At 37.5% G+C, this 144,179-nt stretch overlaps 3 protein-coding genes and 1 long non-coding RNA gene across 8 annotated transcripts; 2 read left to right on the top strand and 2 right to left on the bottom strand.

The window, feature by feature from the left end:
- The first annotated feature begins 42,255 nt into the window (after window positions 1-42,255).
- Window positions 42,256-50,679, top strand: LOC124157587. Of its 4 annotated transcripts, XM_046532433.1 has the most exons (6): window positions 42,256-42,560; window positions 43,816-44,402; window positions 44,645-44,794; window positions 45,066-45,215; window positions 45,843-48,032; window positions 49,904-50,679. In XM_046532433.1, the coding sequence occupies exons 1-6, from the start codon at window positions 42,416-42,418 to the stop codon at window positions 50,450-50,452; spliced, it is 3,771 nt and encodes a 1,256-aa protein (XP_046388389.1). In that variant the 5' UTR covers window positions 42,256-42,415; the 3' UTR covers window positions 50,453-50,679. The 4 variants fall into 4 exon arrangements, with proteins under 4 accessions (XP_046388389.1, XP_046388390.1, XP_046388391.1 ...); XM_046532434.1 differs by lacking the exon at window positions 44,645-44,794; XM_046532435.1 differs by lacking the exon at window positions 45,066-45,215.
- Window positions 50,680-51,499: 820 nt separating this feature from the next.
- Window positions 51,500-93,373, bottom strand: LOC124157588 (pancreatic lipase-related protein 2-like). Its single transcript, XM_046532438.1, has 8 exons — window positions 92,977-93,373; window positions 60,512-60,680; window positions 59,092-59,255; window positions 57,834-57,934; window positions 56,774-56,930; window positions 55,572-55,757; window positions 53,607-53,778; window positions 51,500-53,022 (listed from the first exon to the last, which is right to left on the bottom strand). Exons 1-8 carry the CDS (start codon window positions 93,131-93,133, stop codon window positions 52,851-52,853), a joined length of 1,278 nt encoding a protein of 425 aa, XP_046388394.1. The 5' UTR covers window positions 93,134-93,373; the 3' UTR covers window positions 51,500-52,850.
- LOC124157589 lies at window positions 56,858-61,273 on the top strand. Its single transcript, XR_006864622.1, has 2 exons — window positions 56,858-56,945; window positions 61,153-61,273. It is a non-coding gene; the product is annotated as an uncharacterized LOC124157589 (long non-coding RNA).
- A 20,030-nt stretch (window positions 93,374-113,403) lies between the features above and the next one.
- Window positions 113,404-142,619, bottom strand: LOC124157585 (phospholipase A1 VesT1.02-like). 2 transcript variants are annotated; one of them, XM_046532432.1, is made up of 8 exons: window positions 142,420-142,619; window positions 140,537-140,719; window positions 134,346-134,475; window positions 125,569-125,729; window positions 123,208-123,453; window positions 121,153-121,338; window positions 119,932-120,097; window positions 113,404-114,068 (listed from the first exon to the last, which is right to left on the bottom strand). In XM_046532432.1, exons 1-8 carry the CDS (start codon window positions 142,511-142,513, stop codon window positions 113,966-113,968), a joined length of 1,269 nt encoding a protein of 422 aa, XP_046388388.1. In that variant the 5' UTR covers window positions 142,514-142,619; the 3' UTR covers window positions 113,404-113,965. The 2 variants fall into 2 exon arrangements, with proteins under 2 accessions (XP_046388388.1, XP_046388387.1); XM_046532431.1 differs by having other exon boundaries at window positions 140,537-140,722; window positions 142,420-142,618.
- Window positions 142,620-144,179: the final 1,560 nt, after the last annotated feature.

Genomic DNA, 144,179 nt, shown 5'->3' with positions numbered 1-144,179 from the left:
TTTTACAGCATATATTCTTGCAGTGTCGACCCCAAAAATAAATATATGAGGTATTAGCTGCAAAAACTGGTCCTTTAGTATCAAATTTAGAGTATGAATTACTTCATCAATAATCCTTTTGGACGGCCTCAGAGGCGGTGTAAATTCCTTGCCTACCATAGAAGAGGACAAGGGTTCGAGTCCCTCCGGGGCAGAATTCCTCAATGCAGGGCATGGATCTCCGGGAACGTTAGACTGTTAAAACTCCGATTTAAAAGGCCAATTGTACTGTTTCCGGTGGTACAGGAATGAAAAAAATATGAAATAAAAAGCTTCATCATCGAAAACATTTACGAAAAGTTTGAATTTTATATTGATATTTGCTCGACGCTATTGACACAACTCAACATATGCGTCAGTAAATTCCGAATAACAATACACAATAATAATAACATACCTACATTTTTTAAATATCGTATTTATTGTATATAGAGTTTGACACGAAAATAGAGCATAAATCGATGCTAATACTACTCGATCGTTGCACCTTCCACCGAGGTGGTAAACCCCCTGAGCCCTTTAAAGAACGAACTAACTTACCAACTGATTTTTTTTACTTTTTCATAGCCTATTTATTTTACTACTAATTAAGGGCTACTATGAAATAAAATCCAAACAAAAATTTTAAAATGCGTTTTCAAGTATATTCCTTAGTGGGAACACACTGTAAATTTTGCTATTGCTTGAAAAATAATATAAAATTGACCAAAAAATAAGTTTAACAATGTAGTATATATTGACTTTCGAATAAATGAGCATTTGTTACTGGAGATCGAGTGTAGAGAAAAATATCGAATAAACCGCATACTCACTCCAGAGGTGATGAAAATAACTAATTTTGAAAATGTATAACTAACGATCAATGAATACACAAGTCATGCGATTCACTTTAAAAAATACTCCAATACGTTATTTACATAACAAAAACTACAATAGTAATCACAGATCAGAAATATGATTTTCGTGAATTTTTATAAATATGTTCTCAAATGGGAACATTGAACTGTAGACGGTTAACTCCCTATGGCCTTCCCATCCCTCCCACTGAACACGGGGTCTTCTAAGCGGGAAAGATTCCCTCAACCGGATGATTTCCTTCGTCGGTATTAATTTCGGGCTCTTCTCCGAACCGGTTGTCGTCTCTTAGCAACGGCTCGAATTGGTGCGCCGAGGAGGAAGTGGGGCACAGGTAAATTGTTTCGCGAGGCAGGTTGTCGGGGATGGAGAGTGATGAGTGAAAGAATAGCAGGGGGATGGGGACTTTAACGAAAAATGGCGGAGATGAGTGGGGTGGGGAGCGGAACTTTTATATGAGGCTCTCGAGAGGGGTGTCGTTTGAGAAGGGGCTCCTAGGGAAATGAGCACGGACACCTTACCGAGAAAACATAAGTGCGTGGGGTCGGATTGCGTAATAGAGCTTGGGGGACACAGAAAGTCGTCCGGGTACTTCATGCTAATAACTTGGTACTGCGCATCCGAGCTAATAACTTGGTACTAAAGTATGTTCTATACTTGGTATATCGATACATCTTCATTAGGAAAATTACTCATCTAAATGAGAATTACTAATAAAAATAATTCTGTCGATAATAATTTACCGAATTAATTATTATGTCTTAAACGTGATATCAAATGAAAATCTTTACGACCCCGACACTAATGCTCGACATAGGTGATTGAAAGATCTAATGCCGTTGAATAGTTGAAAGAAAATAAATTCTCCAAGGCCGTACTCTCTGCTGGGCAAAGGTGGGGGTTGTGAAGTTACAAGGCTGACAGTGGGGTTATACACGAAAACTAAGCTAAAACACTATGAAACAAATAAATCGCGCTGCTCACTCACCTAGCAGATTTGTTCTAAGGAACAAATTACCGCGTAGGCCTCAATCACACACACAGTCAGGTTTGCGACCCGCCACGCCAGTGACCCACTCACATACTAGAAAAAGAAAAAATTACAAAATTAGGAATATTACGCTCGAAAGATTTTCCTTTGCTATCAATCACGTTTGACACATAATAATCAATTCGGTAAATTATTATCGACAGCACTATATTCTAATACTCACGGCAGTTGCCGCGCTTAATGGCTTCAAAGTAGGCATTCCAATAAAGGAAGGCGTATGATTATTTAAATCTTCTCTCGGATACCGAACAAAATTACAAATTACTCTAAGGGATATTTTGATTTTCTGGAGATCTGGAGAATCTAACCTGACAATATATTTTATTAGTTTATAAAATTATTCAAAATTTTAAAAAAGTTTATTGGTTTATTAAATAACCCTCCCGATTTGGCACCGAGTAAGGCTTCTTAAGGCCAACGCCTTTTTCTTTTATTATTTAAATAATGATTTATGTTTACATTCAAAATGGCTATTCTTTTAACGAATATTGCCTGAGTTGTGATGAATTCACAACCATTTTTCCAAGATTCTAATAATAACATAGGCAATATACGAAGGCCCTCGCGAACTATTTTAAGGATCACCAAGAAGATCTCTTCCTTCGCAGGGTGAATCCACGCGTTTTCACCAACGAACTCTAGTGAGAGAATCCACCCCACAGCTAATCCTCTAGTGCCATTCAACGAGTTAACCCTTGCACTCATTCATTCCCGAGGAGTGTTGAAGATAAGTGCGGACGACAAAGCCTCCCATCTCAAGCGAAATGGAGGCCAATACATTTTTTATGGCTGCGAGCTATCGTGTTCAGTGGTCCAATGGAGATAATTTGGTGATGGGTCGTTCAAAATGGAACGCAACAGGGGGCTAATCCTGCCAATCACTGGTGAAGTATTCCTGCAAATCCACCGACACAATTTCTCACCCCTTTCGTGCTGAACGGTGGCGTTTTTATCCCACATTATCGGCCTCAAAGAATCTCTAAACGAAAATATTCTAAATTTTTATTTTTAAAACTTTTCGCAATATCTACTCTTTTTTTCCTTTATTTATTATTATACTAGGCCAGCGGTACGTAAATACAATTCTGCTATCCCGAGGTGTACTTTTGACTCAAAGTCACACAAGGGGTCGGACCGTCGTTCATCCTCTTGTCACCGAGTTCCATCGTTGTAATAAGAGTAACTACTAAAAGCTTTCCCGTTTTTATTAGAAAATGAGCCGATACAGGTTTTAATTTTTCTTTACACTTTAACAAGGGTGTTTAAAGATCCCAAATTAATATTTTACCTACTAAATTTAAATACTCCGGTGATAACAGTTTTATATCTCCTCCTGTTTCTTAGAAAGTAAATTTTCAGAGAATATTAGAGAATCGTGGACGTTACTAAGAGAACGTCTCATATTTATATTGCTTGAAAATCAATCATAAATATTGGGCTCGATTGATCATTTTCAGTGAATTTGAAAGCCTTAAATAAAATACTGCGAAAGGACGAGCAAGCCTTTTACAAGTATATTTTCTCCATCTTTGCTATTATCAATAAAGGCTATTTAAGTTGATCTTGAGGTACAATTTTACTGTAGCATTAGTGTTGGGGTCATAAACATTTTCATTTGATGTCACTTTTAAGTCTCAATAAATAATTTAGCACATTAATATCGACAAAATTATGTTCTAATACTCACGACATTTGCCGTGGTTAATGTCACCTGAGTAGGGGTTTCAACTTTTTTTTCTATAAGTCGATGTCCACTCGGGTGAAATTAGTTTTACGGTCACACTTGCCACATAAATTATAATAATGAATTTCGTGTCGAATAAGCCTTCTCGGTTGAGGCAGAGTGAGATGGGTATATCCAAAGAAATTTTCACTATTTAAATATTGTTCAAATAAAACAATAATATGTTTGAATTATTATGCCCAACTATAAAACTACAAGAGAATTTGCTTCAGAATCGCATTGAAAACGAATGACGCGCGACGTCCGATTTTGGATGAAAATCGTCGGGATTTTTATGCTCAGCCACAAGTAAATAAAGTGAGGCGCTAAGTTATATAACAGCTAATCTAAATTCTTCATTAATAATAATATTGTTAGGGGAATAGCGACCATCTCACGAAGTGTTTCAAAAATTAACCTGTCAGCCAATTTACTGATTGTAAAAAAAACCCTCATTCGGCCGCTATTCATTAGACATGGATATACTGATGATAAAGCTCGACAAATGCGTTTGAAAAATTTCATATTGTTGCTTGATGTTCAAAATCGCAATATTAAATTATGATTACAAACCATGATAAAGTGAGTTGATGTCGTTTGGCGACCGATACTGCTATTACCACAGTGCATTATTTTTGGAAGTGTTTTACAACTAATTCTCACGAAGATTGAAAGCTGTAGAATATTAAAAAAGGCATTGAAAAGTGCTTTTCCTCAATATCTAGAGCAAAATTTCGCCTGACAAATGCGCCAAGCTATCCTTTCCTAAAGATACTTTACATATCAGAGCACGATATCGCATATTTCAGGCTACGGAAAGGGCTATTGCGATGACAGCGACGCTTTCCGCCAAGTTAGTAAACTTCTTAATGAGATAGCATCACCACCGTTTAACTCCTTGTATTTGGCATGGTTTTCTATTGTATTATATTCTTTGAAAGAAAGCAGGCATCAATAAATTTTCAAGTCGCATAGAAGATCCCTATACAATCATTAAAAAATTACATAGAATTGTTGCCAACATTCACCTGTACATAAATATGATAATTTGCCCCAGTACTTTTTCTCAGTAAAAATTTTAACCCTCGATCAGTCGCGTCACATTTTGGAACGTTATTTGTCACGCAGCGTCTCACAGGCTCTCGGAATGGTTTAACAAAAGCATGAAAGTAGGAATAACTGTTTCAACTATAATAAATCATTCATTGAATAATTAATTTCATGGATGGACAACAAATTTATGGATACCGATGATGGAAATATTGTATTAATAAAAGACTGAATGCTACTTATTTTGATGTTTATTATTGTTTCTCTTTCATCGAAATTAAAGCATGATTAATTTGGACAGTAGACAATTTGGACCAGCTGGATTTTTCACTAAGAAATAACATTCTTGGCTATCGTGGTATTCCAAGACAAACTATTAGGTGTAAAATTATCGTGCATTATCAATTTTTAGTTTTGACAGTATTTATGTCACTAACTCGGCATCTTCAGATTTATGAGATCATGAAGAATCGATTTTACTCAAATTATTTCCCATCCTGAACACATCAGGAATGATGTCGAATTTTATTTTGAAGTGAAAAACGTTTTTAAGTTTCACTTTTAAAATTTAAAAATTGCATCTTTCAAGTCGTCAGTGAGGCTCAATCAGTGACCTCCATATTGACAAAATCTTCATTTGTTTTCGATGATAAGAAATTACAAAAATTTATTTGTAAGGTGATTTTTTCTTATGTTGTGTTTTTGTTTGTATTTTAGAATTATCACGTATATTTATCATTAAATTTTCACTCTCTACCGGCACAAATGCGTACTAAATACTTAGGTGCATATTTAAGCTTTCAGTAGCGGTATTACTTTGTCCTTCGCCATAAACCGGTATTAGTTGCTCTCCACTGGGTATAAAGAGGTGTGCAATCATGAGAAAAGTGATATCACATGATTTTATATTCAGATTCACGGATAATAGTTAGCTTTAATAGAAGTTATTATTTTTTACCTTGAATTTTCGTTAAGACTTGAATGCGGAAAAGTTGGAACAAAATTTTCGTCCCCTTCTTACTCTTTCATATTTTTCTGGCTTATTAAAATTTATTATAGAAGGTAATTTTTTAATTATTTTGTGTTTTTGTGTATATTTTAGAATTAGTACCTATATTTATCATCAGCATTTCACTCTTTACTGGCAGAAATGCAGATGTATATAATCAACTTAAGAAAATAAATAGTTGGTATTAAATGTCTTCATTTGAATATTAGTTTTTCGAAATGACCTTATCTTTTCTTTTGTTCCACACATAAATATTAATCTTTTTAAATTCAAAAAGCCCTAAGGACATGCATTTTCTCTCATTAGCCATAACAGGAGAGTTCATTTTTTTCTCTTCGAATGAAGCTATGCATACGAGTGATGTATTTAATATCAGTCAAAATTAATTTAATAGTGATGTTGGTAAGGGAAAAATATTTTCTCAAACAATTAAATGAGAGAGCATTTATTTATACATCCCCGGGACTTGATAAAAAATGTGACTAATTACCGGAACGTAATGTTATTAAGTCAGCAGCATACTCCGTTAACTTCAATATAAATAGCAATTTCGATGCAATCGTTAATCTTAATCAATCTTAGATCGCCGAAGCGTGCAAAAAAAGCTTAGAAAAATTTAACCATTATTCGTGAATTTGAATAAAAAAGCATGTGATAACACTTGTCCCTTGATTGCACACCTTTTTATACGAAAATGAATTGGTGAATGTCTACCAAATTGGATGCTACTTGCTAACATCAGTATCGATCGTCGAATGCAGTCAACTAAATCATCATCATTTGCAAAGGGAATTTAATTTTACGATTCTGATCATCAAGCTACTATATGGTACTATTCGAAGGCATTCGTGGAGCTTTTTCACCAGCATGTCCATGCCTATGAAAAGGGTCGAACAATATGAATTTTTATTAAATACCGTAAATAATATTTATGAATACAGTATTACTTAGTGCTTTTATGCATCTAATAGAACCAATCGCTGCTTCTTCCTTTTTCTTTCCACTGAAGTGACCCCCAGAAGACTAGTACATCTAATGGAAACTATACTACCAAATAATATCCATTGTTATTTCGTAAACGCGATGCGAAAGATTCAGATTATCTGTAATTTGACGATCTTCTATAACATTTTTTTCGTGGGTGATTTTAACAATTTTCATAACAAGGTAAATATCTGATTTTGTTTTCATGCCAGGATTCAAGAATTTTTTTATTGTTGCCAGTAATTAACTTTCTTGATGCCTCGCCAGAGAAAATATAAGCAAGAACGATTTTCAGATCCTGCGGACGCCACTAAGATTAAAATTTCAAAATCTCTGATCATGTTGTGGGTCTGATTGGCTGACCATGACAAAACTATGTTAAAATAAATTCAGTAAATTAACATTCTGATTCCCAATTTTGTTGGAAACTCTCACGCGACCATGGAATCTTGGCAAATGCTACAAATATTTTCCCAATATTTTTCTCATGTTGATTGAAAGGGTCTTCGTCTTCAGTAATCCAGTAATATCCAGTAATTCAGTAATAAAAAAGTAGAATTCAAACTGTATCATAGTGAATCGTATCGATTTTAATTGATTTTAACCACTGACTAACGACGATTCAAATGTGACTCGACTGTACAAAAAAGTTAATTTAATTTTCGATTTAGTTGATCACAAAAAGTATTTCTGCCACTTTACAGCGAAACCGTAATGTTATAATAATAGATATAAATAATAATTTAAAAATATAAACAGCAACTAAAAATAAAATACAAGAATAAAAAAATATTAATAAATTCACCGAAAATATATAAGGGGAACTTTTTACAAATATATGGGACATGGCAAGGTTCGTGAAGGAGTCAGAAGAGAGAAAGTAGCATTACGCCCAATATGAGACTCGAACCCACGACCCTGAAATTAAGATTCATGCTCTAACGGCTGAGCTAATCGGGCATCGTAAGTTGAAATAAAAATTCACTAACTCTTGCTTTACTTTGTGGTATTCCATTATAAGTTTCCTGGATATCAGACAATTACTTATACCACTTATTTTTTTATCAGAGCGCCTGAAATTTTGATAGCTGATAATTTGCGCCTGAAGATAATTATAATTGATTGAAACCCGGGTCGCGCTCTGATTAAAAAATAAATGGCATAATTAATTGTCTGGTATCCAGGAAACTTTCATTGTAAGTCGTTCACGAATAAATTTAAAGTACCACTAATGACTGCCATAATGCGCTTGAATTACCTCACTATCTGGGGAAATATGTTTATGTTTGGTGCTAACAGAAAGATGGTGATTCCGCGTTGGAATCAGCAGCTCAACGTCAACAGTAGCGCCGACTCCATGGGGCCTGAGGGGGCCCGAGCCCCCTCAAAAATTCGTTATTGGTGTGAGGAAAAATGTGTCAGGCTTGTCGATTTTCCCCGGAATGTCCAGATCTCGATATTTGAGTTATCAGGGTTCTAATAAAATAAAATTTAATAAATAAAATTGAATTTTGAGGGCTTTATAAATGTATATGTTTTTAATTTGGTGATTCTTGTCTTTTTTACTTTTGCCTTCGTATATTATTGTGTAAAAATAGATTTTGAGGGCAATGTAAATGCAGACACGTATTGTTTTCTGCTGATTTGGTGCTATGTACATGGGGGCAGGTATTGTGTAAAAAATGGTATTTTGAGGGCTTTTAAAATTTTTTTTTGCATTTTATATTTTTGTATTAATGTACTTCCTAACATTATGTTACCACCCGACTTCATGGTCGACTTTTAACAAATTATGTATTAATAATAATAATAATAATAATGTTGTTTATACGACTCATCTAAAATGCTTAAAAAACTTAAAACTCACAACTTATAAAATTTCCCGGGGCAAGATCCCCGATTTGGGCCCCGCAATATTTTTTGCAAGTCGGCACCCCTGAACGTCAACAAGAGAGAATCCCTAAGGAAAAGGACTGCGATTATCACCCGAGGGTCGACGAAGACACGGGAGGATCAGCAATCTTCGCCACTTGATTGATTGGCTTCGCAAGGTACGTTGGCGCGACAAGGCATTCCCTTGCCCAGTCTCTCAATCGAATGTGAGGGATTCCCGCCCCCCCTTTTCTTCTTCAAGTATTTTCCTCGAGAGAGAGAGAAGCATTCTTTCAGCGCGCGTAACAACCAGAAAAAGAAACAAGGCACAGGTATACTTCCTGAAGGCTTAACGGAGAAGTGGGAACCAAGTGGGATTTTGTTAGATATTCACTCCAAAATATAATATGGTTTGCAAGGACAAGTTAAGTCCACTATACCATACTCAGACGTCACAAGTAAAAGATAGTCATTCCAAACAGAAACGTTCAAAAAGGCACTCAAATAGAAAATAAAATTAAATGAGATCGTATATGCAACAATTATAAAGCAAAGAGCATGGGGAAATTCTTGAATTGGATGAAGTTTTTTTTTTTCAAAATTTACCCACTTCCTAATAAATGAATCGAAATCAGTGCTTATTTTTTTAAATATTTAAATAATAAAAATAATGATTTATTTACTCCTGTTTTTGATTTCACGGCTGATAATAACAAAGAGCTTTAGGTGGTCCCCAAGGTCAAAATACCAGAATTGAGCCACCATCAAATAATAAAAATGAATGCCAAAAAAATAATGTAGTGTTAGCAGCGCTAGTATCACGGCGGAGGGATACGTCGGGCTGACGACGGATGTGGCGAAAGGAGCGCCGCTAGCGTGCGCGAGGGGAAGGAGAACTGACGACGAGCTAGCCTATCCAGAGGCGGCATATTGAATGCGAGCCCTGGCCTGAGCACACGCATGGTCGTGTGGTACTTGTGCAAATAAATGTGTAAAGCCGAGAGTCTCGTGTCATTTTTAAAAGATCTAACAGTAGCAAATATTACATACGTTTTTAAAGACTCCACTAAAGAATTTAGGAACAGCAATGCAAATTCGCACATTTATTCCACTAATGTTTTTCGATTACATGCCCTTCAAACCCTCCCTAGCTGTATATTATATCCCCCCAAAACTTCCGATTTTTTAAACTCGTAAAAAAAGTTTCCAAAAGGAATCATGTTTAACCAAAAATTTAAAAAAATATGAATTTTTTAGGCATAACCCAGTATTCCTTCAGAGCTACTGGAACGCCGTTCTGGTTAGTTCTGGCAAAATTAAGCACCGATCAAAATGCTTTCAACCTCGACAATCCATTATGCCACAGAAGCAGAGAGATATCCATTCAAGATCTCAACAGCGTAAGGATTGCAAAAAAATCTTTTAATCGACTCCCTGAAATGCATGATAACTTACTTTTTGGAGACTAGTACGGAACCCAATCAACACGTCGCTATTATAAAAAAAACTAACAAGAAGTGTCCATTTCCAAGGTCAGCTTTTCCTTTTATTCATTACTCGAGATTACTGTTCCTTGCTATATCATTCCCTATTCTTTACCAGGGTTGGGAAATTTTTCTCTACCAAAGTATTCAAGCATGTGAGTTGCAGTTTATTATCATCTTGTTTGATCTTCAAAATTTTCATAATTATTTTTTTTTCTTTTTCTTCACCTTGTTTAATATACGATATAATATTTCCTGGAGTTAAGGTCAATTTTAAAACAAATCGAAACGTTGGCTGAAACTTGTTTTAAAATTGACCTAAACTCCAGGAAATATTATATCGTAAAATTTTCATATTCACTGATATCACTCACTATTGATTATTAGCTTCCAAAACAATCTACTCTACTCTACTCCTAATTTACATAAAGTAGTACGCGGACACATCAAGGTAATTAAAAAAAAGATTATTGAATGGCTATTGCAGTAAAAATTTGACACTAATACATAAACCGTGTAAGATTGTAATGATGTTGATGCTATAATGTACTTTAGAAATAAAGCGTAAAAAATATTATTTTAATTAAAAATCTGTTGCCCTTTTTTTAAATGGCTGGGATAACACTAGGCAATCCGAATAGAATTATATCTTTTCATTAACCAATTTACTAAAACAAGTTGTACCCCATCGCTGGGATAAACTAATTGATGCCTGATGAGATACCTATGACCCATATGTCACCGGTACGTTCGTTATAGTACTCACCAGTATGATAAGAACCTAATACTCTTTTTTTAGGTGGCTATACCAAATGTGAGGTCGACCTCAACGTCAATATAATTGGGTAAACCAGGAAAAATCTACGTTTGTATAAACCCACGTAGCGTTCATATGAGTCTTGGCTTCCGGGCGTTCCTCCGCGTTTGGATGTCCATAAGTGACGACAGTTTCTCCAGCCATCCTGCTGGCGTCATCAGGTCAGAAACCTCAGATCAAACCCACGCAGCGTTCCAATCGATTTAGCTATGAGTCAGGAGAAGAAAGATCTGGGAAAGCCATGATTTTGTTCAATTACCTCTTAATCAGCGAAGTGTGAAATTAACATCCTGCTAAGGTAGGCATGGAAATCGATTTGCAATTTACGAGGGGGAATTTCTCCGAGCTAGTACTAAATCTTCCGATGATGGAGGGTATCCACTATTAATGATTGGGCTTCCCTAGATTTCGCTGAAGAATGAACTAAGGAACTAATGGACGGAAACAGCTGCGAAAATTTTACTCTGCCTAACACAAGATTTTATCGCTGGGTGACAATAATTTAATTTTGTTAATCTCTCCTAATCCATCGATAATATTTATTATCAGCTACTCGGATTCTGAAAAACCTTCAAGGTTTAAGTTGAGAATTTTGGTAAATAGATAAATCAGTACTTGGAATGATGTATAATTTTATTTGGAGCTGATAAAGTTGATCTAACCAATAAACCCGACTATTTATATCGGCAAATTACAAATAAACATATGACTTCTTAAATATTTCATGAATATATTTCATGAAATTTTCACCGAAATTCTAATTTTAAAGGAAAGGAGTATTAGACAACATTCATGATTGCTGAATGATTATTTGACATTGTATTTTCAGAATAATTATCACAGCAAAAGTATAGAGGGTGAGAACAAAGGCATTATAAAATATTTTTAATTCGGATAATAGATTATTATTTGCATGATATTTCGGCAAAGGAAAAATACATGTGATAATAATATTACATTTCATGAATTACCTGGTAAATTATAAACTCGAACGGTAGTTCTTCATGGTTTGCATGCGTTGCGGATCGTAGCTCCTGGATAGAATGTATTTTTATGTATCAATGTAAAACACGCAGAGATAAATTATACCTGATTAATCATTGTATATCTTTGGATGTAATATATCACATTAGGGTCAATCTGTGGAGGAGCATTGGTAATCTAATAAGCGTCTGCACTTGCGGTAATGTGAAAACTTAACATTGCTAAATAAAGAAGATTTTCAACTCACAAACCAAAAAGTATCAAATGGAGAATCTACAGTAATTCTAGCCAGGATTATGCATTACGGGTGAATCCGTAAAGTTATCACCGTGGCTCGTTCCGGTCTACTTAAGTTAGTCAGGATGTTTGGTGCATTGCAATGTTTTGGCATTTCCACGTGAATGGCAGTAACTTCTCTCAGCATAGGAGGATCATTAACAATAGATTACAAAATCGACACTTTGTTACTTAAAACCAATATTAAATATTACCAACCTTTCGATATATTTATACACCTTCATCAGGGCCTTTTGTAATGCTTATTGTAACCATCAATAATATCGCAAAATGCCCTGATGGATGTGTATCAATAAACCAAAACATTTGCAAACGATTTCGTTTAAATTTTATCCAGTTCTTCACTCAAAAAGGCAAATAAAATATTAGATGCAGAGGTCAAGAGAAATGAAAAGCAAAAAATAAGGGCAGTCACTCGGATGCAGCCATGACAAGCAAGACTAGCGCAGAGAGAAATGTAACGGCCCTCATTTTTCAGGCGCCTCGGTTCGCAGCCGGCTCACGAATCGCTTTATTGATTACGTGAGATGCAGTTTAGCTGGTTTCGCCACACGTGGAGTGATACGGCAGCGCCAGCAAAGCCTCCATTTTAAAGAGGCGAGGTTTTGCGAGGCAAGCAGTGACTGCGGTCGTGAGGATCTTTCTCTCTCACCTAACGATGAAAACGGTATTTCCGTAAAGCTAAGCGAGAGGAAAAATACAAAAATATTTTTATGAGATTTAAGCAAGGGAGGTGTTCCTTCTCAAGGTACGACGTTCAAATATAGTTCCACTCAAAGTTTTTCCTGGATATACACAGTTACTTATACCACTTATTTTTATATCATTGAACTGGACTCTAGGGAACAGTTAGAAATTTTTAAAATTATTGAAAGTCAAGACAGTACTCTTATAAATGAATATCTCTACCCATCCTTTTCGCCTATTCTGGCGTCCGTTTTAAAATTCATCAAGTACCTAGGTAACAATAAGATAAACAAATCATAATTAGCGCCTGAAGATGATGATAATTCATTGAAACCCGGGTCGCGCTCTGATAAAAAATAAGTGGCATAAGTAATTGTGTGTATCCAGGACTTATAATGGAATACCACAAAGTAAACCAAGGGTTAGTGAATTTTGAATAGTTCCACTCCTCTTAAACCGATTGATATTCCCCAACCTGAGCGATATGCCACGCCTAACAGCCTTAATCATTTTAAGTTCTATCGAAGAACGCCTTCGGACATCCTTAAAATTTGAGGTGGCCTTAGAAAAAAAAGGAACTAGCCCTCCTACTCTGAATGAGTGAAATTCACACAACATTGGCTTCGTTCGAGGTGAGCTCACTTATGAAAAAACTTTCAAGTTGAGTTGGTTTTGTTAGTGAGTGAGCGGAAAACTCCTCAAAACAGCATATTAATGATATTTAGTCTGTGTTACACAAATTACTCGAAGCTTCAGGTTGCCTCCTTGACCACGGACCCGGCAAGACAAATATGGATACCGCCTCACTAGCACCTGATATATTGGTCTTAATCACAAACGAATAATTTTGAAAGTGTTTCGTCAGACGACAAAATAGAAGTTAAACTAAAGCCTCGACATGCAGCATATGAAATAATCACAAAGACACACTCAGAACAAAGTGAAGAGAATACGTTTCAGAGGAAGATATTGGCACCAAAACAAGAGAAAGACAAGACTCATCATATCAACCCAACTTAATCAGTAATTTTTAGGAAATTTATGAAACTGAATAAAATAGGAGAAACAAAGTAAAATTCATTTCATTCATAAAGATATTTACAGAGGAGTATTATTTGTTTGGATAGACACAGAGAACCCCTCGAAAGATATTTGTAAAAGACGAGTGAGTAGGAAAACTTACATAATAAAAGAATTTCGGAAGGAGGAAAAAATGGTAATACATAGGAAAGGAAGTTGTCAAATCGCAGTTCACATAAGATATTTTAAAAATAACTCATTTCGTAAAACACCACTTGTTAAAATCGTGAATGCGACTTTTTTATCATCGATCTTGAATTAAGAAGTTGATTTTATGATGCATATATCAAATTAAACACGGCCGTAAATAAAGAGCCAAATAAGAGAGACATATGGAAAGGATAATATGAATAGAGTTGTCAACGCAAATAAAAGTGTCCCAGCAATCTTGTCTGAAGACACCACCACGATGATGACGCCACGTGGATCGCTCTCACACCCTTCTTCGATAGGGGCACCGTGAGGCCGTATCCTGCCCTCCACCTCACCCTCCCCCCCCAGTATCGCAGGATTCAATAAAACAGATCCGTACAAACACGGTCGTAGTCTCTGCGGAAGCCAACCCTCCTTCCTTTCCCTCAACTGAAGCAGCGACGCGCCCCCTGCAAATTGGAATCCTCTCGGATGTGCCGACGCATGTGAACGAGGTGCAATACTCGGCGAAGTACGCGTGGTTGCATTGGGATCTATACTGGAAATTATAACCATAAGTACTAGCCCTCTTACTCTGAATGAGTGAAATTCACACAACATTGTCTTAGTTCGAGATGAGCTCTCTCCTCACCTCTCCAAACCAAGCCTTGGGTTACAGAAACTATTTCTGGATTTCATGGGGAACTAGGACTGAGGTGGGAGGAGGTCGCGGAATGGACTATCTCAACAATAATTTAATGATGATGATCAGGGACGCCGACTTACAAAAAATATTGGGAGAGCCCAAACCGGGGATCTTGCCCCGGGATATTTTATAAGCATTGAGATAGAAGTTTTTTAAGCATTTTAGAAGAGTCATATGATCAACATTAGAACCCTGATAACTCAAATCTCGATATCCAGGCACCCCGGGGAAAATCGACAAGCCTGACACATTTTTTTCACACGCCATAATGAATTTTTGAGGGGTCTCGGGCCCCCTCAAGCCCCATGAAGTCGGCGCCACTGATGATGATGACATAACAGGCTTTGTTGCGGTCTACGCGTTTTGTTTTGCTGCCACTTTTTATCAGACGGCAAGAATGGTTTGCGGGTAGACTTGATGTAACCCCATCAAGATGCAATTAATGAAAAATCTCTGTAAATTTTACACAAAAGAAAACTTCGATACCCTAATTTCTCATGAGTTATGTAAGATATATAAAGAAATTAGTGCACTCAAGCCTTTCTCAGCCGTGTTAAACAAATTGCACGAACAGTTTTTTAGCTGTGCGCCACCTGCTGGTTAACGTCACAAAGCGATGGAATTCGTCGTGCATTGAATATTTTGATCCCTAAAAAATGAGTGTATTAAAGTTTGCTTTGCATTATAGCGTTTACATAATGATATCAGTTAAGTAGACATTTTGCGTTAAAGCAATGCAGCTATAGACGTGTATGCAGTGTTGCCATGGATTCCACAGACGAAATCTGAGGGACGTTAATTTGCCTTTATTACTACGCAAATAAGCTCTTATTTAATATTATAATTAATAATGAAAACCAACGAAAGGATATAGTAATATGGAAACATATCAAATTTATTTCTTAAGTACTCAATGTTATACTTAGAGACTTGCTTCAAAATCATTCATGCAAAAGACTAACATAAAAAGGGAACAGACTAACTTCAAATTGCATTTCTCGACAATTCAGCTAGATAATGAATAAAAAACACTAAAATTCGTACAATATTCTAAACAAATTTGTGGATATTCCAAACCGAGACTAATATTCTTAGAAATCATAAACGAAGATATTATTTTCCACAATTTATTAAACGAGTTGTATTTTTTTGCTGGTTGTATGATGTAATATCTCATCTTTGTTTCCGTGCCTTCTCCTAAACAGACCCCACGTCTCTCCCCTATTTCAATCACTCCTTTCTTCTTTCCTCCCCACCACATACTTCCTTCTGATTTTATACCCCCGCCTATCGCCTCACTTTAGGCAGTATCAACAGTTTCCCTCATCTCTTATTTCAGTAATTTGGCAAGCACACCACAGATTCAGTCTGTTCCCAAAGCGATTGATTCCATTAGATATGAAATGGGATAAAGAGAGAGGAATGTATTGCAAAGTTACTACTCATTATTAAAAAACGAGAAATGAATGCCTGAAAATTTCATTACGGAAATTTTCACGACCAAATTATGCTGACTAACGTGCCATTCTAATACCCTTTATTCCGGCTAGCTGAACCCTTGAATGCTATGCTAGTGCTTTGTCGAATCATGTTCCGTATCTCAGCAGAGAGGGCATATTCTGAATCATCAGTCAGTCGCAAACACGCCCGCGGGCGGCAATTAGACCCACCGAAAATCTTGCGTGAGTCCCTAAGTCACGTGGCGAGCTCACTAAAAATCGACCGTGATGCTTTGTGTGGCATAAAACGAAGCGTATATATAGGTAAAGTACACAGATTTGACGCGTGAGTATTTTATGCTGTAGAATAATAAACAGCATATCAGTCAGCATAAATCATTTAGAATAATACACAGCCTATCAGTCAGTATAAATCATTCGCATCATATCAATCATTTTAAAGTGATTGAGAAATATTTAAGACATAAATTCCCATAGCGGAAAATTCAAATTTTATCGACACTCATTGAAGCACCAAATGTTTTTTCTTCTTTCCAAAAATAAAGTTACTACATGGTAAAAAAAATTTCCTTTAACGCACAATTAACTAGTTTAGATTTCATTTGACGATGGTCCGTAGTTTCCTTCAAATTAGAGATTTTTAGCGACCATGCAGCAAAAATCAACTTTTCAAATTCCTCCTCCACATTTTTACCTTCATAAACCGGTCATTTACCCGTAGATTTGCTAAAACAATTAAGGCATACTTTGGCCAGAATTTCTTGAAGTCCTTAATGGTTGGTGGGAAAAATGATTCCTATAACTATCCCGCACGGCCAACTCGTATTTATTTTAATCACTTTTGTGGAATCTAGAGATAGAGCACGGTTCTAATACGATGGTCGCCAGGTTGCACTCATCGCAAATTAATGACTGTTAAAATGACATCGAGAGTTTATGAATTTTTTATATACCACATAATACTTTGAAATATATATCCTATCTTAGGAATTCTTTTTAATAATTTTTTTCTTTCTGTACCACTTCCATGGAGATGCGGATGCAGTAACGGATGCAGAACGAACTCAAAGGGGGGGGTTAAATATATTTGGAGCTACCTGTACTTTTTTCGTAATGAAAAATAATCAAGTTACATGCAAGATTTAAGATAGTTTCATTTAAACTGATTACATGCATATAACAAGAGAATAACGCATCTTATAATAAAAAATTTACAATTGTGGTTCTTCAATGTTCGGCAATTCGGTCAGCCCCGCAAGGGGGGCGCGCGCTCCTTGTGACCTCTATATGTATCCGCCACTGCTCCATCCTTTTCGAGCATCATCACGTAATTTAATTCACGTTCTTTCGGTTTCTAAATTACTAAATTACCATTATTGTTTGTCATTTCCTTCGCATCGAAAACCCCTCATCAGTGGCGTTGCTAGTTGGGGGTCCGGGGGGTACCGACCCCTCCCCCCCCCTAAATATATAAACTTAATTATTTTCCAACGTTAAAGAAAAAAATATTGAGAAATCATGAATTTAGAAAATATTTCTACAACAAATTTTTACCGATTACGAAAAGTGCTACAATTAGTTTAAAACGCTCTACTTATTACCTTGTCTTTCAAAAATCTTCCCCCTGGTTTTGGACCCCCCCCCCCTCCCCCGAACGAAATTCCTGGCTACGTCACTGCCCCTCATATTGCCGTATATTTCATCCTATCAGGGTTTTTTTTCTCAGGCATGCTGCGAGAGGGATTGAAAATTTTTCTTTGTCACACCTTAAAAAAAATCAGAGGAAAATTCAAAGCAGACGGGCCGTAGAAAAATTGGAAATACTGGAAAAAAAAGCAATTGAAAAAATATCAACAAGCTCCTGTTCAGAATAATAAGAGACTACGTTCGAAAGGATTACAAATCTTATTTTTTTCGTCAAGGAAATGGAAATGAAGCAAATATTTTCTTTTTAAATAGCTCCGGTCGAACACAAAAGGTTTTTTTTTCTGGCCTTTTGAAAAAAGTTCCTCGTTCGAAGATTCTCTGAAAGCCTTATAACGATTTCTTGAGGAAAACGGGAAAGTTCCTTTTTTCGTGCCGATTTCGGAATGGAATTTTAGATCTGTACTCTTTGCGACACAAGATTGAAATGTTCAATTAAGGTCACAATAAATTTTAATTTCTCGAAATTGGTCAATTGAAAAATATAAGTTAATTTCAATCATAAACGTGATTTAGCCCTCATAACTTGAAAATTACATGAATTTAAATTTTTACCCGCAAATTATTGGTGAATTAATTATACCTTTCTCTTCAGTTTAATTAGCGAATCTGAATAACCCATCATTATTGAAATATTCAAATCTTTTGCTGGTATTTCCTTTGGTATGGTAACAATGCACTAAAATATTAAAATCATATTCAAAAAGAGCTTCAAATATTAAAAGAGCTAATGCAGGAAAATTCATGTCTTTTAAAATTTCTTGCTTAGGTTATCATTCATTTAGCGATAAAAGATTTAAAGTTTTCCGCACTCAATAATGGGATTTTTGGGAGAAAATACTTTAAAACAATGATATGTGACTCTATAGTGAGCAAACCAAATGATACTGAAGATATGGAGAATATAGCATGCATTATGAGATGAAACACTAGTAGTCATGAGAGATTGTTTGAGAGAGGAAGGAAGAGAATGGGATTTGTAGATAGAATGAAAGGGAGTAATCCTTACAGCGAATTGAAGAGAGCAGTGCTTGAAGGGAAGGGAGGTTAATATTAATAACCATACAATCAGCACTGGTAAAGGTGTAAATTATAAATAGAGACTAAGGGAATCATGGGATTTGAAGGGAAAAGGTATTTCAAAATAGTACTTCATTACATTAGGGGTCTAAAAATAATTCCGATTGAATATATAGTTATATACCTTCGTGAAACGCTCTTCATTAAATGTCCATAATTAATTTTATGGTCATATTGATTTAAACTCGCATCACTTAATAATGATAAAATAATTGAAATGAAATATCTATTGCGATAATAATTTTTACAATTTCAAAATATTCCTCGATAGAGCCCACATGAAAAAAGAAAAGTCCTCATTTTGGTATAAGGGAGGATTATAGAAAAGCACCTCCCTATTACACCCTTGCATAATAATTCAGTTAAAATCACAGTTTGCTTACAAAAGGAAACGGAAAACTCCGTCCTACACATATCTTATCATAGTGTTGTTACAAAATTAAATTAACTTCTAATTTAACTCTAGTGGAAACTGATTTCATGAGATTATCTCACAAAATTCATTCGAGGGTAGGTATGCACATGGATAAATGCGAATTCTGCTATTTAGAGGAGGAAAGAAAATGATTTTGAAAGCAGGAAGAATGTATTTGTACCCCGATAAGTGACCTCTAAAGCAGTAAAAAAGGAACTACGTGCGAGAACGCGTATTTGTATGCAGATGGGAGTGCGTTTGCGAATCCCTTCCGAGAGTTAATAGAAATTTTCCTCTCATCCCTCGGCCTCATCGCAAGAGTCGCAAATGGCGGACCGTCTCTCCCGCGAAGTGAATGTACGAAATGGATGGGGGCACGAAGGGGGGAGAGGTAGGGAGTGAGGCCCTTCAGCAAGGGAGAGGGAAGTTGAAGTTCCTTCTCCCGGAAAATAAAAACCCTTCCCACCAGAATACCCCACTGCGAGCGTTACATCCTTTCCCTGGTACCGTTGGAGGGAGGGGAGGATGAAGGTGGGCTTCCCGCCTGGCCGCGGCAGACCGAGTGGCGCCAGCGTCGCAGGGGGGGCTGGGGTTGTGTGTGGGCGTGACTTGGGGCGCCTTCCCCCCCTTCCGCGCATCCCGTTTCCCGGCAACCCCGCCTCCTACCTCGTCCGGGACCTGAAACATTCCACCCTTCCGACTCAAACTGCGACTACGTCACTCACCGCTCCTCCCAGACTCACCACCGCGGTCGTTTTCCCAAGGCCCCGCCCACGCCATCAATACAGACAACCCCTCATACACCACCTCCACTCCTTCCCAACTCTACCTGGCACTCCCTCACTTTCAGAATTCGGAATTTATGTTTAAAATAAAGTGCGGGGTAACATTTTTGATGCAACGTCATTTAGATTTTGATAACCCTAACTTGCTACGGATATTGGACGATGGTGAAAAAATACGGCGAATTAATAGATACTAGATCGGAGAGAGATTCTTTGGAATGCGAGCAACTCTCGCATGACCTCGATGCTGCTGAAGTTGGTTTGGAAGCAGTTGAGGTAATATTCGCCAAAGGGAAGGATAGAATGGAAGAGTATATGGAAAACCGTTGGCGGAATTAGACGGTACGAAACGTTAGAAGCGAAGGGGGCCACGACTTGACGTACCATCCGAAGGATTTAGTACTGTACTTAAAGTGCCCTCCATGATAATATCAAGCAAGAATTTGGTGACCTTAAACTCTCCACCACCGCCGCCCCGAGATTTGAGACCTGATTTATAAGATAGGAAGCTTAGCTTCAAGGTGGAAAGACCACTCATTGATGCGACATTCCCAGGCCAGTCCCTTCCAGATCTCATAGCTAATATTTTAAGTAAGTCGCGGACTGAAATATTAACATACTATGTCTTAAACATTACGAGAGACATTATACGAGATATTAGTGCGGTGTGTAGTCCTATGTTGATGACAAAATCGTTGGAATGGAATCGAAACTGAAGAGATTAAATAATTCTACGGAATGCGAGCTCGCTTAGAATTCTCACCTGGTGAATGTGATTTGCTTCCACCAAGCTCAGATTGAAGGAGGTAATACCATTCACTAATGCGGTCCCACTGCAAATTACTCTCGATGCTACGAGATCTCGTATTACAAAATAAGAACAAAAGTATATCACACATCATTCCAGTGAAAAATATGGCACCATGATAGGTTGTATCACGATTTAAAATGTTGTGTTTCGTCAAACAGGTTAGCTACTAGTTTATTTCTCATAGCCAAATAATATTCTTAATAGCACTAATTGGACTCTTTGTAGGTACGGAATATTTTTAGGCACTTAGTTGCGGGATGTAAGACCATTGGGATGTTTACTTTTGAAATTGAATTAACGGTTCATGCTTGGTAAGAGGTACGCCGTGAAACATATGAACACGTGCCGTTGTGATAGCACCTTAAACTAATTACCATTTAGCTCAGTTTATGTTAGGTAAATACACCCTGTGCCAAGCATCCTATAAAGTTATGGAGTAATACATAAGGTGAAAACACAGGTAATATCATCTACTTTGCGGCGTGACTTGGTAGAATTGCTCCGTAATAGTCTAAGCAAAACTTATATGCCTTGAGAAGAGTTTTTCAATTAATACACTATTCCTACTTCAGTCACCACCAAAAATTATTTCCTCCGGAAAAAATAGTGAATTTGAGGTATTTGATGATAACAAATCCATTGCTTTTCATAAGGCATTGTCAGTAGAGAATTCCGTCCGTCGGATGTGACGTTGAGCTGTGGTCGCTTTGACGCCATTCGTTAAGGGCAGGGTAATGCTTAGGCCAGGTTTCTCTCAAGCCTCCCCTCACTACCCTTTCTTGATGGTGCAAATGGCATAAGCCATTGGCTGCTCAAGGGATCTCCCCCTTACCAAGCCTTAAATAGCAGAATGCCTGAATATGTCGCATAACGACGAAATTGACCACGCATTAAACTTATTATTTTGGAGAAAATGGCGTATTAAAATTGTTATTAAGCGTAAAAAACTGCATTGGAATTTGGAGTCATATGAAAACAAATTTAATGCGCAAAAATCATTAGATAAATGAAAGAGAATATTCAAATTTTTATTTTTTATAGTATTATGTAGCACCTACGCATGCATTGTCACAAACCAAACTTGAAATTTGAATTAAATTAAATTTGACCACAAGTTTCATTTTTAAATAATCATCCTTATTATCCACAAATCAGTGTTTTTCCAGCGTCTAAAATCCCTCACGCATGGCCGTTTCCCTGCCGTAAATTCATCTAGCTAAGGGATCCCTACTCCACTTCTCTCTCCACACCTCTCCAGAATCCAAAACCCACCACAAAGCACAGCAGGGCATGATGATCGCTACGGAACACGAGCACCGTTTGAATGTCCTCAAGCCGAAGCTTAGCTTCAAGGTGAGAGCGTTATTCATCGATTCGGCGCCATTGATATTTCCTCGCGACCACTGCAAAATGAAATATGCACTTGCAAACGTTTTCATTCTTCTAGCATACCGCAGCAGAGTTTTCCTCCTACAGATACAGCACTTTCTGACACGATACGATATTAGCTAAAATAGAATATTTGTTTATTCTTTCCAAAACCCACAGTGGCGAAAAATTTTAATATTTTGTTTCAAAATTCTGCCTTCTGATAGCGATGTAAACCTGATGAAATTAATATTTTTTGGCAAATCCGTCGTGTTCCCATCATAAAATCAGTTAAAGTTATTGTGGTTGGAAATTCAGGATCACAATATTGATTGCAAAAGACATGAATATTCTTAAGCCCAACTTGGTGTAAAAAATATACGGCAGTCCTTGTGGCTAACCGATAGAAGTTAATAACTTCTTTGGCGTGCAATGTGGAAGGCTCTTTCCACATATGAATTTTTCTCCCATTTTATGTATTTTAATGAAGTACCGTTTTCAAAAAGATTCATATTAATAATTTGCCATTTATTAAATTCTATAAACTGCAAAACTTGAAAATTTCTATTTTAATTAAAAAAATAATCAACTACACTTAGCTATTTAAGACCTAGCCTTCTGGACACCCATACTTAACTCTCTATGCCATTCCAATGATAAAAAAATGAGCCGTAGGACCTAATGAGGGTGAAGCGCCGGCATTTAATCAGCCGTAACATAGATTTCCGCTTCGTCGAGAGCTAACTATTATCGATTTATTGGAATCTATATAATCATTTTACACTCTTTATTTTATAACTATTTAAGGCAGGCGAGCATTCTACCACTGTATTGTACCACCTCAAGGAACAAACTGTATAGCGTGAAACCTGACGTGTCAGGGTGGGCCTCATCTGTCAGGGGTACGCGGAGAGAGGAGGTTGTCATTACACGACTGAGGATAGGACACTACGCCATGACTCTTATCTCTTCACGGAAGATAAAATCCCTCCCCAGTGTAATGTATGTGACTCTGTTATAAGTGTAAGACATTTCTTGACGGAGTGTGATTTATTTATACCGGGTATCGCGAAATAGAAGGGACCTTGTCGGAGGATTAAAGGACATGCTCCGTGACGACCCTGAGCAACTTAGCAAGGTAATAAATTTTTTGAAAGTAACTGGCCTTTTACACAAAGTTTAGCTTAACTTCATGAACTTTTTAACATAAGATATGGTGTGGTGCAAAATGACCTCAGATGTCGACGCACCCTTTAAACAAGATTACTACTACCACTAACTGTTTGAAGGATATGTTAAAATTAATACTTTTTTCATAATATTTAAGCTTCCTTTCCTTATCTTGGTGTCTCATCTCTCCATTTCTCCAGTTTCTATACATAGTACAAGCGTGACTGTGTGACGGATAAGACGATTTTCAACCGATGCTTTTCATGACTTTAATGTAGATACCCAACGCGCCTGAGGAAGTATTAACTTCAATAAGATAGGTAATAAGTCCACAATTCTCAAGCGCAATGAAATCAAGGGGAAAACAGATGGAGGGGGGTTGGCTGTGCCGCGTTCGTGTCTTCCAGGGCAATTTAGATGCGAAGTACGGTGAGAGGAATACACGGAGAGGGCGTCGTATGGAGATGTACGAAGAAAACTAGGGGAGGGTTAGGAAGCGGTGGAGGGTGGAAAAAGGGAATCCATCAACTGTGAAGGGTGCATTTAGGGGAGGGAATGCTGGGAGGGGGCGGTGTCATAGCAGCATGGAGGCGAAGAAGGCTTTTAATTCCGTTGGTGACCTCCATTATGCCATCCCACTCTTGAATAGCAAACAACGCGGAGGAGGAGGGTTGAACGTAGCCGTGCTCACGATTTTTGCTGCAGGGAAGCTGCCTTCCTCTTCAGCCGGTCGTGTCCGGACTGCGTCGTAGGTGTTCGTCCCACTCTCCATACACCCCAACGTGAACATTCCCCAAGCATTTCCCTAAGGATGCAATTTAGGGATGCCGAGTTTGCCCTTGGCGCTAATCTTCGAGACTTCGAGGTTCATCAAAACTCATTGAATCTCCCGCTGCACCCACCTAGTTCACCCTTCATGATGCTTCAATAGCTGGGAAATTATTCCGAACTCAACCATTGCTATAAGGTACTATTACAGTAATCTTGTGAGTTACATATTGTGCTTACCTAATTATCTATGTTTATCTATATTTACCTACAAACAATAGGTGAAATTACTTGAAAGCTACTGAGGTCCCCAAGGTGTGGGCAATTGGACTAAATATGGTGAAAATCGGTAAGGAGGAAAATTTTTGAATAAAGATACAAGAAGTAGAAGCGTTGAAATTTGTAATCGTTTCAAATGGGTGAATCAATTTCGCTGAGTATTGGGTAGGCCTTATCCTATACCGAAATACTGAAATCTTTCAAATGTTACAAGTTTATTTCTCATCATTTAAACATCCAACTCAGGCTTCCAAGGGAGCTTTCGGTCCAGCAGCACTTCGGATGATCTTACCATGACCCGCTCGGTGAAGTACTTTTCAAGTATTTCAAACCAACGGTTGGTAATGATAGGTGATTGTAGGTTCCTCCTTAAACTATGATATTAGCGTGTTGATATACCTTTAAATCTGGCGACGGAGGTATTTTTCTCCAAGCTACGATTTCGAAATGGAGTCTCATTCAAGGCCTCGACATAAGCACAGAGACGAATTTTCTAATTATTCAAAATTTCAGACAGTATACCATAAGTTGCCGAATGGAATCCATTAAAATCTTGCCAAAATAGTCATCTACATCCACAACATCCGAAAAAAACTTGGTGGAGTGAATTAACTGAATAATATGTAATATATTCTTGCGTAGTTTTCCGCGCCGATTATAGTGAAAACAAACCATTCTGCTTTCGAAACTCTCCTCCAACTAAACCGACATATGTTGCTGGAAAACCGTGCAAAATAAACTACGTATACAAAATAAAATTAATATTTCTGAAATATTTTTATTTTGGCTTTAAACAGATTCGAAGCAAAGATTTACTGAAACCTCCACATTAATAATGTTTCATTTTTAATCGCATTATTTCTCCAGAAAATATTTCTTTAAATGACCATAAATACTGAATATGCTGAGCCATTCTGTTGCAACAAATTGAATCAAATGTAAAACGATTCTCTTTGAGTTTCATGCTTGCAGTTTCTAAAGTCCATTAATATCCCAGTTCTCTGATTCGGGAGGTGGAATTTCATGCATAATAAAAAAATCTTAAAACATGGGATTCACTAGTCATTTACCGACTTGAGGATTATATATTTAAACATGATTCTTTTAAAATGTTCCATTCTCTCTTACTCATTTCCTGAAGAAATTCAGTGGGTACACAAAATATTTTTTCGCTTAAAGTTCATAGATCACCCAATTCTATGCAACTGCAAGCTTTAAGAAATGATCAACCACTGTGCGATCAACTCAGCACTGTTTCCCATCTAGTGGTTCCCGCCCCAGATCCATCGAACACACTCGATGCCCATACTACGTCCTTTCTCCTGCTTGACCACTTCACCCCTACGTCTCCGATTTCTCATGTACCTACTCTCAACACTCGCGTGCGGAGCAACTCCACCTACAGGACACTGTATCAGGCTCATCCAAAGAAACGGAACGCTCTAGCATTTCCAAATTGTAGATATTTCCCTATTCCAGTAAATTTGCCAGTTTCATTAAATAAAACTGTTTGGTAATAATTTAAAGAGAGGCCGTTAGGTGTCGGCCTATCACATAATTGCTCCCATGGATGACAAAAGAGCTCCCAGGGTAGAGAGGAGCGAGGGGGTTCAATTCACTCACAAGTTAGTATAGTCGTGTGGGCAAAGCAGTACGGGGCACTTCGTGGTGTGACGAGGACCGCGAGCCGAATCATCGGGGGAGAGGAGAGAAGGGATGCAGTGAAAGGTAGGTGGACATCGGGGCGTTCTCTCTCTCTCCTATTCCTATTCAGAATACAGTCCATTTTTATTTGTGTTTTTGGGGTGAATCGTTAAATTTCACATTTTTGTGAAATTATATTGGCCGAGACAAATACCATCATGGGTATCAGTAAACGCTTATACATTTACTGATACTTTATATTACTGATAATATTCCTTATATCACTGATATAACTGTTTTACCTTTACCTTATATATTATAAAATAAAAAAGGCGACGCGAACTGAGATAGAAATCATTATAATCCCAGCATCAAAATAAGATTTCTCGAGTTTTTCACGGCGTAAGGTCCTCCACGTCTACATCCAACGTTTCGACGGATAACTTGCCCATCGTCTTCAGCGATTCAGGAATCGAATTGTATTCCGGAATTGGATCCCTGAAGATGAGGGCGAGTTGTATGTCGAAACGTTGGAAGGAGATATAGAGGACCTTTATCGGTGCAAAACCCGATAAATCTTCACTGCTACTGTTCGCCAGGAAAGAACCAGACACTGCGTTAATTCCCGAATGCTTACATGGCCACATAAGGAACCAAAACTCGTATATTTCAATTCAATTGTAAACGGAATAGTTAGTATCCATCTCACTAGAAAATTATTCGAAAAATAAATGGACATAGTTCACACCATAGCTTGTGTGAATGGGTGCGGTAACGTGACGGTGGACGAAATTCTGAATCAAAAACATGACTCAACAACGTTAAACTCAATACGTCCCTGCAAATGGGTACGCAAAGACCTCGAAGAGAAAAAAAGGCGAAGCTTTTAGTCCTCAATAGTTCGTGTTGAGATCCAAATGGAAGTTTTTAAAAATTACTTAATTACTTATTTAAATCAAAGAAAGTTTGAAAAAATGAACAACCCTTACGCAAAAATTAAGCAGTTAATGAAGTTATATAAGACGCCTGAAATGCAACGTACATCATCCAGATGGTACGGAATTTTTAAATTTAAAACCAGAAGTGCTTCCCGAATAGTAATCCTAAACCTCTTTCAGCCACATTATCAACTCCGAAAAGTCCCATCAATGGGACTTTGAATTTTACCAGCGTGGCAAAATATGGATAAACCTTCGTACGATAAGATCATCGCACGTAAAAATTAGAGAGGGTGATTCATGTTAATTTTTCATCCCCTAATCCCCGCCAATTCCGAGGAATTTAAACGACTTGCGAACAAAATGCTTTCTTCCCCTTCCTAATTACTCAACACCGTAACTATCTTTCGTGAAACCATTCTTAACCACTTCCTAACACCGAAAACAATGGATTACCGCACCATTTAATGAATACTTGTTGACCTCTACTTACATCCATTTGAACCGCTCTGCTTTTATTTTTCCAGCGATATTGTACACAATGACCTTACAGGAGTGAACGAGTAAATTTGCCCACGATGCCGAAGCCATGAGACGTATCAATGCTCGTGGAAATATATGCAAAAACAACATATTTCCACACTTAAAAAACCTTTTAAAATTACAATCCATCTAGTTACGGGAAACTTAGCGTCAAAATGTGTCCACTTTAAACGAAATTGACAAGGGGGCCACGGCTTAACGTCCCATCCGACGTACTGTCAGCTGACCTTAAACAGTCCTCCATAAAGCAAGCGCCGTTAAATCTAACGATCTGATCGTTGGATTATTCTTCCTCATAGAATAATCCTCCAAGATCGTTAGAACATTAAAGGCTTGCCTGGTTTCGCTCTTCGCTTCTATAGCGTTGAGGTGTTTTTCCCCGTCCGTTATTTCCGCTCCTATCCTTTCCCAGAGGCGTCGTCGGGCTCCTATCGCGGCGGCGCCTCTTTCCTTTTCCCTTCCTCTCCTCCCCCTCCCCGGGTGATCGGGCGTATAAGCCTATGGCTTGGTTCCCGGCCCAGGTGCGTTGTATCCTCGAAGGGTTCGTCCTGAACCCTCATACTCTTTGTCCTCCATAAAGCACTGACGGAGGGATCGGACGATGCCGCACAGATGTAGTTCTCATGGCTAGGATAGAACTCGCGCTCACCAGATGGGAAGCCAAAACTCAATCCACTAAACGCCCCATCCCAGCGTAATACGTTTCAATACTAATGTAGCCAAATAGTGCATAACGCATGGCTAATTTTTTTGTGGAAGAGAAAATGAAATAAGTTCAAAGGCAATGCTCTCATCTTTTCCGCGAGTTCACTGCATTTTTCCATGCCCGATGACGTCAGTTTCACTGAAAATCCCGTCTTTATACCTACTTAAAGTCATGAGCGGAGTTGTTGCAAACACCACTTCCGACCTGAGCTGCATCATACTCCACCTCTGACCTGAAGATGCTGGTGGGATTTCCAGCGTAAATGTAGACACCAGATATGAAACAACGCCGTTAAAACCCGGAAACCATGAAAGAATCCACTACTCTACTGCTTTCGCAAGGTGGGAGGCAGTATTATACGAACCCACTTTCCGAGTTTCTTTTTTCTTGAAGGACGCAAAGCAGTGGGTCCGGGCACGAACTCATTTCCATTTCTTTGCTGATGGTCGCACATAAATCTGAGGGACCAAGAATCAGCCCTAAGCGAACTCCCCTCACCACCAATGGAACAACTTCTCCCGCTTCCTCCTCTACAGGCTGACTGACATCCCCGTCTCGCCTCGGTCCACGGGACACCCCCGGCCCTCCTTGGTTCTCCAAGCACGACCCACACTTTCGCCTTGGTCCACCGCACTTCCATTTCCCGGCACCCGGGGGCTCAATGCTGCGGAACTTCCATCTCCTCCTCCTCCTCCCCCCCCCCCAAACATCCACACCACCCTCCTCCCCCCTCCCTTCCTTTTCCGTCCCCTAGTCGTCACCCTGACGACCACTCTCTCGCATTCTTTCTCCTCGGTCCTTTTTTACCGACCACGTAACTTTACTGCACCCGTAGAATCCATTCAGATTTGGTAAGAAATCGAGTAAAAGTAGTCGGATCACTTTTAACGACTACTTTTGCAGTAATTTGTACTTCTAACGATTACATTTTACGAATTGTAATTTTTACTTATCATTTACTCCTTAGCTGAAAGAGGGACCGTTACTTTCATTGTAATCGTTAATTGCTTGTCATCGAGGTTTACATTAATGATTTCATTGATTTACCTAAGCTTACAGATAGATTCGAATCCCTGAGTACCTTAATTTCCTTTTTTAGGTTCAGCCATCCTTATGTTGTAGCCTACTTATGATAGTACAAAATATGGCATCCCTTATGTTATTACAGCAATTATTATTGCAAGTATTTTATGTGAAATTGCGGCATTGGCAATTTCTATGGCTCAATTATTCCACATTTTTACTGCACTATTCTACAGTTGCTGATTGGTTTTTCGATTTGACAATCTTACATGGAGTAATTGTAATTTTAACTGCAATTTTACAAGTTACTTGTAAAAATCAGCACTTTGCACTTGTTATTGACTACTTTTTTTACGATGAAACTGTAATTGAGCCAACTTTTTCTCACTCAGTACTTAATCTACACTGTGCCCATGTGATGCTACACCTGCATTATACCCTGCGAGCCACTACTAGGATATGTGAAAGAGGGTAGTAATTACAGCCCTATATAAACTCAAATACATGTAGGAGCTACCGCATTTGCTATTGCAATTACGTAGCAGGGGTTAGCTATTACTAAGCATGCACTATTCACTCAACTATCTGAGGCAGCTTTTGCCCAGATGGAAATGTACTGGATGAATAGGGCACGCAATAAAACCTATGTATCCATAGACCATGTATTACTACTGTGCATATACATATCGATGGATTTAGTTCGATGATATTTAATAGAAAAATGAGTAACAAGAAACTGAAATGACAATCGATAGACGATTTTTATATTCGGATGAATTCTGTTCTCTTTCGTTTATTTCATTTTCGATGAGAATGAATTTTTGAACATATACGTTCTCCGATCTATTTCCCTGTTTTCATGTTCACCGTCCAATCAGCTATAGTATGCGAGGCTGCTCAAAATATCCATGGATTCTTCCGCCAATATTCCACTGAAACTACATAATTTAAAAGATAAATTTTAAGAGCAAATAATTCGCTCCAGCATCTCAGTGTGAGTCGTTCTTGCCTAACCTTAGCATTTAGCCTTCTAACCTGATAATGCGGATTCAAATCCTCGATTGGATTATTTTTAACAAATCCAGGGCTTGGTTGCATTTGATTTTTATTCGATGATATTGTAAAGGTGTCAATTGGGATCCATGTTTAACAGGGGTCAGAGTAGTAATTTGGAAGGTAATTTCACGAAAGAGGAGTACTTAAACTACTGTTGGGCTAAACGATTACAATTCTGGAACTAGAACTATCGAAAAACATTAATAAATATCAATCTCAATATTACAATTTTAATCTCTAAAAAGTTGTAAAAAACCTGATGCAGTAGACAAAACTCCTATTAATCCTTTTTTCATTCTACTTTTAATGAATTATTCCATTGAATTAAACTTCTACACCAGCGAAATCTACTCTTGGATCACTAACACTCATAATCCTAGCTCACCCAAGAGAATATATAAATTAAGTTAAATGGCGCCTCAAGTTCAGCCTGATACTCATTCATACATATTGAAGGAATTTGGACGACATTCAGATTGCATATATTAATATTTCCTTCAGAGAGAAGAGAATACTTTTCTCTAAAAATGATACTTGAGATCTCCTAGTGGTCTCTGGGCGCCTAACATTTCGATTGGTGACACTCTCCACCGATGGGCCAAAAGTGAGAACCCGAGAGGCTCCTGGGAATATCTATTTGAACAAGAAATCGGCTGGGTCAAGCTTTAAGGACGACATTGAGCACTCTTCGACCAATTTATTTCTTACCTTTCATCACTATCTACACAATCCCCGACCAATTTAGGGTTACGATGGATAAATGAATAAATATAATAAAAGGATAAAAGTTTATAAAATACTTACACTATAAAAATAAACATGACATTAAAACATTTGCGTATTACAATTAATTTTTCTTTGAGTGCAGTTGAATATATTTTCTATGCAAAGGATGCTGTATTTTTACCTTTTTTAAGAGAATGTAGGCACTGGAAGTCTAGACTAAAGTCTACTAGAAGTAAAATAGATAATCAATTTTTAACAACATTGATTCCTTTAGGTAAAAAATATAAAATTCCAGAGTTAAAAAAATGTGAGTGAAACTTTACTTAATTACTGAGTTTACACTTACATTTCTACGCAAAGATTTCGATGGCCCGTTTTACCATTATCTGGGGATCAACTAAATGAAGATCTCTTTCAGTATTCTTAAAGGACTTGATATTATAAGAGTTATTAAAATTAATTATGATCGCACTAAGTCACCGCGGAATATTTTTTTTTATTATTTGTCCAAAAAAATAAATAATAATAGATTGTGCATGCAAGTATTGTAGCGCAAGGTGGTTAATATGTTTATTTGGAAAATAAAAGAATGTGTAAGGTTCACTAATGTATTTAAAAATAAAAAGCACGACCCGGGTTTTATAACATATACCTGATATGGCTTGAAACTATGGCATGAAACCCTGCTCGTGCTTTTTAAAATATATTGGTTAACCTTACAAAGCTTTGCATTTTATTTTTGATGCATTTTATTTTCCAAAATACATCAAAATATGTGGTCTTACTTGAATGCGAGATGGGTAAGAAAAAAACTCTCCAGACTCTTCCGATCGTGGAAACCAGACCACATGGGATGGATGGGTGGCCGGCTCCCCAAAAATCGTTCCCCGAAAGTCAAAGCTTTGTGCAAACATAATCTCGCTCATCAGAGCCCTCCTCGAAATGGTCGAGTCAATATTGAACGTTCCCTCCCACCCTGGACCCCCCTCCATCTCCAGCCACCGCTCCCCCCCCCCCCCCCTTGGCCCATCCAACCTCCTATCCATCACTATTGCCTTCTTCTTCTCATACCACTCAACCCAAAAACACTCTTTCCCGTAGCACCACCGACTACCATTGCCTCCATACATTTTTCCCACCGCTGTCTTCGATCCCCATTCCCGCTTATCAAATTTCCACCCATTCCACAAAAATTCATCTCTCACCTTCTTCCATATTCTCTCGCCTTTCCGCCTCTTCTCGCTACCGCGGCGTCCGCAAACGTCACTGAAGGAGCCGATGGTGATGGCACAATTTACACTGGCTTCCAGTTTTTGGAGAGCTGGGTTGTGAACATAATAGATTACCGAATGTCGTTGCCTCAAGCATGACTTCGTGGAATATCCTTGCCATTGGCATTGGCAAGAAATGAATTCGTAATTACGACTGATTTATTTATATGATCCAGGTTCAGATGCTGCACGTCATCGTCAAGTACAAGACACTCCGTTAAAACTTCTTGGACTTAAAGAGACCTGAGACTCTTCCACACTCTCGAAGAAGACTCATCTTAACCCTCACACGGGCAACATATTTTTCTGACGTAATCGGGCAAGGTGAGTCCAATGGACTCTTTTAACTTATACTTTTAATTTAAATTATTAAACAGTGAAAAATATTACTTTTCATATCAATTTGTACATATTTTGCACTATAGAATCATTTAACATAATATTGATTATTTTTTGTTTAACAAAAGTTTTACATTACTTATTAATTTCATACATAGCCAAACAGCGAGTACAGTGGACCCTTTTGACTAATTCTTTCTGTTTTCACTACATAAAACACCAAATATTTATCGTTACATGTGATAATTTTACATTATTTTGACCATTCAAGCCAAATGTTTGTAAAATGAACATTACTTTTTTACATTTCGTGCAAACAGACTCACCTTGCCCGGATTTGCGGGAATTCCGGGAAAAATTATTTCCAAGCTACTTTAACTCCGAAAGAAGTTTGAATTACTCTAATTTATAGGAAATATACAATTAGAAGAAGTAAAAAATTTACAACATGCTGATATTTCAATAACATAATAAAATCCTCAAAAATGTGATGCGATGAGTCCAAGAGACTCACCTTGCCCGTATTAGGGTTAAAGAGACTATTCAATATTCTCACCTTTCCGACATTTTTCACTTCCGCGGAATCCACAATCGTCATTGAAGGAACCGAAGGTGACGGCATGGTCTGATATTGAAGAGCTGACATGTGAACATAATATTTAACTGAATTTTGTTGTCTTCAGTACGACTTTGTGGGATATCCTTGCCATTGTGAATTACAATAAATAACTGTCTAATTACGACAAATTTGTAAATAGGATGCAGGTTTCGATGATATACGTCACTTTCAATTATAAAACATAACGGTGCAACTCCTTGGAGCAGAAGAAACCTGAGTTCAAGTCTTTTCAACTCCAAGAATTCAAGGAAATCTGTCACCTATTTCACAAATGACCTACTGATACAAAATTAGACTTTTAAATTCAACTTAAAACTCAATCAAATTCAAATTTATTTAATACATTTAATATTGAAGGGTTTAGTTGCAGTTTTTCCTCCTCAGCACAAGGTTTGTCAAGAAGCTCCGGGTAATTGTGGTAAATATGTTTTTTTTACCAGATTTTACTCATCCTCGCCATTCGGATATTATCAAATGCGGATGTAATAGCCATATAACACGCCATAATTTAATATGTCTCAAATCATCAAACTAGGAAAAAATCGGATATTTCAACAAATCGCGGCGCTTAAAGTTTAAAAAACCGTAATAAAATAAAATTTGAAAAAAGACAAAATAATTGGGGTGTATTTTATATCATAAGTTGTCTTAGCTACACACCCTTGTAAGACAGGGTCAATATTCAATTTTCATATGCTATTTTACCTCTCTTTTAACTCGTCAAGATAACGTAGTAGGTAGCAGAGGGAATGAGTCTCTTTTCCAAGCAAGCAAAGCGAAAGGCATCTTCCGCAAAAATAAGATCTCACAAGCCATCCATCATTGGTGCAACTCGTTTGGATCAGCAGTGGGCTCCAAATAATTGCATGAAGTCGAGAGGATATTACAATGCGTCACATTTAAGGTTCAATAAATATTTTTCTCATGATTGATTCAATTTCAAGGATTTTTAAACATTTAGAAAAAGTAAGCATATCACTGATGGCATGTACGTTGAAAGCAGCAGAGAAGTCAAGATTGGAAGCATTCGAAATATAGTGCTACCTAAGAGTGATGAAGATAAAATGGATTGACCGCGTAAGTAACGAGAAAGTGCTAAGAAGAGTGGGAGAAAATAGAAGCCTCCTAAAAACCTTAAGCAGAAGAAGGGGCAACTTAGTTGGCTACATCATGAGGCATGATGGCCTGATGAAAACAATCGTAGGACAGGTGGAAGGGAAGAAAGGCGAGAGACGGCCCCGAATGAGTTACATAGGACAGGTTATAAAAGATGTTAAATAGAATAAATGCGTCGCTACAAAAAGGCTAGCGGATAGGAGGGAGGAATGAAGAGCTACGTCGAACCAATCTTAGTATTGTTCACTCATGATGATGATGATCACTGTTGATTCTTTTCTCCTACATCATATCTCTCAATTCATATAATATTTAATCTTCTTGTTCTCCAACTGTCTAGGCTATCTAGAACTATCCAAATGCCTGAAAAAACACTTTCACAAGCTTTTAATGTAATTTTAAGCGTATTGACTTGCAAAGCCTGTTATCCACTTAACGACTCATTTTCAACCCATCATGAGGAAATTTCTTCAAATTATGCTAGTAATATTTTAAGAGGCGATGAAAACAATTTTGACAAACTACAGAGCAATTACTGGATATTGCTACAAAATATAAATTGCAAATAGAGCTGCAAACCATAAGAAATTGCCCCTTGTGGCCACAAAATTAAATTTTCAAACCCATCTTGGGCGACATTTTGATGTACGAGGCATATTCATAAAGTAAGAGCCGTTTGCTTATATTTAAATATTGGCGCTTCAGAACACAGTTTTACTTCTGCAACCCCTGATTCATTGTGAAGCTAAAGCAGCATATTATTTGTTTCAGAAGTCGTTTGCTTGTCGTGCATGCAATCTACCGATTCGATCGATAGATTTTTCTTCCTCATAGGAAAATCTACTAAAATTGGTAGCATATTAATTGCGTATTGCTTGGTTTCGCTGATGGTAGGACCTGCCCGCCTTTGTGACGGTGCAGGATTCCTCGTCCCCTCCCCTTCTTCCCCGTCCTACCCCTGGAGGCGTCGTCGGGCTCTCATCGCGGCGGCTCCTCCTTTCCGTGTTCCTTCCCGTCCTTCCCCTTCTGGTGGCAGAGGAGAAAAGCTGATCGCTTATAGTCCCTGCTCCAGGAGTGTATCCTGCGAACCCGACCCAAGGGTTTCGTTCCTATTGTCGTGCATGCAGGACACTGAAGACCCATCCAACGATTCATCCAACTATTTGATCGATGGATTTTTTCTAGGAAAATTCACCAAAATCGTTGGCACATTAATGGCTTTGCCTGGTTTCGCTATTAGTAGGGCCCCCTTCGCTTCTATAGCGTTGAGGTGTCTTTCCCTCTCCCGATCCTTCCGCACCTTTCCTCTCCCAGAGGCGTCGTCGGGCTCCTATCGCGGCGGCGCTTCTTTCCTTTTCCCTTCCTTCCCCCCCCCTCCCCGGGTGTTCGGGCGTATAAGCCACGGGCTTGGTTTCCGGCCCCGGTGCGCTGTATCCTCGAAGGGCTCCCCTGAGCCCTCATGCGTTGTCGTGCATGCAAACAACAATATACACGGCATTCGTTCATCCCGCCAACTGTAAAGTGCGTTGTCACACGTTTCTTTTATGCAAAAGGATTTTCGTTGGGAACTCTTTGACCACCCACCGCACGGTCCTGACCTCGCATTTAGCGACTACTTCCTCTCCTTTCACTTGAAACAGTGACTTGGTGGACGCTTCGAAACCGAAAAGGAACTCAAAAATGGCGCTGTCAATAGGGTAGTTTCCTTCATCAAAGAAAACGAAAGGCATTGATTGCGATTCGTTACCCACCATTACTGTATTCATAATATACAAATTATTTCGTTTTAGAAATACCGGTTTAGACGAATGGCAATGGTCCATTTTTATCCTCATTTGAAAACGGCCAGATTGGCGCCCACGCGATGCCACTCCACGTGACGTCACAGGGACCTAGTTTCTATACGAGTAGATAGGAGTTATACATCGTCTGAGATTACCAATGCATGCATAAGGCGCAGAGCTCAGGGAAACATGTATTAATAATCACTTATTAAAACTGGCTAAGGTCGGAAAGTTTTCTTCGTTTGATAAGGTATTAATAATCCTTATTTAAGCCAAGCGCTACCAGCTAGCAGGGTACTCAGCTACCCGCTAGCAGCCTGTGTCGTATCAGCGCTCAAGCCTCCATCAAGGTCACATCACAAGGTGGCAGCGGGAACAAGAAATACGTCACACGGAGAGATTTCCCGGCATTCATACTAACCCGTCGCGTTTTCGCGCGCTTGAAATTTTTCACTTTTCATTTAATCGCGAAAAATAGATATCGTCATTTAAAAATCTAAATGCGTGAAATGCGTACTCCAGGAGTAATAATCTTTCGATTTAGGCAATAAAAAAATAATAGGAAACCACCCTATTGGTTCAACTCTCTGGCGGCGAGCTTCTATGCAAAGAAGTTAAAGAAGCTGGTGCAGCGGTACAAAAAATGCCCGGATGTTAACAACGATAATGTATAAAAGTGAAGTAGATTTGTAGAAAAGTGCCAATAAAATGTTTCACATGAGTATATTTTTTCCTGTGACCAAACAGCCCTTACGTTATGAATACGCCTGGTATGAACTTTATAAATTTCCAAGCGATCACCTCGATCCACATTCGTTGTCACTGCCGCCACTCCTGCTTCACCAAAATAAACGCTATATTCACAAAAATCCCGAATGAGCGCAGTACATTTCACCAGCATATCAAATAGAAAAATTGATACGACTTTGATTCCAAGCGGATTCCTTCCACCATGTAAATTCTGAATGAACGGTAAGGAGACATTTTGGTGAAAATTGAGAATAGTTGAGAAGGAGAAAAATTAAACCAAGATTTGATTTTTCTGAAGGAAAATTTAGAGTGAGGGGATTTACGTACGTACCTCGGGAGTAATACAGCCGTGGATGAAAGCTGAATAACAGCCGCAGCCGAATACCTTGAGCTACTCAGCTGCTCGCGTTGATCACAGGCAACTAACGAACTCAAAGGAGATAAGACTGAAGACGTAGAAACAGTACGTGAAGACATGCTATTCTTCACGCAACGGTAATTTCACTTATCATTCGGCTCCATGGCACTCATCATTACGCGTAGGGCTAATAACGGGAGAGATTCAAAACATTTCACGCGTATTACTTACAGGAAAGCGCGGTATCCATTCGGTTTTAAGGAAACAATGGAATTGAGAAACGACAATTGACACATTTATGCTGGAAATTTAGAAAATATCTGCTTATTTAATCAGTATGAAAAAAACTTGGTTCCAAAATAATGCTTAATTTCCGATATCAAATCATTGATCGGAACTAATTAGTTAGAAACGCTTTCAACTGCTTCTTTTTCACTTTTTATCTCTTATGAAAATCTGTTACTCAGTTTTAGAGGCACAGAGGATACCGAAAATTTATAGATATCAGTTAGTCTTTCGTCCTCAGGTCCTTCTAATACTCCCTGAACTTTCATCAACGAAGATCATAAACATCTTAGTAGCTACTTTTGTAATTCATATCCATAAGGAAAAAAATTGTGGCTAAATTTACTGGGATATATTTGATCGGTTGGTCAAAACATTGTTAAAAACCGGCATGAACACGTACGTGCCTGGTAATGAATGACACTTAAGTAACGTGGAGCAGGCTCGGAACTACTTGGGGGAAGATATTACCCGGGAGAGAATCTATTATAAAAGAAAGTCTATGGAATAGAGAGCGCTTAATTACAGATAGCCTGGGTGTTGGAATGTGGAGTAAAGAGGTAGAACGGGTGTGGCGGGAAGGTACTCAGGACTGTCGAAGGACAGAAAAAACAATATCAGGACTGCCGAAGTGCATTAAGGGCATTGTAAATGAATTTTATGTCTGATTGAAGTCGGAGACGGGAGAGACTAAGGAGGGATAAAGAGGATAAGACTGCAATTGTAGGTGCCTCGCGGAGATTTGGGTTTCTTAATTTTAGAAATGTTAACAAAAAAAATTGTAGCCGTGTTAAGGGTGGCAAGATTAGTGGGAGCTGACATTGACCAAATTGGGGAGCAATAGATGATCACCAGAAGAACTATGGATGAGAAGTAGGATTGGAGTGCCTTAGTACTGGTGATATCCGTGAACCGGTAGAGTAGTCTAAAGTGTGACATGAATTTTCATTTAATCGCATGAATATGTTCAGAGACAGAAGTTTGTGGTCCATAATAATTCCAAGATCTTTCATTGATGACACATGATTAAGAGGCAAGGAGTCAATTAGATAATCAATGGAGTTTTCTTCGAAGATATTGACATTGTAGCATACTTTTTTAAGTTCAATTTCAGCCTCCATAGACTGCACTGTGTGATCCTTTTTACGGTATCCTGTAGCATAATTAGATCGGCGAGATTATCTTTCCAAATAGTTTGCATTCATCAGCATAGAGTACGGCATTGGATTGGGAAAAACGGACAAGGGGGACGAAATCATCAATGAATAGGTTGAAGAGGTACGGTCCAAGAACGCTACTTTGAGGCTCTTGGGAAACATTTGACTTCAAAATTTCCGGCAATTTTTTTGGATCAATAAAACTATAGTTTGATTTTTCCCTGAATTTTTATTATAACACTACCATGTTTCCGACGGTTAACGTCATCTTCTGGTAACCGTCGAAAGCGTGGTAGTGTTTTAGTAAAAAGTCTTTGGAAAAATAAAGTTAAATTTTATTCATCCATGATGCTCAGAAAATTCCACAAAGTATTGCCGGAAACCACCCACATAAATTAGCTCTTGAAAAGTGAAATGCGAGCTTCTTCTATCTCCACAGCGGCAAGTGCGCTATCGCGGCTCTTTTAAGGCCGTGCTTAGTTAGCGACCAGATAAAAACGTATAAATTTTGTGCTTTTTGGCTCAATAACGCTACTTTAAACATACAACTTTCAAACATTTGGGGAACTGCTGATCGTATCAGCCTTTCGAAACCAAGCTTTTGAATAGAAAACTGACAGCGAGAAAAGAAGAGTAGGCAGAGAAAGAGAGAGAGAAGAACGCTAGATACAAAAGTAAAACGCAGTTAGTAGAGCAAGACACAGTAAACATGCGGAAAATATTATTTAGGCAATGTTATTGTAGAATACCTTAAACTGTGTTGAAAAGAAAAGCTAAGTACCATTAAAGAGAATACCTAGGGGTGAAAATACCAATGAGTGAGAGAAGGAATTGGCACGTGCGGGAACTTGAAGAATAAGTGGATGTATCCAAGGATAAAGTGCCCAGACCCTCGCATTTCACAAGACATGTCGAACTTTTTTCAAAACCACACTGCTCTTTTCATAAAAGCGAATTTTCCATATTACAGTCTTTTGAATAAAAATATCATATGCTAAAAAAAGTCCATCATATTCGAGAGCAGGCGCACAGCTAGGAATTAAGGCTAGGAGGGGTTTTAGGAGCAACTAATACTGGGGGTATGGAATGCGGGATGTGCGGGTTCCCTCTCCCAGAAAATTTTTGAGATAAATGGTTCAAAATTTTGAGTTTCACGGCTTTCTGAGGGATATTTTATTAATCCTTGCACTATTCTATAATTAATATTTATCCAATTAAGTAAAATGGATTAAATTTTAAAATTTGAGTTCTGGGGGGGCGGGTTATCCCCCTTAACCCCTCCTCGCTGCGCCACTGTCCGAGAGCATCGGTATTACTTTTCTCTTCTTCTAATATTTGTCGGTATTGGTGGCAACGGGGTTAAGTCCTCACCAGCCCAACCGAAGGTCGCCAAGAGCATGGGTGTAAGTGATCTTCCTACGTTATTGCGTGATTCCCCCGCTCTAAAGGCCGTTTTACACGGTACACGGAAATGCGCAGGTTAGAACTGCATTAATTTCTAAAATGGCGTGGAATTGTGCGAATGCATGAACGAAATTAGAACAGGGGCTATTCCATCTCGCATCCACGCATTCTCGCATGTGTTCTAGCAATTCACCGCTTTACACGACGCAATTTTGATTGCGCCTTCACGCGTACGTCAGACTGCGCAATTCCGTGTACCGTGTAAAACGGCCTTAAAGACTTTAAATGCGCAGTTTTTGGGGTGTTGTAGGTAAATAAATGAAATAAATATTATCAGCGCGCTCGAAACAAGAGTCTAGGTTATCTAGGGATTAGATCATTTGCCTGATTCTTGCTCAAATTCTCTGGTGAACATTTCATTAATTTATATAATTATTTCTTCCTGGAGAACACAGGTTTTCATACATCGATTTAATTTTCGTAAGTGTGGAAGGAAGTTTTCTCTTTCAAGAAGTCAAGTTTGAAATACAACATGAATGGCATTTTATAATAGATAAGTGCAGCTCTCCATAGATATATGCGAATGAAAGAGTTTTTCTTGTATAATGTAAGAGTTTTTCTTGTAAAAACTATGCTGAATAAGCTGAATATATATAATCACGGTCTATTCTGCCTGCCTCGCCGTGACGGGTATCTTCGGTGCTTGTCTTCGGTGCTTCCACATGCGCTTCGAAGACAGCGTCTGCTGCTCTCTAACGGCAACTTATTGTACTCGATGAGGATCTCCTGCGGCGGAAGTTTTGAATTTTGATACCGAGCGACTTCACCACTCGCTGCCAAGACACAAGCTCATAGCGCATAAAACCATTTAATCTGGCGTTAAATATTAATGTATCAATTATATCCCCAAGATATATGTAAATTAACCTCATAACTGTCATGAATTTACGAATTGAGAAAAATTATTTTATTGTTCCGTTGAGTATTAGGACCAATATGTTTACAAATGCTCATACTCAATGACAGTAAAATTTTTTATTTTATAAATCCACCATAGTCTACTTTTGGCCTACTTTTTGTTTAGTTAGCTCCTACCTAACTCTTTTTTACAAGCAACTTTTCTTCTATGCTAACGTTCGATAGTTTCACAAGCTGCTTCCAGGGGGGTAGCTGCGGCAGTTTTCATCATGCAAGGCTTCCGTAGCATTTTTTCACTGCAAAATCTCTATTAAGTCTGATTGGGAGGATTTACAGTAGATTACAGAATGAATGGAGCCATAGAGGAGCTCACAAAATTACACAAAAATACAATTAATATAAAGCAATTTAAACTTAAGAGTCGGAGGTATTGCTCTGCTTGGCAGGAAAGTGAGTCTCTTGTTATTCTTAGGAACTTCTCCAAGAATTTAGAGACCTATGAATCATCCAAGCAAGCCTAGAAGCCGGCATTTTCTTTTAATAGGGATTGTGCTAATGAAATGGCAAATATATTCTTTATAACCCATTATGGCGCTCAGAGACATAAATAACCAACCAAGAGAGTAGCTTAATCGGAAAACACCACTAAAATTTAATATCTAACTGTTACGAAAACTTAATTCACATTTTTTTCAGCTCGAATGAAAAAATAACATTTTTTCCAAACTATTTGTTTTTTTTTTTCGAGGTGTAGTACATCTGTAGTAGAAACTGATCCAACGAATAAAATTACTACTAATTTACACAAAAATGCTGGTTCGAAAATGTTCAATGGTTAAAAATATTAATATAAAATTATTTGAACTTACAAACTTCCCTCACACAATCACAAAATATGTTTCTATTTCAAATGTAGTTCCAGAAATGATAGAAATATAATGCACCAAATTTATGAGGTAACCTAGGTTATTTGGATGGGAATCAAAACAAATAAACAAAATCCGCCAAGCATGGAAACCGCGCATTACGCGAGACTCTCTTCTTTCTAAATGTTTAGTATAAATGGCAAACAAAATCATTAGAGGATTATGTTCCCGGGCCGATCCTTCAAACACTACCACCCCTTATCATCTAAATCTTCCATCTCAGAAGACATTTTAATCTTGATATGATAGAAGCATCATCACATTCAGGAAGACGAATTTCAAAACAGAGATCAAGTGGCAGTGCACAGAATGGTTGTGGAAAGTATTCCAATTACTCACTATCTTCAACGAATGGAAACCATGAAGAACATCCAAAAAAATCCAAAGGTAAGTTCTTTGTCATTGGTAGTAACATGGTGAGTCCAAATCGAGACCGTCATTGAAAATTTGTGAAGTAATTATCCAACGCCAAACGTGACAACACCGCTTTAACTCCTGTTATTGACAATTTTATATAAACACTACATGTTTTTAAGCGAAATATATGGCAGTGATTGAATTTTTGAGGGCTACACTTCAAGTCCAAAGACTCGTTAGCTCTCGCTGTGAGTTACAAGAGAGTTTGTGAGGAATATTTTGTACCATTTTTACCTTTCCACTATTTATTTCCTATTTTCCGGATTGGAAAAATATGAACAATTATGAATTGTTCTAAATTTATTCTCACTAAATCACCTTCGAAGGTATGGTGGGTGTGGTCCGTACACAACGTATGCATAGACTAAAGAACCCGCACTCCTATGCGGGTAGTAAACCACTGAAATAAATACCTATTCAGTTTGAAAGCTGAGTGAAAAATTATTCGACGTTTTCTTAACCAAAAATAGGGGTTAGGTCCACTATTTAAAAAGAAACTAAAACTTCTCCTAGCTGAAAAATGCTGCTACAGTGTTAATGAATACCTGGAGGATGCATTGTAAAGTAATTTCCTAGATGGCAACTGGAATGCCTATTTTTTCCATGCTTCTGTTAGTATTTATTAACCCACTGGACTCTGTTTTAATGTTGCACATATCATAGTTAAATGATTATCTTGGAAATTCCCAAGAACCTGGTAATTTCAATATTCATGTATGTATGTAATTGTTTGTCAATTTTATATTGACTTTATCCTTGCAGATGTGTGTACTGCCAATGGTGAAATAAATTTATTCCGTCAATTCCTAGCTTTCGACCACCGTCTTGCCAAGAAAGTCACCTTGATCCCTGATTTAGTAATTATTTTGAGTAGATTATTCCTGTACCTATTCTAAATTTGTAATTAAGATAATTTCCCCGGTACCTCAGCATTTTTCGGTATTACATTTTTTGATGAAAAATTCAAAGCTGAGCCTTGTACATAAAAGTTTTTATCGATAGGTTTCCAATCTATGCAAAGATACCTCATATTGATCATGTATTTATTCAACACGGAGTAGTTATTTTTTTATATTTATGCTTATTTTTTTATTTTTTTTTATTGAAGAATTCTTCTGTATCCATGAGAGCTAAGACTCAACTTCGTCCATTCAACGGTAAATCGTAAAACCTTTCTATTACCAAGGCTTTCTGCTCAATAATTCACATGATAACTCTCTCGCAGGCAGAACCAGATCACACATCGCCAGGAACGTTACGTCAGGGATCCTGGGTCCGAGTATCGGTGACACGCTCATCGGAGCCGTGGAGTTTGCGAGCCCACTCCTCAGAAGCGTAACCTCCAGAAGAAGTATCGAAACAAAAGAACGCCGAAGTGCCAACGGCTCATCTATCGAGTACCATGGCCGGACTGCGACCTCGGAGAATTCGTTCCAGCGGAAGAAGAAAGAGAGACGCTGTGATCGGGGCGCGGGATTCCGCAAAGGTGCTGTGAACCAGCTGAGGATGTTGCTCACGCCCATGCTGGACCATGTCATCCTCGAGACGGCGGAAATCTGCTGTTGCTGCTGCCGAAGCAAGATGGGAGCGAGGCTAGAGCAGGATATGAGACAGTGGAAACAAGAGTTGAAAGAGAAGAGAGAGGGAGGATATAAGAAGCCCAGAGAGTCGATCGGAAGCAAAAGGAGTCGTAGGGAAGAAGATGAGGAAAAGAAGATGGAAGATGAGGAAAAGGAGATGGACCATGGGAGTTGGCAGGACATGGATGATGACCGAATGGAAGGACAAAACTTTGGACGGTCCAGAGAGACGGTGAGGGACTGATAGTAGGAACCACATTATAGTCCGTAGAGATATTAAGTGTTTTTGTGGCAAATACAGTAGATGAAAAATGTTTCATCGCCGGTATTTGCGATCGTATTTAAACCTGATTTAAATATTTCGATTAATACTGATTACGAATGGGACCATGGCCTAAAAACCGGACATTACATTGTACTATGCTTCCAACACTTTCCTTTCTTGATAATTATATTATTTTACTAACCTTTAAGGGTGCCCCGATTAAAAGCAAAAGGAGCCGTAGGAAAGGGGATAAAGATAAGAAGATGGAAGATGAGGAAAAGGAGATGGAAAATGGGAATTGGCAGGACATGGATGATGACCAAATGGAAGGAGAAAACCGTGGACGGTCCAGAGAGACGGTGAGGGACTGATAATAGGAAATACATTATCGTCAATAGAGATAAATCTACATAAATATAGATAATCTAATCTAAATAAAGATAATCCGGCAAATACAGAAGATAAAAAAATGTCATCGCCTGTATTTGCGATCGTATTTAAACCTGATTTAAATATTTCGATGAATACTGATTGCGCATGTGATCATGGCCTAAAAATCGGACATTACATTCTACTATGCTTCCAACACCTTCCTCTCTTGATAATTATATACTTTTATTAACCTTTAAGGGTGCCCCGATTAAAAGCAAAAGGGGCCGTAGGAAAGGAGATGAGGAAAAGAAGATGGAAGATGAGGAAAAGGAGATGGAACATGGGAGTTGGCAGGACATGGATGATGACCGAATGGAGGGAGAAATCCGTGGACGGTCCAGAGAGACGGTGAGGGAGTGATAGTAGGAACCACATTGTAGTCTTGTAGAGATGTTATTTTTTAGTTTTTTTGTTGTAAATGCCGTAAATTAAATATCCTGAAGTTACCAGATAAGTTTTGGCATTGATTGAAGTTTAAAAACCATGACAATATTTAGCTTTCGATGGAAAGGGCCATGTCCCTATAAATTCTTTAAATTCAGTGACCAATATTTCTCCTTCTTCCCGCCTCCACCCTACTAACCCAAGGGTATTATATCACTCAACAAAAGAATACCACTCCACAATTAGGTATAAAATGGGTTAGGAGTAGCAGTAAAGTATGTATTTGGCTGAATGATATCCTATAATTATGACGCCAAAAGCAGCAAATTCCATCTTCTGCTTATATTTTCACCCACGAAATGTATACAATCTTATTTTGTCTATGTGGTGCGCGTCACGGTTTTTCTTAATTGGAGTAAAATGTATCACACTCAGCAACCACTAAAAGAGAGCGAGTTTAATTATCCTTCAAGCAAACATTGGACAATAGTCTTTTTAAGCTCACCGTGCTTTTTAAGTTTTTCACGCTTAAGTAGGAATCCTGTAGCCAAAAATAATTAATATAGTGGAAAGAACGTATTTTCTTCAAAGGCTAGAAATCTCCCGAGGCGAGAGCGGACAACACCGAGCGAGACGTTAGTGGAGAGCGAATCCCTGAACACGGTCTTGCCAGCGAGAAGTATCACCTCCAAAGAAGAAGAATCTCCCGCCGCGGCTGAAGAAGGAATTTCCAAGAAGTCGAATGAAGTCCCACAAATGATGAGCATAGGAATACAACTGTCCGACAACGAACTTTTTCCTGTTAAAACAGAATTTTCGAGGCAAAAAGTTACAACTCAAGACAAAATGTCACAGACGGAGGAGCCGGACGTCGTCGTAACATCGGCTGTTATCAAGGGTGAGCCCGAAAGAGAAAATTTGTGTGAAAATCAGAGCGAAGAAGAAAATATTGTTGCCTCGACTCCAATTGCAAGAAAACCGTGCAAAAACAGAAGAAACATCACAGAGAGTCATAATCGAGAAGCAACAACTGGATCTGACTGGGGCGTGTGCAGAGCCCTGTCTCTCTCAAAGGGCTTGGTGGAAACGATTGCATTGCAAGCCCGCGCAATTGGAGGAGCTCTTGAACTGGGGACATCCTTGCTGCCGAAAGAGAGTGCATTCTCTCCCGCTTCACACTGCCGGGATCGTCGCGTTCCAGGAGGATGGCCACAAGATTCCGTGCAGCAAAGCAGATCACTCTACCGAATACAAAATTCGACGATGAACGAAACCACAGCTCCTTCAGCAAGACCAAAACCGTTTCCGTGCAGAAAGAATAGGCCTCGACTAGACATGACCACCGAGAGCCCGATCCAAAGACGGACATTACCGAGAAGTAGAAGCTCTATGGCCTGTATACCACCCAAATCCAACGCGCAAGAAAGGAAACCCACGATTCAGGAAAGAATGGGGATTTGTCAAGAGCCTCGAAACGACGATTCAGTCGGATGGGACTACGCGGTGCCTCATTTCCGAGGAACAATAGAAGAAGGTCCGCTTAGCAGCGCGACCATGAACTATAGCTATTATATGGAGGGGGATAAAAGCCTAGAAAACGAAAGTGGTCGCAAGCCCTCATGCAGTGAAGAAATTGCTGATTTATGCGATGAAACACGTCAAGAGACTCAGATGATTAATGGAGAGAGATTTAAGTCATCAACGGAAAAAGGACAAATAAATCATATAGATGAAACTGAAACACCAAATACTCTGGCGGGCAGAAACTATTTAACACCATGCTCTACTCGGGGCAATAGATTAACGCATCCCTCGGGTGAAGAAATAAATGGTGATGGCATGGCGCCAAAAAGTCGTGGACCGTGTTCATCCAGACAGACCATCGCTGTTCCAATGCTTGCTAGGCCTTTAAACAGATGCAACGAATACGCTAATCTCAATAGAACACAAGTTGAAGACAACAGCTGGGTTCCAGACGAAAACTCCGCCATGCGTTCATCACAAGACCATAATCTGTACCAAGAAGTGAGTGATGCTGGAAACTATGACCATGTTAAACAAGGGACAGATGAAGTATCCTCTAGAAAGACGAGCGACAATAAAGATAATAAGGAAGGCGAAGAGGTGAGTGGTGAAATTTCTGGAGGAAGAGATATTCTCGAGAAAGGTGACCCTGGTGAAGGAAAATGCGAAAATAAAAGTGACACATATTCCAGTAGACCCCCACCCATATCGACCTGCTTCGAGCCCCGGTGCTCAGACGCCGGGCTGACAAGAAAGGACGACTACGCCGTTTGCAGAGACCAACCCACCACCAGAGAAAAGAATCTCTTAGAATTGGAGGAGATTCCTTCCCAGGATGGAAAAACTGCAAAGGTCATAACGAGAAGAGAAAAAAATACTGAGGTGAAGAATACGGAGGAGTTCGGTGATAAAATTCCTTTCAGCGAAGATTCATTCGAGAGTAGAGTCGAGAAGACCAATGCAGAAGAGATTCCTAAGCAACCCCCCACGAAACGGAACAGTTTCCTAGAAATGCTGAGGAGGAAGAACGGTTACAAGCGCAGCAAAAGAATTTCAGAGGTTTCCACCACCCTTCGTGGAAAACTATGCACAACCATAGAGGAGGAAGAAACGGTGGAGACAAAGTCAACTGTCGAATATGCAGATGCGGAGGAAAAGATAAAATGTTTGGAGGAGGGCGCGAGGAATGATGCTAAACCGTCAAGGTCTTCAAAAGAAGGGTACTATACGGAAAACGACTACAACGAGGCCACCAAGGTAAGTAACCTCAGGTAAAATTTCCCTTCGCAAGTGAGTTGAATCGGTATAGTTGACATCATATCACGATCATAGATACATCAGGTTAGGCAAGGTTCCTATTGATTTATTTTTAATTTATTACGAATTTTTTTCCTGAACAACTATTACATTAGTCACTCGTCTAACCAAGGGAGTAGTATTGTAGGAACTAACAAGCATTCGCTCAGATCTGGCGTAGTCCGTGAAAGCGTTGAACTAGTGCCTAGTATTTGGAAATTTTTTACTATAGTATCCTTTTCTAATAGTATTGTTCAAATTATTGACGTCCAATTTCTTTTTGAAGCGTGTATCTGCAGCGAACCGCAATTAGTGGAAGTTTCTCAGTGGGAACAAAATTTTACATCAGTTACATATCCAATACACTACGATTAAAACGAGCTTCAAACAAGAAAACTCTTGAGGTGTGGCTGTGAACGTATCAAGCTATGTAAATTGTGGAAAGGGAAATTCCAGCTTAATATAATGTACAGTTCCCGTCACACTGAACGTGGATGGCAATAACCTGATTATTATTATTTATCATAAACTTTTAGCCAACCGTATTCACATAACTCACAATGAATTATTCTTTCGTTTTTGCCCAAAGAGTTAAAAAAAATAAAAATAGTTTTTCGCGTAATCCATATGAAAATGTTAATAAGCGAACCGATTTCTTTTTTACAAAGTGTTTCGGCATCGAATCTGACAAAAAGTTTTCTTTCTAAGAAATTGTCATTTTCACGTCAATTAAGGGAAACTTATGAACCAAGATGTGTAACTTTTGAATACTCATGTTCCGTCACGTTTAAAAGTTTAAATGTCCCATTCCATTCTTTTGTTAATCGCTTTCAGGATTTGCCCTTTCTCACACGAGAATCGAGAGTGCTTGAGATTCCGAGAGTAGTGAGAGAAGGAAAAGGAAAGCGTAAAATGACTGAACTTCATAACTTACATAAATGACACTGAACTTCATAACTTATCATGGTGCGTGAAGAGCGTTGTTAAGACTTGAAGAAAAATGAGTAGCATAGATCGTTTTCATCGGTATCTAAATAAAATAATCTGTGTCTAATATTTACATTCTAATATCGCACTACCTTAGTATAATGGATTCAATAACTTGCAGCAGTTTCACTCACAAGTTTTGACTAAACTGTGGCAATGAATTTTTACGTCATCTAAGGCGTTGAAAGAACGCATCACTGACTCTCGGCCTATCATAATTTTTATTTATTGGCGACGAATTACTCAGAGAAAACATAATTTATCATCTTCACAGTTTCAGGGTATAAAGAATAAAACATTTTCAGCGAGTACATCAATGAAATAATTGAGGTTCAATCTTCAAAATTTCAGGTACAGGAAAATTTCTAAAAGGGTTGATTCTATTTTCCTGAAAAATCTAACATGATAACCTAAGTTTAAAAGAAGTAATTCGTTACGAAAAAGGAATAATCAAGCAGCAGTAATTAGTTTTTTTTTACATTCGATTTACCTATTTTAACACAGTGGAGTAATACCGTGTTAAATTCTTGTTCATATGAAATACATCATACCTAAGCATTCAATATCACATACAACAGGCCTTTTTAATTTATTACTAAAATTTCAATTTGTTTTCCTGAGGGAAATATGGCACTTTAAATATTGCATTCACTTACCTGTTCAAAAATCAAATGCATTCGCTTAATTATTATCCATGTTTTATGTTTCACCCATAAAGATTCGCAAAAAACTAAAACTGAATATAATAAAATGCCAAATATCATTTTAGTGATTAAACGTAATTGATTTGTGCATAATTGATCCATTGATTCATACCATAGAATAATAATTTTTTATTTATTTAGGTAGGAAATGTTTGGGACGTCGAGAGGGGAGAGAAGATATCTCAAAACTCATCGGAGACCAGCCTTCGTCTACCAGTTTGCGACCGAAGTGGCAATGTGGTCGGCGTCCGCGAAATGGAACTGAAACCCAGCAAATCTAGGAGGTGTGCCAACAGAGAGCCACCAACGGAGGAAGGGCGAACAAACCAAGCAGAGCCGAGGAAAGGGGTCCAATCAACCCTGGAGAGGGGTGAACTGGCCAGGAGAAGTGTCGAGGACCCGAGGCGGACGAATTCGACGATGGAGGCGACATCGGCCGCAGATTGCGGGAGGAAGCGATTGCGCCATCGGTCGCGGCGGGAGCCGGGGAGCCGGCAGAAGTCTGCGCGGGTGCTGTGGGCCATCGCCCGGATAAACGACTACGGTGGCGGGGAGCGGACGCTGGAGATCGTGGAGACGGACGAGAAGAGGCCCGACACTCAAGGGAAGGAGCCAGAGTTCGGGAGGGAACTCATAGTCATCGCGCCGACGAGCCAAATTGCACAAGGAAGCTTTACAGCCACTGGCTGAAGACCGAGGCGCGAATCCTTGACGTGATTGAATAAAAAAGTGGAAAAATTGTGGTACGTGAAGCTTTATTTCTTTCTGCGCGGGACGTCCGCTGTGAAATCTCCACTGAAAATTCAGTCGTAGCAAGTACATCAGCTTGCTTGGTCACTTCCCGAAAGTGTCAGCTGTACAACCTTAGCTTAGTAAAAGGGACTTTATGTTTTAATAAAATGACGTGAAATGCTGAAGTCACTGATGATTTTGCGAATTTCCATTCGCTCGAAACATTCCGAACTAGCACGACAGGGCGTCGCAAAGATATTTGAAAAGGATCGTAGTTGGGAGGACCAAATCCAAAACTTTTGTTTGACCAAGTCAGGCCAGTTGCCTTTAGCATAGTAAGCGTACATGTAATTGAAGTAATGTTAAAACTGGCGCTGTGCGACTGGTTGGGGTCGTGGCTGTAGTGATGCTAATGTTTACTGTCTTCACACCACATGGTTTGTTAATAGCATAGTTTTCATTGACCCCAATAGAGCTTCAAAGACAAAGAGTGCTATGTTTTCGAAACTCCGAAATACATCAAATACTTTTCAAGGAAATAACTGGCAAAAATGTCCATTCTCCGCATACTTTTTCAGTAAAAATACGTATGACCACCATATGCTACAGCACAGGGTGTTCTACCAGAGAAAATTATATACTCAGCAAATCACGGGGAAAGCTTTCGACTCAAGGTCTCATCATTGCTTCATAAAATGAGAAGTATGCAATGAAGTAATTCTGTGGCGAAGTCTTGTAAAAAATCATTGGGGACGTCATTGGGATGGTGACGGAGAAATCAGGTTGCAGGGATCGTTTATAACCCTCTTTTTTACCTCTCTCATCCCCCTAGTCAATAATAACTCCATAGAAATATCGAATTTATAGGGGTAATGACTTACCTTTTCCCTTCCAAAATCAAAATAATAGCATTGAGGGTTTTGCGTCTCCTTCACCCTAAACCTCAAAGTCCAAGATGGCGATCTTTTCTTGAATTAAAGCATACAGAATTCCAGAAGAAAAAAGTATGTTCATGCTTAAATTTATTTTATATCACATTTTCAAAGTTTTTTCACAGTACATCGACTATTTTCATCCATCGATCGTTTCAATGTCATTTCCACCTCATCTTGATGCGGATTGATCCATGCTTACAATGAGGAATACTTACCACGCGATTATTTTCCGCTTTCATGTCCACATGAACTCAAATTTGAGTTCAATTTTTAGGTACACCAAACACATAAATACATGGTAAACATCGATACGATACTTTTCCAATATCATGAAATTAATAAAACCGACACAGAAAGAGAGCTGAGCTCACGTCTAAGTAAGCAGTAATCCCGAAAAATTCACACATTTCGAGTAGGAGGTCACACCTTTGCCTTAGCAACCACCATTAACCACAAATTTCTGGCAAGAAGAAAAAAACAACGAATATACCTATTTTACGCTGCAATTTTCCAAAGGCTTACTATTTCCTAAAATTAATTACAATACTAGCCACCCTTAATGCTTCAAAAGTAGCTTTCCATGAATTCGATTCGCAAATAAAGAATATTTTTAGAACGATGTCTGAGAAAAGGACGGAAGAAGAATTATCACAATCGGCCAAAACACAACATTACACTGGCCTTCAAGGTGAATCACTAATTGTATCAGCTATTCCCTACAATGATAACACTTAAACGCTCTTCATTTTAGCGAGCGTCATTCTGTAACAAGTGAAACCGTTCGAAATAAAACAATGATTAATTAACATCGAACATCATCAGAAGGTACGCCACAAAAACATTCATTAGTTCTTCAGTTAAAGGGAGAACAACGGTGATAATTTCACTTGCATACAGAAAGTTGCAATCTCAATTGATTGGCCTGTCAACAGCAAAAGTAATCCTATCCTACTTCAAACTATCATACTTAAAAAGGTGTAGTTTGTGCCGCTGAGTCTGAATAATGGCTGCGAGGAAGTACCCAACAGCCGAAGTCCAGAGTAATATTACGTGCGGGTGAGGTAAACGCACGAGTCATTGTGCTACATTTGGGAGTGAAACAGATCCCATAAAACACAACGGTTTTCGTGGGGATCTAAATTCAAATGCCAAATTCGAAGAAAGACATTCGAAAAAAACTCTGTGGCCACAAACCAGGTACGTAGAATTTTCGGGAAAGTCTCGCCGCCCTACAATTGGGATACCAGTAACCGAACCAAACATGGCACAGACTTCTGATCCCACACACTACTCCGAGGCTCGAGTATGCGTTTTCACTGGATTAGCACACCTCGGCTGTGCGATTAGAAGTCTCTGGGTTGTATAGGCAGCTTTCTCCTCCGATGGATATAGCCACCCTCCACCTGAACCAGCCCACCGATTCAAGCCGGTTTCTTTTTCGAAGCCCCCGCTCTGCTCGTCGAAGATGAACCCTGTTTGGCGCCCTTCGACAACTTTTTGGATTTTCTCCGACGACCAGCCAGGAGGGCTTTAGGCTTGCCGAGGGCGAACGGAGGGTTCTCGGCGGTGGGAACGATGAATATCCCCCGGGCACTGCAAGGAAAGCACGTTTTAGGCGTCGACTTCATCACCAGAGGGTGTGATATAAAGCACTTACACCTGCGCAAAGATACTCGCTGCCCTTTTACACACAAGTATTTGTTTAAAGAAGTGAGTTTCACTGAATTGCAACATTATCAGGACTAACATCGAAGATAAAATTTTGAGAGAATTCCCAACCCTCCTCTCGACCTGTCTTCTATTCTCTCCCCGACCTTTCTATCCCAGGAATAGGACAATATTCTTCCACCTCTACCCTCCTTATGTGACTATTTACTCTGGTAAGGTTAACTTCAAGGCAAGCGGTCTCAGTAGGCGTGTGGCGGTGGGTGTAAGGACACCAGCCGGAAGTATTGTCTAAATTGCAACTATACACTGTACAATTTAAATGTTAGTGCTCAAATTTAAAGAGTACAATTGCCCATTTTTAGTTACAATACAAGTATAATATAATATTTATTATTGATGATGCCATTTTACCTTCGTTTCAATAACTGAATAACTGAACTTCCATTATTAGCACCAATTATTGGAAGTATTATTTGAATTTCTATCCGAAACAAATCAAGATATATCACCTCTTGGGGCAGTATTCTCCCATCATGGTGTACAGCTCAGCGCTTGGAGTGCAGAATCCCACAACGTAAAGGAAATAACTAGGGCAGGAAAGGCCGTAAAATCCAGGTGATTTCTTATCCACGGACTCCGCAAAATAATAAGTTGAAAGAACATGGCTGCAGAGCTGGATGTCTATAAGGTATATAAAAAGAAGTCATTAACGTCAGAAAAAGCGTAGCTTTAGTCGTAAATAATAGTATAATGATATGAGAGCAAAGGATAAGTTGTTAAAGAGCATGTATCTCACGGAATAAACGAAGACGTGATTTTAATGTGGTATACTAGAAAAATTGAGCAAATGTCATCAGATTTCCACGTCAACGTAAAAAAGTATCTTCCATTGGAAAGTCAATGATGTGTTTACGAAAAAGTATACATTGTTAAAGTGTACCGAGACTAGCCACGGTGATAACGGAGTCACCCGCAATGCACAAATAGTGCGAAAAATCCACAGAGGGAAAATCATTCGCCTTGACCGGGATTCGGACCCGGATCCCTCGAACTCGGCCGGAAATCGAGGGATCCGGGTTCGAATCCCGGTCAAGGCGAATGATTTTCCCTCTGTGGATTTTTCGCACAAAGTATACATTAGTTGTTTTTGCCTGCAATATTGGTCGAACTGTTTATGTTTGGTGTTTATGACTGGTATCTAAATTGCTTCATCAGCTGATTTTAAAATAAAGTCTTAATTATCCGTCATATTTATTCCAATTCAGTGCATTTAATTATTGACAAATATTGTTTCATTAACTATATTTAGTAGAATGGAAAGCGATATCTCCCATAGTATGCAGATTTTCAGGTTTTACAATCGCATTGATCCAAGGAGGTTGGAGTATACTGGATGTAGCACCTCTAATTCCGAGCGTGGAGCAAAGTTTGGCAGGAATGGGGGAGCTTGGGTAGGATAAGCCACGCCTACTTTGACCAAAATATTGTCAATCTCGTAGGGGTCAAAGCGATTTCTTTGGTGAAAGTTTTGGTCATAACTCATTGGTACATTAAAATACTCTATCTAACGCACACAGTAAACATAATTTATCGCTCTATTGGCATGAGGCTTTGTGAAATAATGTCTCAAACATCTTTTTCCAGGGAAAAATTATTATAAATAATCGCGGTTACGTTTGGAAATCTAACTTTTACGGACCGCTCACAATTATAGTACTTCAGTATGTTTACGAGGATTATTTTATCCGTCATTTCCTAGTGATCACCATCGCGATCACTATAGAGTTCACTCGCAAATGATCGTCGCCGGCAATTGTTTTTCGCGAACACGATTGCTATGAGTATTCCCATCACTATTTTTTATCACTCGTCCGGTCGCTTTTTCCGTCGCTAAAACCGTCACTAAAACCGCATATCAGCCAATCAGAATGCACTCCCGTATGGAGCGATTGCAGCGCAACGTTTGCAAATCGTGGGAACGACATAGATAAATACACACGCTATATATTTTCGCTATGCGGGTCCTATGACAACGAGTTGTGATATCGAAAGTGATGCGAAAGGCGACGGCGGGAGGGACCGTGTGATTCAGAAAAATCATCACTAGAGCGATCACTTTTGCCGTCAAGAAAAGCGATCGCTCAAGTGATCACTTTTCGCGACGAAAGAAAATGATCGTGTGATTCAGGCTTAACACGGCAGAACTCTGACCACTCTAAAAACTCGGATGAAGTGCCTCTAGATATTCCAACTTCGTTTGATTAATCGTTGAACTACCATGGCGTTTCAATACGGTGGCCTCATTTTCATGGCCTTTGCGGTAGATTCATCAGCTCTTAGTAATTTCAGCACCGCTCTGTGATATTATACGATTTAAAAACAAAGATTTTCATTCACCAGGAAAATCTGAGATCCAAGAATAAAACTCTAGTTTTTGACCAGCACACAATTCAAACAGGCCACACCCTACTTACTATTTGCCGTTGCACAGGCTGGTTGGGTCCGTCCTCCATTCACGTAAAAATCCACGTGGCCAGTGGCCTCGATCTTCCCGAACACACCCGAGTTAGTGTGGATCACATCCACGAAGTCAGCGTCGGAGGCATCCAGCTTCCAGGAGCGTCTGAGAGAGGCGAAGAATGGAAGTGCAGGATCCAGTCCTAGAGGATTCCATTTCCAGGTGAAGAATTTGAAAAAAAAATTACATCGAATAATAAAAAAATGCTTGTTATCACGACGAGGTGAGAAAGTCTTTAACTCGTGATAAGCAATAGAATAGGACAAATGAATGTGTGCCAATTGAAAGTTTTCAGTAACATTTCTCTACGGAGGTGAGGCATGGACAAGGACAGCAGTGGAGAAATCAGGGGTTAAGGCCTTCGAAATATGATGCTACATAAGATTAATGAGAATCAAATGGATCGACCGAGGTTAGTAATGGAGAGAAGAATGGGAGAGAAGAGAAGCCTCATGAAAACATTGACGAGAAGACGGAACAACCTTGTAGGCCATATCTTGAGACATTATGGCCTAATGAAGACAAACTTTGAGAGACAAGTGGATGGCGAGAACGGAAGAAGAAGTCTTGAACAAAATACATGGAAGAGGTAAATATGGATGAGAAAGAGAAGAATTACGTAGGTGTGAAAAGATTGGCAGATAGGAGAATTGAGTGGAGAGCTTCCTCAAACCAATCTAAGGATTGTTGACCAGTGATGATGATGACAATGAACTTGATGCGTAGCTGTCAGAGAAGTAACCTTATAGTAGGCATATAATCTATTATCATAAATCAAGAGATGCACTGCAAGCAAACAAAACGTCAGACTTTCGAAAATATTTCCGATTGTTATCACTTACTTTTGAGCAGTGGTGTCATTGCTAAATTAGCAGTGCCGGAACGCGCTTGTCTTATTTAGTTTTCAAGTAAATATTACCCTGTTTGTTTTTTATTACAAACTACGTCTGCATATTTTAAATAAATTTTCGTGTTGGCTATGAATTTATATATAAGAAACACTGAGGTACCAAAACTGATAAAAGTGTTATTTGGTTATTATATTTTTTCTTAACCAGTGATGGAACGCCGTTCAGGAAACATGACACCCCTGCTTTTGCGGATCAAATACTCATGTTTACGTATGGTCTCCTCCATTCCAGATAATTCTAAACTTGCCTGTGATTCGGCCTAGTTTTCGGCCGTTGGTTAGATCGTTTGAGGCGAAGGCAGCAAGATGAGCACCCAGGCTGAGGCCGATGGCGTGGACCGAAGACGTCTCAATACCTGTCGTGTTCGCGAGGTTCTCCACGAACTGAGCCAAACAATGTCCTCCCTGGGAAAAATTAGAGTAAATATAATAAATAGTGATTAATTTAACATTAGGAACATAATTATAATCGCTCTGATAAACACTCTTAATCAGAAGTGGGAAAAAGAACGATAAAGCCATTTACGAGAATTACCATCAAATGACTTGAAAAATGCATTGTATATAAATGACCATGAAAATAGATTCAAAATTACGGCCTAAACTTTGCTAACCAAAATTTAAATTTTGTCAGCACGGAGGAAAACGTTATACTTGGCGAGTATTGCTTATTACTTGCCTTTGCCCGTATAAATCGTCCACTGAAATGAACCTATGAGTCAAGTTACCATTATACAACTTTCCATAAAAACAACATACATTACTTTCAAAATAAATGCTTTGGAAATCAACATTGAATCTCATTTTTCTCCGGAGTTTCAATTTATTCCAATAAAATAGACTTTAAATTCCCCTTCGCGCCACGTTGGTATTTAAATTTTAGAGATAGTCCAATCATGTATTACATTGACGATGAAGGAGATTGTTCGAGTCCCGCTATCTCCCCAGTTTTGAGACAATTTTAGATTTTTGACCTTGCCATAGTATTTTAATGCAATACTTTTCGATTAAATTACGATTTTTTTAGTCTTTCGGCTACCCATAGAAGAGTTCACACTCATGTGGGAACTGAGTGTCACATTCCGATGCAGCGTTGTAACATACCATTTAAGATGGCCCATCACCCCCGTTCGACGGGTCTCTTGTGATGCATTATTTCTTCGATACTTACGCTATAATCTTAGAATTTCCAGGATATAGTGCAAAAATTTTCCGAATATTTCCATTATCTCAAATTTTCTTCCATAAAATCTGAAGAAACTTAAAACTTGGAAAAATTTCATTCGCATACGATTATTATTTACCAACCTGAAGTGTGTTGATAACAGCCCCAGGATAGCAGGGAGCACGGGAAAGATTTCCCCAGTCCATGTTGATGATGTTTAAGTCACCGCCAAATTGTATGTAAGCTATTTCGGAAGAATGGAGATAAGCACATTTCAATCAGACTTGTAAAAATCTTATTTTCAACAAATCAGAAACGAGAATAGGAAGTTCAAAAGTTTTAATCAGACTCACTACACCCCAGGATGCGTGTACTTGTTATTACCATATTTTCGCCTACTCTTAACAATAAGAAGAGGAGGATATTTTCTCATGAGTAGGCACTATTTATTCATTAGAGTTCTTAGAATATCTATAGAGAAGGATGTCATTAAAATCTTTCGTGGGTCAATTTATAACTTATGGTTAACCATATGAAATTTCTCTTAAAATAAATGCTTTTAAATGACGTTATCCATTGACACTACAAATTTGGAAGAGAGATCAAGCAAAAGATAGGTTTAAAGTTGCGGCGGCTATGCCTCCACAGAATCACGGAAATTCCAGGTAGTCATTACGAGGTTATGATAACATGTCATTTAATGCTACCTATATTTTCAGGCGGAATACGACATTGAAAATTCACCTTCAATTTGCCATAACGTCTCAATAAGGAGAGGATATGATTATGTCAATGACTTTTTTAGGTTTAGCGATGAAGTCACAAAGGTCAAGTTTTCAAATACGTCTGAGGAATATGAATTCCAATTTAATCTCTCGATATGCTACTTCAATTAATAGCAATTACGTGCCAAGCTCGAGAGTAAAAAGCAAAACTCTTATCATGCTGCTGTTGGTGATGTATTTTCGGGTGTGCCCCGCATGCTTATTCGGTTTGTTGATCGACGTTTTGTGGCCATTGCTGGTCACTTTGTCTTAAGGAATTCCTAAGAAAATCCGTAAGACAAAGAGACCAGCAACGGCGACGAAACGTCGGGAAACGAACCGAATAAGTTAGCCGGGAACACACAAAAAAACAGCTATAATGACCCGCAAGAGCCTCAACGAAGAAATCTGATTATGTCGACATAATTGTTACCAATCGGAGTTAATTATTAGGTTTTTGAGAATCATTTTGTTCAGCTTAATGTAAGAGGAACATCGGCAAATAATTAGCCTGATAAAAGTAGCCACCTTCTCTTGTGTAGGGAAAATTTTAAGGCTAAGCATAGTCATAAAATAAAAAATGGGAGAAAAAAAGGCGCAAGAGTGCATCATTTCCTGAGGATGGGCGATAACTCACCGTCTCTCAACGTCAGAACAATGAAATCCTCGGCATAGCCCCCACCATAACCGTGAATGATGATTTTGGTCGGCAGCGAGGGATCGAATCCGGACGAATCAATCTCGGCCTTCGTCACGGGGTAAAACAGCTGTCGTCGCCGATAGTATTCTCCTCCATTTTTGCTAGAAATAATTCACTTTTATCCAATTCTTACAAATATCCAAACCAATGGAAAACAAAGAGGAAAATGAAGAAGCATAGAATTAGCTTTAAAGTTAGCCTCGAAAATAGTTCTTTTTTTTTAGATTTTGTTTCCACCGGAGAATATAAATACCAATGGAAGGCTCATTGAAGAATAAAACAAATAATCCAATGAGTGAAAAAAAGCATAACACCTTTATATGAGAATTAATTAATCATTTCTTTAAAACAATTGCCCTGCAGCCGCAGTTACTTCAATTGCACTTTCTTAAGGCCGTTTTACACGGGGCACGGAATTGAATTTCTAAAATTCAATTCCGTGAAATTCCAAATTCTAGAACTGCATGAATTTCTAAAGTGGTATGGAAATGCGCGAATGCATGAACGAAATTATAACAGGGGCTATTTTGCCATCTCACGTCCACGCATTCTCACATGTGTTCTAGCAATTCACCGCTTTACACGACGTAATTTTGACTGCGCCTTCGTACACACGTCAGATTGTGCAAGTACGTACCCCGTCTAAAACGGCCTTTAGGGATTGAGAAACTTATCAATCAAATAATTAGCATAAATGAAACGCATAGCACGTAAATTGGCGTAAAAATGATAAAAAAGACAGACAGAAAATTAGTACCATCAATTTGTGTTCAATGCCTGCCGCTTAATTCTTTTGTTTGTTATAAATTGCTTATCGATCCCAACGATGCACGAGTGCAAGAGCGAAACAGCAATAAAAGTTCTTTAATGACCAACCAGTACTCAAAAAAATTAAAAATGTAATAGCCGAAGAGAAAGTAAAGTTATTACGACGAAATGAACATTGCACAACCACGAGACAATGATATGACTATTATTTTCTCATCACGGACAGGAAAGTTCAAGAACGAGGAATTAATCGCAAAAAAAATATACTACTCATTAAAGTTGTCGTCATTTTCAGTAGGATCAAAGAAAAAAATCGTAGTTTTTTATCTTAAATTTTAATGTCAGCAGAAATGATGCCCAATTTCAAAGTTAATTGAACTGACAATCACTAGAAGTTATGTGGTGAATTGGTTTTTAAGATTGAAAATAGAATTTTAAGTTCCAAATGGTCGTCCAAAAAAATATAACAAAGTTCAAAAGCTAATCTTAAACCTAAACACAAGTGACAGCTTATCCAGCTATATGTGGATATGGTTCTGTCACCAAATTTACTTTTTGTAATATGTCTAATATATACCATTGTACTAACCTGGTGTACAAGTGAAAAACTACATCTTTATTGCCGCAAGGTTCCCAAAGGGATAGCTTACACGGCCCAAGTGGTAATATTAGCTTCTGCAGAGGTGTTATGTCCCCGTAATATCCTCGGAAAGTAGCAATTTCTTGGCTGTCTTCATTTCCATGGACATCTGAAGCTCCTGAAATGGACAAAACGTCATCAGAAAAAAACCGTAAAGTAGGATCAGTTCCATTTATTTCTACTTTTTAATTATACTATTCCGCTATTATTGCCGCCAAAATCTTCATACACTCATCCTTATTCCTTCCAGAAAATATCAGTCGCTGTACCATGTAAAGTTTTTACATTATATTATTTCTAAACGAACCTCAACATAGCCACACAAGTAATACTCGTACAATATGTAATCAGTGTCATACTACGGCGACCAAAAATAATTTTTCATATTAAACTTAGGCAGCTGGTTTCCGCGTAAACAATCTTAAATTGTTCCATTCTCTCCAAGCTAATATTTTAACTTATCAATTTAAATGCTGGCAATGATATTTAAGAATTTAAATTTCAATGTGTACTTACATTTGATTGCTAATAATTTTCTTTTTCCAACACCCTAAATAATCTCTACAATTAATTTCCTTTATTGTGGGCAGGAGAAGACTTTATTTTAGCATATGAAATCAGACTACGAAGAGGATTATTCGTAGAGACAATAATTGGGCCATCAACATCCTGACGAGAATTCGCTGTTTCAATTTCTAGTTTTATTTCACGTTCTCAGATAAAAAAGAAGACAATATATGCCAGTATAATATTTTATTGGAAAATTACGAAGTTTGATTGTCAGATCAAATTAATAAATTATATCCAACAAAGAATAGCATCACAATTTCATTTCTAGCATTCGTTTCAAAGTATGTTCATTTGTTAATTCTATTCATAAAATTTTTAGGCTTGAGTTGGTGATAATGTTGAGATAAAAAAGCTGAAGTACGTAAATAAACTGTATTAAATTCGTACCATACAAGAATATCATTTCTTTCACGCCTCAATGCGATAGATCTCAAAAGGCTCGCAGAAATATCTCCCGGCCATACTCATTCTCCGGTGCAAAAAATTATCGCGCGCTCAGGCGCTGGCGTGGTGAATGGCAAGGCTCACTTTCCTAGAAGCCGTGCGTACAAAAAACGAAAGCAAAATATGGAAGCGAGTTTTACACCGCAACGAGATGATAAGTAGTGTAGAGAAGTCTAGGAAGCTCCTTCAAGGCCACTTCCGCATTCAAACTTTCTCATTACTGTTCAGGCTCGCGTATCACGTACGCTGGGCGTCCTCGTGTCCTTCCTCGTGACCCAACACCCAATATTCCCTCCGCACTGAAGTGGGCAAGAGGTGCGCCGGGCAGACACGAGGAACTGGTCCGTTTGCGACACGCGAGCCGCAGCTCGAAAAGCCTCCGAGGAGAACGGAACAATGGAAAGAGCGCGTGTCGTCACTGGTCGAGAATTCAGGTTGACATAGACCTTGGCAAAGAGCTACGTCTCCTTTAATCCGCTCAGATCCTTCACTCACGCTCGCAGTGGGTGGTGGGGATGTGCGGAATATATCGATGTAAAGGTATATTTTTAAACTCCATGCGTCCATATGCTCCGGAAAATTTAAATTTAACGGTGTACTTAAGTACGTTTAAACGTGATATTTAATTATTTATAAACGAAAGTTAATTAATCATAATAATACGTAACGTATTAAAATAAAAAGTTTTTAATGTATAATTAGTATCGTTTTAGGTTTATTATTTTCATTTTAGAACACCTTTAATGATCTCTGAAATAAGCCTTGCTTTGAGCATACCATAAGTCAGCCTTCATATAGAATAATTCGTAGAAACAATAATTGGGCTATCTTCCCCTGGGTCATGGTTGTTGTCGGAAAAAAGAGAAATTTTCCATCCTTACGGGTTTTAAATGCTTATTTATCTGCTTTATGTTTGTTTTGGTCTGGTTCATGATTATACTCAACACTCAAGGCTCACAATAAAATATATTGATAATTCAATTCCCAAAATAATTTAGGCGCCTTACAATTGAGACCAAGCGTACGACGCAAAGCCTTCATTATGTAAAATTCCTTCTTTTGGAATGGAATTAGTTAAAATCCTTTAGGTCTTAAGAGTCAAAATTACTGCACTTACGTGGTTCGAAAATTTAACTACATCTTTTACTCCAAGGTTGGTTACATGATTTATTAACCAGTAGAGCTAATTTTTAAATGCATTAACGAACTTGAAGGACCATGACGGAACTTGTGCGAGAGCGTGAACCTAATCAGGACAGGTTCTTATTTCTTCTCGTGCACCCACGGCATTTGGGTGATTACACGGTGGATTTTGGCGTTCATTCATGCGTTTAATCACTTGGACATTAAATCTTACGTGTGTAATGTACCGTATGAACCATGCCGTAAGATAGAGAGGAAGAATGCACAGTACACATAGGAGAAAAATCGCAAATGGATTTTACTGGGAGGTAATTTGAGAAGATATTTTCAAGTAGAGGATATTAAACCATATACTAACATGTTGGTAAAAAAATTAGAGATAGAAGAAGGAAGAAAATAAAATCAAGGTAATGGCCGTAAGGCATGTAGTGGAATTATTGAATAACTTTGTAGATTTTCACGCATGTAAAAATAAGTACAAAAAATATTAACGGTAAAATGGGTTTCGTGGTGTTGCTGATAAAAGTTTTCGATTAAATTTTCACGAATATGGATGCATTCAAAGGTTCTAGGCATAGGATTTCTTTTTAAATGTCCTACGTTTTGTAGATAAGTAATTTACTCCGATTTTTCTTATTTATTTGCTCCACCCACTGACTTCCAAGCAATTCTAAAATAATCATTTCGTCCATCTATTCCCCCCTTGTAATTCTCTTTCTTATGATACATCATTGCAAAAATATTATTTAATACGTTTATTATGTACATTACGGTAGGTTAAGGAATGGATTAATTTATTTGCCACAAACAAAGGTTTCTAAGATACCGAAAGCAGATATTAACGTCCCTATAATAGCTGCAAACTAATTCACTGATTGTGTGATTGATACAAATTAGCAGCCCAAACTGTGATATGTGTGGGAATATGGAATATTGTACGTAAAAGTAAAAAAAAATTCATCGGGAGGAAAAATCTGAAATCTTAAAAAAGTCGATTAGTTTTCGAGATATATCGACTTGAATTAACATGGGAGGCTTATGGGACTAAAACTTTTTCACTTTTATTATGTATTTCTAAATATGTGAGGAACATGAGATTCCCTTGACATAAACTAGATTTTTTGGTTGATTTTTTGGTGTGGTTGTCATTGCGATAAATTGATATTTAGTATTTTTTATGATTTTTTGAAAGTGCCCCATGCTTTTCTTATGGCACTACGTAAAGAATTTTTTTGACCAACTTGCAATCATCACAGGACAAATTCCTTGAAACGCAAGATACTAGATTTTTTGGTTGATTTTTTGGCTATCTCGAAATTTTCATATGTCGAAACAATTCCGAGGAATAAACGATTTCGACTTTCCATTGTAGAGGTGGTCGAATTTTCAATCTTGGATTTCGGCGTTGAATCATGTGCCATATGAAAATTTGGAATCTCCAAGAAAAACCGTTAGAGGGTTCTCCGAACCCTCACGTTTGAGCTTACTTTCGCCGTATCCCTCTTGGTTAATTAATAATTAAATTCCGAAAAATGTCCTGCAAGCGAAAAATCATTGTCGCCATTTTTTTGTGGAGCATGCAATCTTGAATATCTTAGCAACCGTTTAAGCTAGAGGAATGAAATTTTCAGATAAATAATATTATTAAAATGGTCAACTTTTGCAATGATGACCATTCCGCTCGATCGATTCATGTGCGAGTTATATCGATACGAATCTCCTTGGATACGCTTTAATCGCTAATAACTTTTTTATTAATCAAGTTTTGAACATGAATGTCATACAAAATACGACTGAAAATGCCATTCATCCAACAAAAGTTACTTCAGGCGAATCGATTGATTAGACTCGAAGTTATGATCGATACAAGGTTGTATTCGATTGAGCCATTTTTTGGGCTTATTTACATAGTTACGGAAATAAAAATTTTAACAATATGTAGGGAAAAAAATGAATTATGCGCACACATAAATTATTTAGATGAATTATGTTTCCTAATGAAGATACATCGATTTGAATTCATATCTTTTTGTATTAGGCCCCCGTAAGAAATACACGCATCCCGTCTGTCTACGTCACCAATATAAGAACATCGGCTAAATTTTGAAAGCGGGGATATTAGAGAAGGCAGGGATAAGGGAGTGACCATAGAAGGGATATCAATAGGATTGCGGATTTTACAGTACAGATGTCAGCAGTGTCTAAAGTACGATTCGATTAGTATAGCAAATACGCAAATTGGCATAACTTGATAAGTGTGTACGTTGGACCAATGAAACTTGGTAAACAGGTACATCTTGGTATTCCTCACGATACTCTATGGTAGTATGTTTTGTATTCAGTCTCACGTTCGATATATATCGAATCTACTTTTTCTTAAAATATATCGAATTGCTATAACATGTAGGATTTAACATTCAAGGACATAGTTTACTAGGGATTAAATAGTAGACACCCATAGACTGGATTTAAAACCAATAGCATTGCGGATTTTACAGTACAGATGTCAGTATGATCGAAAAATCGATTCGATTATTATAGCAAATACGTAAATGGGCATAACTTCCATAGATTTACCGTTGGATCAATGAAATTTGGTGATTGGGTACATATTGGTATTCCTCACGATGCCCAATGAAAATTTGTTTTGTACGTAGTCTCACATTCGATATATATCGAATCTACTTTTTCTTCAAATGTATCGAATTGCTATAACATGTAGGATTTTACATCCAAGGACATAGTTTACTAGGGATTAAATACTAGATACCCATTGACTGGATTTTAAACCAATAGCCTTGCGGATTTTACAGTGCAGATGTCAGTATGATCGAAAAATCGATTCGATTATTATAGCAAATACGTAAATGGGCATAACTTCAATAGATTTACCGTTGGATCAATGAAATTTGGTGATTGGGTACATATTGGTATTCCTCACGATGCCCATCGAAACTTTTTTTTGTACGTAGCCTCACATTCGATATATATCGAATCTACTTTTTCTTAAAATGTATCGAATTGCTATAACATGTAGGATTTTACATCCAAGGACATAGTTTACTAGGGATTAAATAGAAGATACCCATTGATGGATTTTAAACCAATAGCCTTGCGGATTTTACAGTACAGATGTCAGTATGATCGAAAAATCGATTCGATTATTATAGGAAATACGTAAATGGGCATAACTTCAATAGATTTACTGTTGGATCAATGAAATTTGGTGAATGGGTACATATTGGTATTCCTCACGATGCCCAATGAAAATTTGTTTTGTACGTAGTCTCACATTCGATATATATCGAATCTACTTTTTCTTAAAGTATATCGAATTGCTAATACATGTAGGATTTTACATCCACAGGCAAAGTTGACCAGGTATTAAATAGTAGATACCCATAAACTGAAAATTAAACCAATGGGATATGCGGACTTTACCGTACAGATGTCAGTATGATCGAAAAATCGATTCAATTATTATAGCATATACACAAATTGGTATAACTTGAAAAGTATACCCGTTGGACCAATGAAATTTGGCGAATGTGCACATCTTGGTAATCCTCACACTGCCCAACAGAAATATGCTTTGTATGTTGTCTAACGTGCGATATATATCGAATATGCTTTTTCTTCAAATATATCGAACCGCTATAACAAATAGGATTTTGCATCCAAGGGCATAGTTGGCCAGGTATTTATAGTAGATACACAGACTGAAAATTAAACCAATAGCATTGCGGATTTTACAGTACAGATGGCAGTGTAATCGCAAGATCGATTCGATTATTCTATCAAATACGCAAATTTGCAAAACTTGATTAGTTTATACGTTGGACCAATGAAATTTGGCAAATGGGTACATCTTGGTATTCCTCACAATGCCCAAATGAAACATATTTTGTGTATAGTCTCACGTTCGGTATTAATCGAATCTACTTTTTCTTAAAATATATCGTATTGCTATAACATATAGGATTTTACATCCAAGGACATAGTTGACCAATATAATTATGTGGAAGATAGCCATAGACTGTATGTTAAATCAGTAGCATTGCGGATTCAACAATACAAATGCCAGTATAATCGAAGAATGGATTCGATTATTATAACAAATACATAACATTGGCACAAGTTGAATAGTGTATCCGTTGGACCAATTAAATTTGTTGCTTGGTACATCTTGGTATTCCTCACAATTCCCAAAGGTAATATGTTTTGCATGTAGTCTCACGATTGATGCATATCGAATATGCTTTTTCTTAAAATATATCGAATCGTTATAACATAGGATTTTGCATGCACGTACATAGTTGACCAGGAATTTTAGTGTTGATGATCAAAGATTGGAAGGTAAATCAATCGGATTGCGTATTTTCAATGCACGTGTCAGTATACTTTGAAATTCGATACGATTATGATAGCAAATATGCCAAATCTTTTTTGCAAATTGGAATATCTTGAGAATAACTATTTTTTAAGACCAAAGAAATTAGAAAAATCGTTACAATTCAGTATTTTACAAACTGCATTATGGACATTCGTTTTGCAAGTGGAATATCTTTATATATTTATCTAAAGAATCTGCGTTGTATTTTCAAGAGTGGCTTATCACAATGCTTATGAACTTTAACAGTTGAAAAATAACCACATAATCAACACTCTCTTGAAATTTTTAAAACCTTATTCCGATTATGTGTCAATGGTTAACTTAATGGATCAAAGAATCAATTATCCGTCAAATAAAATCACATTGAAAATAACAAATATTTCTAACAGTGAAAAATTTAGTTCCTTACCCTTTCAAAAAACGGCGGGGAAATTTTTGAATATTAAACCACTTATGGGCACATGACTCGAAAATATGTGACACAACTATGTTTCCACCCCCCCTAATTACCCGCTTGATGAATTCAAGCGCCCAATCGACTCGTTAACGTCCCTATAATAGCTGCAAACTAATTCACTGATTGTGTGATTGATACAAATTAGCAGCCCAAACTGTGATATGTGTGGGAATATGGAATATTGTACGTAAAAGTAAAAAAAAATTCATCGGGAGGAAAAATCTGAAATCTTAAAAAAGTCGATTAGTTTTCGAGATATATCGACTTGAATTAACATGGGAGGCTTATGGGACTAAAACTTTTTCACTTTTATTATGTATTTCTAAATATGTGAGGAACATGAGATTCCCTTGACATAAACTAGATTTTTTGGTTGATTTTTTGGTGTGGTTGTCATTGCGATAAATTGATATTTAGTATTTTTTATGATTTTTTGAAAGTGCCCCATGCTTTTCTTATGGCACTACGTAAAGAATTTTTTTGACCAACTTGCAATCATCACAGGACAAATTCCTTGAAACGCAAGATACTAGATTTTTTGGTTGATTTTTTGGCTATCTCGAAATTTTCATATGTCGAAACAATTCCGAGGAATAAACGATTTCGACTTTCCATTGTAGAGGTGGTCGAATTTTCAATCTTGGATTTCGGCGTTGAATCATGTGCCATATGAAAATTTGGAATCTCCAAGAAAAACCGTTAGAGGGTTCTCCGAACCCTCACGTTTGAGCTTACTTTCGCCGTATCCCTCTTGGTTAATTAATAATTAAATTCCGAAAAATGTCCTGCAAGCGAAAAATCATTGTCGCCATTTTTTTGTGGAGCATGCAATCTTGAATATCTTAGCAACCGTTTAAGCTAGAGGAATGAAATTTTCAGATAAATAATATTATTAAAATGGTCAACTTTTGCAATGATGACCATTCCGCTCGATCGATTCATGTGCGAGTTATATCGATACGAATCTCCTTGGATACGCTTTAATCGCTAATAACTTTTTTATTAATCAAGTTTTGAACATGAATGTCATACAAAATACGACTGAAAATGTCATTCATCCAACAAAAGTTAAATCAGGCGAATCGATTGATTAGACTCGAAGTTATGATCGATACAAGGTTGTATTCGATTGAGCCATTTTTTGGGCTTATTTACATAGTTACGGAAATAAAAATTTTAACAATATGTAGGGAAAAAAATGAATTATGCGCACACATAAATTATTTAGATGAATTATGTTTCCTAATGAAGATACATCGATTTGAATTCATATCTTTTTGTATTAGGCCCCCGTAAGAAATACACGCATCCCGTCTGTCTACGTCACCAATATAAGAACATCGGCTAAATTTTGAAAGCGGGGATATTAGAGAAGGCAGGGATAAGGGAGTGACCATAGAAGGGATATCAATAGGATTGCGGATTTTACAGTACAGATGTCAGCAGTGTCTAAAGTACGATTCGATTAGTATAGCAAATACGCAAATTGGCATAACTTGATAAGTGTGTACGTTGGACCAATGAAACTTGGTAAACAGGTACATCTTGGTATTCCTCACGATACTCTATGGTAGTATGTTTTGTATTCAGTCTCACGTTCGATATATATCGAATCTACTTTTTCTTAAAATATATCGAATTGCTATAACATGTAGGATTTAACATTCAAGGACATAGTTTACTAGGGATTAAATAGTAGACACCCATAGACTGGATTTAAAACCAATAGCATTGCGGATTTTACAGTACAGATGTCAGTATGATCGAAAAATCGATTCGATTATTATAGCAAATACGTAAATGGGCATAACTTCCATAGATTTACCGTTGGATCAATGAAATTTGGTGATTGGGTACATATTGGTATTCCTCACGATGCCCAATGAAAATTTGTTTTGTACGTAGTCTCACATTCGATATATATCGAATCTACTTTTTCTTCAAATGTATCGAATTGCTATAACATGTAGGATTTTACATCCAAGGACATAGTTTACTAGGGATTAAATACTAGATACCCATTGACTGGATTTTAAACCAATAGCCTTGCGGATTTTACAGTGCAGATGTCAGTATGATCGAAAAATCGATTCGATTATTATAGCAAATACGTAAATGGGCATAACTTCAATAGATTTACCGTTGGATCAATGAAATTTGGTGATTGGGTACATATTGGTATTCCTCACGATGCCCATCGAAACTTTTTTTTGTACGTAGCCTCACATTCGATATATATCGAATCTACTTTTTCTTAAAATGTATCGAATTGCTATAACATGTAGGATTTTACATCCAAGGACATAGTTTACTAGGGATTAAATAGAAGATACCCATTGATGGATTTTAAACCAATAGCCTTGCGGATTTTACAGTACAGATGTCAGTATGATCGAAAATCGATTCGATTATTATAGGAAATACGTAAATGGGCATAACTTCAATAGATTTACTGTTGGATCAATGAAATTTGGTGAATGGGTACATATTGGTATTCCTCACGATGCCCAATGAAAATTTGTTTTGTACGTAGTCTCACATTCGATATATATCGAATCTACTTTTTCTTAAAGTATATCGAATTGCTAATACATGTAGGATTTTACATCCACAGGCAAAGTTGACCAGGTATTAAATAGTAGATACCCATAAACTGAAAATTAAACCAATGGGATATGCGGACTTTACCGTACAGATGTCAGTATGATCGAAAAATCGATTCAATTATTATAGCATATACACAAATTGGTATAACTTGAAAAGTATACCCGTTGGACCAATGAAATTTGGCGAATGTGCACATCTTGGTAATCCTCACACTGCCCAACAGAAATATGCTTTGTATGTTGTCTAACGTGCGATATATATCGAATATGCTTTTTCTTCAAATATATCGAACCGCTATAACAAATAGGATTTTGCATCCAAGGGCATAGTTGGCCAGGTATTTATAGTAGATACACAGACTGAAAATTAAACCAATAGCATTGCGGATTTTACAGTACAGATGGCAGTGTAATCGCAAGATCGATTCGATTATTCTATCAAATACGCAAATTTGCAAAACTTGATTAGTTTATACGTTGGACCAATGAAATTTGGCAAATGGGTACATCTTGGTATTCCTCACAATGCCCAAATGAAACATATTTTGTGTATAGTCTCACGTTCGGTATTAATCGAATCTACTTTTTCTTAAAATATATCGTATTGCTATAACATATAGGATTTTACATCCAAGGACATAGTTGACCAATATAATTATGTGGAAGATAGCCATAGACTGTATGTTAAATCAGTAGCATTGCGGATTCAACAATACAAATGCCAGTATAATCGAAGAATGGATTCGATTATTATAACAAATACATAACATTGGCACAAGTTGAATAGTGTATCCGTTGGACCAATTAAATTTGTTGCTTGGTACATCTTGGTATTCCTCACAATTCCCAAAGGTAATATGTTTTGCATGTAGTCTCACGATTGATGCATATCGAATATGCTTTTTCTTAAAATATATCGAATCGTTATAACATAGGATTTTGCATGCACGTACATAGTTGACCAGGAATTTTAGTGTTGATGATCAAAGATTGGAAGGTAAATCAATCGGATTGCGTATTTTCAATGCACGTGTCAGTATACTTTGAAATTCGATACGATTATGATAGCAAATATGCCAAATCTTTTTTGCAAATTGGAATATCTTGAGAATAACTATTTTTTAAGACCAAAGAAATTAGAAAAATCGTTACAATTCAGTATTTTACAAACTGCATTATGGACATTCGTTTTGCAAGTGGAATATCTTTATATATTTATCTAAAGAATCTGCGTTGTATTTTCAAGAGTGGCTTATCACAATGCTTATGAACTTTAACAGTTGAAAAATAACCACATAATCAACACTCTCTTGAAATTTTTAAAACCTTATTCCGATTATGTGTCAATGGTTAACTTAATGGATCAAAGAATCAATTATCCGTCAAATAAAATCACATTGAAAATAACAAATATTTCTAACAGTGAAAAATTTAGTTCCTTACCCTTTCAAAAAACGGCGGGGAAATTTTTGAATATTAAACCACTTATGGGCACATGACTCGAAAATATGTGACACAACTATGTTTCCACCCCCCCTAATTACCCGCTTGATGAATTCAAGCGCCCAATCGACTCGTTGCGTATGCTGCGCATATATAAAGTGGGAAAGTAATTCATTGATTGTGTGATTGACACAAATTAGTAGCCCAAACTGTGATATTTATGGGTATATGGAATATTGGACGTAAAAGTAAAAAAAAATTCATCGGGAGGAAAAATCTGAAAAGTTGAAAAAGTCGATTAGTTTTCGAGATATATCGACTTGGATTAACATGGGAGCCTTATGGGACTACAACTTTTTCGCTTTAATTTTGTACTTTTAAACGTCCGAGGAACATGATATTCAATGGACGTGGACTAGATTTTTTGGTCGATTTTTTGGTGTGGTTGCCATAGCGACGAATTGATATTTAGTATTTTTAATTACTGTTTGAATGCTCTCAATGCTTTTCTTATGGGAAAATTTTAGGAATTTTTTTGACCAACTTCCAATAGTCGTACGACAAATTCCTTTGCCAAAAAGTTAGATAATTCTTTGGTTAATTTTTTGGCTATCTTAAAATTTTCGTACGTCGAAACAATTCCGAGGAATAAACGATTTCGATTTAACATTGTCGTGATGGGCGAATTTTCAATCTTGGATTTCGGCGTTGAGACATGTGCCATATGAAAATTTGGAATCTCCAAGAAAAACCGTTAGAGGGTTCTCCGAACCCTCACGTTTGAGCTTACTTTCGCCGTAACCCTCTTGGTTTATTCATAATTAAATTCCGAAAAATGTCCTGCACGCGAAAAATCATTGTCGCCATTTTTTTGTGGAGCATGCAATCTTGAATATCTTAGCAACCGTTTAAGCTAGAGAAATGAAATTTTCAGAGTAATACTTTTATCACAATGGTCAACTTTTGCAATGATGACCATTTCGCTCGATCGATTCATGTGCGAGTTATATCGATACCAATCTCCTTGGTTACGCTTAAATCGCTAATAACTTTTTTCTAAATCAAGGCATGAATGTGAAAGTCATATATAATACTACTGTTAATGTCTTTTTTTCGACAAAAGTTAAATCAAGCGAATCGAGCGATTACAGTCGAAGTTATGATCGATAAAAGGTTGCATTCGATTGAGCCATTTTTCAGACCTATTTACATAGTTACGGGATAAAAATTATAAAAAAATGTAAGGGAAGAAATGAATTATGCGTACACATAAATTATTTAGATGAGTATTGTTTCCTAACGAAGATATATCAATATGAATTTATATCATTTTGTATTAGTTCCCCATAAGAAATACACGCATCGCCCTATATACGTCACCAATATAAGAACATAGGCGAAATTTTGAAAGCGGTGATAGTAGAGAAATGAGGGATAAGGGTATGGCCATAGAATGGAGGGGTTATCTAAAGGATGCGAATTTTTCAATACAGGTGGCAGTATAGTCGAATGTACGATTCGATTTTTATAGCAAATGCGCAAATTGGCATAAAATGATAAGTGTATACGTTGGACCAATGAAATTTAGTGAATTGGTACATCATGGTATTCCTCACAATGTGCAATGGAAACATGTTTTGTATATAGTCTCACGCTCGATATATATCGAATCTACTTTTTCTTAAAATATATCGAATTGCTATAGCATATAGGATTTTACATCTAAGGACAAAGTAGACCAGGAAATATATAGTAGATACCCATAGACCAGAAATTAAACCAATAGCATTGCGGATTTTACAGTACAGATGTCAGTATGATCGAAAAATCGATTCGATTATTATAGCAAATATGTTAATTGGCATAACTTCAATAGTATTTCCGTTTGACCAATGAAATTTTGTGAATGGGTACATCTTTGTATTCCTCACAATGCCCAATGAAAATATGTTTTGCATGTAGTCTCACATTCGATATATATCGAATCTGCTTTTTCACAATTTATATCGAATAGCTATAACATATAGGATTTTACACCCACGGGCATTGTTGACCAGGAATTATATAGTAGATGACCATAGACTGGATATAAAAAATGTCATTGCGAATTTTACATTACAGATGTCAGTATAATCGAAAGATCGAATAGATTATTTTAGCAAATACGCAAATTGGCATAACTGGATTAGTAAATACGTTGGACCAATGAAAATTGGTGAATGGGTACATCTTGGTATTCCTCACATTGCCAAATGGAAATATTGTTTATGTTTAGTCTCACGTTCGATATATATCGAATCTACTTTTTCTTAAAATATATCGAATTGCTATAACATATAGGATTTTACTCCCACGGGCATTGTTGACCAGCAATTATATAGAAGATGACCATAGACTGGATATTAAAAAAATATCATTGCGGATTTTACATTACAGGTGTCAGTATAATCGAAAGATCGAATCGATTATTTTAGCAAATACGCAAATTGGCATAACTGGATTAGTAAATACGTTGGACCAATGAAAATTGGTGAATGGGTACATCTTGGTATTCCTCACATTGCCCCATGGAAATATGTTTTGCATGTAGTCTCACATTCGATACATATCGAATCTGCTTTTTCACAAATTATACCGAATAGCTATAACATTTAGGATTTTACACCCACGGGCATTGTTGACCAGCAATTATATAGAAGATGACCATATCGTGGAAATAAAATCGATATTTTTGCGGATTTTACAGTACAGATGTCAGTATAATCGAAAGATCGATTCGATAGTTATAGCAAATGCTGAAATTAGCATATTTTGATTAGTATATACTTGCACCAATGAAATTTTGTGAATGGGTACATCTTGGGATTCCTCACAATGCCCAATTGAAATATTGTTTATGTTTAGTCTCACGTTCGATATATATCGAATCTACTTTTTCTTAAAATATATCGAATTCTATAACATATAGGATTTTACATCCAAGGACATAGTTGACCGGGAAATATAGAGAAGATTTCTATTAACTGGAATTAAAATCCACGGCTTTGCGGATATTACAGTGCAGATTGCAGTTTTATCGAAAGATCGATTCCATAATTGTAGCAAATACGCGAATTGGCATAACATGATTAGTATTTACGTTGGACCAATGACACTTGGTAAATGGGTACATCTTGGAATTCCTCACAATGCCCAATTGAAATATTTTTTCTTTATAGTCTCACGTTCGATATAAATCGAATTTACTTTTTCTTAAAATATATCGAATTGCTATTACATGTAGGATTTTACATCCGAGGACATAGTTGACCAGGAATTATGTAGTAGATACCCATACACTGGAAGTTAAACCAATAGCATCGCGGATTTAACAGTACAGATGTCAGTATAATTGAAAAATCGATTTGATTATTTTAGCAAATATTTAAATTGGCATAACTTGATTATTGTATCCGTTTGACCAATGAAATTTGGTGAATGGGTACATCTTGGTCTTCCTCACAATGCCCAATGGAAATATGCTTTGCGTGTAGTCTCACGATCTATATATATTGAATATGCTTTTTCTTAAAATATATCGAATCGTTATTACATACAGGATTTTCTATCCACGTACATAGTTGACCAGGAAATTTTGGGTTGATGATCGAGGACTGGAACAGGATTGCGAATTTTCAAAACAGTATACTTGATAATTCGATACGATAATGATAGCAAATATGCCAAAGCTATTTTTTTCAAATTGGAATATCTTGAGAATAACTATTTTTTAGTACCAAAGAAATTTGGGGAATCGTTACAATTTAGTATTTTACACACTGCATTATGGACATATGTTTTGCGAGTGGTATATCTTTATATATTTATCTAACGTATCTGCGTTTCATTTTCAAGTTTCGCTTATCACAACGCTTTTGGACTTTAAGAGTTGAAAAATAACCACAAAATCATTACTGTCTTGAAATTTTAAAAACCTTATTCCAATTATGTCTCAATGCTAAACTTAGCCTATTCAAATAATGAACTATCCGTCAAATGAAATCATATTGAAAATAACAAATAATTTTAAAAATAAACAATTAAGTGTCTTACCCTATCAAAAACCGGCAGGCAAATTTTTGAATATTTTAAACACTTATGGACACAATGCTCGACAACACGTGACACAACAATGTTCCCACCCTCCTAATTACCCGCTTGAAGAATTCAAGCACCCAATCGACTCGTTACATATTTAAAGTGGGAAAGTAATTCATTGATTGGGTGATTGACACAAATTAGTAGCCCAAACTGTGATATGTGTGGGTATATGGATTATTTGACGTAAAAGTAAAAAAAAATTCATCGGGAGGAAAAATCTGAAAAGTTGAAAAAGTCGATTAGTTTTCGAGATATATCGACTTGAATTAACATGGGAGCCTTATGGGACTACGACTTTTTCGCTTTTATTTTGTACTTTTAAACGCCCGAGGAACATGATATTCAATGGACATGGACTAGATTTTTTGGTCGATTTTTTGGTGTGGTTGCCATAGCGACGAATTGATATTTAGTATTTTTTATTACTGTTTGAATGCTCTCAATGCTTTTCTTATGGGAAAACTTTAGGAATTTTTTTGACCAACTTGCAATAATCGCACGACAAATTCCTTTGCCAAAAAGTTAGATAATTCTTTGGTTAATTTTTTGGCTATCTTAAAATTTTCGTACGTCGAAACAATTCCGAGGAATAAACGATTTCGATTTAACATTGTCGTGATGGGCGAATTTTCAAACTCGGATTTCAGCCTTGAGACATGTGCCATATGAAAATTTGGAATCTCCAAGAAAAACCGTTAGAGGGTTCTCCGAACCCTCACGTTTGAGCTTACTTTCGCCGTAACCCTCTTGGTTAATTCATAATTAAATTCCGAAAAATGTCCTGCACGCGAAAAATCATTGTCGCCATTTTTTTGTGGAGCATGCAATCTTGAATATCTTAGCAACCGTTTAAGCTAGAGAAATGAAATTTTCAGAGTAATACTTTTATCACAATGGTCAACTTTTGCAATGATGACCATTTCGCTCGATCGATTCATGTGCGAGTTATATCGATACCAATCTCCTTGGTTACGCTTAAATCGCTAATAACTTTTTTCTTAATCCAGGCATGAATGTGAAAGTCATATATAATACTACTGTTAATGTCTTTTCTTCGACAAAAGTTACAACAACCGAATCGAGCGATTAAAGTCGAAGTTATGATCGATAAAAGGTTGCATTCGATTGAGCCATTTTTCAGACCTATTTACATAGTTACGGGGAAAAAAATTATAAAAAAATATAAGGGAAGAAATGAATTATGCGTACACATTAATTATTTAGATGAGTATTGCTTCCTAACGAAGATATATCAATATGAATTTATATCTTTTTGTATTAGGTCCCCATAAGAAATACACGCATCGCCCTATATACGTCACCAATATAAGAACATAGGCGAAATTTTGAAAGCGGGGATAGTAGAGAAGAGAGGGATAACGGTATGGCCATAGAATGGAGGGGTTATCAATAGGATGCGAATTTTTCAATACAGGTGGCAGTATAGTCGAATGTACGATTCGATTTTTATAGCAAATACGCAAATTGGCATCAAATGATAAGTGTATACGTTGGACCAATGAAATTTAGTGAATTGGTACATCATGGTATTCCTCACAATGTGCAATGGAAACATGTTTTGTATATAGTCTCACGCTCGATATATATCGAATCTACTTTTTCTTAAAATATATCGAATTGCTATAGCATATAGGATTTTACATCTAAGGACATAGTAGACCAGGAAATATATAGTAGATACCCATAGACCAGAAATTAAACCAAAAACATTGCGAATTTTTAAGTACAGATGTCAGTATGATCGAAAAGTCGATTCCATTATTATAGCAAATACGTTAATTGGCATAACTTCAATTGTGTTTCCGTTGGACCAATGAAATTTGGTGAATGGGTACATCTTTGTATTCCTCACCATGCCCAATGGAAATTTGATTTGTATGTAGTCTCACGCTCGATATATATCGAATATAATTTTTATTAAAATATATCGAATTGCTATAACACATAGGATTTTACATCCAAGGACATATTTGACCAGGAATTATATAGTAGATACCCATAGACTGTAAGTTAAACCAAAAGCAATGCGGATTTTAAAGTACAGATGTCAGTATGATCGAAGAATCGATTCGATTATTCTAGCAAATACGTTAATTGGCATAACTTCAATAGTGTTTCCGTTTGACCAATGAAATATGTTGAATGGGTACATCTTTTTATCCCTCACAATGTCCAATGAAAATATGTTTTGCATGCAGTCTCACATTCGATATATATCGAATCTGCTTTTTCACAATTTATATCGAATAGCTATAACATATAGGATTTTACACCCATGGGCATTCTTGACCAGGAATTATATAGTAGATGACCATAGACTGGATATTAAAAAAATGTCATTGCGGATTTTACATTACAGATGTCAGTATAATCGAAAGATCGAATCGATTATTGTAGCAAATACGCAAATTGGCATAACTGGATTAGTATATTTGTTGGACCAATGAAAATTGGTGAATGGGTACATCTTGGTATTCCTCACATTGCCCAATGGAAATATATTTTGCATGTAGTCTCACATTCGATACATATCGAATCTGCTTTTTCACAAATTATATCGAATAGCTATGACATTTAGGATTTTACACCCATGGGCATTCTTGACCAGGAATTATATAGTAGATGACCATAGACTGGATATAAAAAAATGTCATCGCGGATTTTACATTACAGATGTCAGTATAATCGAAAGATCGAATCGATTATTGTAGCAAATACGCAAATTGGCATAACTGGATTAGTATATACGTTGGACCAATGAAAATTGGTGAATGGGTACATCTTGGTATTCCTCACATTGCCCAATGGAAATATGTTTTGCATGTAGTCTCACATTCGATACATATCGAATCTGCTTTTTCACAAATTATATCGAATAGCTATAACATTTAGGATTTTACACCCACGGGCATTGTTGACCAGCAATTATATAGAAGATGACCATAGCGTGGAAATAAAATCAATATCGTTGCGGTTTTTACTGTGCAGATGTCAGTATAATCGAAAGATCGATTCGATAGTTATAGCAAATGCTGAAATTATCATATTTTGATTAGTATATACGTTGCACCAATGACATTTTGTGAATGGGTACATCTTGGGATTCCTCACAATGCCCAATTGAAATATTGTCTATGTTTAGTCTCACGTTCGATATATATCGAATCTACTTTTTCTTAAAATATGTCGAATTTCTATAACATATAGGATTTTACATCCAAGGACATAGTTGACCAGGAAATATAGAGAAGATTTCTATTAACTGGAATTAAAATCTACGGCATTGCGGATATTACAGTGCAGATAGCAGTTTTATCGAAAGATCGATTCGATAATTGTAGCAAATACGCGAATTGGCATAACATGATTAGTATTTACGTTGGACCAATGAAATTTGGTGAATGGGTACATCTTGGTCTTCCTCACAATGCCCAATGGAAATATGCTTTGCGTGTAGTCTCACGATCTATATATATTGAATATGCTTTTTCTTAAAATATATCGAATCGTTATTACATACAGGATTTTCTATCCATGTACATAGTTGACCAGGAATACTCGACAACACGTGACACAACAACGTTCGCACCCCCCTAATTACCCGCTTGAAGAATTCAAGCACCCAATCGACTCGTTCTAATTAAGTCTAATAGAAATAGAGAGCCGCTAATGCATATAAGTAAGTGATGGCGACAATCAGGAATAAAACAGGCCTCGAGTTTTCCATAGAGTGGATACTTTTCCGGGAGCAAAAGTCAAGATCTCGAAGTAAATATTGCGCTTACGCATGCTATTATCTTTAGCCACATAAGTCATTGATGGACAAATTATTTTCGCAAAAAAATTAAATCTGCGACCGATGAAAGTGATGGAAAGAGCGAAGGAATCGCTAGAAGAACAGCAAATGAATAAGTGGTATCCTCACAAAAAAAACACTCGCATATTGAAACACACGAGGAAAATTCCACCCTAGGCGCCACAGTTTTTTATCGAGGTAATGCGCAGTGCAGCCCTATTACCTTGTCATCGTAAGTCTCACTCAGCACAGCAATCAAATCAATCTCGATCAAGGGAAAAAATCGACAACGTAAGGCTGCCATACATTGAGCTGCTTGGTCAAATGAACCGGCATATCTTTAAATTTCAAGGGAAAAGATAAATTGAAATTTTATTTACTGTAGAGCCCATATTGTTTTCAGTCATATTTAAATTTTAGGTCTCTCTTATTAATAACTCGATACCAATAAGAACAAATTTTCTTCTAATTCTGCGATTAATTTGAAAAATATCACACTTTTTATGAACTCAAAGCTGGAGAAAGATTTCCATCGAATACGTTTAAGGTATTGTATGCTTGCCAGTAAAAGAAGCAATCTTACCCAAAAAATATTCAACAATTTTATTCGATAACAGAGAAAATAATACGCTGCTATAGCAAAAAACATGAAACAATATTAGCATTGTGATCAAGAAATTCAATGATTGGAAAATTCGTGTACAAAAGGCTGGAAAGAGACGGTTACGAAAAATAATAATTTAAGTCAATTAGGTGGTAAATCTAAATCCCATCATATTACTATAAATACCAATATTATCAACACAAGCATTATGAAAGGATATATGGCAGAGTATGATAGATGGCTGACTATGAGTAAAGGAGAGTGATAAAGGAAAGACAACAAAGCAACATGGACTAATGCATATGTAACTTTCATCTGAAATTTAAGAATTTTATTTATCACTTAATGAATTAAAGAGCAATTTCAGTCTAAGATGAAAGGAACAATTCTAAAATAATAACGAATAATCATCAAGCCATCTTATCAATCGACAGTTGGCTCACAAAACGAATCAATTGCATACTGTTCACTATCGATCGGCCGAGAATATTATGCAACCAGCTACTGGCCAAGAGCACCTTGGGTAAGATGTTATACGCTCGTTGAAATTCCGGTCTGGGAAAATATCAAGCGATCAATCGGAGTCACAAACGGAATGAGCAACGGACATTCCTTCACATATTCGAGATTATCGCTAGCCAGTAGTTTACGTATATACACGTCGACGACGTGTTTCGTGTTGAGATCATTCATCGACTGTAAGATAGCGAGTCTTGCACGAGCCAGAGGGACCCCTCAGGGTTTTAAGCACACTGACACGTTTTTTAACGACGACAACAAACGGAATGCCACGCCTCCGCAGCGCTTTGGAGTAAGGAGTAAGTCAACTGTTCAACTGCGTGAGGTATTTAATCAAAATGGACTTATATTTAGTGGCTCATTTACTTTTAGAAATTTTTGCCACTCCGTTAAATCCACTAGCTATTTTCGCACATATAATAATATTCGGCAGAATATTTTTTCCAATATTCGAAGCGGTAACTATTTTCATTCCAGTCAACGTTGCACTTAATGCTTACGAAAATATTTCACTGTCGGTGTTCCTTTTGAATTTTTTAATTTTTTAATTTTCACACGGACCAGACATTCTGCCTCATGATTGATTAACATATCAATTAACCTTTGTTGTTTTAATGCGTGAAACGAAATAATATAAAGTTTTTCAAGTTCCCTACAAGCAATATTTTACTTATAGTTATAGTTATAAACCTCTGATACGGTTAAAGGCATATTTTGAAGAAAACCTTTCTCAACCATAAACTTAGATTTAAAATCTTCACCAGAAAATCATGAATGTATTCTCATTTATTTCTTTCAAATCATTAGCCATACCTACATAAATGTAAAACGCATTTGAATTTACAGAAAATAGTTTACATTATGCAATTGTGACTAATGTGTGCTTGGTGCAGAACGTGAAACCTGAAAGAGGACGTAATTTTAAAGCATTACTTTGTGCCTACGAAAGATTCTTCAAAAAGTATGAAGATTAAGACTCTCACGAAGAACTATCTTACTATGAAAATTTAGGCATGAGAAATGTAAAAATATTCTTGACATATTTTTAGTCAAATTCCATTACTTGCTCAGAGTAAAATGCCGTACCTTAAATGAAAGTGCAACGAAAATATTCTAACTATACGCATCTGGTGGATAAGGAGTCAATAAGCAACCAGTTTCCTTGCTTAACTGGTTTTGTTTTAACCCAATTCGGAGCTAGTAAAGGGAGAAAGGTTACCTACCCGCTTCCAGTGAAAATACCATTCCGTACGCACCTAGTGAAAATTGCGAATCTATGCTTTGGAATGACCACATGGCGTAGGGTCTCGGGAATGTCATACGGCGAGGTGAAGTCTCCACTGCTACAGAGTCAACCGACGACCTCGATGAAATTAAATATTACGCAAGTTTATGGTCAGTCGCAGTGCCCACCGAAGAAAGTGTGCTAACCAGCCAAGTACTCACAGAAGTTTCCCTCAACTGCGCGGCAAGAAACACTACGTGATCCTTCACACCTAACCGTATGGGTGCTTATAAAAGACTACTACTCGAAACTTTACCGACCGATATATAAATGAAGAACTATCAATATATTATGCGAAATGCAGACGTAGGTCGCTATCTTAATGGGTGCCTCATGCTTAGAAAATCATGTCAGATACACAGAAAAATCATTACATACCCAAGAATATCCAAAAAAAATACATACAGCACAAAATTTACTAAAATTGATAACAATTACCAGAAAATGTGTACGTATAACAAAGAACCGAGTAACCAATAATACAAACAAGAGTCCTAGGAGTCTCACGCGTGGAATGGAGTTTAGAAAAGGTTGTCTGAGTAACTTCCCCTTTCGAGAAAAGACAAGAAGATTAATAGAAACGCCATTTCAACGATAGCCTGCTCTGGACGAAAGGCTCAACAAGAACCACAGTTTAACGTCCCATTCGACGGACTAATGCTGTAATTGCCGTATCCATGGTCCTGGTCTTCACTCAGATCAAGTTTTTTCCCAAAATAATTTCTTTTTTTCTACACCTTATGTTATTATCTACTGAGGTATGAATATTTTTAAACGCTCTTTTAAAAATTTTATTTAACTGACAAACCTGCTCTTATTCTGCATTTACGCGGCCCTTTATCCAAGATTTGGCCGCCACAGTCGCCAAATTGCTGGATTGAATTAGGCATATATATAACAGGAAATACATTTTGCCATCAGAGAATATACATTTACAATCGTTATTGGACATCTATCTTTCTCTCTATGAAAACATGTTCCCTCCTTGTTTACAAAATAAACCTCCACATAATTTCAAGTTCATACGAAACCTACTAAAATTTCAAGTTATTGGCTACCTGAGAAAAAAAAATAACTACCCCCTCAAGATTTCCAGATTTTTGTTCGAGTAAAACCGCGTAAATTGTGGCATGTATTGATACGCAATTTAAGGTGAGTGAAAGTAGTTTTTCATCGTATTACACGCAGCAAGTTAAACGAAAAACAATTTTACTTTGATTTTTTAAACTGGATTACCCCGAGGGGGCAGTTCAACACTCTCCTGTAACAACCACGGTACACAACGGTCTCCCGCTTACATCATGAATTCTGGTCATGAAGTAAAAAAAATTACTCACTTTGACACCGCGTTGAGTGAATTCATTGGCGCAGATTCCTTACAAATCTCCAACGTGGTTTGGTCCAGATATTGCGGATGCCGATAGTAAGCGAGTTGATCATACGAATCCACGCAACATACCGAACGATAAACGGCATCATAAACGGGAGCAATTACAGCAGCTTTTAATGAGGAGCCTTAGGTCATAACGCCATGCGTAGAGCAACGTGAATCTAAACTTGAAACTCGAGATGGGCTTACAGGCACGTAGCAAGTAATAACAAGGAGCGGTAACCATGGAATACTAACTATCGCATTAAGGTGCTTGATCGCCCACGTTTGTAAGCGGAGTCTTAAGGGGCCAAAATAATAGGGTGATCTAAAGGCAGCTCAAACGAAATGATTCAAATATTTTCAAGATGATAAAATCCATGTTTAATAGAAAGAATGCCTATGTTATATACATAAAAATGGTAGGTTAGGGTTGACTAATAATAATATGCTTCCTATTGAAGTCTTTCCAAGCTTACGAATAATCAACCCGGCATAAATACATACATTAACAGTGGCGGATCTTTGGGGGGGTGGGTGCTAAAGGGTCTATAACCCCCCCCTTGGATATCAAATTTACACTAGATAGAATAGTAATTCCCCCCCCCCCCCCCCCCACCTTGACCCCACCCTGGATTTACCACTGCCACGTAGTGAATAAACTTATAATAATCTTCATGCAGGCAAATAAAATAGCCTGCTAGTAATATATAAGAGCAGGAATACAAAGATAATTAACGTTCCCAGAAAATCTATTGGTATACTCGAGAAATTACACAATATGATTTCATATCTAAATTCATCTCTCCTCACCTGATCATCCCTTCGGATGCTAGCGAATTATATCATGTTTTTTAAGGTAATGCTACCAAAATATAATAGCAATTACTCAATCGGCCTGTCGTCGACAGCCAAAACTAAACCAACACCGGACGAAACTAAAAAGTATTTGCACATGCCGACAAACTGCGACAAAACGGAAGAAACCAATTAAAATCACGGCCTATAAAAAACACGCATTCAAGCAAATAGTATTTACATGCTCTCAATAACTATATTCATCCAACGATTCAAAGTTATTTAGAGGCTCATTTCGGTACTTTAACGATAGTGGAGTGGAGTTGAGGTCGACGGCTATTATAGCAGGGAAGGTATTTCCTTACCTTTTCCTGATTCTCACGATGGCACTCATTGGAACTTTTTTTATTTTCACTCAATCATTTGGCGTCCTAACGGTCAGCAAAAAATACTACTTAGGTTCATAAAACCATAAAGAAAATTATGTAATTTTCTCCCCAACCCTGACATTCAGCAGGATTACTGAAGGGAAAGTTTGGCAATCGGGTTGAATCAACTTCTTCTCCACATAAACAGGTTTCGCAAAGAATTTGGCGGATGGAAAATAAAAATAACTTCTTACTCATCTGACGTATTTTGGTGAAATTTTGGTTTTTTGCTGTCGAAGTCTACTCTTTTCGCACGAGACATTTCCGCCATGTGGCTGACCCTGACATCTAAAATGGCAAGTGCACAAATAGGTCAGCATTTATGCTAGATATGTAAACTTAGTTTCAGCTTTGACTTGATTAACTGAAAGAGGATCGGGTTGGTGTGGCGGATAGAGTGCCGGCTTCCCACCCCGTGTGCTCGGGTTCAAATCCCGGCAGTGGTAGAGAATTTTCAGAGACTGCCCGATCCATTCTTTGAATGCAGTGTGGAGGACATTTCAAGGACAACACTCCGTCTGTCGGATGGGACGTTAAGCCGTGGTCCCCTTTGCGCCTTTCGTTAAGAGCAGGCTCATGCCGACGCCGGGTTTCTCTCCACCCTTCGTCACCTACCCTTCCATTATGACGCAAATGATCTCAGGTATCGGGTTGGGGTGGTGGCTAGACGTTAAGCCGTGGTCCCCTTGGCGCCTTTCGTCAAGAGCAGGCTCATGCCGACGCCGGGTTTCTCTCCACCCTTCGTCACCTACCCTTCCATTATGACGCAAATGATCTCAGGTATCGGGTTGGGGTGGTGGCTAGACGTTAAGCCGTGGTCCCCTTGGCGCCTTTCGTCAAGAGCAGGCTCATGCCGACGCCGGGTTTCTCTCCACCCTTCGTCACCTACCCTTCCATTATGACGCAAATGATCTCAGGTATCGGGTTGGGGTGGTGGCTAGACGTTAAGCCGTGGTCCCCTTGGCGCCTTTCGTCAAGAGCAGGCTCATGCCGACGCCGGGTTTCTCTCCACCCTTCCATTATGACGCAAATGACCTCAGGTATCGGGTTGGTGTGGTGGCTAGAGTGTTGGCTTCCCACCCCGTGGGCTCGGGTTCAAATCCCGGCGGTGGCAGAGAATTTTCAGAGACTGCCCGATCCCTGATTGAATGTTGTGTGGAGAACATTTCAAGCGCAACACTCCGTCCGTCGGATGGGACGTAAAGCCGTGGTCCCATTAGCGCCTTTCGCTCAGAGCAGGCTAATGCCTACGCCAAGTTTCTCTCCACCATTTCTTACCTACCCTTCCATCATGGCGCAAATGACCTAAGCTATCGGTCGCTTCCTCCAAAATACCATACGATGCAAATGACCTGAACTGTCGGTCGCCTTCTGCAATTACATACTCCTACTGATGTATACTCCTCCATACTATACTTGATTTTATGAATATTGAGTTTGGTAATTGAAAATGTAAAACCTCGCAGTGTGAGATAAAAAAGTTATGAAATAAAAGAAATATAGGAACATATTTAATTCCTCACATCTAATTAGGCAAGATAAGAAGAAAAGTAAGCTGGTAGCCAGCTCTAAGCAAAGCATTTCCATTGTCTCGTATTCATTGAATCTAATTTTTCCCCATCAGCAAAATTTGGAGCATCAGTAATTGAAATTATTACGGAGAATGACTATCATCATGTACATTGGTTGCGTCTCTCAAGTACCATCCAACTAACCATCAGAGGCAGTAATAATTCCTATCTTCTAGAACAAAAGGACAGTCCCTGTTGTAATGATTGGTCAGACTGTTTCCTTAGTAATGGTCCTGGATTTAAAGAACATGTGTCGTGCAACAAACTTTTCACCGTTCGAATTCATAAAATATTCCAAATTCCTACCTCAGCTGCCACGACGCATTAAAACCTGTTCATTCCAGCAAGTATATTGGTTATGCCAAAGTCATTTCGATTTGAATTCAATAATTAACTGTATTACACGAATGCGAATTCATCCAGGGTATAATGAATTAATTATCAAGATGTCTATGAAAAATAGCATTCATTGTATCGATGCTTATTCGTCATTTATACAGCTCACCTCGAAACTTGACCTTGTTCCAACGTCTCTAGATCATGGTAAATAATTACAGTAAGCCTACATAATTACCACGTAATTCAAGCCCATTAATACCGCGGAAATTGATATCAAGGCCGCGAATCGTGTCAGGACACTGTGATGTAAGGACGTGACCAGCAAAACGTTTTCCTCGTGCGCTGAGGAGGAAATATTCTGGAATGACGTGGGTTACCTTGATGGAGGAGTTGACCGTAACGGAAAACGTATTAACAAAGAAATATTCATATCGTTTATACCTAGACTTCCCAAATTCTTTTGTTACAAAAATTATTATTAGCTTTATTGCAAAAATATGACCAATGTGCAGGTATTTAGTTTTTATAATCATAAAATGAAAGATATTTTCTCTTTTATGACCGCCTTTTTCCTACAAGGCAGTATTTATCACTTTTACTCTTTCTCTCTATGCATAAAAATCTATTTATTGCAACAAGCATATTTGTTATGCCGAAGTCGTTTCAATTTGAATTCAATAATTAACGCTAGTAGACGAATGAGAATTCATTTAGGGTATAATGAATTAATTGAAATGAATGTTAAATTTGATGTGTTCTGATTCATCTGCCCTACAATGGGTAAAATCTATTTGGAACTACGGACGTGATTAGGATGTATCTGGGAGTTAGAAATGATTATAGTTCATTGTTGTTTGCACTCTTTTGAGAAGTCCTTCAGCCATCGAACGGATCTTTCCGAACATGTAGTGAACTAAAACTCATTAGAGTTGAGTAACTCATGAAAAGTGAACGGATACTTTCGCACCCGAGATCTTCTAAACAAAAAGAGAATTGAGTTTTTTTCTCTCTTGACCGATATTTATTTAATATTTAATCAGCATCTTGGAGTGAAGGTCTTGAGATATCACAACATTCACTCCAAGGCGGTGATTAAATACTAGAAAAAAGAATGACCGAATGGGATAGCTTCTTTTTTCGTCACAACTTATCTTTCCCACGCAAGCGCCGAATTCCTTTAGGAATTGTGGTTTCGGGACTGAGTGAACGACTCCGTTTTACGCAATGGAATATTGATAACTTCCTCCCGTCAAAAATTCCTTCGACAGTCCAATTCCATCTGACTTCATATTAGAACCCTTCTGCATTGCATGATAAATATTTATATTTCAGTCTCCTGCCTAACTCTGAGGAAGGTGGATGTATACCACCGAAAATTTAGTTCTGTGAGTGTTTTTTTATCTTTTTGTGTCCTGTGCTTCTGCCCGACCTGGGATATTATTATGTTAGTCTATTTCAAGAAATGTATGCGTGCACACTATGATGGGACAAATAAATGTAATACCTAAATAGGCGCCAACAGTTTCACCTCCTTAGTGACAAATGACATAAGAACCTGATATCATCGAACAAACATGGAACGAATCATCACCATAATATTTATCTGCATCAACACTTTACTAAACTCCAAAAAATTAGTAATCCAAGTCTGTAGTCACTGCGATATTGTAAAAAAAATTAGACTCCACCTAACCTGTGAAAAGTTTCGAGCAAGAGAAATATTAGTGATGCATCTCCTAGACCGGAAAAGCGATATCTTCATAAAACTCATCCAATCTACATTGGCCACGTAGATGGTGTGCACTTAGTGGGGGGCAATTCCATTCGGAAAGTACCCAAAATCCGTAGTTTATTCATAATTTATAAGTGTTTAGCAAAATTTAAGTATATAATCTCTTGAAAGTAGATAATTCAGAAATCATTCCAACCTAAAATTACGTATGGCCCTTATAAATTCCACTTTTCTCTCCCAAACTCTTCCACATGCACACATTCTAGTTCGTTAGCAATGGAAAAACATTTCAAACTTCAAGATATTTCCTTAATTCATTTCCGTAGTTCCAAATGCATATTATTTCTAGGAGCAGCAATTGTTGTAAACAATCCAAACAATTATATATCAAGTTTTCACACCAGTTAATGGGTTGTTCTTTTATAGGAAGATCAATTTGAGAGGATTAATTAAAAAATCATGCGTCAACGATTACCCTTGCTCTCGCTGCTAAATTTAGAGCATCAGTGGATTCATACCAGTGAATTATATATCATTAACCGGGACAAAATAAATCAACACGATATTAAAAGCACTGAAACTCAATTATGGAACCAGATAAAAAGCAATTTTGAAATTTACAGGCAAACCTGTTCAAGATTTTAACTTTCCACTGTTTACCACCCACATCAAGAAAACACGCCCGGACAACCCAACTGTTCGCGCCAGATGAGGGTCTTTTTTGGGCTGAGTCAAATCACTTTCCCACCTCGATCACGCAATTCGAGCCCGAGGTTAGAAATGGCAAAAAAAATCTGGAATACAAACGAACGCGCGCGCCAAATATTTTAAGTGACCTGTATGCATCAAAAAACTCTTTGGACTCTCCCAAGATAATAATGCAGTGTTAATTATTACGTTCAAATTTCATCAAACAAGTAAACTAGAATTCTACAGAAACTCAAACTAAAGAATCACCAATGAGTTTCAACGACGAACAAAAACATTTAAAAATACAGATTTCAGAAAGATGATGGCAATATTACGATTAAATATTCATTTTATCAGATTATTTCCACTTGCACAAAATTTTTTCATTTTATTTCAAAATCTACTCATGCACAAAATACATTAATGCATATATTGTAGTACATACAACGGCAAATACTAATTAAATATCAAAAATAGATACAGATACAACATCAAGGGAATTAAGTTCTAAAATAAAAAATTTAGATTCCATAATTATGCACCAAGGAAATAATGAATATGACAAAAATAAAATAAATAACATAAGAAAAATATTTCATGTGAATTTAAGATAGTTCTTTATTCATCGCTTAAACTGCTTAGCCTTCGTTGCAAAAAATATCAATTTGAGAAGGAAGTTTATTTTTTTCTCAAATTCCTCATAATTCTGGCTATAAGACTATTGTACATATAATTTTGTCTATAAAATACTGTGTGGAATAAATACTTGTTTCTGGTAGTAACTTATTACACACAACCATATATTTATTGAATCAGGCGATTAAAAGTGACGATGAATGTAAAATCAACAGGTATCCAACTTGTGGAATAAATTATCCATGTGGAATAAATTATCCATGTGGAATAAATTATCCCTTTAGGAAAAATAAACTATGAATTGATAAAGCGCTAGTTTCTGCGAAACGGTGACAGTGTGCGTAGTTAGTATTATAAAGTCTGGGTGTGTGATAGATTGTTTTCGTTTCCTTAAATAGGAGATAAAAATGGTTGCGTTTATAAAGCTTGAACTAAGACAACGAAGTCAAAACTAGCACTGCATTTTTCTTATAGAACCCAAACCACACAGTCAAAATACATCCAAAATTAATCGAACTTGCATTCACTTGCAATTATCCAATCACAAGTTCATTCACTTCGAAGCACTTATATGAGTAAATTTAAATCTGGAAGCGTTGCATTATGGCTAGACTTTTAGAGCCTCCAAGCAACGTTTTGATGACATCCTATTCAGCCACTGAACGGCGTCAATCCCCAGGTTAGAGGAGGTAAAAATAAATCATTATTTGATTGTTTATCAATGTTATTCCTAAATACAATTACGGAGAATAGCAAATATATTTTCTTAACGATGAAACTATGCAAAAAGGGATCCTGTTGGTGTGGTGGCTTGAGTGTTGGCTTCCCACCCCGTGGGCTCGGGTTCAAATCCCGGCGGTGGCAGAGAATTTTCGGAGACTGCCCGATCCCTGCTTGAATCTTGTGTAGAGGACATTTCAAGCGCAACCCTCGGTCTGTCGGATGAGACGTTAACCCATAGTCCCCTAGGCGCCTTTCGTTAAGAGCAGGCTAATGTTGGAGCCGGGTTTCCCTCCACCCTTCCCTCATGGCGCAAATGACCCTAACTGTCGGTCGCCTCTCCAAATACCGTACCAACATTTAAAAAGTGTATCTGCGATAATAACATAAAATAATTTCACTCACGTAAATGCTATGAATTAATTGATGAGAGGGCCCATTTCCAAGGACCACACAAGCTTTGCTAGATACAACGCAGGGACATCAACAGAAGGGTAATGTTCTAGACAAAGGAAAGACGCTAAAACTAATTCCACAATTTTTAACTAGCCAATAATGATGTCAAAAGTTTAGTCATTGAAATGTCATAGAAAAAATATCTTTCGGTTTCAGTTTCGAAATTATGTATACCCAAGCAACAGAATGCATCGGCAGCTATAGATAAGCCTAAGATAAAATCTACCAGGGGTTAATGAATCAAATATTAAGATCATTTTCAATAAAAAGAGTCAATTTCATCCAAGCACATTTACAATCAACTTTATGAATAACATTTCATTTTCTCCAAGAAAAAAATATATGAACAGCTTTCGATGCTATGGATTCAGAGGATGATGAATTCAACAAAATCTTGCACAACGAGTTGATAAATTCAACCGTTTCCGTGCATCAACCATCCATAAAATATTTTTTTTAAATAACGATTACCTGTATACCTCATTGGCGAGAGTTCATTACGAGTTATTGCAAACTTTCCCAATGAAAATATAGGAAATATAACGTAGATGCTCCAGAAAACATTTATTTCCTTTTAGATTCTTTGATACACGCTCAATATCAATAGGGAAAAAAACAAAAAAGCGATATGAGTCTTCTGGGAAATTTCACTTGAAATGAAGGAAATAGTGTCAGGTAATTTCCGTGAATGATCGAATGCCATTTGTTTACTTTTATTTATCATTAGGAAAGGAACAAACCGAAATCTTTGCGCTTGAATGGTTGTTATCCTTACACGGGAGCACGTAACTTCAACTAACCATTAATTAAAATTTAAAGCATGGAAGGCTATTTCAACCTCTCAAAGCACCATAATAGCAGTGTATTTCTCCAAAAACTCCAAAACAAAGATTTGATATAGCACTACCAATTTTAGGACTAGTGCGTACGGCTATTCTTCACACAATCCAAAAATGTGAATCACTTATAGGGCAACAAAACAATCGCTATACGCCGCACTACTTAAACCTGAGACCTGAGGCCGACATGATACCAGCGGTAACCTACGATTCGTTATGACATAATATTACGACGTTACGCTATAAAAGCGATCTTTCATATGTGCTTTCTTACAGGACGTGTTGATCAAATTCTCCACATTTGACGCGACCCTTAGTCAACACGATATGTTTACGTAAACTTTTTCATGACTGTGGGTCACGTATCCCAATTGGAAGTTTACCCTGCAAGCCCCCTTAAGGCGGTGTTTCTTGTCCCTACGAAATTGGAAAAGACTAGTATTTTACGAGTTGTATTAATCAATAAATAATTTATATGCTAAATTTAAAAAGTACACCTACTCCCCAAAAGCATTTTCACAGCGAAAAGCCTTGAAATTGTTAATAGCAGATAATTTGAGAGCGGCGTGAATCGTTTTGAGGCCTGTATAAGGTTCAATGGTTGAGAACCCTTGCTTCACTTGTATCTGTTCGACGTTGCCACTTGCCGGCCCTTAGGGCAAATTAATGATATTCACCGTACTTTCGGGCCACCTGAAATTTGTTTGGTAGTAGGTTTAAAAGACCGGCATAATTTCGCGACGGAATACCTTTTTAACATTTGCGAAATCGTCCAGAAATTCTCGGCGTCAATTGAATAGATCATTTTCAACATTTTCCTGTCTCTCAAATTTCAAAATTTTTCCTCCGTATTATGACGGACGTTCAATACCTGAGACTAAATTAGATGTTCACAACGGCCTATTCAACTACCCTTATAGTTTGAAAATGATAGCTTAGGTTTTACAGAAGTGTTACGTCACGAATAATGGAAAAATTTTCAGGTTGACCGGGAACAATGCATCCTTTTCGGCCTTGGTGGCGGCGGGGATAAGTCCTCGCCTACCATACCGAAGGTCTCCGGTTCGAGTCCCGCCTGGTTAGCATCCCCTTTCAGGACTTGGGTGTGTGTGATCGTCTTTTGTTGGTTGTTTAAACCCCCGTTGTAGAGGCCACATTACGCTGTTTTCGGGGGTAATTGAGATAAATAAATAAATAAAAATCCTTTTAACAAGAGGATACTCAACGCCTTATGACACGCCAAAACAAAATCCTTGAAGCGCGAGAAGAGACCCAGGAAAAGGAATTGCCCCCCCCTACCCTACATGTGAGAAATCCCAACTTAACTTTGACTAATTTGTGAGCCTAGGGTGAGCTCGACCCTCACCTATCCAAATAAACCTTCGCGTTGCATCACTAAGTGAATGCATACTCACCGCATGGTCCGTAACACGCTAGGAACGCCGACAGGACCCCCAGGATCGAATGGACCCTCCACGTGGTGTAAACAGCGGCGTAGGCAGACGCGCCAGGGTGGTACCCTCTTCGACTGCGGCCGCTATCGGACCACGAGACTTCGCGCGGAACGCACATGGTCTCTCGGTGTTTCTATTGAAGTCGCTGGAGACCGACTCTTCGAAGGGGTCACGGGGTCTTCTGAGGTGACTAGGCTGAGACTGCAAGTGCTAAACACACGCCTCGGGATGTCGACGTTGGCCCTTCGGTCGAGATAGCTGCAAATGGAAGGTAGAGAGCAGCGTGTATCATGACCGCCTCCTGCGTGCTGCCAGTGACCCCCATTCGCGTCTATCCATGACTGAACTGCGAGCGACGTCGAAAGTCACAGGCAGGCGACGTCGCGGGGGGGAAGGGGGAAAGAGGGGTTGGCACGAGGCAGGAGGAGGAGGGGAGCGGGAGTGCTTCATCCGCTTGCTCGCTGAAGAGTTGATAATAGATCTATGCGCCGAATGCAGTTGCACACATAGAGCCGGTTTTATAATCCTTGGTTGGCGCTAACCACAATAACATACAGCCTGCCACTAGGCGGTGGCCGATGGTTCTGGTTAGCTTGAAGTCTGATTTATTCCAGAAGCTGCCGAGTGCATCAAGGGGAATGCGTAGAGGAGGCCTAATTCCACCCCATACATTACATGGCTGATTTCTTTTGCCACTTCGGTCGCATTTAAATCGGTTTTCAAAAATGTCCGCGGTGCGGTGATGAGTGCAATTTGACCAACTTTCTTTCAATATTTTGCTGTAAAAAGTTTGCAATTTAGTATTGAAAAGTTATGAATTTGATAGATCACATCATCATGTATACAAATTTCGGTTAACATCCCTAATCATACCTTATTTCCCGGTGAAACTGGGATCACTTTGTCCGTCAGCGACGCGAGTGGCGACTTTTGTAAACCCATTTAAATGCGCCGTGGTAGACAACGCATTAAGAGGCCGCCTTGAGGATCATCTTTTGTAATATTCGTGTGCATTATCATCAGTCGAGTTAACCCATTTCCTCCCAGAACAATGTATGCCTGCGATTTTGAAGATATATAGGCGTTTCGCTCCTGTGGTCGTCTTAAGTTATCCGGTAAAAATATTTTGGTGGTGCATTCATCAGACGTTATTCTTGAAATCGGATCTTTTGCAGAAGATAACCAGAACTTTCAGCCACCGCCAGGTAAATTTGAGGGCTAATTATAAAACCAAGCCATAAGCGGCGGTTGGACGTATGTTTTAAGGCGTTCGGCGGTGCCCCTGCGTTTACGCCGATGATGTACACGGGCGGCGCAGGATCTTGTGTATAAATAAACTAGAGCGATTCACGGCTTTTGAGTATGAGACCAAGATTTAGATAGCGAAATCCGAAATCATTGGATAGGTCAGTTTGGGTGGTAATTTCACGATGTTCACTTGTGTTAGATATTTCAGTTGCATTACATTTGTCACGAGGACAATGTATCAATATTTTAATAAAATATATTCAAAAGTATTCCATTTCCCAACGTTTTTCTTTTTCCATGGTAATGATGAAGTACGACATATCAATTTTAGCCTCATCTTTCGGTTTGATACCCCGCAGCCATTATGAGGGCTAATGTATATACAGGGACGCCGACTTATGAAAAATATTGGGGGGCCCAAACCGGGGAACATACCCCGGGAAATTTTATAAGTAGTGAGTTTTAAGTTTTTTAAGCATTTAAGAAGAGTCATATAATAAACATTAGAGCCCTGATAATTCGAATATCGATATCTGGACACTCCGGGGAAAATCGGCAAGCCTGACACATTTTTTCCTCTCACCCATAATGAATTTTTGAGGGGGCTCGGGCCCCCTCAGGCCCCATGGAGTCGGCGCCACTGTGTATATATTTATTTTGAGGGCGCGACCCAGAAGACCTAAACTATGACAGTAGCATTCCTATTTGTTTTTCTTATATCATATTTTTTGTAGCATTAGCCGGCGCTCCGACGCGCATTGGTCAATGGCGATAAGGAATTGGAGTTTCAAATCAAGAATATATTCAGGTTTAGGTTTCCGCGTGCGCCCTTATGGAAATATATTAATCGGACTCTTTATGAGATTCTGTCTCAATAGTAGCAATATTTCGCTAGCCCTTATGCTAACATATCGTACACACAACGGCAACTACTAATTAATGATTAAGAATAGATATATTTAACCATCAAGAGAATCAATTTTTAAAATAAAAGATTAAAATTCCGTAATTATGCATCAAAGCAATTATGAATAAGACAATATTAAAATAAAGAAAATAAAGGAAAAAGATTTGATGTTATTTTAACATAGATCTTTATACATCGCTTAAACTCCGTAGCCTTCATTGCAAAAAAATATCAATTTGAGAATGAAGTTCGCGACTCAAACGCGGAATGATTCCCGGAAAATCGTGTTTTTCATCTCTCTCAGATTAGAATTCATAGAATATATATTTGTGTCAGAATTACCACAGAAAATAAAAATTAAGGGTCATCAATAATTTCGCTAATTTGCATCATCTTCAGACAAAAGTACATAAATAATATGCAAATATGTCTTAATAGCCCTTTTCATATTTCTTTTATTTTATTTTGTCACCTTAAGATGCTAAAACGCAGATTAACAAAGATAATGATACGGATAATTTTCATTATAAAATTAGAATTGTTTTTTTTTCGGTCGCAACATGGATACAGGAGGTAGAAAAAATAATTGATGTTGAATTATCAAGGATAAATTTTCTAGTAATCAGTGATTATTGTGATCGTAACAATCTTAATTTGACTCCATGCCGGCGCCGACGCGGCCTGTGTGGTCAAGTTGCCGAAACCGCATCGGCTGCACGCAGGTCTCTCTGATAAGCAGCTTTCTGGGATAAATTTCCAACTCTAAAGGACGGAAATGATCTTTGATAGGGAGGAGGATGCTAGTTAAGTGCGGAAAGGGAAGGAGGAGAGCAGGGATTATGGATAGCATCTAGAGATATCGTGGCCATGGGTTACTTGCACTATGGGGTGTAACATGAGTCCAAGCGGCAATGGTGATTTTAGATGCATAAGGTATTGCCACCTGACGTATTTCGGAATCAGTCCTGTAGATAACAAAACTCTGGAGGGCAATTAAGGCTTAATCTGTTTCCTACGAAAGTTGAGAGTTGGAATTTTCTTTATCTAGCATTGCATAATAAAGGTGGGAAACCTGTTCCTCGTCAATTTTCAACTGAACGTCTTAATCGCCAGTAAATGTATCTCAGAGAAGTTTTCGCAAAATAAGCACCTTCTTCCGTTCTGAAAAATGTATGAACCCCCACATGAAATCATAATTAGTGTAAAGTAACCTACATATATAATTCTAATTTCCCTAATTCAAGGCTGAATATTCAGTATGTCCTCCACACAAGCTTATTGCCTTCGACTACTATCAATTCAAAAAGTTTTTGCCCAGTTCCTAATGATACGCAACTGCAATTTATCTGATTTCTAAAATTAGGGCAAAAGTAACTGACAGTGATTAGTTAAGACACGGTGAGAGTGTATCAAGGTTAGATTTTTGCAACAAATCACATCAGGACTCGCGCGTGAAATTCGGCGGAGATCTTCATTTGTTTCGGCTCATTTCCGCTTAACCTTCTCCCGCACGGAAAACCATTACAAAAATTGCAGTAATTTTTGATGTGCTACTACGTATTCATAGGCTATATCTAATATGTATGAAACGATATGGTAGCGAAGTTTTTAATTGGTCATCAAGTTTATTAGATGCTCTCACGTGACTTAGGCAATTAATGCAAAGTAAGCTGTTGCAAGCCTAGAAATTTGGTTGCCTGTTGAATGAAAAGACTTTCTCAAGAGCTTCTGGCAAACTTTTATTAAGGTGATATGAATGTTTCAAGGTAATCCAGCTTTTGTCACATCTCTTAACATTATTTGATTTTATATTAAGTAAAATATAACAATACCGATCAGAGTATTATTAAAAAGTATAATCCACGACCCATTGCTGCTCCAATGATTGCCAGCTAAGTGTATATGATAACCGGAAGTTAATTTATATGGTTATAAATATAAATTATAATGCTTAAATCAATGGGTATGAATGTACATTTGAGGATACATGCAAAGACAAAGACGCCAGAAAATTTAGCATACTAATTATAAATCACATCTTCAAATTATGTAGTTTTAAAATTGTTCAAAGCACTCAACAACTTTCAATAATTGCTGAGTGCTTGATTTTTCTCAACAACTTTACAGTCAATGACATTTTTATTAAATTCAATATTCTCTAAGGTCTGGCGACCATATTCTTCTCCTGATGCCGTCCAACCGTGACATGATATTAGCGTGAAAATTGGGTAAATTATCGAGCGTAAGTTTTATAATTCACATACAGCTTGTGACCCATTTTTAGTTGAAGTTCCCAGAAAAATTGCGGAGACTGCGTCTTCTGAATTTAAATGTTTTTTTGCAGGATGAGGAGGACAGAAAAATAATTCGAAATACTAAGATAATAAACGCGTTTCGCAGGGCTGGGAAGGATACTGAAAAAGTCAATGAATCGCGGCATAAGAATGGAAAATAAAAAGGAAATGCGTAGTGAAGGGAGATTGGTAAGACGATCATGAAATGGGAAGTTAAGAAAGATGTGGAGAAAATACAGCCTCTCCAAGACGGAATCGCCAGCATTCAGAAGCCTTGAACGCAGTTACACAGTGTAAGGAGTATTATATTGGTCTATACAATAGACACATGGGAGGGTCGAGGTCATAACGTTATACGAAGGTCCTTTTTTATTTCGAACCCACATCCTTGGAATGCGTATCTATTATGTAATTAGAGACTAAGAGTAATGCCCACGTATGCATTCAAATGAATTACCCTCAATTTCAAGTTGCCGGTCACCAAAATAACGCGTGATAAAGAATAACTATTGAATTGTTCTATATAATTGGTCGTTAAAAATTTCAATGATTATGTGTTTTTAAAGATAAGAGAAGTCATTCTAGAAATTCTTCAAATGGTGGGAGTAAATTGAAGTATAAGTTGCAACATAGTTATTTTCACATTATGAGAAAAAGGTATCGATCTACCTATCTTTCAGTTTACCGATTTCCCTCAGTTATTTAACATCAGATAGCAATTGCATTATATCACTTGACGAATCATTTACCTGAATAATACCAGATATTTTCCTAGGAATTGAAAATGAATATGGATATAAAATAGTTTTTAAGTAAGTGTATCTTCAAGCAAAAATGAAACGCATTGCCATATTATTATTTTCCAATACATATTTTCTCATGAAAATGATTAAATGATTTATCTGTCGATTTTGGGACGAAACTACAATTTTAGCTTTTAATCTACAAATAATTTTACTCTCTCATCAATTCACGCATTAAAGACCGAATTTTTTCTCTGCGAACTCAATCACGTGGCTGGGAATATTTCCCACAAACCTTGGTTTTTTTGCATTCATCTGTAATTAACTTAATAACTCAATAACAAATGAAAACATCGAGTTCAATTCTACCTCGAGTCCAATACAATTTCTACCGATGTAATCAGTGCTGAGACAAAGGAGGTGCGATACATATCATTGCAGGTGGCAAATAAAGGCTGAATGTAGAAAAACACGATTTAACTCGTGACCCGTCCGAAATGTTTAACATAGATATTTTCAATAGTTTGAAACTCGAAAAAATGCCAACACTGACCAACTTCAACTTTTCTAAGTTTAATTTGCGGGACTATGGAAACATTAGCACCTAATTCTCCTTTTAATTTTTCCCTCTGAGGTCACATAGATGTTCAATACGCATACAGCATAAAAATAGAGGAAGTGCAGTAAGCCCTGGAGATATTACGTATACGCTCAAAACTTACGACAACTTTCAAAATCTCACAATAGTAATGGGGTATGAAGAGATGATCTTGATGAGTACGGGGTCATTGATTGTATTGCACAAGGTCAATTTAACGCACATCGAAATAATGCAGCCAAATCATTGAGCTATATTATCCTTCTAGCGCTGCGATCAAAAAAAACTTCAGAGGAGTGGCATTGAAGCTTTGTTGTTCTCACTCAAATTACTCACGTGAGAATCTACCATTTTGTATGGCTAAGTGATGTCATTATTTTCAGTGTCGTGTTTTTGCGAGAAGGACGAATGCGCTTGAAAAAAATATAGGCATCCCAAGAAGAAGTGATTTGAGAAATCGCGTAAAAGGTGGTTTTTGGATTGTTTTCTTCCAATAAATAGCCATTATTATAGAATTAACTGTGGAAATCATTACTTTGTGGTGTGTCTTTATAGAGGTAAAGCATACTGGAGGAAAAATCCCACACAGAATTTTATTTATTTTCTAAGCAGATAATCTTAGAAGCGGGAACTGGAGATCAATTAAGTAAAACATAGAAATGAATATGAAATGAGCGAACATATTAAGCGACTTGCGCCAATTCTTAGATAAAATAAGAGCACTAATCACATAGGAAAGAAGGAGCTTCGTTGAAACTCCTTAATGCACCGTCCACTGTGTTTCATTGCAGTAGGCAAGCCGCGGACCGCATTAGGCCCCAGAAACAGCGGCCAACACAACTGCCACTTATTATGATAATCTACATAATAAGATTGATAAGTATGCAAGTTGATTGATTTAATTTATTTCATTCATAACCATCACATATTATTTACACAATATGTTAATATCCCATGTAAATTCAAGTAGGTATTCGCATCCCACGAGGCCAAGCAAATTTCGGATGGCCGCAGGCACGAAAAGGTTTCCGACCTCTATTATTGCACGTCGTCGTCACAATAAAGCAACGGAGGAATCCTTCAGAGGAATTGTGATGCTCAGAAATTTCATCACATCTTCGCGAATGGCCCACATATGAACAAAAGAAATCATTTCGCCCACTCATCCTTGACGTACACATTTGCCTTTGGGAGGCGAATAAAAATTATCAAATCCTTCCATATTGGGCACGTAAAGAATCTCACGCTTACGAAGGCCAGGAGAGAAAGTAAAATGCCGTACACAAAAACTTTGCAGGAAAACTATTTCCCCTTTCCGATCTCATGCCGACGAAAAGTAGTACACGCCTACCCTCGAGCACTGAAAGTCTACTGGGTAAAATAATTCATTCACTAAGGAAAAAATGTTCAAAAGTTAAAGAAAATCGACCGGACGGCAGTGAAGATATATGTATCCTAGTCATAGGTTTGTATTGAATGTTTTCCAGCGTTTCAGTGTAGATTTTCGTACGGTTCGGTACATTCCGGGTTATATTCCGCTCTGTCTCCTTGAGGTTTGGGACGTTTCAACATTTATGCTGATGGGGTCACCAGAACAGAATTGAATTCCGGCCAGGCTAAACAGACGAAATGTCAGTCTCTTCAAGATGTCAACGTGGGCAAAAAAAAGCAATCCTAGATACTCTCAAGCCCACAATATTAACGTTAGTCTTCTCCGTTCAAACCACATATGATAGCATAAAATTTACTTAAAATGCAGAACTTTGCTTTCTTCTAGCTATTATCTACTCCGAGAAAATATTACGTTTTTGATAAAATTTTCCATGATTCATTTTTCAAAAAGTAATATGTACTCAATATTAGTCTACCACAATGTACCTTAAAGTAATCGTAATAATTGAGTGTTCATTCGTAAAATTCTTAATAATTTGTACGTTGCACGAAATAAGAGATGGCCCAGCAGGCAAATTTCAAGACAGTTTCAAGCATATTGCGTGATCCATCACAACGATCAAGAGAGTGCAACACTGTCCAAGCCTGTTAAAGATACCTTTAATGATTTAAGGAACACTGTTTTTTTTAGGAACACAATTTAAACTCTCTTTAAACACGGTTTCAATCACTTTCAATTAATTCTCATCGATTCACGCCTTCTTGCAATCTACACTCTCATCACCAAACTTGTACTACAATCCTCAAGCTCAAATCAAACAATTTTCCCTCGAGCACAAATTGGCAGTCACCAACTTTTCCCCAATTGCAGTACACCACCTCTCTTACTCTTCCCTTCTTACGATTGAACATATTAATTTTTTTAAACTTACCAGCCCAGAATAATTCAATGGTGCCTCAAAAAAATCATAAAAATAAGAAAACATTCAAGCACAAGATTGTGGCCAAAAAGGTATTTAATTCAGTCATACTGACGTGTTACGGTGGAATGCGAGGGTGTGACGATAAAATTTCCCAGAAATAATACGAATCGTTCGTCGATTCTCCAAAACCCACAAAAACGTGCAGTCAAAGGAGAGAATAAATATTTTGGCAAAGCAATATCTTATGTCAAAATGACAAAAAAACGTTTCAATTACAACTTCGTTCTTCGTTGTCACCAGGCTCGTGTATGGCTTTTTTATTCGCAGCCCAGTCATCTCGAGAAGGTAAATAAGCTATTTCTCAGCCAGTGTTTACACACAGTTTGACGGTCACAAAAGAGGTGCTAATGAGAAAAAATACGGCCAACGATTTATGGCTGGTGACGAGTCTCGTATCCGACAACCACAAACTTCAATGTTCAGATGTCTTCGGTGGCGGTCACGTCCCCCCCCCCCCCCTCTTCTTCCTCCACGCCAATTTCTTAGAAAATTGAAAAGAAGGCAATCGTCTTGATGGATCGTCATTGAAAGTTTTTATTTCACCAGCTAAAAACACATTTTTAAAAAATTAATTGATGACTAACTAATTGCCTCTTCTGTACATATCAGACCTCAGACGCAATTCTACTGAGAGGTATTGCATAATAACAAGTCCCCATATAAAGTAATGAAACCCCCAGAAAACAACGACTTTACGCCACTCCTGGTTACCATGTAATTTAAGGTTACCAGTGTCTTTCGGGTACAAAGTTCGTATTAATCTCTTCTCTGTAATATGCCATGCATGCGTGGTTCACAGACTGCCATCGTGACAGAAATTTACTTGTAGCTTGACGAAGGAATGTTATTAGAGATAGAGAGCGAAAAAGAAATATCATTTTTGATTTCACCGGAGGGATTTGGGTAAAAAGCAGCTGGCACCAACTGACGCATTTCAAAGAAGAGTAGCCGGATATTTGGCTTCTGCCAAAGAATTGAGTCTTTACGTTTGGACGAGGTTCAAATACAATCGCATAAAATACAAAATAAATATAATATATCGATGTGTATACAAAAATGTTACGGGTCTGAAATCTCTCCGTATTTATTTTACAACGTCAGACAATTTGAAATACGCTGGAATGAGTCAAATTCAACAATAGTTGTACTCAAACGTATCGGCAAAAAATTAATATACTGGTGCAACCTGAGTAATAATGACTCGAAATTCCTAAATACATATTTCACTGGTACCTCAAAATCTTAGAAAAAAATAAGTTCAGCAATTCCATTCTACTACCTAAGAATTTGATATTATTATCTCGATCGCTTACCCAAGAGTCTCATAAGCCTTGGAAAATGAATTCGGTGAGTTTATTTCAAGTTTACCTGCCAAATTTAACCCAAGACAGCGATTGAGTTTACCTAAATAGAGCTCAAAGATAAGGTTATTATTCCCAGCCTAATTTATGTAGCAGTTAAAATTCTTCCCTGCTTATCACAACGGCTGTTTTTAAAGCTAGCGGCTCTTTACAATAGTATTTATATCCCGCATATTCTGAATTTTTTCCCATGCTTGGAATGAGTGAATGAATGAAACTTGGAAACTTGACCTTCATCGCTGGAGCATTAAATGTTATGGTGAAAAAATGCTCTCCCGGTTCGAAATCCGAACGGGAGGGAAAGCGGTCCTCTGAGGGAGTTTTCGGGAACCGGAAACCACCAAGGTCGTTCAGATCGTTTCGTATTTAAAGGGGAATCTGAGAAAGTGAGAGTGAGGGTTAAGCAAGAGCGAGGTGATTACCCTTGCGTCCTGTATCTAAAAACAAATAAAAAACTCTGAGGTCAGCAAAGTTGTTATCCAAAATGATGTTCAGACGAAAAACATTTCCCTGACTGGGACGAAAACAGGTATGGGGGTGGAGTTGATAATCCCGTCTGGATCGTATGTCAACGTGCATGTCACATTTGGTACTTTTACGATATGGCCTTATTCTGGGAGCTATAAGGAGCCAAAACGAGACAAACCCTAAGCTTCACGTGGAGCAAGTTCATATTGATTCCGACGCTAATATCTAAAAAATTTCGTAGAGTAATTACAACTTATTTTTTGTCCATAATTTAGCATGAATTTCAAGCTTAAGAAGCTACTGAAATTATAGATAGAAAACACATCGCCTCGGGAATTTTTAGAACAAATAAAAAAGTAATAAAGAAATTTTTCTACTCTTGTATTATTTAAATACATCTCATTTACAGCATAACCCCGATGATAACCTCGATGCAGGCGGGGTAAAGTCCTCGCCGGGTTCGAGTCCCACCTGAGTAGGTTGCCCCTACCCAAGGCATGGTTGTGTGTGATCGTCGTTGTTATACCATATTTCCCCCGATGTAAAAGGCCTTAAACGAGCAGTTTTCGGAGCGGTGAAGATCGACAAATAAATTTGAAAAAAATATAGAAATACACTGTGTTTGTTAAAATCTTAATTCATATTTTTAATTGAAAATTTATTTGCTCAGCAGCGCTCAGATAAAAAAAAAACAAATCAGTCGTTAATATTTTTCTAGAAGATTCGATATTGTGGCGATCAGAGCGTTGCCATTGGACTTTTTTATATCCATGTTTAATTTTATAAAATTACTAGAGAAACTGTTACGATCATGATAATTTGGGTATAGCATAGCGATGAAGTGTGTATGCATTGCATATAAGCATCATAGTTAAGTGTTAGAAGAATATATTTTCATCCAGATCTGAGCTATTCTGAAAAGGTTACCTCTCTAACTTACCGGAAAGTTGTCGAACAGTCGATTGCAAAATTTTAAAACTGAACAGGTAGACCAACCCCAAGTGAAGTTAGGAAAAACTTTGTCAAATTAGTGCAGTTTGGAGAGATGGACGACAGGATTGTAGGCATTGGTTGAATCGTAAGCCAAATGGTGCGAGAATAGGGCACGGATATAAATCAAAATAAGGCCAAAGTCTTGCGGTTGACTGAAGCATCGCGAGTAACGAATGTGAATCTTAGCATAAAGCTAGATATGGGGCAGTTGACTATCTAAGCAGAGATGATTCGTAAAATAGTCGTTGTAAACCCACCTTCACCGATTTAATATCTTTGAAAGCAATAATTCAAATCAATGAAATTAACAAAACAATTATTTGCTGGCATAGAGTTTTTCGAAATGAGCCTATCTGAAAAATAGTCCGATAGATGAAGCTGAACAGGCTTAAAATTACGGTGGCCAAGGCCATCTCCTATCACTACCAAATGCTTAGCCGCATTCAGAATGATTTATTTCCGACAAGACTAAAGATTTGGCAGTCTCAACCAGCTCACAAATGCTGCTGTTTCGAAACATCTCGTCCAGATTTCACTTTGAGCGATACTCAAATTTATCTGCTGAGTCAATGCGGACAGTGGTTTTATTACGCCGGCCTTAATGATCACTTGCTTGCGATTTTGCATCCTAAATACAAGATACCGCCTCATTCTACGCATTGATTGCGACTTCAACATTAACGCGCACTAGGTTGTTGACATGACCGCCCCCTGATTACCGTATTTGACTGCAATGGACATTAAATGGATGAAAAACTACCATACATGGACGACTGAAATATAAAAAGTTGGTGAAGAGTAAGTAAGTAGTAAGCTTAAAGCAACGATACCTCCCGATCAATTTGTTGTGATATTTGAGCCTTATCAGACGAATTATTTCAGCAAAAGGCCAATTATTTCGCACGGTATCAATGAATCCGATTCCCATCCCCTCATTTATGCGATAAAACATCCTTTATCTAATCGAGAATTTTCTCTCCCCTTATTCACCATGGATAGTAACCGGGGCGAATGATTAAGTTCATCAACTTCTGAAATCCGACAATGATTAATCTAATAAATTTCCAAGATAAGTTATACATATTTCGAGATAGTAAGACAACAGTTAAACACTGGAAATTCAAATAAAAATTAACTCTGGCCCAGATAAAAGCGATTAAGTTTACTAATAATTATTTTCTTCACTGGCTTATGTAGATAAGTAAAGGTATAGAGAAAGGTACCGAAGGAAAAAAGAGAATCAGATTTAAAAAGATGCATGACTTCCTTATTCCTGAGTAATGCATACACCAGCAGATATATTTGTTCATACAAATTCGATTAAACAATAGAGGCAAAATTCTAACTTTCAAACGCTTCTTAATTCATTATTTTTATTTTATGGCTGCAACCGCTACACACCCTGCCTGACTGACATTCTGAAAGTAGCTGTCCGGCAATGCGTGGTCGGAACCATTTATTTCTTCTAAGAATGTAGGGAAAGCAGATTGCGGAGTGAAATTATTCCGCGCAGAATGTGCCGTTAGCTCAGCTGCTCACGCACAGGGACGTGTCGGAAACAAAAGTGTCGCCCGGGTGCCACGTGCGTATGAAGGGAATCCAAAATAGTGAACCAGACAGGAAACTGGCTCAGGAGCCAACAAATTAAGAGAATGCGTCACCCCCAATCAACCAGCTGTATTTTTCACGGCTCACTGTTCATTTAAAACTTAGGCTATTATTCCGAAATTTTTAGGGAACGTGATTCACCTGTACATATATCAATCATTTTACCTTTAAGATGATTCTGATACAACTTTTTTCATATTTATGATACAATCAATTGTTTTAAAGTGTTGCCTCTACATACCCACAAATTTTAAGTATGATGGCTCAAGTATTTAGCAATTATAGCGAAAATTACTAACAATAAGTAAGACCGGTGGAGCGAGAGTGATGCGTCCTATTAATAAGCTATGCAAATACCTCGGCTGAATAATGCGATGTCGCATTCATATGTAGGTCGCGTTGAGCGCGAGGAACTAAGCTTTTACATAAGTTCTCATTTCTGGCATTTAAAAATGATTTCAACGATTTAAGTGGAGCAGTTTGAGTTTTTCTCGATATTCCATCGGTTAGGTTTTCAAATTGGTAGCTTTCTATATCTGCCACCACTTTCCTAAATAATATCTCCGACCCACGTTATAACGCAACCGCGAAAAATTCAAGGCGAAGGTTCCCAATTCTGTGGCATAAGCTCTGCGAAAGCCTTTCGTATTGTCCGTATTGTTTTCTGGGGAGAGGGAAACGTGGAAGGTCCTTCTCTCCCTCCGCTCTCTCGATGCTGGCCTGGAGTTCGTGCTCTCGACGGTGCCCTGTCAGGAACGTGAGAAGCCGACCGAAATCGCTCGTGCTCGTATGTACACATCTTTATGTAATAGTTGATACATTTATAGACGCTTGACGTCCTCGCGTTTTGGATTGACCCATTACATACCTGTTGAGTATCATTTTCTTTTGAGGAAAGCTATTTTACAATAATGTTTCGCTAAACTTTTCACTGTTATGCATTGAAATAACATGCTCAGGAATAAAATGAAAATAGGCTATCCGGTACCAATGATAATTTGTTTAATAACTTTGTAAATATAGATCAAAATCTTGGTAGAAATTAAAATTTACCTTTCGTCGTATAAATCTGATATAGTTTTAATAAAGTGCAGGTGCCCTTTTTAACTTGGCAGAAAGTGAAATACCTTGCGACAAAACAATAAAAACCATACGGAAATTCAAAGTAGACAAATATTTCTTTTGATAAATATAAAAGACGCTCTGTCCTTACGTTACCAACATGAAAAATTATTGTTATAGACGAAAACTTAAAGCAAAGAATCAAAAGATAAAAGTATTATAAAAATAAAAGATGAAATGAGAACAAATCCAATGATATCATTTATGATGAAAAGTAAGCACTTACTTTTTAACTTGTGAAGAAAAATGAAATGAGTACCGCATAATTACCAAATTCACAGAAAATATTGAAGCAGTAAGAAGGTGGTAAAGAAAATGATGAAGAGCAGATAAAATAGAGGAAACCTCACAGTCTAAGAACTACACAAACTGGGAAGGAAGTAATGAACTGTTTGAATATATAATTCTAATTAAACTTTATTTTCGCTAATGGAATTCAACAGATTGAAAATAACAGAGAATAATATTGACGTAGAGATTATCTCAAACGGAATCGTATCATTTTCATATTAATTAACAATGAGTCAAGAAAGAAGAAGTAGTGTCAACAATGTAGTGAACCTGATAACTAGTCAATTTTACATGATGATTGAAGATACGGCCTTGCCTTTGAAAACGTATTAAATTGATTCATTCGCGGGCACATTTTCGAGCCCAGTTCAAACATCAAATTCCCTCTTTGATAAACTATATTTATTTTTATTAGCATAAATTTCTCATATCTAGCTTGTTTTGGTATCCTTCATCAAAATGAGGGGAAACCTATCGCTGACTTCTAATGCACGGAAAGGAAAAACATGATCAACCATTTTCGTATGCCGTTCTAAATTGGATTTTTTTATTATCACCGTCGTAATAGCTGAGTAAATTGCATCAATGACCACTAACAATAATTCAGATGTCAAATTACGGCCTATACTAGTAACCTGGAACAGCGCAGAAAACGATTAATCACGATTCATAGTTCCATAAATCGTTGATGGCAAATAATGTACGGTTGTGGGTGGCATCCCTCTTCAACAGCTCTGATGGCACCAACCCCCATGTCACGCTAACATCACAATACGAAGTAAAATATCTACTACTATAGACGCATAAACGGAGAGCCCTGAATTGGCCACAAGTCATGCATTGACCCAGCAACTGGACATTTTTAACGTGACTTCATCTGCATCTACATGTTACCTCGCAAGCCTCCTTAATAGGCGTATGGCGGGAGATCATCTCCAAATGCAACAACCGTTTTGCGAACAATGGCACTTCAATCACTGGCCTCGTGTTGCATGATGCGAAAAGAAATTATTTTACGCGAAGAATAGCCACATGACTAAACACATCAACAAGCCCTCGTACGACTGCGATCTCCACTGTGGCTCTACACAGCTCCATAATTTTCTCAGCCGTTGACTTAGTGCGTCACTCCGAAGTCTAAGTGCGTGACTAACTCTGTTTCAATGGATATGACCTTGGTCCACCGCAGTTTTAGACTCAAAATGACTTCAAGTCAAAACACCAGAAGATTGAAAGGTTACAAAAACTATTCCGTTCCCACAATTGGCCGTGATTTCAAAACTCCGACCAATTTAAACATGGGCATTCAATTTCGTTTCATCCTTCACAGACAACTTCAGACTCTTATGCTTCTTTTTCACCATAATTGCATCTTATTCTCACCGGGTACTCCTTTCTCCTAACGTCGCTAATCTGAAGCAAGTAGACCCCAAAGCTACATGTCAGGATATACTAAGCTTAAATTGAAAACAAAACAGCTTAATCATTCTGTCACCCGATACCGTACTTGTAGTTCACGTGGAATTTAAACGGAAAAATTCAATTCCTAATTTTTTAAGTAAAAATAGAGAAAAACTTGACAATCTGATAATAAATGGACTTGCTTATTGAAAAAGAAAAAACTGTAGTTAAGGAATCCAAACTTTTTTATCCCATTTGCTGCTCAATCAGAATTACTTAACCAATGTAAAATATATTCGAGTACATGAATTTTTCATCTTTTAATGAAGCGCCACACTCAGAGGTCCCTCGTAAAATGACCGGAAAAGAATATTTCCCCACTCATGCGGATTCAGTATGATCTTTACTCCCCGCTAAGGGCTCTAACACTTAAAATGCCGAAAGTATTTATAAAATATTAGCCTTGATTGGCGCGAGAGGAAGGTCTAGACCTCGATACGGGTAAAGCGAAGCAAATCTTTTAGAAAAGGAATATCATGAATTATAGAAACAATAATAGACCGATTAAGACGTTCAAGAATACAAAAAAAGGGAAATAAGAGGCTTCGCTACGACGAACCACCGACGAAGGACGAAAAAACTTAGGATATTGCATGCATCGCATGTCCTTTCCAGGAATGAAAATATGGAATAATTTTCAAATCTTCCTCCCATTCAAGTCAGGATTGATGAGTTCATAATGGAATATGAATAAATATTATGGGTAAAAGCTTTTAAATTTTCAGATACATCTAGCTAAAACTACAAGGGAGGGTAACCCCCTTAAATTAACCTCTAAAATACCGCGTTTCTAAATTGAAAAGACATCGATAACAGGCATTAGTGAACATATATGATTCATGGAAAGGAAAATTCATTGCTAAAAAGTGTGGAATATGGCTTCCATAGCACGAGGATGGAGCTAGTTTGGGTAAGAAGTGGTAGTTGTAATTTATCCCTATCAAATAAGTAAGAGTTTTGAGCCTTGAAGATTAGGAGGGACTGGGAAGGCAGGTCTATGCTGTGCGTGGAGTAAGATGAAATGGACGTACATACAGGTACGCATTTCCCGCAGCTGCAATCGGAAGGGTTAAAAATTCACTCTGGTTTTATGAGCCATACTTAACTGTCAAAATAATGGTAATTTGCTGTCACCGGCCGTCTCAAGCAGGAGACGAAAGCACGGATCACGACACTTCAGTTACCTTTCCGTAATCCTTGTCTTGATAAGGTTTCAGAGTAGATCAGAACGATGAGAACCGAGAGCAGACTGGAAATTCCGTCTGTCTGGTTTGAGGCGATGATTCCATCTGAGGAGTGTGCTTCTACCCCGGACTTAGATTAGAGAGGACCTCAAGAGTCATCGAGGCCACCGTAACCCTCTTTCTTCGAGTTGCCCAGCAGCTCTATTTAAAATGTCCTTCTTAAAATTGTCTCTCTTAAGACTTTCATCCACGTTTTACGACGTGACTGGCCGGGGTGAGCCACACTGAGACTGGAGCGAAAAGGGTTGCAAACAATCAAGCTTCGCGACGTTTCGAGTTGAATGAGGACAGAAAATAGCATTATTTCATGGCAACGAGCAATATTTCTTGGGCACGTACAAAATATCAACGGCCGAGCGTGAGATATTGAACGTGATGGAGCTTACCCTAGATTCCATGGAAGAAAAATACACGTCCATTGCACTACTTTCAAAGAATATAGAAATCTAAATGATCAAGACCACGATTGCCTTTGAGGAATTTTCATCGAATTGCCAACAAGTCTCCTACGATACAATTTTCCTGATAGTTGGAATTTAATTAAATAAGTTCATTCATTAAATTTTCGTCGATTTGTTGCAGTTTTCCTTTTTAAGTCCATCATTAAACTTAAACTTGACCAAAAATCTTAGCGAAGCAAAAGGTTTCCAGACCATTCATATATTTTTATCGCTTAACATATCTGAATATTTCTAATCTGTAACTAATTACAATGGATAGAAAATGACGAATCCAAATTACAAGTATAAATTTTACAGCTCCGAAAAAAGTACCTGAGGCTACTTGGCTGAACAAATGTAAATTTCAACATGCTTATGAATTACATTCAACTAGCTAATTTCATTAATTCACTCGATGCCGTTTGGATACATGTCTATCCTTTCAAAACGATAGGTCATATGTTGTGATTGATATATAGTGTCCATAATATCCTCCGTCCGTTTCAGCCATTAGTACAAAAGATAAACATGCATTCTATCAGCCACAAAAACTCTTGGCTTTGCTCCATATATTTCTTTTATCACAATGGCAAACCGAAATTTTGAATCCGTGTATCACCAGTAATTTGACTTTAGGACGAGGTACGATATGGGCGTGTATGGCCAGAGACATGCTCTTTGGTTTCGTGAGAAGCTAATTATGACAGAAAATTGAGCTTGAATTCAGCATGAAAGTTTAAGAAAAAATTCTAATCGATCCGAGAAAAAACGCACATTGAATACAACAGCCTCGTATTTTGATCCATATCAGACAAAGGCAAAAAAATAACCATCTCCCCGGAAGTATCAATACTTTATCCCGATTGTCTTTTGTTTTACTCACAAACGCTGTTAAAGGTCGCGTACGACGTGAGATACATAATTTATTCCCTTAAATATAGCGTCCCAATGAACGCACGAAAAATGGTGAGTATTATCTGGGATACGAATGATCTGGTGACTTCAATGCGCGGTGTACCGTAGAATTCCTCTCGTGGAATCGGATAGATGGCGCGAGGAAATATATACATTGCTACGAATCAAAAATATAAATAGAAACTTCGCAAAACATGGATGCCTTAAAATTATTTCACACTAACCTAGCTCATGTAAAGGTTGTCACACGCTTGAATTCTGAATATTCCAATAAGTTGTGAGTTCGCAACTAAAAAAAGGATATTCTAAAAGCAATACCAATATTTGGCAATATATAAAAACATAGTAAAAGAATACACAGTTCCCTGGACTTACAGGAGTAAAATATGCCGAGCAATGAAAGTTAAGTGTCCTTGAACGGGCATTGCTCCTTTCTCAGATATCCGAAAAAAGGCTACTGCCACACTAAATCCATTAAAATTTAGGGCAACGACTTCACTTTCAAATTTTTATTATACCTCTGAAAAAATGAAATATTGCACCAAGCCCAATGTAATGCAATCGAAAATACTTTCCATTTCAAAACGCTGTAATCATATTAATCTTAAACGCTAATGATCATTAATTATCAAGATTATCGTGCCTTTTTCATGTCCCTAACGCTCGAATTATTGTTTCCATGATGAGGGAATCACGTTGGACGTGATGACGAAGATTATTAATGACTTATAAATTCGATTATGAGCAGAATCACTAAATCACATAATTGAATCAAAAGACATCACTAAATAATTAAAGTGCAACTCTCCATACAATTTATATCAGCCACGTTAATAAATTGTTACTTTAATGATCTTGAAGCACATTCACTACTTCTAACTTAATCCTGCTTCTCCGTAAGCTACCATTTCTAAGGGATGGTCCTGACAGTTGGTTTTATTTAAATTAATTATGTTCAGGTTAAACAACTCCATTTTTTGTAGAACTAGTTCTTCTATTCTAGTTCTAGTACTATGCCTATTGAAATGACTCTTCGTATTCATCCACAAAGTAAAATTTGATAGATAACTATATTTGAAAACGTCAAATCTAATTTTTAATATCATCTCCGGCTTGACACATCTCTTAAAATAATGAATGCTCCTGATAAAATGCCATTATTATATACAACAAAAGGGTACATTCGGAAACCTATTATTGGTATATAGCTTCTGCAAATTGAACCGCAATAAATGGTTTATGTGAATCGTTACTATTTCTTAAAGTTATTTTTCATGAACAATTATGAGTTGATCATAATTCTGAATTGATCTTTATGTAAAAATATGGATAATATGCCGTCTCTTAGACAATCATGCATGAGACTTTTTACATCCTACAGATGACCTATTCTCTATGTGTGGACACTTGATTTTTTTATCCCTACAAACAATTTTTATATTCTCCCCAACAAGTATTGACATCCAAGCAGTGGCATAACTAAGGGGGATGAGGGGGATGGATCCCCCCCAAATCCTCAGAGGAACAAAAAAATATTTAAAATTATTGTCTAGTTTTGAAATGTAGATAATAACTGCATCTGCTTTAAGTTAAATTTTAAGTGACAAATTGATATAAAACTTATTTCCAGGGATGTAATTTTCCAAAATTTTCCTGGACTCCCCGTTGCCTCAGGGGGGGAAATGGGGGTAGGTTCCTCCCAGCAGGGGCGGATCCAGGATTTATTTCTGGGGGGGCACCATCAAGGCCGTATCCAGGATTTTGTCCTTGGTGGGGGCACAAGGATACCTCGTAATACAAAAGGAACGCAATGATAATGGGACCGTATTAAAAATCTTCCATATTTTTAAGGGTCTGGGGGGTGGGGGGGCACGTGCCCCCCTAGATCCGCCTATGCCTCCCAGGCTCCTCCATCCCCTCCGAAGCATATTCCTAGGTACGCCACTGCATCCAAGCACTATCTCAAGGATGGCTGCACTAGACAGCGCATTGCCGGTCTATTATTAAATAAATCATGATGAACTTTATGGTAGAATTGTTTCCAAAATTTTACATTATTGCAATCAAGAAAAACCAGCATTCAATATGAGAGCCGGCTGCAATACGAAAAAGAGTGATAAATCTTCTAAGGGTACACAAACGATTCCATTCCCAAGTTCAAGGCTCAAAAATGGCAAACCATTGCCTATAATCACCCATGTCGTTCACTCAATTATTGACTATCAGTGCACCATTGAACCCTAAAATGTGCCAGTCCATCGTGAGTAACACTATCTGGTCACCTACATCCAAAGATACGGAAAATAAAAATGTTCTCGAGAAATAAAAAAACTCAATTTAATAAACAAAATACATTTTTTAAATAGCATATTTCAACATTTTTGTACCATATCACATGAATCAAAACACTCGCTGACACTTAACAGTCATTAACTCCATAAAACGGTACCACGGTAGGCAAACAAAAACTTTGTCAGTCGTGAAGCAGTGGGTTTCATCCCTTTTCAACTCTGTTATTTTTCGAGAGAAGAAAAATGTGTTAAACTTGCCTCCTTGAACCGTTTCAAGGGCTCCGCTAGAAAACTCCAGCGATCTAATTTGATTAAAAAAAACTCATTTGACATAGTCAATCTCCCTCACAAATACAGAGTTCACATCATTGAGATAGTCACGGTGAAATTCCAAATATTTACGTGCCTGCGCTGAGCGTGGATTTCAAGTTTGCTACAGATTTTCACCACGCGGGAAACAACAAAAAAATATGGGTGGGTGTGCTCGGAAGTGATGCTTTTTGACGAGGCAAATTTCCTTCGTCGGTTGGGTTGAAACGGCGACGGTGGTGTGGTATTTCCCCTTGTCGGGACGGGTGCTGATGCGGTCCATCATTTGAGGATGCAGCACCGCTTATCGCCTTTGCCCTTGGATCTCGTGGTGGTCGGACAGTACGGAGGATCCGAGTTGGATAGGCAGAAGGAACCGGAGATGCTGCGGACGAAAACAACCCAGGAATTAGGCTCGACTTGAGGAGAATCATAACAGAAGCATCACCTCCACGATGGAATGCAACAATAAATATTGATGATAGATATTCCAAGGGTTAGGTTAAAATTTAAATTTGGTATTTTACGAATCATCCCAGCCTGTGCCCTTTAAACATCGGATGCCCTTCTCCAACTTCGAACCCGTAACCGAAAAGCCAAACTGATGATAGTCAACTCTTCATCAAAATGAAAAAGCCGTTCTCCTCGTCTCCAGACCCATATATGTATACAGGCAATACATACGTTTCAAATAACATGTCAATTTTCTTTTTGCTTTCCAAGGTCTAGGCAAAAGCATCCCCCGGTGTAGCTTTGTTAATTTCATCACATGCAAGCAAAATTAGTTTTCTCTGGTCCTTTGACACACCACATCGTTTAAAAAATCTATTTATTTATCTAGAAAAATATAAAATACATATAACAATTTCAAATTGCCGAGTATGGATACAATAATTATAATAACGACATAAGTTTGAGAGCAAACGATATTTTCTCACCATAGCATGAAATTCATTTTTAGAATCCCGCATAACCGTTTGCCTATGAGGATACATTATTGTAGAATTCAATATCTAATCGAGCGAATATTGAGAGCCAGAGATAATAGTTAGCGTACATATTATTTAGGAAAAATAAGTAATGAAGGTGATAGTAAATGAGGAAAAAGGGTGAACAAGAAAAATGACTTAAAATGTTTTATTCTACTCCCTACAACCAGAGAAAAAAATAAAATTGTGAATATAATATTTCAAAACATCAATTTTCTGGAAGAAAACTATTTTGGAAAATTATAAAGAGGTGTGACTATAATATTTTTATGCATCATCATTTACCTCAAGACATAATTAATAAAATAATAAAAACTAAGAAAGAATTGAAATCAGTGGGGTAAAATTTGGAATTTATGGAAGCATTTTGTTATTTGAGCTACATCACCTCAAACCAAAGATGAAAATACTGACTTAACATGATCTGTGTTTAATTCTTTTATTTAGAGCAATTCACTGAGTGCACGTGACTAGTAGACTATGCATGCCCTTCTTATTTAAAATTTGAATAACTCTCCTCTCCAATATAAGGCAGCGTTTGAGCAATCCATGTAATCGTGACTGAAATCGTTGAAAATTCGCTCACTCATTGCCTAGCTTAAACGTTTAGGCATTAAAATTTGCGAACAAAATATATGGATGAGCTATAATCTGAACACACACGGGGATCTTCGAGACGCACAAATTCCATTTAACAATGCATAAAATCCTTATTGTTCCTTAAACTACTAAATAATTTCTCTTTGTGTGCTCCACAGAGAGAAATGGCCCAACATACATGTTTTTTACCAGGAAAACAGTCTCGCTTTGTTTTCACGCACTTTTTAAATTAAAGTTTATTGCACGAATTATTACTGGGCAGGAATAATTATTCCTGCAAGGAAATAGTTGAACGTCGATAAAATAAACTGAAATCTATACATTAGAAATTGATCATCGCACTACTTTTCGCTATATCGTCCTAAACAGCCTAACTGTTTTAAGCTCTTACCGGTCAAAATATTCCTCCATGTGTAATTCATAATTTTTCATCTGATGATGTACTCATAAATCATCTCTAAGCTCTTTCATAAATCAGTAAGGGTGTCCATATAACCGCGCTGGATCCAGGATACAAGAAGGGGGACTAGGTGGTGTGCCTGCGTGGTAATCTCCCAGCAGCAGTGGGGGTCCGAACAAAATTACCATTTTATCAAGTGTAAATTGGATACCCAATGCGGGGCTATAGCCCCCCATAGCCCCTCTCTGGAACCACCACTGCTAATAAAACCCTTAATGTCCCAAATAACCAAATGTCCGAAAATGTTCAGTCAAACGCTGAAACTTTCACAGATAACATTTTCTAAAGGCTGCCAATGGTATGAGCATGCAAAACTTCTTCATGCCTTTAGATGATTGCCTAATCTTGGAGAAACTCAGCACCTAATGCGTGATTCGGCTGCCGAAAAAGGCGATCGGAGTTTAACGCGATTCTCTAACAAGATATTTTTTAAGGGCCAAGTTAGCAAGCGAATTAAAAGTGAAAGCTGAGAAGAAAAAAGGCATAATATTTAATGCTCCGAGTACGTTTCACTTGATTCCAAGGCCATGGATAACACGCATTCCTCCACATACGCTGTCCAGCGGAGGCATTAAATATTAGCTCATCATGAGCATGAGACGTCACCTTATTTGCGACGAATGGAATTCTTAAAAATTTTGTCTTTTGAATTATGCCACCTCTCCGCAATATGAGATACCAAGGACAACGAAGTGAGTTCTGCATTTGGCTACTCTGAAAAAAGTTTCAGACCCAATTATGAATAAAACCTTTTAAAACCCACAGCTTACGTGGTGTCCCAAGGGAATAAACTACCACTTTACCCTGCATGTGTGGCTTGCTGCTGTGACTGCCTGATACCCTGCAGTGACTGAAATTCTCTAGCGCTTATGGCTAGTTAGAGATAACCACGGCCCTCACAATCCTATCCAACCTTCGGGTTTATGACCTGAGTGTGTATCGGCAATAGCATTGGAATTTTCGTTACATTTTTTTTCGCTACGTTACGTGGAGCATTTGGTTTACCCGGGAGGTCCAGCCAAAGTAAGTAAGAAAATAGACAAGAGTGAATATATTTAATACATTTTTCAAATCCATTGAAATTGACCGGATATATTTCTCAATAGTGCAGGTTGGGCCATGAATAACCCCTGCTGGCTGCCCTTACTGTCATCTTATCTTGATCAACGTAAACTGGCGATTACCCATATCCAGCCTATTGTTGATATTCTGCTCGCTCCTCACCTTGTGTATTTCTCAATTTGTTTTACAAAATAAATCAGTCTCTAATAATTTATCTTCGATTTTGGTAAATATGCGAGAATTCGAAGGAAAGTTTCAAATTCACTCCTCTAAAGGTCCTCCGTAATCAAGACGTGCGTGAAATTAAACGTGAAAGCGTGAGTAATTTTCTTGGGTCATGGATAAAAGCTCTAAGTAACCATGCTAATGTTCCCCATGCAGTATATTAGAAATTAGCGCAATAAACAATAAAAGGGAATTTCTCAGATCTATTACGACGCCACTGTATTTCATTGGAAACACTTTCCCACGAAATTCTCAACCAAAAATTTGAAAAACTGACTCTGAAAGGTATTGACTGGAAAACTAGCTGTAGTTTTCGGTTCAAATTGGGGAGAAGGATTTGGATCCTCCGGATGCTCTAAAAAGATCACTGTAAAAATTCCTCATTCGATTATAAGAACTTCGCAGGTTGCACTGTTCGCCTTTGAAGGGAAGGAGTTCCTTAAACCTCTTGGTTTGATTTTTATGGCCGAAAGTTATGATGCTGACTGAACTCTTCTTTCAACTGTGCAATAAAGAGAAATCTCAGGTTGAATAGCTAAGTGAAGGAAAGCATCAAAAAATATGTTGTAATTGATATTATTGCTACTGTATAGATACCTTTTTCTCAACTTATACGAAACCAAACTCTACAAATGAGGTATCAAAATTCACAGAGTTTATCAAAGAACATGCCACGGCATATCTTACTTCCTAAATATTGCTATTGTTTCCAAAAATAGGTTTTAAAATAATTAAAAAAAAACAAAGAAAAAAACAAAAACCGGTAAATATTCCTGACGTTAACGGCACACAAACTGATACATTTGTTCATTTGCAACGATATCTCGCATTCTTTAAATAACTTTTATCAAAATGCGGCTGATTCCACATTCATGTCTCCTGTTGATACGTGAGTATGAGTCATCATGTGCGTTTAAAAGAGGATAGTGTAATAACTTCCAATGTTGTGTTTAAAGAGGTCCTCTGACCTCAATTTGTACATGAACATTCCAATTTACATAAGACCCTGCCTTTTTTTTCTAAATTTTAAAATTAGAAACGCTCCTATCCCTCTGTGGACCTGCATTTAAAAGAGCGGGGAAGCCCGCTGGGAGCGGGCGCAGCACGCTCGTATAATTATATTCACTTCTGACCAATTAATGGACCCTCGATGGTTACAGGAGAGATTCGAACGTTTTCTAATTTAATATTGGGTGTAAAATCACATTGAATAATCAATATAGATGTGTTTCAGCCAAAGAGTCATTATTAAATTAATTTGTGTATGTATTGTAGGCAACATCATTCTATTACAATTTTTGTTTTCCTAAAATTCATTCTGACAATTTTTTCTTTCAAAATTTCTGCTCACATTCAGCATAGCCACTACGTTGCTGGTTTTGGATCCCTCGGCTAGAGTAGTAAGCCCTAAGGCCTATCTCCAGATACAGTTTTCAATGATATGCAGAAAAAGAGAAAGTTGTCACTCTCATCCCTGTCAAATGAAGTCTTCAGAAAACCCAGCTACAGCTCTTTTATCTCAAATAAATATTAATTTTCTCACTTGGATACCTTGCCATGTCTCTCCAATAATGATATAACTTATATGCTTAATAATAGACTATCTTAGAATTTATGTTGAAGAAAAGAAAAAAAATATCGTTAAAGTGTGTTTCTTTTCATACTTTTCAACAATTAGCTCTGCGAATATCAAAACAAATTTTTAGTTATGCTATTGCCGAAATATTTTGCTTTTAGTTTCCTAAAAACCTTTATTTACACACTATATCTCTATGGCCTCTTTTAGCTTTTTGATTCGAAGCATTAATAAAATTCAATGCGCGATTGCTCTTTAAAACTAAGCCCCTAATTGCCAATATTTTTAATTATTATGAAAGAATACTCGCGCGCATTCATTTGCAACTTAAAGGGCAATAACTCGTAAAAACACTCAAACAGGGTAAATCTCAATAAAGAAAAAAGGCTATTTCGTTAAGGAAAATAGGGATTAAACCATATCTTTTGTGTAAGACGCTCTATCATCGTTGGCATGATGGCCAACTCCTATTTTCAGAAATGTAAATCCGCCTATCCAACATTTTATACATATTCAAAACAAGATAAAAATTAACAGCATAAAGTTCCACTCCCAGTATTCGAGTGGGTAGTAAATAATTTTGGTGCCAAAATGAGCAAATTCCTACTTTTCAGTAGCCACAGTGCAGAAAAGTTACGATTGATTTTGGCTTTGAAAACAATGAAAAAAATATTCGAATCGAGTAATTTCTTCAGACAAAGCGTTCCAAATGTCAAAAAATGGCGAATTTCGAAAAGCTACTATTCCGCCTTTTTAATTATGCTTTATTCGTGTACACAGTATGCAAAGCTTTGCATATTGTGTACAGGATATAGCAAAATACGCTAGGCTCTCAATATTTTGATAATTTTCGTTCATTTGAAAAAGGAAATTTTGTCAGAACATGAGGTTTGTAAGTGAGCATAGGAGAAGGAAATTCGAGATGTTACAATCGTTTAAAATATATATCACCCCCAATTCCAACTGTATTTCGAAGGTGCAGAAAAGTTTCTCGGGTTTTCCACCGGTTGATGTTCTCAATGTCTCCCGACGTTTCGAGCAGCGACACTGTGTTCATCCTAAGGGGATCTTCCGAATCCGTCCGTCCGTCATTCGGAAGATCCCCTGAGGATGAACAGCAAGAACAGCTGATACGCCGGGAAAACCTATGATCATACAATTTTCGAAGGCGTAGCAAGATAGGATGACATTTTTTTTGTTTTATTTTCTTATTTTAAGTATACCAACCATTCGCAACTGTGCAGCGCTACAGTAACTTGGAAGTAAAAATATTAATTTTTTGCAGGACATAGTAGGATGGTACATCGTATATTGCATTAGCAGCAGGTAAACTCACCCCATGGGCGTGTGTACCCCCATGGCAAGGGGTTCCCCTGGCCTCTTCCCTGGACGGGCACCCGTCGGACATCTCCTAGCGCATGGAACGGCGTGCCTCACGCTCTCCGTGTCGAGACTCTCAGCGAGGTAGCACACGCTCCGAAGATGGCTGCACAGGGCCTCATCTACAGCGGCGAAGAATGGGGAAAATAAAGCATTAGAATGCATGCATACATATCCGGTTGTCATAATTTTACACAATTATAAAATCTGTACTTAATTTCGCGAAAAAATTTATGATCCACAGAAGTCATTTAGCAACATTAAGTCGAATTTATCCCACCTAAAAATATTAATTCGAATCCCGGATGAATCCTCCGGACATCCCCAAATAAAATCCTTCAATTGATGGGTGGCTCATGAAAAGGAACTGGCCTCATTAACCTGAATGCATGGCATTCACAATCCTGTGGCAAAAACGTTTAGGGAAAACTCTACCCTCACCTATCCAAACTAGCCTAAGGGTTGAAACACGAAGAGAGAGAGAGAGAGCAATGAAAATCAAAATAACTGGAAGATAAAATGAGAAACCATGCGCTTCAGTTTTAGAAAAGAGTACATAAGATTACTTAATCTATTACTTACAATACACTGATACCAAGTCATAAGGAAGATATAATGAATACAATCCAATCAGATAAACTAGTGATTTCTTTACGCTTAAATTGGAGTAGAATCAAATTAATTTCCCTCTGTATGTAAATAACATAGATTCAATTACAGTAATTTAAAAAATTAATTTTCTGATCATATGAATGAAATTCGGATTCAACGAAGAATAAATTATATCCTTAGTCTTGATATTATTTTCACAAATCTTTGAGACTATTAGATGGCATATTTTCGTCGTAGAAACGCATGATGAGCACCTATGAAACATTTAAAAAATTTACAATGTACTAACTTCTATCCAATAGGTAAAATGTTGAGAGGATCTCTGGGTATTTCTAACGATTAAAACGTAAGCAAACGGCGAGATACCTGGACCACTCACGTCTTAGAATGATATATTTCTCTAGGAACATATTTATACATATATATTTTGCTAGTGGTAGCCCACATCGTCCAAATGGCAGTGCCGGATTCCACGACCTTAGAGTCTCGATCCAGAGAGTCGACAGGTATAAATACAAAATCAACCAATATTTACGTGGTAATGACAAAATGGGAATCAAATTACTTGAAGAGTTGGCGCAGAATGGCTGCGAGCGACCGCCGTTGATGCAGAAGTCGACGTCTCCAATGCGCCCCGACTCGCCGTAGAATCCTGCGTTGGTGTGCAACACGACGACGGAGTGCGCGTCGCGGGCGTCCAGTTTACCCACTCCGGGGAGACTGTGTACAAGGGGACGGGCCGGATCCAGAGCTGCAATGAAAACAAGAGACTCCATTGCAATGACATATTAAGGCCTCAACCAAATAATATAGATCCAAATTGAGCATAGGACAAGCGAGGCAGGAGTTTCCCCGCAAGATTAAAAGGATAATATTCTTTTAGTTCTTTATTTTTTAATAAGCGCCCGCTCCCAGCGGGCTTCCCCCGCTCTTTTCAATGCAAGTCCACAGAGGGATAGGAGCGTTTCTAATTTTAAAATTTAGAAAAAAAAGGCAGGGTCTTATGTACAAATTTAATTGGAATGTTCATGTACAAATTGAGGTCAGAGGACCTCTTTAAACACAACATTGGAAGTAATTACATTATCCTCTGTTAAACGCACATGATGACTCATACCTACGTATCAACAGGAGACATGAATGTGGAATCAGCCGCATTTTGATAAAAGTTATTTAAAGAATGCGAGATATTGTTGCAAATGAACAAGTGTATCATTTTGTGCGCCATTAACGTCAGGAATATTTACCGGTTTTTATTTTATTTTTTTATTTTTTGTTTTTTTTTGTTTGTTTTGCTTTTTTTATTATTTAAAAACCAATTTTAGGAAACGATAGCAATATTTAGGAAGTAAGGTATGCCGTGGCATGTTCTTTGATAAATTCTGTGCATTTTGGTACCTCATTTGTAGAGTTTGGTTGCGTATAAGTTGAGAAAAAGGTATCTATACAGTAGAAATAATATAGAAGATTGCCAGTGAGTGGAAAAATGGCTTCTTTGATAGCTGTTATTCTATTATTATTTTAAGACATTCTTGAGGCATATTTCGCTAGTGTTTATCATCATTCCCTTTCTTATGGACATTCAAGATATTTATAGTTCTTTATTTTTTAATAAATGTAGACTTATCAATTCCTGCGGCTGGTTCAAATTCATCCTTCAAAATACAAATTCTTCATCTCCAATTTTCCCTCACATTCTTCACAGAGACACATATAAATTGATGCGTTTCTGGTGTTTGGAATCTTGATAATCAAAATTATTCACTGAAACCTGGTTTGCTGGTTTAAATACATGATGCGGATATACACTGCTCAAATTATTTCCTTTAATAATTCTCAATTGTACAACAACTATCAATGCACCTGGTATACTTCGATCGCCAATATTTCTTCCAAACAACTACCTCAAATTCGAAAATTATTTTTCTGAATTCATAGGTGTTGGCAGAGGAATGCCATAAAAATGAGGCCCCATCTTTATTGCATTGAAGATTTATTACAGAGTTCACAGAATAAGAATTCAAATTCACACAGAATCAGAAACAGCTCTGATGTTAGCATCGTAATGATAATTTTCAAGAGTATTATGATACTTATGAAATCTTTAGAACTAAGAAAAGGTAAGATCATTCAAACGATCTGTATCATGAGCTCTCTTGAACAAATTATGACACTTAAACACTATGTTACCCAGTGGTTATGAGATAAGACGAGTGTGCCCATAAATAAAGCATCAGTTCTCTTAATACATTCTGATTAAACTAAAAAGAAACCTTTGGTTGAAAGAAAGCTATGGGAATATTTCTATTTTATCAGTTTTAATTTGTACAGAATGAATTCACAGCAAACCCCCTTGAATTATATAATCTCACCATTTCAGTTTTTTTAAACTATTTTCATTGTAAAAAATCTGGTTTTGCACGGCTCATATTTACGAGCAATAAAGTTAAACATTAGTAAACCGTACATACAACCGCTTACACATGAGCAAAAAGAAAAATTAGGAAGAATATTTTTTTATCATAGGAGGACTCCAACTCCACTATTTCCCAAAAACATCACTACTGGAAACAGCAAGAAATTTCCACTGGTATTGGGAAAGCCACGTGCTCCTACTTACCAATTATTCTATGAAGTGGATACCCGAGAAAGTTGGAAGTAAGCCCGCAGACGTGAGCACCGAGACTGTGGCCGACGCACATGCTCTGGTCGCTGCGGCCCCTCAAGTGCACCAAAGAGCCGAACAGGTGGGCCAAACAGCGAGCCACGGGCCTCAGGTTGCTGACCGCTGCTGTGTAGCAAGGAGCCTTGGCCAACGCCCCCCAGTCCAAGACGAACACATTGTAATTTCCGTTGCTACGATATGCTGCCGGAAAGAGAGATAACACTATGGCATAACTGTCATGAAATACGATGAAAAAAATATCATGAATTATAGGATATGAAGTAAAGACACCTTGCAATTTTCCGCATAAATATTTATTTAAAAATGAGTCAACATGTTTCCCTGCACTCCAGCATCATCAGGACTCTCTAAGGACTATGAGTCCTGATGATTCTACACATGATAAAACATGTTGGAACATTTTTAAGTAAATATGTGGAAAAGTACTTCATATCCTTCAATAGACCTCCACAAAGTACCAGCCTTAATTAATTTTATCATGCATTGTGATCAAAGGTAGCATTCGATTAATATTTTAATATTTTCAGCACTAAAATTTAAAAATTTTCCTCCCCAAAAAAATTAAAAGAAACAATTTGAAGAAACAAAATAGAATATAAATTTGAAAAAAATTAACATAATTTAATAACCACATTAATTCCATGTAATAAAATTCAACATCTATTTGTGACGCATCAAAGATTTTTTTGTAGTGATTAAGAATAAGCAATACAAATTTCTTTACTTATCAAGAATGAAAATTCTCAATTTTAGACTGCTCTAATTGTGGCCAATAACCGACGTCATCACTGCATCAACAGCAACATAACAACATCATTTTCATTATAATTTTTAGAAGCGTTAATAAAGTATAAAATAGTTAAGTAGTTTAAGTAGTAGTTAAGTAACCTAATGTTACTTTCATACTTGAAAAGGGTAATTCATTTTAAATTGATATTGATTTTCACATGAAATGAGTATTTATATCTACCAGCAATGAGAGTGTTAGAATTAATTTAAAAAATTACGGGTTCTTATATCATAATAATTCCCAAATTGTTTACTTTTCCCATAAAACTTCAACTGGTCAACATTTTTCTACCAGACATGGAGAAAATCACGCACGCATATATATAAAAATTTCCGTTTTACATGAAACAATTAGATATTCTGATACCAGTGCTTTTCAAGGAGTTTCATGCACACACGCACTAGTTTCATGCAAAATAATATAGGTTTTCTTGAAACATCCTTGCAGGTATGGGTGAAAGATGAGGGCGTGAATTTATGTGCCAACTGTTTGATATCATTTCCTATGACCATCGATTCGATTTATTGGCCAAAGTACTTGCGTGAGACCTCATTCTATAAGCATGGATCAAATTTCCATAGTAAGGCAGGAGGGAATATAACGGAGGGCCTTGGAAACTCGAGAATCCCCAGAAATAGGCATTTTTTTGCGTTTAATCCAGGGGCGGTCTGGGGTGATTGGGGGCCCTCGGCTGAGGCTGATTATGAGGCTCCCCTTACCGAGGGATTCGAGGGTCCTCCCCCGGAAATTTTCAGGAAATTGCCTGCCCGGAAATGGATTTTGACGTTATTGTGGCTCTTAAAAACCAGATAAAAGTTAATAACAAATTTGTGAGAATTTCGTGAGAAAAAATACTACGAAAAGTCAGAATTTCACAGGTTATAAACTTTAATAATGTACATCTATTATTTATTGAACTTATTCCTTGAAACTGCGCTCAAATATTTAAAAAGAACTCCAAAATAACCTTTCCCAATAACATTTTCAAAATGGCATCGGGTTCTCTTTTGTCTTCTGACAACATTATTTTATTTATTTTTCTGATGATCTTCTTGCACTCAGTGTGTTGTAAATAAAGCTACTAATGAAAACATAGAATTTTATTACTACAAAAAAACTGGTTCAACTTATCTGAGTCCGCTATATTACACCTTTCATGTAAGCTTCACGATAGACGCGAGCGTTGTGGAGCCCTCTAACTCGGAGCCCTCGGCGATTGCCAACTAGCCGACCTGGCCAGACCGCCCTTGGTTTAATCCATCTACCGGCCCGCCGGTTAGAGCTATCTTATTATTTTCTATCCATCCACATAGTTCTTTATTTTTTATTTTCACATTTTTAAATTGAAAAAGTATAATAAGTTTTCCGCATTTAAGTGCACGAATCTTTCATATTGATCTTCCCATCCCCGGTGATATAGTTGTTGCATATTTGTCACTTTATTCTGTATTTGGCACTGCCGTAGGGATTCATGATTCTCCCTTATCTCTCATATATCCACTTACCATCCCTCAAGACAGACATGGGAACCTTCCCATCACCGCCCATGTATCCATGGACTAATATGACGTCGGAAAGCACGGGGTCCCAGCCGTAGTTCTTGAGCGTGTTAGCGTTGAAATCGCTCGGCGGCTCGAACATCTTGATGCGAGACGCCTTCAAGTCACTGCGGACGAAAGGAGAACTTTAATCACACTCCATGGCCAACACTCAGGCGGGACATTTGAATATGGGCATTTAGACTTCATCATGGCAACAGGATATAATGATTTCTTAACTAATATATGTAGCAAGTAACACCAAAGAGGAGTGCAGTAAATCCAGCAACAGTTTAAACTTACATTACTGTGCCCAAAATAAAAATTTGAAAATAATGTTCATCTTATGAACTCCCGTGCTACGCTATTGTAATTATTTATTTGAGTGTGCTTTTGACCAGATTTTAAATGAATTAATGACTTATAGCAAAGGAGACAGCGCTATTTGAACCACTGAGGTACTCTTACTCGATTCTGTCATTTAAGAATCTAACAGGGATTTTGGATAGTATTTTAGCTAACTTCATATTTATGCAAAATCCATAGGTTTTAATTTGCTATGACTGACGGAGAGGCAGTACTAAAGTACTACAGAAAATCGCTGGATGAGGGATACTTGTAAATTTTAAGACAAAATGTTTTTGAAATAGAAGTGAACAATGAATGAAAACATTTTAAACTGTTGCCGGACATTAGATTGTGATTTTTGATAGAGAGATAAAATGAAACAAAAAGTGACATTTATGAAAGAGGAAATTTCTTCTATAGTATAACATGAAGATAAAGACACCAACCTAGTACGGAATAAAAAGGTTGATGCTGATACTACAGAAAATAAGAGGAGAAAAACGTGAAAATGTTTGATTTAATGTATCATATAGATAGTCTAGCAAGAATTTCCACCAATATCAAACTTTTTATGCTATTCTCCCTAAAAAGAGTTGCTATGATGACCAAATATTCGTTATTTCAATTTAAGCCACATCTACAAAAATCAGATCATGCCACTCGTATTTAATAAGGGTGCATCCAAATTACATACGTAAGGCGTTTGGGGGGGTAGGAGGTCAGACCGAATCTAATCTCACGCGGAGGAGAGGACGGTTCCTAGCAAGTATCACGTATTTTTTCCCGCTAGAAACACTGTAAAATGTGATACAAACTACGATCTTAGAAATCTTAAACATTAGTCTTAACTAATCTTAAATAATAAAAAACATGCCAGTCGTGAGACTGCCGTTGGAAGTGAAAACTTTTTATTTTAAAAATTTTGGACGTTGATTGACGTTAAAAAATGTACAAGAAGCCTATGCTACTAACTGGATTAGGAACCGGCGGTGGTAGAGATTTTCAGAGATCCCTGCTTGAATGTTGTGTGGAGGACATTTCAAGCGCAACACTCCTTCCGTCGGATGGGACGCTAAGCCGAGGTCCCCTTGGTGCCTTTCGTTAAGAGCAGGCTAACGCCGACGCCGGGTTTCTCTCCACCCTTCCTTACCTACCATTCCCTAATGGCGCAAATGACCTCAGCTGTCGGTCGCCTCCAATACCATACCATACCATGGATTAGGAATATAATCTCGGAAAAGCCAAGTTACTAGCCGAAATAAAAAAATACTTTTTATAACTATTGCTATGAACAAAATTGACTCACTATTGTCAACACTAAACGCAGCGATCCTTTCTGATTCAGAATATATTTTCATACAGGAGGAACGAACAAATTCAAAACTCTTTCTCTCTTTATTTCCCTCTCCTTCGTTTACAACGAGGCGGTGACGATTTTGAGGTGACGGTCACGCGAGTTCAGAGTTATTTTACCAGTCTGAAAAAAGTGCCCAACGCTCCATACGATGTTTTCACTTCAAAATATTTTCTTAACGTGTTTCCTTTTTTATATTTCTACAATATATAATTGTAAACACTCCACATTTATAAATTAATTTCATGTGATAATATTCGAATAAGCTACTCACATTGAACGCAAAAAAAGAAATTGAGTTATATTGTACCAACCTTCACTATTCTTGTATCGAGTACACTCTCCTGCACGAGTATGAACTGGTGACGGTGACGGTGATGCGAGTCTAATGGTTTGTATCCTTCCACAAGTATTGTGTATATAGCGAGTATACTGTGTATATGCAGAATATACACAATTATACATATATGCAGTAGCGGTGACGGTGACGCGAGTCCAATGTCTTTTACCCATATACAAAAGTGCTCAACGTGCCATAAGAAGTTTTCCCTTCAAAATAATTAAACAAATTGTTTTTTATAAATCTAACGCAATGAAGCATACACTGCACGTATTTACACTGAAAATACGCATTTTGAACAATTTCACGTGAGATTGGAGGATTGGGAAGCTACATCTCACGATAGCTCACTATGGAGGATAGTAGGGTGCACAAAAATCGCCAAAATCACCTCACGTGATTATTTTACACCACATAATGGACAATAACAAAAAATTCAATAAATATTCAATAGAAATCTTTGATAGCAAATTGTAAGAGCGATAAATCTCATCCAATTGAGAAAAAAATCAAGGTACGATGGGAAATTTTAATCAAAAGTACCACCCGGAAGCATTTTCCAAAACCCCAAGTTGAATGTCCGAACCAAAAATATTATATTGCCCTCTAGTAGATGATTCGGGCAGAGGTGAGAGGAAACCGAGGAGAGAAAACACAGGAAGTGAGGGCATAAAATCAAGATCGTCACGCGTCAGCAACTAGATAAGTAAAATCTAGTTTTTCGTGCGTCAACCGAGTTGAGCGCTAAAACTTTTTATCACGAGGTCATCCTTTCACCCATGTTTCGGCCGTGGGACCACTACTTCCGCGAGACCCTTTTGGGGACCAGCGGAAGGGGAAAACCATGGCCATTAAATAAAAAAAGACTAGACTCAGGAAAATGCAGAGGGATACGATTATTCCATAGTTCTTCTCATTCAATCAAACCCGGGTGACAGGTATGCTCATTTCGACAACCTGTTCTAAACTTGCTCAAGGCCCTGACACATGGGAGGCTGTTGAAAGTCGAGGCGGAGGCCATTAGGTATCCAAAAGTAAGCAATAAAGGTTTTTTTCCTCCATCATGAACATCAGTGAACGTATGGAAGGTTTTCTGGAGGTCAGCGGCGTAATTCCTGAAGTAAGTTATCCTCATGCATAAATATGAGTACTCGGTCAATCACAGATATTTTACCACGTAAAAACGTCAAAATTTAATCTTTGAATACGACAATATCCGAAGTAACTCGAAGTTTGATCATATCCTTGAAAATTAATTTTAAAAATGATCCTTGAATATGTCAATCACTAAAGTAACTCGAAGTTCAAATTAAATCTCTCTATGCTCTCTCAAAGTGCTCTTCAATGGTTCAAAATTATTATACCACGGCTGCCAGATAAAGTACAAAAAATTACAAAATAAGGTACTAATTAATAACAGGAAAACATAAATAGGCCATAAATAGGATATAATATTCACAGCTTATTTTTCCAGCCAATCGCGACTCCTTTTCATCAATCTACTTCTTACTTTACGGCATCTTGTAAATAATGTCCAGATTTCCTTAGTTCCTTATTGATCCATAGCAATTGATGCAATTTGTCTATTAAGCACAATCGATCAAATTTATTCAACAGTATTCTCAATGAGATGTTAAAACAATTAAGTGACTCATTATAAATGCCATTAAATTAAATTAAACTTAAAATTGTAACATGAAATACTACCACCATTCATCCCATTGAATTTTTTCAATAAGTTTCATATTCCAATGCAAGGGTATAACATACTTTAAATCTATATACAATGCGTTGTCAGAATTGAAGGGTATGGAAAATAATTAATAAAACTAAAACATAAAAAATAAAAAACGGCACCACAACCCGCAACATGTGCCTATGAAATCTCGTATGAGACGTTAATTTGTATACAAATTGACATACTTCCTAGACCTTATGTGATGATATGAGACGAGGTGAAATCGTTCGCAGACCTTTCATATCTTTGTCTGAACTAAGGGCCTTTCATGCATCGGGCTTCGTGAAGGTATGCAATAGTCTGCTCTCCCTACGGCAACATCCGAAATAGCAGTCCACGGTGGGCCCATTGAATGAGGTCGTCTTACTTTCCACACGGTGAATATCCAAGCAGCCAATAGTGTCACAATACTTCAGGATCGACGGAGCCACCCTATCGAAACAAGTGTGGGAAAGAGATCAAATCGCAGTGCTTTTGTAGAGGGAAAAAATATTCACCCAACAGGATTTCACTACGTGCGGGCTCATTGAGTATTCCGCCGGGACAGGAGATGCGCCCACGGAATCTGAAAGCATCGGACAAATATTTAGAAACGGGACCGTTTGGCTGTGTCGCGGGCGAAATGGTGGATACGTGCAAACTGGTTACGAGCGAGTGAAAAGTAAGCGTACGATGATCAATTCAAGGAGCATAGCACTTTAGCATGTGTTCGTATCCGTGCTCTAATAAATCTCTAAAAATTTCAAGTCCATTTCATGAAGATATTCCCAAAACGTATGCCTCAACACGGTATTATTAAAGTCTACTGGATGAAATTTGCCCATAGACAAGTGGTTATATAGATTTGTTCCAGGTTTTATCTGGTGGAATTCTCACAGATTAATAAATTAAATTTTTATGGGCAATTTTCCATAAATATTATTATTTTACAGGTTTGATGATTAAACATAACCGGTCGTAATGTAAAATTAACGTATAGGTGGAAAATTTTCTGTAACTTTTAATTTCCTAATAGGTGTATGAGATTTTTAAAGAGTTTAGAGATGAATTAATTGGCCAGTTCAAATACGAAACACTCAAATTTAATAAAAAGGAGAATAATATTTGTACATGCAGTGATTTAGAGTGGCGCTATTGAAGTCAATATTCAGTCTCCTACTTTAGGAAATAATTTCGAGTCAAATACGATGTTCTGGGATAATTAACATAAAAAATTAATGGACGCCTGAGCATTATCCAAACGCCTTCATTTATGTCATCCTTGTTCCTAAAAAACCTTATAAACACCCAATAAATTATTTTTATTCCTCTTATCCTTATTCCTCCAATCTTACCATTGCTCAACTTTCCGTTTTCAACATTTAAGGATTATTTCTCACATCTCCAAATCCACATCAAAACGGTTCTTATATGTCAAACACACATTTATTTGACATTTAAAACAACCTATTTTATTTCTTCACGTCTCTAGTTTTTCCGGTCAGCAGTTTCCTCTCCTTTCATAACCAGCCATTTACCGACGAAATTCTCGTTCCAATGACTCCATTGTGTATGACATACTGTTTCTACCATAATGCTCTGAGTTTACGGACTGAAAATTGTCCCAAATATCATTTCCTCACGTCAGAGTGTCGTAACTAAGCGGAAAAGGACTGTTCTAGAGGTTATCTTCCAATTCAACCCATACATAACCCAGTATTAACTGCTTTCTTCGTTCATGTACAAAAGGCGACCTGTTTAAAAGGACTCAAATAGAAAAGAATATGTATATCAGAAACATCTAGAATTTTTGGCATAATACTTTTCAGCTTTGGTTCTTCGATTTTATTTAAGTGTAGAATAATATAGTATAATCTTCAGAATACAAGGAATTCCAAATCCGAAGTTTGGTATAAGCACTAAAACATTGTATCTAAGTCATTGATTCGGAATACAATAGGTATAATCCATTATTTTGTCCAGTAGGCAAATTATTATTAAAATATTACTTTAGAGAAGAATTTAAAAGCTGAGGGTAGCGTTGGTGAAGAATGGCGTTTTGATTATAGATTGATCAGGAGAGAAATTTTTACTATAAGTCAAGAAAAATACCCGTGAGCACATTCTAGATCATGCATTAATTCATTATGTGTAAATATTTTATATTATCACTTGCATAATATGAATTTATTGTGTTTGTATTGACGTCCATAACATATATTTGCGTAGGATGAGTGAAATAGGAATAGTGAACGTTAGGAAATAAAATTGCTTTCTCTCCGAATGACTATAGAAATTTGAGTAATAACCACTGCAATATAGTACTCTATAACTATTGAAGAGCAAAATATATTATTGAGCTATATTTTTAACGATAGTTCAAGACAACAATCGATTACAGCCGCATGGACCCAGTCCGATGGACCGTATTTCTGACAAGCATAATCGCGATGGAATGAGTCGCCAGTAGCTCTTAAGCATTAGCAGAAATAATTACGGTTTTCTTTATTCAATTTTAAGAGGTGCACCGAGCTAAGTTGTTTCATAAGCGACTAGGCTAAGAGTAGTAAAAAAAAGTAATATTTACGTGAACATATTCTCCATCTCCATTCTTGACCTTAGTTCCGCGGCAAGTTGCAGGAGGTAAATAATTAATTCGAAGATTTGAACTTTCCATGATATAGGAAACGTTATTTTTTGAATCATCATAATGTTCCACCAAACATTTGAGAAGCTCCATTATAGAAAACATATTACGCATGTTACGCACGTATGGAAACGCATGTTACCGCTAAGTCATTTACCTGATTACCTGATAATTTCCGGAAATATGAAATTGCCATCAATAGAAATTAATTAATTCCAGGCCTTATTTCCTTAAGCTCTCTAACCCGTTCACATAATTCCACATTCTGATTTCCGTAATACTTTCCGGCATGTATTCACGCCTTACTTTTACTCCATAATTACCTCACTCTTTGCTACTTTCACTTTTCAAGAGGCCTTAGGGGTGGTTCAAAGAGTTACGTCAGACCACTTAATATCTTTTTTGACCCTCCCTAACCACTATGCACGATAATGTAAGATTTTGAGAACCCCTCTTCCTACTTGTCTTACAGAAGAGGTCGGATACCGTCTTTTGAGGAAAGAATTTTAGTGTAGTTTTTGGGTCTTTTGGAATTCATCACTTATTTTCCTTATGCCGCATTCCCATACCTGTCCGTAGGCTTTCGATTATCATTTCTACATATATATTATTCATCGGTTTTCCATATCATCAAATTCCCAAGCACTCCTTTTAAAAGAACACCTCATCCTTAGGCCCCAATATGTTAAGAGTATTGTATTTTTTGCAATATTTCCAACCAACTTAAAAACATACAGTTAAACGCAACACGCACTTGCATGTAGAGCAATTTTCGTGAGTACACATACCATCAACGAAAAAATCAATTTCAAGTCTTATCTCCTTAAGCTCTCCCATCCCTTCACACAATTCCTCATTCTGATTTCCGTAATAGTACTGGCCAATTGAATCTAGGCCGAGAACGTTAAGTCCTCAAGTTCAAAATACTTGTCGTAAAGCTTGAGAAAAAAATATCACGCACGCACAATATTAATAATACACCATGATATATTCATTAATATGGAATAATTAGTTAATTAGTGAAGCCTTAATACCAGTGTCAACTTTTAATTTCCATCTATATGGATGGAAGTTTTTTCACCATGACAAAATACGCAAAGAAAATTTGTTACAATTAAACATTAATTGGTGAACGAAGAAAGTACTTTGCTTCGTACGACCTATGAAGATTTAGCTAAAGTAATAATTTACAAGAGATTGTATCTTCAGCTGAGCAGAGAATTCAATTTGAGTTCCATATCACCCCAATTTTGGATTCTGGAAATGTTCGCGAAAAAGAGTTGAGAATTTTATTTTACAAAAGGTCAATCTCAAGGCTAGCTTCTTCCTTGTAAACCGCATTTAAAAGGTGATTGGATATTAGAATTGTGATCATGGATCATTTCACGGAGCTAAGAAAAATACATTATACTCACCTCCGTAATCCCCAAGTAACTAGAAGGGAAATAAACAACTAAATCTCCGCTGCGGAGCAGCGTTTCACCCGGACGTAACTTTGAAGTTTTCTGAAAAGTCATCAAACTTTTGATATTTGTGCTTCTGTATGATTTAATGTTTTCCCGGCGTATCAGGTGCAGAAAAGTATCTCGGGTTTTCCAAGGCGAACATCAACCGGTAGAAAACCCGAGAAACTTTTCTGCAATTGTGCTTCTGTTTACACTTTTAAAACCGCTCAGACTGTCTATCGTTATTTGAATTGCATTAAAACTAACCTAAGGTAATCAATGCCAATACACAGTAATTAAGTGTTTAATACCACTCAGATTGTAAATGGAAAACAAATATTTTTTGCAAACTGCAATGCACCACAAATTGTTTTTTTTTCATCCACTTAAATTAGCCTTGAGATACACGCTGTGATGTACAAAATTACTCAGCATAATTTTCAAACATGCAATCGGATCAAGAAACAGGTAGTGGTCTCGATGTGAATAGGTTCGTCTGTATCCCAAATTTAGATGCGAATCACTCCGAAAAGGTATCTTATATCAGCCTGCGGCCGCCGCTCCTAAAACTTGGAAATGCTCTTGGAGCTGAATCAACAGAGCAGCAAAGCCCGGACACGCAAAAGAAAGCGAGAGACCTCTATGGCATTATCGTCGTCCTAGACCATAACAAGAAGTCGGCGGCCCTTAAAATTGCATCTCCGAAAAGAGCAACGCCCTCTCCCCGCCTGAATTCTCCGAAGAACCCATGCTGAGCGTCTGGCAGAGCCTTAAAAGAGCAACGTCAGCGCTTTGTCGACCTCCTTGAAAAGGAAAAGACGTCTGCGGCGTTTAACGGATGGTGGTTTATGAGTTTCGCGAGGAGAGTGCGATGGTATTGCACCAAACGGTACCTTGGATAGTAGTAGAAGAGCATGTCCGAGTCTGGGCAGGAACTATCTGCCTTTCTTCGGACGCAGTTTCTGGAGTCACCCTTCGTCGAGTTGCCCAAGAGCAAAATTTCCTGCAAATTCTGAGTTCGGTCTGTAATGAAATGGAAAATAATACAAATCACTGGTTGTGAAAATAAGAAACTTAAAGCAGCATGTGGAGTTGGTGAAATGTTTTTCACCCTCATTTTCGCGAGAGCCAGGGTAAGAATGCACCCAAATAAAAATAAACGACAAACTTCTTAAATGCAGAAACATCACTGGCTGTAAAAATAGGGAGCTTGAAACAGCATGTGGTGGTAATGATATGTTTGTCACTCATTTTCACAACAGGGGAGCCAGCGTAAGAGTGTGAACCGAACGGCGAACTACATAAATGCAGAAACGAAAAATGATCCCATTTAGTTGGTAAGCATATACAAATAAGACTATTGTTATTTCCACCTAACCGAGTTTTTTTTCTGGATTTAGAAAAAATCATCACAATTAAAAAAACAAAGCTAAAATAGCGAAGGGAGTTTGGATAGACATACAATAATAAAGCAACAACAAAAATATCCAATGCAGGCAGAAAATTGTGGTTTTGTTCTTCGGAACTGAAGAAAAAAGATGACTCCTCGGCTCTAGATTTATTTTAAGTGCGACGACATCGACAAAGTTCTACACGGCAAAAGTAGTAAATAATACAAAACAATTTGTGGAGATAGAATACCGTAGTTCAATATTTCAGGAAGTAATAAGTGAGCAAAGCACACCAGATCCCTGTCGATACGAATACAAAGTAAACTTGATGCATAAAACCATTTATTTATTTTTTTTGTTATGCTGTTAGAACAAGTATTAGCAGTTAAAAATCCAGATTTACTACTTCGAAAGACTTTTTGTTTCATTTAATTTCTTTAGCCAAGAAGAGTCGAAAACTCAGATTTTTTCGCATGTTTTGATATTTGCCTATGCCTACCAAACTGAGGCCTCATAGGAATCGTTTCCATTATTAAATGTCGAAAACATTCACTTTTCTACAGCTCGAAATCAAAATAAGCTCTGTATTTTCATTAGCTCCGGGTATACGGTCCTTCAAACATTTGTAATTGTGAGTTTTCTCCGTTTTTCAATTTAATAGCGTTTCAAGTGTAAAAATAACAAGATAACCATTTGACCACAGTTTAAATACAAGTATGTTAATATGTTGAAAAATTTTTATTCCTTCAATTTGATGTTAAGCAGCGTATGACCAATAATTTACTATATAATGGTTGAAAGAAGTATAAAATACAATTTTTTACGAGAAATAGAAGGCAAAATTAACAATTAACCCAACTAATTTTTATCTCGAATATTCAGTGCTAATACTTAATTGGTATGGTAACACAGGGTATGGTAACACATGGATCACGCTCAGTGTCCGGATCACGCTATAAATAGCGTTTATTATTTGTGAATATGGACAGAGACCCCTGTCCAATGGGCTGCATGCGACCCATGAAATAATTTCGTGCAATCCACACAACTAAATTTGCGGTCCAAATTATGTATTTTATTCTGTACCGTTATAAATGGGTGATATTTCGCAATCTTATTGTTGATACGCTCTTAAAGCTTTCGTTTACTGGGGTTCAGTTATTTATTGTTCGGACAATATTAATAAAAAAAATTCGTCCTACCTTAATTCTTTAATGTCCTTAAAAATCCAGAGTGTTAAATAAAATATCGAAAAGGCTGAATGCCAAAACAAACCGTTTTCATGGTAACTGCAATGTGAGTCCAAAAACTGTTAGCGCTGCTATAGCGCAGTAACGAAGGAGTTACGACCCCATGTTTGTGGACAAAAATGCTTAAAATTAGTCTCCTCTATCAACTCCTGAAGTGTTGCAGATTCCTCCTGAAACGCCATGTATTAACGGATGTTGACAATCGCTCTTGCACAACATTCCGTCGCCATCAACGGATCATTGTGACTTTTTACACGACACTTGATGATGCGGAATACAATGGGCGGTATCCGACGAGGATCAGTCATCCTAATTACCATGCACACTTTCACGAGCAGTGGGACCTATTTCGACGACGCAATAGCTCTCTCCGGCCCACCAAACCTACAGGTTGATGACCGCCGCATGGGAAACGAGCCGCAAAATTCAAACAGTGCTTTGGGAGGACATACATTGCCGTTGGTAAATCATTCGACGAGAATTACCCCACAAGTTCAAAATGAAAAGATAAAGCGAAGCTTAGGCGTGGTTATGAATTAAATTTGCACTCTCGTCGATGCCAAGAATCAACTTGTAGACGAACAAACTGAGTCAATATCGAACAGATAAAATCTGTAATTTTCCGAATACCCGATGAAATATATTCTTTGACTCATTTAGTGGTGGGAATTCTCCGTTTTTCATATTTTTAAGAGAGATTTTGGACAGTGATTTAAAAAATAATTTTCCATGTAAAGAAAAAACTGAGGTTATAGGAGGTACGTGAAGACGTCGATGGGCTTAAAAAGTGCGTGCCTGCGCTTGATAATGAAAAATGGTGGGCTAATAAAATGTATAAGTGAATGAACGAAGTGCTTTTAGAAGAAAATAATTCTTCCTAGTTTACTAAAAATACTATATTATTATTAAAAAATTTGAAAATAGTTACACAAAATATTTTAATGGTCACATTAAAAAATATTAAATGATAAAAATATTATAAATTTTGAATTATCTAACATAAATGTAATTAAATAAATACAGAGAGTAGATAAATCGTAGTGGAGCTAATATAATTAGGATTCTTTGGAAAAAAAAATCCAAAACAAATACGATAAATTCCCTTGGTTGTTGTTCATATGGCAAAATCATTCAAATAGCAATAATCATTGCGTGCAACAAAAATTGCAGAGAAAGGAGCAATTAAATTAGTCCAGTTGCGTGTTGGATGACGCAAATCGAGGATGAGGACAATGAGATCCCGCAGAGAGTGAGTGTAAGTGTTACTAAGGAAAAGAAGAAGATTAAGAGAGGAAATTGAGGAAGAAGAGAGTAAAAGCAAGAGATTAGGAACTAAGATGGGCGGTGTATTTGGAAGGAGGACTTATGTGAATCTTATGGTATTACATGTGTTATCCGTGTTGGGTTATGTACGGACGAAGAAGTAAGATTCTGCTCTATTAAATTCCATACTATCCCCATCCTTACGCTTCTTTACGGATATGAGAGGAATGTACTTTATGATTGACAATAATAATAGTTGAAATGTGAGCCTCTCATGGCCAGTAGATCACTTCTCAATTCAATCATATGATGATGATGACAAGAACACGGAGAACTTCAACAAATTTTAATTACGAATGGAAACTATATGAATGATTGTCCCAGATTTAATCGGAATACTCATTATGACAGAAGTATCGATTACGCAAAACATAAAATATACGTCATTGCCTGCAAGCACCATTCTCCTGACGAATAACTTCTTAACGCATCGCGTCTAGGGTGAAACTCGAGTGCCCGAGCACGTGTAGACATGACCTTGAAAAGCGTTGGAGTGAGTGGCTAGATTTCACTTCCGAATTCCATTGTGTAATCCAGAGGAAATTTCCAACGCGAAGTTTTCACGCCTTCCGATATGTTTAAACGGACTAATGCACCTCGGGCAAAATAAAAACAAGGACGATTATCTGTGATAAGCCCTGTTCTCTTTTTTCGGGCGTTGATATCTCCTAATGGGTTCAGGCATATCACTGGAAAATAGCTTCCGTAAATGATTTCCAAGTGATATACTCGGCGTCAGATTCACAGCAAGTTGGAATAAAGTCGACAGAGTAGATGGATATGGTGACTTAATTAGATGTTTCACATGAGAAAGCAAAAGGAAACAACGGATCAAACGGATTTTCTAAGCCTAACGTTACCAAAAATCTCTGGGAAAGGCTTGAAAAAGTTCAAATTGCCTTTTAGCTATACCACAAATTGCGTTAAGAAAGAGAAAATTAAGTACATTATGATTGGAAAATTAAAAATAAATTTGTTTCAATAATTTATACGATAAAGAAAATATTGTAGCTCAAAACAATTAGAAAATTAGCTACATTTGATGCATTGACGCAAAAATACAGCAAAGAAAAAATGAAATGCATTAATGAACAGTATGGCTACATGAATTCTAAAGTGAAAATTTTATCATTTCATTTAGGATGGTACTAAGAAATATTTTGGGGCCTGTCTGCGGAACAAAAGTGATCGAGGTCCGCTTTAGTGTCCCTCTCATCTGCCTCCTCCGAACAGCCAGAAAGATTTTTTATGCTTCGATAATGCAATATGGAGCATGGAATATTATAAATGGACAAATAATAAACAACGAAGATCATCATGAAACATGATAAATAAAAATGTTCCCTCGGAAGAAACCAAGTTATAAGCCGTAGCTTCAAAAGGAAATATCACAAACAAAATTGAATGATTTCGATAATAAAGTGATGAATCTAATTACCAAAGAATGGAATTTCATTCAGTCATAGTTACCCTCATATTTTTTGCAAGCTTGATGAACTGCAGTGTGATCAGTAAATGGAAAATTTTAACTTGAAGAAATACGCACGCATATGCCTTAGCGACAACTTGTTTGCTAATACACGTATATTTTGCTGAAAATCGAATATTAAAAAATCCGTATAATAAAGCCTTGAATTATAACTGACAAGCTAATGTATTCATTTTTGCCGCGCAACTCATAAAAACATGTCGAGAAGTAAAACGATGATTATGACTCGCAAGTTATTGCATTCATAAATGATCGATATCTTCGGTATAAAAATTATGAGAAGAAATAAGTACCTCCAGTGCAAGATAAAAAAGGCTAGGCAAAATTGAATGCCATCAATTGATACTCGAATTGACGTATACGTGCTTTTTCTGTTGCAATAAAAGGAAGGTGTGATTGCGAAAATCAAATAAGAGAATACTTTATTTGAACTAAAAAAAATCGTTCTTATTTCCTGAATACTACCCAATAAACGCATAGAGAAAGTTAACGGAAGAAAATGTTAGTATTATTCAAATATTGAAGCATGTTAATCAAAACAATGCATAGGCTGTTTAATCAAAAGCCGAAAATTATCGGTAAAAAGCAAACGAAAACACGATTGGCCAACCGGAGGACTTTCACTTTCAACTTTCCTCAAATATCACCCACCTTTCTCTTTCTAGATTCGGATGCCCAGTTTTTTTAGGCCACTCAAAAGATGGTGCCATAAGATTGGGATAAACCTGGTTACGTCCACTTCTTCCATTCAAAAAACAACTGAAATTTTATTTGCACTCCATCTTTTGCAGCAAAAAAATAATTTAAAGCTTACATCCGTAGAAAAACTTTGGATCATTTTTAAGCAATTAGTTTTTTAAAAAAACAGATGAACCCTCAATACTCATTTCCTATCAAGTTCTACGGCGATTGCACTATTTTTGAATGAAATTAAAACGACATGACTTCTTAAAATACCTCTGAAAAAAAGCGAATTGACATTGGCCTTGATCTCCTTTGGCAACAAGCAGCTGGAAATACCTTCATGTTTACCAGTAGAAAAAAAAATCTATGTAGCTGCAAAGGTGAAGTGACCACGTCATAATGACAAAAAGTTACCCTATAAAGTCTCAATTGAGTGGGTTGGAAGCCAATGGGTACAAGTGATTTCTTTTTTCTATACAGTGATAGGTACAGAAAATAAACGATATCGATTAGATATTTATTAGTATATTTGCATTCGATGTCAGCAAAGAGCCGAGACTCACTCGTATCCCTTGACAACCAATTTTTGTGTGTTCCCTCTAACAATTTACTTTACCTAACTCTGTTTAGAAATAAATCACTTGTACCCCTTGGCTTCTCACCCCCTCTATTCATTTATTGCACGTTAATTATATCCTCAACAAAGATCATCTGAGATTTCAGTTCACAGTTCAGCTACTTTATTATTGTTGAGTAAGTCTCTCGGAGCAGTTTCGTGCCTGCAATATTTGATTTTCAATACAATTAACTTATGGAGCAACATTCATGCATTAATTGTATAAAATCATTGTAAAATTCAAATATTAAACAGCACATAAGAAGTAAAGCGTGGGTTTGTTATTAATGGTGAGCAAGCATTACAAATCAACGTAAAGGTATCCACCGACCTCTCAGTTTGCGGAGCCTTTTTTGAAAACTCTTTTGAAGCCTTCTGCCCAAGGGTAGCAGACCCCTTCCCTCTTCCTCTGGAGCGCGTCCCTCCGCCTCTGTGTTATCCAGCATCAATGCATGAAGTTCAATGTCATCCATTGGTCCAGGCGCCAGCTTGTCCATTTGATCAGGGACGTTTTCTTCTGAAAACAAATATATAACTCGTCCAATTCACATATTTTTTATAGTTCTGAATTTTTCAATAACGAATATAAAGCGTCGACAAACACAGATTAAGTGGAGATAAACTAATATAAAAAGATATTAAGCGTTTTACTTTCGCAGCAGCGAAAATAATTTCGAGTGCTATTTAATACAATATTTTAGATAGTTAATCATGTTAATCATGGTAGTTAAGATAGAATTTCCCTTGAAACTGAAATAAATTGAAAATTCGTTGTTTAAAGCTAAAGTAAATCCAATAATATATACCTACTATCAAAGGTATTGCTCCTTCCTAATGTTAATGCATCATGTTTAGAAAGCAAAAACAAGTTCATTAAACATTTATGAAATACTCGATCAAAGCAATTAAATTAAAAGGTAAAACTAAAATGTTAGTCCTAAATACTTATTTTCACTCATTGCCAATGAACTCCTCGGTTAGTAATATGCAAATTCGTTAAAAATATGCTAAAAAGTTTTCATCAACTGCATGATCTACCATTTACGCCATTAATAAGTGACCTTGTCCTTCCACTGCGCATAATGGCTGCGGAATATGAGTGTAAGAGAGCAGTGGCGCAGCGAGGGGGGCGGTTTTGGGGGATAAACCCCCCCCCCCCCCCAGAGCTCAAAGAAATTTTTAAGTTTAATCCATTTTACTTAATGGATTAGTATTACTTATATAATACTGTTAGGATTAATCAAACATCTCTCATAAAGCGGTAAAACTAGTCATTTTGAACCATTAATTTTAAATTTTTCTGGAGGAGGGCCCCCGCAACTCCCACTTACCCTGGCGGGTATGCAATACCCCCACATCCCAAAGTATTAGTTGCACCTAAAAACCCCCCTAGACTTATTTTTTAGCTGCGCCCCTGTAAGAGAGAAGGAAGCAAGCGACATAAGCCACATTTTTTCTGTCACCGCAGGCTACCGGAGACCTCAATCACCGCAAGCGGAACATAAATTTCTCGCTGAAAAATCGCTCGCCGAGGCAAGAATTCGTATCAGCGTAGCCAAGGAAAAATCAATAAGAGGAAATTGTATGAAACAGTCGTCGACAGTATATTTGTATGACCAACACATAAGTTGGTCGCTGTTAAACATCCTGACTGCATACACATCAATGATGGAAGCCACTGGAGAAAATACATTTGTATTGAGCGAAATTCGAACTGAAATTACTTCTTCAAGCAGCGAATATATGCCACAACTTTGGACCCATGAGCGTGATTACACAAAAAGTCATTTACTCGCGTATTGCTTTGATCCATAGATTATGAATGTGGAGCTATAGAATAACCATGAAAATCAATTGGTTTACCAGGTGAATAACGCTATAGTTAAGAGAAGAGAAGGATCGTGATGGTCAGATGAATGCAAACGCCGCCGGATAAGTGGAAGAGAAGAACGAAAAGGACAGGCCTAATATGATAATTATGAAACAGGTAGTGAAAGGTGGAATACAGAAGAATTAAATAAGCGTAAATTGAATGGTTAATAGTGTTATCTGAATGATGATATATTTAGCTAATACGAATATAGAGACCTGCATCAAACCAATCTTTGGATTGCTTACTAATGATGATGATGAGAGGTCGCGTAAGATGTTAGGTTTTACAAGTAAAATTTTTAAGAGAGCGGAAGTTATTACGCCATGAATCAAGGGACTCACTTTCATCCTCGCAGCTTACGCTGGACGCTAGGAGAATCAGCAGCCACAGAACGACCACCGCCGGCCCGGCGCGGAAGAAGCGGCCCCAAAACATTTCTCCGCCGACAATTTTCTCCCGCGATGCAGTTAAGTAAGCGGCTGGATTTTCACCGGGAGGGGAAACCGCCGACTACACACTCTGGAGACCGACTGACGAGACCGCGCCAGCCACAACGGCCGCTAACTCGCCTCGGGAACGCACGGCAGGGAGGGATGGAGGGGGGAGAGCCTCGCGAGGGAGTAGTGGACATTTTTATTTTTCCATGCACCGCTCGATTGACTTTTTTTTTTTTTCCTCCACTCCGCAAGGCTGTTTAGCAGGCAGTGGAGCGGGTGGGTGTTGGGGGATAAGGGAGCGGTTTAAAGGACAGAGGGGAGGTAACTTTGGGGAAAGAGGTGCTTGACAGCAGGCAGAGGAGCTATCATTGGAATAGCTACGCTTCGCAGAGTCAACCTTACAAATAAGGCTGTATTTAGGAATCTTTAAATGAAAATACAAATGAAAGCCTGAGGTATCCAATTCTCTGGAAGAAAGTAGTAGCTGCGATACTGAATTTCGTAAAGAAATGAAACAAACAAATATATGAAGAGCTGGTGAAAATTTTATTTTTCAGTAACATAATGCCCTGTGAGGTGTACCACTTGGCTTCACGAGGAAAGATTAACCTCAACGTACATTCCTTTTTGGGACGACTAAGAAACCTGTATTGTGAATTATTATCATAAACCCATTGTGACGTACATCCAGCTCTCATATGTTGTCCCTCAATTGAATAGAATGAACTACACTAGGAATCGGCAGCTGAAAATGTTTAGCTTGTATGTTTCCTACGTTCTTTTTAATGAGTTTCCGAAACGATGAATGGGATGACGGCTCTCTCTGGCCTCCGGTCACAACCAATTACACGCCTTCGCGTGCTGGAGTAAGAGCCCTAATTAACCAATAATCTTCACCTCTATGATTTTTTGACCCACGCTGGTCATTTAAAAACTTCCTTATTTTCGAGGAAGTTGATTTAATCACCACGGCCGGATGTATTATCACAGAAAACTATCAAATATCACAAGAAAGAGAAAGAGCTTATCTTGCCCTCAACTTGTGAGGTTATTCATCTGATATTACCTTTCTTTAGCACCTTGCTTTTCATTGAATTTCGTTAAATACGCACAATTTAAAAATGAAGACATTGATAAGGGATTACGATGATAAAGAATCGGAGGGTAACAATTATTAATAAGGGACGAACATTTGATAAGGAGAAATTGACCGGCGTGACTGGATGAAACAAAGAGCTCAAAAGACCGCGAATCCAAAATCAACTTCATCATGAATAAAAGGTGTAACGTTTCGTTTAATTTCCACTTCTATTACTTAACAAATGATTTTTATAACACTTTATAAATAAACTTTACAATTTAAAACTCGTGAGCATAAACAACATCAACAAGCCGCCATGACTATTGTATTCCCATTTGTACTACCCGTACTGCCACTCACTGAACCGCTGCCATGGACTGCACCAGTGGGGATCTTGAGTTCTGCCGTATCCCTTTTCCTCCGGTCTCTTTCTCTCTCGTAGGCGTCTGCTTTTGGTCTGCGTCCTCTTCTTCTTTCTGCCGATTCTGAATTCTTCCGTATTTCTTCCTCCGGTCTCTCAATACACCAGTACTTTAATTTATCTCCCAATCTCTTACAACACGTCTATCTCTTTCTTCTTTCC

Source organism: Ischnura elegans, chromosome 4 (genome assembly GCF_921293095.1).
Source record: "Ischnura elegans chromosome 4, ioIscEleg1.1, whole genome shotgun sequence".
Classification (NCBI taxonomy): Eukaryota; Metazoa; Arthropoda; class Insecta; order Odonata; family Coenagrionidae; genus Ischnura; species Ischnura elegans.
The sequence above is the reverse complement of the archived record's forward strand: the minus strand, read 5'-3'. Positions and strand labels throughout refer to the sequence as shown.

Bases quoted from the DNA above. Each gene is read 5' to 3' on its own strand.
- LOC124157588 (XM_046532438.1), bottom strand. From the start codon at position 93,133: ATGTGCGTTCCGCGCGAAGTCTCGTGGTCCGATAGCGGCCGCAGTCGA. The intron at 59,256-60,511 runs GTTAGTACAATG...AATTATTTCTAG, and splicing joins GTTTTTCACTTGTACACCAG to CAAAAATGGAGGAGAATACT. The intron at 53,023-53,606 runs GTGATATATCTT...CTTTCCTTGCAG, and splicing joins GGAGAATACTGCCCCAAGAG to TGCCCGGGGGATATTCATCG.
- LOC124157585 (XM_046532431.1), bottom strand. From the start codon at position 142,513: ATGTTTTGGGGCCGCTTCTTCCGCGCCGGGCCGGCGGTGGTCGTTCTG. The intron at 134,476-140,536 runs GTCGGTGGATAC...ATTTCATTACAG, and splicing joins AAGGCTCCGCAAACTGAGAG to ACCGAACTCAGAATTTGCAG. The intron at 114,069-119,931 runs GTGAGTTTACCT...TTTCGTCCGCAG, and splicing joins GGGGTACACACGCCCATGGG to CATCTCCGGTTCCTTCTGCC.
- LOC124157587 (XM_046532433.1), top strand. From the start codon at position 42,416: ATGATAGAAGCATCATCACATTCAGGAAGACGAATTTCAAAACAGAGA. The intron at 44,795-45,065 runs GTGAGGGACTGA...TTAACCTTTAAG, and splicing joins GTGGACGGTCCAGAGAGACG to GGTGCCCCGATTAAAAGCAA. The intron at 45,216-45,842 runs GTGAGGGAGTGA...TTTTCTTCAAAG, and splicing joins GTGGACGGTCCAGAGAGACG to GCTAGAAATCTCCCGAGGCG.